The 144179-nt window shown below is 36.9% G+C and overlaps 3 protein-coding genes across 7 annotated transcripts in view; 2 read left to right on the forward strand and 1 right to left on the reverse strand.

The window, feature by feature from the left end:
• The first annotated feature begins 11775 nt into the window (after window positions 1-11775).
• On the forward strand, window positions 11776-92751 carry LOC149196974 (uncharacterized). Of its 2 annotated transcripts, XM_089403814.1 has the most exons (3): window positions 11776-12128; window positions 12288-12369; window positions 92082-92751. In XM_089403814.1, the coding sequence occupies exons 1-3, from the start codon at window positions 11796-11798 to the stop codon at window positions 92120-92122; spliced, it is 456 nt and encodes a 151-aa protein (XP_089259940.1). In that variant the 5' UTR covers window positions 11776-11795; the 3' UTR covers window positions 92123-92751. The 2 variants fall into 2 exon arrangements, with proteins under 2 accessions (XP_089259940.1, XP_089259939.1); XM_089403813.1 differs by lacking the exon at window positions 92082-92751 and having other exon boundaries at window positions 12288-12690.
• Window positions 92752-92833: 82 nt separating this feature from the next.
• LOC149196975 (putative UPF0481 protein At3g02645) lies at window positions 92834-94217 on the forward strand. The gene has a single exon (XM_089408517.1). It carries the CDS (start codon window positions 92834-92836, stop codon window positions 93980-93982), a length of 1149 nt encoding a protein of 382 aa, XP_089264643.1. The 3' UTR covers window positions 93983-94217.
• Window positions 94218-135901: 41684 nt separating this feature from the next.
• Window positions 135902-144179, reverse strand: part of LOC149196976 (jacalin-related lectin 3-like) — a 140507-nt gene continuing 132229 nt past the window's right edge. For all 4 annotated transcript variants that reach the window (XM_089405697.1, XM_089405699.1, XM_089405700.1 and 1 more), the window contains one exon: window positions 135902-136312. In XM_089405697.1, coding sequence (XP_089261823.1) covers window positions 136292-136312 — 21 coding nt within the window. In that variant the 3' untranslated portion in view covers window positions 135902-136291. The remainder of the gene's footprint in view (window positions 136313-144179) is intronic.

Below are 144179 nucleotides of genomic sequence, written 5' to 3' on the forward strand. Positions count from 1 at the left end.
CGGTTCGTCAATCCAAGTCCGGATGATGAAGTTATCATGAAATGAAGGTCAACTTGTTCCTATGGAAAATGAGGCATTTTCCTTTAAAAAATGGGTTTTTGGCCTTATAAGGAAAATCACAATTGGCATAGTCCAAAGGGCGGACTTAAGGCGGGCCTTTAGGACCCCCGATCAGTGATATCGAAGTCAGGGGCATGATAGATGTGATATTGGTGCTTTACAATTATACAATCGATGCTTTACAGTTATGCGATTGCTGATGAACGGGACTTTAGACCCTTTGATTATCGATCACTGATATCAGCGATCGGAGTGATTGGCGATCAACATCGACACATGCCCATGTATCGGTGAAGGACCCAGGCCTCAACGATAGTGATATAGCAATTACAACACAACCATCTGATCCGGAACCGATCAACGGTCTAGATCTATCGGCGAGATCGATGATCGATGATTGGCGACCTGCGATCCCAACTTGTGATATATCCCAGACCTGATAAGTTTGTAGGATCGATTTTATAAATTTTGAAATCCGAACTATCAGATTTTTCAATGATTTTCCGTGTTTTTCGGAGGTTTTATCATATCCTTGTAAAATGATAAAAGGCCTATTTTTAATAGTTGTTGCGCCCGCTAATTGTTCTATACAAACGGCTTCTATTACGAGCAACAGACCTCCGATTTTTACGCATTTCCCTGTCCCAAAAATGTGTTATAAAACATGATGGGTAACAGAGATTTGAGGGGGGAGTGCCAGAGGAAGAGAGCCTATACTAGAGAGCCCAAAAGACTGCTAATGGTGACCAGAGCATGAATGCAAAGAGCCGAGGAAGGCGAAAGACTGTGTAAACAATGGACGTGCCAGGACGACAAGCCCGAGTAGCTGCGTGGAAAGGCTACGAGGAAGAAGCTTGAGAGTCTGCGTGCCAGAGAGAGCTTGAAGCTAGCATAGTGCTTGAACCGCAGAAAGCCATAGAGTCATTTAATCTATAGTGCAGATAGCCATAAAGGCGCAACGCTTGAAATTCAGGCAGATCTAGAGCTGCAGTGACATAAGCCAGAGCGCTACAGAGCCGAATAGCCAGAGAGCTACAGAAGCTGACAGTCCAGAGCAATTCCTCTCTTCATGATCGATTATTCTTCTATGATCAATTCCTCTTTATGATCGATTCATCTGTTGATTAATGCTTCTTTGATTGATTCTTCTTCAATCACTTATTCTTCTTGCGTATTGATGTTGTGAGATCATTGTTTGAGCAAGCTTCAACACTTTGACAGTTGCTTCAGAGCAGCACTTCTTCATATGGCCATTCATAGTGAGGTCGTGACAGATTGGGAGCACATTGTGCCTGTGCAATGATGATGTGAACAGATGTTCACCGTGGATTGTTTTATCCACTTCTTCATTCATATTTTCAGATGGCCCATGGTTGCTGTGAGGTATATGATTATTTCATATATTTCTTCTTTTACATTATGCTACGGATCCTAGATTGATATTGATGCAGGATCTTCTTTATTTTCATGTTGTCATGATTCCTTGCTTCACGTTATGAGGAATCTTTATATGATGTACTTTATGCTTTGAGATCCCTTATTGTATGTTGATGGGATACTCTTGTCGTCGTTGTGCATGTGTTTTTCTTTGACATCCCTTTTGTGCCTTGTTGGTGAGATGCGCACCATACATGTTTTGTGTCATACTGATAGGAGTTTTGATTGAGAGTTCTAGTTGTGGAATATCTCTTAGAGCCACTCCTGTGTGAGGGAATTCTTCCTTGTATGATCGAGACAAAAAACTCTTGTGTACATCACTTTTATTGATAGCACCTAATGCAGCGGCCTACACCACCTTGACTGGGGCCCGGAGACGTAGTCCCTCCTGGACGAACTCCGTTAACAACGGCTTATGTTTCCATGTGCTGATGATTATATTGTTCCTCTTATTTTCCGCATGCACTTGTATTCCTTAATGTTCTTTTAAAAAGAAATTTTAACACATCATGAAAGTAAAAGGTCTTGGTAAGGTCCTTCTTCACACTTGGACCTGGATCAAGTGGTATCAGAGCAGGTCTTAACGTTGATGTGAATTGCAGCGTGAACAATGGAACGTGCCATGATAGAGGATGAAAGAGAGATGTGTGAGACCATGCTCGACATCTCCAAGAAAGTGGAAATTGTGTATGAAACTCTACAGAAAGAAATAGAGGAAAAGGAGTGGTTACAACTTCAGTTGAAAGCCATAGAAGAGGCCATGGATGAACTGAAGCAAGACAGACATAATCTTCAAACAGAGAATAATAAATTGAACATGCGCTTGCATGAAGAGAAAGAGGAGAAGCAGAATTTGCTACTATAGCTGCGAGCAAACGACAAGGCCTTGGAAAAGCTGCAGTCAGAGCAATTGAGGTAAAAAGTAGTTCTTCATCTTCATGTGTATCACCTGATGATGATTTCGTTGTGTTTGAAAATCATACCACAGGAATTGGCTCCAAATTGCTGAAGAGAATGGGGTATGAAGGAAAAGGCTTGGGCGTTAATGGCCAAGGCATTGTCAATCCCATCAAAGTAAAGGAATTACCCTGTCAGGTAGGACTCGGGTATGTTAGGAAAGAAATTGGGGAATGCGATCCACCAACTACTAATGATGAGCAGCCCTCATTAGTTCTTTCCAAATCGAAAGAGAAGGTAAAAGATGTTGATCTCCTTTCAATTTCATCTTCTGATAGTATGATGTCTGTTGGAGATTTGGAGATCCCGATTACAGGGACAAATTTGAGGCTCCTTGCAAAGACAAGGCACGAGGAGAAAGAGCTTGGTGCTAACAACCAAGGCATGACCCAACCTTTGGAGGTTATGCATGAACCTCAATTTTTAGGCTCGAGGTACACCAAAGGAGAGTGCTCAAATGTGTTAGAGTTGTCCGAGACATTGTCGAGGAAAAAGAATGATGGGAAAACATCCCCATCATCCCATGGCAATTTCCATCACAGGGAGAGAGCTGAGACAAGCTCTCATCGCCATACTGACATCAACAACAACAAAGGAAGGTATAATCACTTTCGATCTTCGAATTTTCATTATGATCATGTTGTTAATAATGAACGAAGACAAAGGCATAAAAAAAATTCACTTTTTGTGGTTTACCTAACCATACCTTTTCCAAGTGTTGGAATAGGATGGCAACACTCAAAAAGATGAGGTGTGAAAATCCCTCGCAACAGCAGGTTAAGCAGATATGGAGGAAGAAAACATACTGCAGTCATTACGATAGACATGGCCATCAGAGAGCCACTTGCTGGAAGCTCCATCCGGAGCACCGCCTTAAAGACAAAGCATCAGTGCGTGAAGCAGGAAGAGCAGTTGTTCGACAAGCAAAACCACCTCAAAGAGGTGACCCATTCACATTGATAAGTGAAAATTGGTTTTTTTGACTTGCTGTCATTTCATGGTCATTCTTTGTAAATCATTTTTGGCATTTTAAAGTGTAAATGTGATGATGTGTTTCCATCACGTAGTCAACAACAATGATGTTTGGTCATGTTTTGAGTTGCATGTTAAAATTCTAAAAGAAATGTTATGTTTCCCCCACTTGTCAGAACAATCATGTTTGGCCTTTATGTATGTAAATCATGTGTTGTAGTGATGATGAGTTTTCCATCACTTTTTGAAGCAACCATGATCGGTTGGCCTTATTGTCATATCTAGAGTATTTGTGTCCATCTTATTGTAAACTTGACCACTGAGTATGAGTTATAAACTCGTGGCAAGTATGGGACGTTTGGGGTCTTTAGTTTGGTCATGTCATTTAAAGCATGTAATTGCAAATCCATGTACTACAGGTTGCAGATGTAGCAGGTGTCGGTTTGTCACTTAAGGCTCCGAAGAACAAAGGTGAAGGAGATGGAAGCAAGACTTTTTTAGGACATTTGTGATGTAGAGAGGGTACAGAGAAGGATGCATATTACTTTTTATGCTTTTGGAGGACCAGAATTCCTAAGTGGGTAGGATTGATCTAGGTGGATCTTCAGACACCATGGCATGAATGCTTAAAAATCAAAGTGATCAGAATGATGTTGAACAAGGACCAAATCGAAGAGCTCATCTTCCTGATCATGGAGGTGTGAGCGGTTCGTCAATCTGAGTCCGGATGATGAAGTTATCGCAAAATGAAGGTCATCTTGTTCCTATGGAAAATGAGGCATTTTCCTTTAAAAAATGGGTTTTTGGCCTTATAAGGCAAATCTAAATCGGCATGGTCCAAAGGGCGGACTTAAGGTGGGCCTTTATGACCCCTGATTAGTGATATTGGAGTTGGGGGCATGATAGATGTGATATCGGTGCTTTACAGTTATGCGATCAATGATGAATGGGACTTTAGACCCTGCGATTAGCGATCACCAATATCGGCGATCGGCGTCGGCACATGCCCATGTATTGACGAAGGACTCGGGCCGCAGCGATAGCGATATAGCGATTAAATCGTAGTCGTCCGATCCGGAACCGATCAACAGTCCAGATCTATCGGCAAGATCGGCGATCGATGATCGGCAACCTGCGATCCCGACTTGCGATATATCCTGAACCCGATAAGTTTATAGGCTTGATTTTATAAATTTTGAAATCTGAACTGTCAGATTTTTCAATGATTTTCAGTGTTTTTCCAGGGTTTTGTCATATCATTGTAAAATGATAAAAGGCCTATTTTTAATGGTTGTTGTGCCCACCAATTGTTCTATACAAACACCTTCTATTACAAGCAACAAACCTCTGATTTTTATGCACTGCCCTATCCCAAAAACGTGTTATAAAACAAGATGGGTAACAGAGATGCGAGGGGGGCGTGCCAGAGGAAAAGAGCCTGTACTAGAGAGCCCAAAACGCTGCTAATGGTGACTAATTTATTATCTATTTTGAAGCCAATAATATATTTGTGAATGTTAATAAGGAAAAATTAATAATAAAAAAATTGATTTTATTTATTTATTTATTAGAAAGAAGTTTGTATCATTTTCATTGTTTAATTTTTTGCTAGATTAGACTCTGCATTTTTGCTTTGATGATGAACCATACTAGATAGTCCAAAATGCTTAAACTCCAAAATTATTATGTTATTTTTATTGAAAGAATTTCAATATACAATATATACATCACATAAGCCTTAATTCAGAAAATAAAATATCTATAACGGTTAGATCTTGATTTAGTCTAATAATATTTTATTATTTGACTATATCTAGATCTATCTTAGTATTTTGTTATAAGTAGATAAGTTTTTTCCTCGCTACTTACAGATGATCATTATTGTTGTCATCACTCTGATCTCACAACTCTTGAGCTCCTCATATTAATTTCAACCATTCTTCTTATTTTACCATTTGCAATCAGGGGAGAGAGAAGGCAACTATCTAAATATTAGGGACACAAAAGGACCCTCCCACGAAGGAGGACATTTAATACTTAGGTCTATGTTCTAGTGGCATCATTAATAAGATTCAATTTCTTTCCATTTGGTTCTCTTCTATGATTTTTGGCATATATTTTCAGATTTTATAAAAAAAATTACAGGATTTCTTTCACATTTTTTTGGGAGATATGAAGGTTATTGTTAAAAATTGTACGATTTTGCATCTTTTCTTGTTTTCTTTTTTTGTTGTTAGGTAGATCTATCAGCAACTTTAAAAATTAAATATAGGTTCATTTGCTTAGAAATTTACACCTAACACTGTGCAAATGTTCTCAGGTGTGCAGCTCCTTGCTCCTACACTTAACCTTGTCTTTTCTCCAAATTTTTCTAACTCTATCTATCCTAGATTTTTTTGTTTGAGTCCCCTATTTTTCTTTTCATTACTTTTTATTTTCTTCCAAGTTATTCATGCCCTCACACGGGAATGCCCATTTCCCCTTCCCTTCATGTCATGAAATCATGAATGAACATGGGCATCTCCTTTACCTTGTCATGTCTTTACCAACTATTTGGTGGTGGGTGCCTAGCCATGCTAGCGAACACCACTCACAATTTTGCATCAGATCATGGATTTGTCTCTCCACTTTTAAGGTCAACCAAATATATAATTATTTTACAATCATGGTCATCATTTATCATTACAAACTCATTGGCTAATACAAGGGGTGTTACATATACAACATTAACAAGAATTGAACGAAGGTTTTCTATATCTCAATTCCATTTTGTTGATCATCATATCCTAATGTCATCAATTGCGTTTTGGACAATATCTACATTGGAGAGTGTTTGGAGTTGTGTGTAATGCATTTTCTCATCAACATTTTGGGCTAAGTATTGTATCCCAGGATAAACAAATCCACGGAAGAATTTTGATCTTATTTAGTTGACCAAAGTATGTAGATAAATAATAATTAATCTACAAATGTTAAATTTATTATGTCGACCTTTCTAAATAGAAGTGGTTAATTAAAAATGTACCTGATTGAGAATGCAATAGTAACTAAATAATGTAATAATAATTAATATATTAATGTAATAATAATTAATATATTGTAATTAATGTAATGATAATTAAAATAATGAAATAAAAAGAAGTTAATTCAAAATGATTAATAATGTAGTTAAATAAAATTAAGTAATAATTAAACTAATGTAATAATGTAATTAAATTAGGTTAGTAATAATGTAGATAATTGTAGCTAATTTAAATTAATTATTGATAATGTGATTAATAATGGGGACCGAGATCTCCTAAGTTTCCTTCCACAATCGCCATGAAAGTTGTTAGGATTTTTCTCTATCTCTAAGGCCTCTATAATTTTTCTTTTAGAATAATGGTCAATAGAGGCATTAATTTTGGAATTCTCCAAGCACATGGGATGCTTGGTTCCTTTTGAGTGTTCAACTAATGTAGATTTCTTATATCTATCATGAGTGATATTAGCACAATATTCCTTAAGCCTAGAATGGATTGAGCGGCCAATTTCTCCAATGTAAACTTTTCCACATCCATAAGGGATCAAATAGACACCTTTTTTTCTTTTAGGATTAGCATGGTCTTTACAATTGTTCAACATTTTTTGTAAGGTGTTAGGAGGAGAGAAGGAAACACTAATTTGAGTTCTGTTGAGGATGTTTGCTGACTTATCGCTAGTGTACTTGATATATGGAAGTTTGATAGATTTTATGAAGTCCTTATCATTTCTTTTTTGTTCATTATTATCTAGAGAATTTTTTATAGTATTTTTAATCAATTTTCACTGTACGTGTGATATTAAAATACTTGTCTATTATGTTCAAGTTCATTATTTAAGTGATCATTGTCACATATTTTCTTAGCTCTAATATCAAGGGTGATTATTACACCTATTTTTTGTAAGGGATGATGGCGGGAGTCCTGTGCCTTCATTTATAGACTTTAGCATTGAAAATATATTTTTAAAGACACATTAATATTAATTAACTTTTCATAGTGAAATATTATGATGCAATTTGAAGTTTTTTCGTTATCAATAATATTTTTTAAATGCTACTTATGTATGTATGCATGTGCCATAAAGAGTGTGTATGCATTTATAGACTTTCGTAGTGAAAATATGTTTTCTATTGCACATTAATATTACTTAATTTTGCATAGTGAAATATTTGATTTATGGTGCACTTTGACCTTTGTTTTATTATTAATAATATTTTTTAAATGCTAGGCATCAATTTTAGACCAAGATATTGAAATATATTAGTTAATATGGCTCCTAAAATTGTAAATTATTAACAAACCTTGGGAATAAATAAACCATAGAGTTTAAAGGCAAGGGAATAATAAATCGAAGGGTTTAAGTCAAATGTTTTTAGGGTTTAAACTCTAAGTTTTATATTTTTGATATTGGAGTTTATTAATAATCGCATGGGTTTATAATATTAATAATAAAATGTGTTTATTAATACTATGGGTTTAATTAATTCTTGAGGTTTATTAATCCCTTTTGTTTTTAATATTGATCTCTTAGGTTTGTTGATCACATGGGTTTATAATATTAAACTCTTGGGTTTATAATATTAATAATGTGTTGGGTTTATAATTTAATTAGTTAGGTTTATTAGTAGTTTGGGTTTAAAACATTAATTCTTAGGGTTTATTAATTCCTTGGGTTTATAATATTTTTTTGTTGGGATTTTTTATCCATTAAGTTTAAAATATTAATAATATTTTGAGTTTATAATACTATTATTATTTGCGAGTAATAGTATAATAACATAGGAGACCATAGACTTCCTAAGCTAGCTTTATATTCCAACCAAAACCATTTAAGGCTAAAACGAGGTTGGTATAAAGACACCAGTCCTGGTTAAACCACATAAGAGACCATAGACTTCCTAAGCTAGCTTTATATTCAAACCAAAACCACCTAAGGCTAAAACGAGGTTGGTATAAAGACACCAGGTCCTGCTTAAACCATTGGGAGATCGACGAGAATGTTGCATTACAAAACATTAATAACATTAGAAATATTGTTACTTGTAAGTTCAAAGAAAAAATGTGGTGTGAGAAAGATTTAGCAACTAAAAGAAAATTAAGATATTTTAAGGAGGTTATCGACCCCACCCTAGAAGATCGAAAGTGTCTCTTTGTTTTAACTAGCTCAAAGAAGAAAACTAATATAGCCAAGATTAGAACAAACTCTCATGAGCTCCATAGTGAAATGGGTCGTTGGGTAGTTCCTAAAACACCATCTCTGTGAGAATATGAACATCGAGGATGAAAATCAGTTCCTCTTAGAGTGAGGATGAAAATCACTTCCTCTTAGAGTGCCCCGAGTACAACCACTTTAGATCTCAGTTTCATAATCTTTGTTGCAATACTGACCTTCCTGGCCTTTTACGATGCCAAAATTATAGCGAGCTCGTGAGGCTTCTCTCCAAGCTTTTTGAGCATAGGAATAAAATATTAAATCAAACTAAATAATTTGTTTCTTTAGGTCTGATAGACCAAAGTTTGGTCTCAGTGGATGTTAACCATCATCACCATCATCAACAAAACACTATTATTATACTATATGTAAATTATATTATAGTTTGAGTTATAACTATTAATATATTAACAAAATTTTGTAATATATTATTATTACTTATTTTATTATTAATATATATATATATATATATATATATATATATATATATATATATATAATTTCTAAATAATAATATAATATATTTTAGTTTAATATATATAAAATATATTTATAACTAGCATTTGCACCACATGTTGCAAAGGAAACGCCATAAGGCAATGGCATAAGAAACAATAGCATAGAAGGAAGAAGTCAAAATTTTATGCAATTTTGTTTCTTTACTGGTGTTTCCTTTTTATCATATGTTATGTTTCACGGAGATTCCAACCAGTATATGTTCAAAGTGAAGGTAATGCAAAACAATTCACTCCAAAGGATTTATGAAAATGCACTTTATTAAGATTATGGAACCTTTATAAGTAAATGACTTAAATCAAACATTTCATAAGGCCCAAGACGTCCTCTTCATCTCCCAAGCTCATGTGGATCACATTGTAAGTGTTTTCATTGTTAATTGGTGTTTTTTTAAGGGGTTGTTAAATTTCTGATTGCACAACCTGTGGTTCATATTGAAAAGCAACTATACCTCAATCTTTTCAAATGTGTAAAAAGCTCCATGGAAATTAAAATTATAGTTTGAATGCTATTCATTTGAAATATGCAACTATACCTCAATCTTTTCGAATGTGTAGAAAGCTCCATGGAAATTAAAATTATAATTTCAATGCTATTCACTTGAAATATGGGGTCTTAGATATTGACATGTTTATGTGTAGAGCTTGACATATGCCTTTCATATTTCTGTTTGTGCTTGCTTTTAAACAATTTGGCAATTTGTCATAGTGTATATTTCTCTTTGGCTTCAATGTTACTATGAGAATTTTTCGATGGATAATTAGTCAAATATCATAATTTGAATAATGGATCAATTGGTTTCAAGAGCATATAAAAAAGAAATAATGATGTGGGTTCCTTTCACAAGTCATACGATCGCTAAACTATGCTCTAATATGGGGAATTGAAGTGAAAATTAGATGGGTAGTCAACCATATATAGAATTTCATTGTAATGCACATAAAAATTAAATGTCATTATTTAATAAACTAAAATAATGAACATTTCACAAATCAATGTCATTATTTAATAAACTAAAATAATGAACATTTCACAAGTCAAGAAACTATGCTCTAATATGGGGAATTGTAGTGCAAATTAGATGAGTAGTCAACCATATATAGAATTTCATTGTAATGCACATAGAAATTAAATGTCATTATTTAATAAACTAAAATAATGAATACAATTATAACAAAATGAATGGAATTTTAACAGGTAAAAATTTTGGTATTTTAACTTCAAGTAATAATTCATTTTTCTCCAAATTGTTATTTAGTATTTATTGATATTTAAAAATTTCTAATGAACTCATATTTATATTTTAACTTCAAGTAATAATTCATTTTTCCCCGAAAATAAATTCTTTGGGCGATTGCGTATTTCTCACACCTATGATGCTTTTCTCCAAATTGTTATTTAGTATTTCGGTAAAAATTGATATTTTTTTGCAAAGTAATATTTAAAAATTTCTAATTTATATTTTAACTTCAAGTAATAATTCATTTTTCTCCAAATTGTTATTTAGTATTTATTGATATTTTTCTGCAAAGTAATATTTAAAAATTTCTAATTTATATTTTAACTTCAAGTAATAATTCCCTTTTCCCCAAATTTATTTATTTTTATTATTATTTATTTATTTATTTTTATTTTATTTTTATTATTATTATTATTATTATTAATTTTTTCTGCAAAGTAATATTTAAAAATTTCTAATTTATATTTTAACTTCAAGTAATAATCCATTTTTCTCCAAATTGTTATTTAGTATTTATTGATATTTTTCTGCAAAGTAATATTTAAAAATTTCTAATTTATATTTTAACTTCAAGTAATAATTCATTTTTCTCCAAATTGTTATTTGATGTTAAAGAATACTAATAAGGTTCATTTAAGCTACTTGACTAAAAGAATCAATTTGTTACCGGTTCACCATTCTGAATACTAAGTACTCTAATCTGCATGGTATTATGTTGTATGTTATCATGTATGATCATATATGTATTTCTTAAAATTACAAATTAACATAAACATTACAAATTACAAATGTTTATATATATCTAAACATTTAACCAACTTTCTTAATTGGCATATTATTATTATGTTATTTTATGATAATTTATATTATATTTATATTTTTAAATTATATATATATATATATAAAATAATAAAATTTTATAATTTTATAAAATAACTGAAATTTAAAATGATTAAATTGAACTTTTTCAAATATATTTTACAATTATGATAGACAACGCTTCCTGATTTATCGACCCTCATGCTCTGTGAACTACTCCATAACTGTGTAGTTATATATTTATGAACTCTGTTTACAAATGAGACTTTTTGCGGATATAAATGATGTGGGTAAAAGAAAGATTTTTTATTAATATAAAGTAAATAATAAAACTTGTCAAAGGTCCAAACAGTGAAATATGGTAAAACTGATATAAAAAATTTTTCATTTACATTACTGTATGTATTACAACGGACATAACATTTACAGGTTAACTATTCACTACATGCCTTGGAACCAGGAAATACAGGTTATTTGCTTGTGTCAACCTTTACGGATTGAGTACTGCCCATGTGACTAGCATATACATAGCGTTACCCAGCTGTCTACCTTATCTCTTATGAAGATTTTTACCGATTATGTATTTATTGTCCTGCTCTGCCATGGTACGTGGCACGAGCAACAGTTAAGCTCCTCGAACTCAGCGTTGCATCGACGGAGGAGAAAAGGTGTGAGGATCCTACGGTCAGAGTTTGTCTTAAGTCGGGTTCAAGCTATCTCTCGGCTGTTTGGTCTCATTTCCGATCTTCATTCCCAGGACTCCGTTCTGCCTTTCTCCATCCCTTCCGTGGCGCTGGTTCTGCCTTCGGCTCAGGGCCGGGGACTCGATGCGTGGACTCCACTGCAAGGTCACAGGTTTACCCCCGCGCTGCAACTTCCTGGTGAAGGCAAGGTAACCCAGTTAAGTTGATTGACCTTAGGTACAGTTTCTTTTTGTTGTTTTCATCGTTTCCCTTTCTCATCGCTAAGCAGCTGTGGTGATTTCTACAGGTTCTTCTTCAGAGGATCCAGGCTACTTTTCAAAGCTAAGCAGCTGTGGTGATTTCTACAGGTTCTTCTTCAGAGGATCCGGGCTACTTTTCAAAGCAGAGAACTGTGCTTCCAGCCAAATTCCTCCGCTCACCATTTCTCGGGTAAGCAACTACCACGGTTTCTTGGTTGTTTGGAACTGGATGGTTCGTCTCTTAAGGCATTCTGCCTCTTAGCTCTTAGATTTCCAAAGTTGAATGTATGGGAAGTGGTGAAGGTCGAACAGCTCTGCGCTGTTGCTGGGTACTCTTCGGTTGACATTTAAATCTAAGGAGTCTAATGCCCATTGAGGTATCTGTAAACTGATTCCTGAGCTCTTAGTTTAAGTCTGTTTTCGGGGAGACCTTGCAATCCCTTCAGGAAGGGTTAGGTCTGGTTTATCTGGTACACCGAGATGTTAAATTATCTAAGAAATGCACTCTGTTTTTTTGTATAGCACGGTTTCATATTATGTTGTAGGTGAATTATATTATATTTTTAAATATAAATATTGATATAGTAGTACAATTTTATATTATAATTAATATTATATTAAATTACAAAATAATATTAATGTAATAAATATAAATAATGTTAATATAATAATATAATTATATAAATATAAAATAATATGGTGATTATTATTTACATGGAAGGTGTTCTTCTAAATAATTCGTTAGTTAGGCAGACACTGTTTAGCCCAGCCCATCCCATCCCACTCTCGATTTTCGTCTTCCTTGATCCTGTTAAAATTTGACATGATACGTGGAAAGCCACTGCCGAGAAAGCCGCCGTCGGTAAAGTTGCTGCCTCTGCCAATACCTCACCTGTCTCTTGTTCTGTCATTTCAGCTGTCGCCACTTCATCTTCTGCCATTTCAACAATCGCAAATTCATCTTCTGCTTCAGTTGGCCACTTATTTAATGAGCTCGACTTCTTCGGACACTTAGTCACCTTCCTCTTCGGAGTCCAGCTGGGATGATTTTGATTCAAATGTAGCGCGTGTGCAAACATAACCAAGCTAAAGAACCCATGACGAAGCCACCACCATTGAAATAAAGGTAGTGTTCTTGTTTGTAGTATGTACATGCAAGTTTTCCAATTACTTGGAGCCTTTCATGAGAGTCACAACCCATGGAGTCCTCGCCGAAGTTTATGGAACTGTTGTTTATTACAATGTTGTGCCCTTTTAATGACACCCTCAACCACGTGGAGTGCATGCCCAAGTTTATAGTGTTGTCTTATTCCAATGTTTTGCTCGAGATTAATTCAGAATTAACTCTTATTTCATGATTTGATTAGCTTAAGCCTTAATACATGCATGCATTAAATGCTCAATAAATATTATTTGTATTTTCGATTTATTTGATAAAATGTTATGTATATATATAGATATATATTATATTTTACTAATTATGTTTTATTTAACAAATATTTACAAAGAAACAAAATCAACATAAAAATTCCATACATGGTGAGAAAATGTCACTGTATAAATAATTTAATTTGATTAGTGTTAATTTATAATTTAACTTAAGTTTACGTGAAGTTATATCCTTTAATAATTTATCTATTAAAAGTATTATTTTAGGGATTCCAAGAAAATATGAACACTTTGTTAAGCATATTGTTTGAGGGTATATTTGGACTTTTTAATAATAACTGTAGTAAGTATAAACTATAAAGAAAAAATTCTTTTTTTTTTCCTAACTTCTTATTTTTTTTTTAAATCGTTTAAGATTCATGTAAATATAGGTTTAATGCATGAATTAAAAGTAAATTTTTTGGAATTACTTTTTATATTAACTTATTGGTGGTCCAAAAACACTTTTTATATATAAAAGGTTAATAAATTATCTTTTTTTTTTTCTAATTTCTTATTTTTTTTTAAATAGTTTAAGATTCATGTAAATATAGGGTTAATAATTTTTTTTTTTTTTTTTCTAATTTCTTTTTTTTTTTTTAAATAGTTTAAGATTCATGTAAATATAGGTTTAATGCATGAATTAAAAGTAAACTTTTTGAAATGATTTTTTATATTAATTTAGGTTGGTGGTTCGAAAACACCTTTTATATATAAAAGGTTAATAAATTATTAATATTGGGAAAAAGGTCAAGCATTTTTGATTATTTTTTAAATATATTAATTATTTGGTGGATATTAATGATTATTTAAAATATTTTTATATTTTGAAATAAAATTTTAAATTATTTTTATTAACTAAAAGGTGTTTTTTAATTTGTTGTTTTTTTTTATAAATAATCATTAAATTTAACATGAATAAAATCTACTAATTTGATATAAGTAAATATTTATTAAAACAAACATATCAAATCACCTAATTTTCCTTTTACAAACCACCATAAAATTTACTTATTTCATAAAAAATATATATTTATACTAGAAAATCATATCATATCACTTAATTTTAGTAATGATTTGATTAATATTGATAAAATGTAAAGAATAACCATTACATTTTCCCTATTTAATTACAAAATTATAATAAACTTTGCCCGATTAAAAAGAGAGAAACACAAATATCCCAATCTCACAGCCTTACTTTCAACATAGATTTGATACCTTTTATCTATTGCTTCTAAAAAAACACACAAGTATGATACGGTTTAGGGACTTAGCTATTAATATATACATTCATTAGTTGTCTCGTGGGTTGTTTAGATGATCTTCCCAACTTTTCTATTTGTTGGGTGTACCCTTGCAGGTCACTTACTTGTCCAACAACTATTATGAAGCATAGCTACCAAGTTGGACCCTATGAAAAATTGGAAAATACGGGAGTTCGATTTCGTTCTGCCTCAAATTCAGAAGGTACTATATCTCTTTTTAATATAGAAAATAAAAATAAAAAATAAAAAATTATATTAATTTTTTTAATAATAAATAATAAATGGTATGTTAAAATATTATTATTATTATGCATTTTGGTAAAACAAAATTATAAATATAAAATTTAATATTCAAAAATAGAAATTTCTAGATTATTTAATTTTGTAAAGTTTGTTTTTAATACAAAATTTAATATTTAAAAATAGAAATTTCTATATTATTTAAAATATTAAAAAGATCGTGAGAGCGAAAAAGTTGAAGGAGGAAGTGCGGGCGACTAGGGTTGCAGTTTTCTGAAGGGGATTTTCTCCATGGATGGATGCAGAGGAGGGAGCTCCACTCCCTCTTACAAGGAGGCAATGGCCAACAAGGGCAAGAAACCTCTAGAAATAGGCAGAAGTAACACTAAGGAAGGAAGAGGAAACAGAAAGTAACAAACCAAAGGAGAAAGATGGCACAAAAGACAAGGAGGAAAATGAAAAAAAACAGGGAACAAAAGACAAGAATGAAAAGGGACCGTGCAAACCCAAAGCTGAAATCACTCCCAGAGTAGTTTTAAATGATCCAGCGTTGCAGGCGCACAAGGATCACATGCAGACTTATGCAATCATATGCAAATTCATGTGGCTATGGTCCACTGAAAAAGCTTTACAAACATGGATCAGGTACCACTGGAAGCCTAAAGGAAGCATTGATCTTCATTTAGGATCCAAGGGATTCTTCATTATGGTGTTCGCTAACATTGAAGATAAAGACAAAGTGTTTGAAGGCGGGCCCTACTTCTTTGCAGCAGCAGGGCTTTATATGTGGCCGTGGATGATGAACTTTGTACCGGAGCGGGAAACTTTTACTCTAGTCCCAGTCTGGATAAGACTCTATTCTCTACCTCTTGATTATTGGCAAATAGAATCACTAGCTGCCATAGGCAATAAATTAAGGTGGTTTGTCAAAACTTCTGAAGCCACAAGGAGGGGAAAATATACCTCCTTTGCTAGGATCTGTGTAGAGATGGATCTATCCGGAGCTCCTCTGGATGAGGTCATCTTGGAGGTTTTTGATGAGGAATGGGTGCAGACAGTCGCCTACGAGCATATTCCATTTAGATGTCGTAAATGTCATGAACATAGACACCTTCTAAGAGACTGCCCTCTCAGTAAAGTAGAGAACAAAAGCAAATCTAACACAATGAAAGACACAGACAGCTTTCACAAAGTAGTTCATAAAGGAAAAAGTGGCAAAAAGGGCCAAAACAACACCAAAGTGAAGGACAAAAGGCTAGGCCGAATCAGTTCCAAGTTCTGGTAGCAGTGGAAGATCAAGTAATGAATGATGGTTATGATAAGAAGGAGAAGGAAAGAGAACGTGATTAGGAACAGGTAAATGAAAAATAGAAAGGGATCATGATGAGTAAATCGGAGATGGAAATGGATCAGGAAATGACCTAGAGAGATGGAAATGGAGGACAATGAGCTACAGGAGATTCTTTACAGAGAAAACCTGGATCTAGAAGGGTTCTTGAGTAAGGGAACAACTGGTGGGGTAGAATATCTACCAGAAGAAGAGTGCAATCGAATAAAGCAGTTATTCTTATGGAAAACTCACGCAAAGGGTTTGGAGGAAGTAAACAACATTGAAAAACAAGGTAATGAAGGAGTGAAAGCAGTAAAAACGACTCCAGGGTTAGCATTGAGAAATCCAGGAAAAAAAAGAGGCAGGAAAAAGCCCAAGGAGCTACTGATGGAATGTTGTAAGCTCATGGTAGACTTAGGTAAGATGAAAGATATAACCAGTTACTCTTTTACAAATTTGTAATTATGAAATTCACCACTTGGAATATCAAAGGTCTAGGTAGTAAGAGAAAACAAAGAATGCTGAATAACAGAATGAAACAGGCAGCTCCGGATATAATTTTTGTCCAAGAAACGAAATGCTCTATTCAAAAGTTAACACAAATCCATAGTAAATGGCTCAACAAATTTGAGTTTCTAGAAGCTAAAGCAGAAAATACAGCAGGGGGTATCCTCACCCTCTGGAATCCCCAAAAAATAGGAATAGTTGATGTGGAGGCATCAAGGAATTATTTATCAGTGGTTATACAGCCTATAGGAGACAGGGACACATATCTAGTTACGAATGTTTATGGCCCTCAAAGGTTAGATGAAAAAATCAAGTTTATTGATTCCTTGGTGGATCTCTGGACCAGACATGCAGGGTTACCTTGGGTTATAGGAGGGGACTTCAATATGATTAGATCTCTCTTGGAGAAAAAAGGGGGTACAAGAGCACTGAATAAAGATTCCTCAGCGTTCTAAATCTTTTCAGAAAACATGAAGCTTGTTGATATTGAGACAAACAATGGCCTATGTACATGGAACAAAAAAAGAGGAGGGCATTCCCGGGTAGCTTCCAAGCTAGATAGATTCATGATCTCTGAGGATCTCATGCTTCTAGACAAAGAAATAATAGCAGGAATTCTTCCTCTTGGAGGTTCAGATCACTGGCCGGTTCAAATGGAGATCAAGGGCATTGGCACCCCAAGAAACATACCTTTCAGATTTGAAAATATTTGGCTTTCACACCCATAATTCATTAGCAACATTGAAAAATGGTGGGTGGAGGACTTGCAGATTCAGGGTTCAACTATGTTCCTGCTACACAAAAGATTAAAACACATCAAGCTGAAGCTAAAAGATTGGAACAAGAAGGAATTTGGCAATATTTTTGCAAGTAAGAAAATTGTGGAAAACAAAATTCTAGAGCTCAATCAAGCTTTGATCAAGGAAGGCTTTGATAAGGACAAAAATGATCAAGCAGAAAAACATCATCAAGAATGAGAAAAGTTGTGTAAACAAGAGGATTTTTTTTGGAAACAAAAATCTAGGGTTCAATGGCTAAAAGAAGGGGAACGTAACAATAAATTTTTCCATAGATCCACCATTGCAAATATAACTCACAACAGAATCTCTTCGATCAAGGACGAGGATGGCCAGATTCATCAATCCCATGAGGAGATAGAAGCAGTGTTAGTAAAGCACTTTCGTGATATTGCCAAGGAAAACTTTTTAGTAAGGGAACCTTTCATCAAGGACTTCACTAAACATATCCCTAAGCTGGTATCCAGAGAGGATAATTGTAATCTTAACAGACCTGTAACTGAAAAGGAGGTCAGTGAGGTCCTCAAGGAAATGCAAAATGGCAAGGCTCCAGGTCTGGATGGATTCAATGTGGATTTCTTCAAAGCCTGTTGGAATATTGTCAAAAAGGATATTTTAGAGGTAGTGGAAGATTCCAAGCTGAACAAAACCATTTTAAAAGCTCTCAATACCTCCTTCATCACCCTTATTCCAAAACAGGATAATGCTCAAACGCCAGAAAGATATAGGCCCATTGCTTTATGCAATGTAGTTTACAAGATAATTTCCAAGGTCATGGCTAACAGACTCAAACCCTTGCTACCTTCGCTTGTCTTGGGGGAACAAACTGGTTATGTGGAAGGCAGAAAAATTCTGGATAACATCATTCAAGCTCACAAGGTGGTTCACTCGTTAACGAGTAATAAGAAAGTCGGTATGATCATGCAATTGGACATAGCCAAAGCATATGACAAAGTGAACTAGATATATATCAAGAAAGTGCTTACAACATTTGGTTTTGATCATAATTGGGTCAGATGGGTCATGGCCCTGGTGACTTCATCCAACTTTTCAATTTTAGTTAATGGCTCTCCCTCTAAACTTTTTCTTCCTTCTAGGGGACTCAGACAGGGAGATCCACTCTCTCCTTTTCTCTTCATCCTCATGATGGAAGGGCTGGGGCAGTCCATTAAGCATGCTAGAGTAATGGGAAAAATTCAAGGACTCCAACTTTTGGAGAATGGCAAGTGCTGACTCATCAATAGTTTGTAGATGATACCATGTTACAAGGAATTCCCACAGTCAAGGAAGCGCTTGCATACAAACAAATTTTGAATGACTTTGCTATGGCAACAGGTATGGAAGTCAATCTTTCCAAATCAAAAATATTTTTCTTTAATACCCATATTGCCATTCATAGAAATGTCTCCAAAATTCTAGGCTTTCAAAGAGAATCCCTCCCCTCTAAGTATTTGGGAGTACCTCTAACAACTAAACCCTAGCACAAGAGCATATGGGATCCATTAATAATTAAAATGCAAGACAAGGTCAGGAAATGGACAATCATATCTTTTAATCTAGCTAGTAGACTGGTTCTTACAAAGGCAGTGCTCCAAGCTATCCCAATCTTTATGCTATCAGCCCTCCCAGCTCCAATAGGAGTCTTACAGCAATTTAGAAATATTCAAAGAGATTTTCTTTGGGGCAAAGAGGAAACAAGGAAAAAATGGGCTTTAGTCTCATGGGATAAGATCTGTAAACCCAAGAACCAAGGAGGCCTAGGTTTGGATAATCTAGAGATTCTCAGTAAGGCTCTAGGGGCCAAACTTTGGTGGAGGTGGGTTAAGGATCCTAAGGCTCAATGGGCAAGCATCTGGAAGGAAAAATATGCCAGCGCTTGGCCTTCTTCTGATATCATAAGAATGTCTGGAATTATGAAGGGCTCTCCTATATGGACGAAGGCTTGGGAGAACAGAGGAGTGGTTCAAAAAAATAGTTTCTGGGAAATCAGAGAGAGCAATCTAGCACTTTTATGGGAGGACAAATGGCAACAATAACCTACTCTATTGAAAGAGGAATTTTTGGGCCTTAAGCATGAGACAGAAAGCCAAGGATTAGAAAAAGGTAAAAGACTTTTGGGAGCATTCTCACAATGCAGGAAAATGTAGAACACAGAGAAAAATATATGGCAGAGAGGATAGAACCCTCAACAGTAGAGTAGAGTCCCTTAAGAGGATGTTGGATCAGAGGATGATTTTAGTAACTGAAGGGCAGGATCAACTAAGATGGGGTAACAACAAAGAGGGCAACTTTAATATCAAGGAAGCAAAAGGTATTCTCCTTGATCTGGAATCCCAAGCTCCAAATAGAACTTGGCAGAGGTTATGGAGGCACAAAGGCTGGATGAAAATCAAACTCTTTATGTGTCTCGTTCACCACACGAAAATCTTAATCTGGGACAACATTAGAAAAAGTGGTATGATGGGACCCTCCAAATGCCAGCTCTGTGAAGCCCAAGAGGAGACTATGGAACATCTTCTCAACCGCTGCATTTTCACCGCCAGGTTATGGGATTTTTTTGCCAACATCTTCAATCAGTCTGATAGAGACAAAGAAAGTATCACTAACACTCTAAACAACTGGAGGAATAACTTTTCGGATTATGAGGTTCTCAACTCTGCCTGGGCTCTTTTGCCAAGTTTCATTATATGGAATGTGTGGAAAGAAAGAAACAAAAGAATCTTCAAAGAGGAAAAGAATTCCTCTCTTCGCCTGGTGGAGCTGATCTTAAAATAGCTTAAGGAGACAGTTGGTACCACAGTAAGGGATCTCCCCAAAAATCCTCCCTCAGAAGCAGAGTTAAGAATTCTCAAATAGTTAGGCATGCAGGGACTCATTCCACAAGGCCTAGACAGGAAAATAATCATGAGAGAAATGGTTAAAGAATTCTGGAATCCTCCCCTGGAAGGTTTTTTAAAGTATAACATCGATGGAGCTTCTAAAGGAAACCCGGGAATGGCTGGCTTTGGGGGAGTTCTTAGGGATGATACCGGAAGCATAATCTCCCTCTTCCATGGACACTTAGGAAAAGCCACCAACAACATGGCAGAACTAATGGCTTTGGAGCAATGCTTAGAACTTCTGAAACAGGACAATTGCCAAAATGTCATAATAGAAGCTGATTCAGAGTTAGTCATCAACGCAGCCAAGAGAATCAGTCATGGAACAGGGCCGGAAAAGGTTACAAAACACTGGAGGTTAACTTGGGTTCTCCATAAAATACAGGGACATCTTCAGGAACTACGCACACTTAGATTCATCCATGTGCGTAGAAAGGCCAACAAATTGGCAGACATTCTAGCCAACCAAGGTGTCAGCTGTAAGGACAACGCAATTTTGATGGAGTGGCATGCAATGTCGCAGAGCAACCTGAGAAATATTTGCCATAACCAGGCAGAAGAGGACAAAGAAGTGTATAAGAGCAAAACTAAAGAAGCCAATTCGTAATGAGCAGATTTCAGCAGGTATCACAATTTTGGTCAAAGAGGTCTACGATGGAAGGTTGGCCAGGGTCGGCCTCAGTAGCCATGGTTACCACTATCCGGAATATCCCCGACGTAGGGCAAAAGGTTTTCTCAGTCCAGAGAGATGTTGAAGGTAATAAGCGAAGGCATCAGTTCAGGCAACAACATCACCCAATTTTCCAGTGGCAGGAGTTAAAACCGCTACCTGAGTGGTTTTGGCGTGATCGCACCGCTTTCATGCCAAAGGTGGTTTCGAAAAATTTGCAGTGATGCCATACAACTCATGACACGTGGATGAGGGCCGGTCTAAAAACCACCCTCATCGCACACTAAAGTTCGATGGCTTCTGTCATGCGATAATCGGCTCAGTCGTCCAATGGTGCAAGGCAGATCAACGTTCGGGATCGAGCGAGCAGTTTGGTGGGGTTCGGGGGTTAACCTTCTTGCCTCTTCATGGAGCGATTTATACCTCCACCGTCAAATTAAAAAAGAAGAATGAACGACAGCGATTGAAAGGCAGGAATGGGTTTGTGAGCGCGGTTACATGTGGGGAGGGCTCATATGACCTGAGATTCCCGATGCTTTTTCGTGTTTGTATTCAAAAAGGGTTGGGCGGGTACTTTTTGGGAAACTGAGGGCTTGGCTTCAGAAGGGCATTTTCCTTTTTTACCTAAGACCACACAGTTTGATGGAAAAATGTATATATTGTAAATTTTGTTTGAATTAATGATAAGAAGGCATGACTCTTGCTTTAGCAAAAAAATTAAATATTAGGGTAAAAGCACGTTAATGTGTCTCATTATATGGCAAAAGCAAAAAAGTACCCAAATGAAAAAAGATAAAAAAAAATAATATAAAAATATCAATTAAATGAGTTGAGTTTCATACTTGTTAATTATAAAAAATAAATGCTAAATTTGTAACAAAGCTAACTCACAATAAATTTTGGTAAAAGCTATAGTGAATCTATTTAATGCGTTTAGAAAATATAAATAATGTTATAAAACGTAAATACTAAATTTGCAAATAAGTCAAATGATAGTAAATATTGGTAAAAACTATGGTTAATCACTCACAAAATATAAATAACTTTATGTAAAGTTAAATGAAATGCTAAAACTCTTTAAAAATATATATATAAATAGAAGTAGAATTTCTAAACAAATAATTTTCTATATTATATTTTGAATAATATAAAATACGTTATTATAATCATAATTAAAAATTTTATTATAAAAAATATAAAATATATTTTAAAATTTTTCAAAAAATAATTTTAACATTTTGTTATATGTTATTTTCAAATTTCTATTAAAAAAAATTGATTTTATAAACTTGAAAGGGTAGTTTCTTGGGTTGCGGTTTTATATATACGAAAATATGATCATTTTTACTAGTATTTTAATAATAATTAAAAAATATGCTTATTTTTTATTTTTAAATTTGTTTAGCAATCTTTAGAATGTTTACAACACATCTCTTAAAGAAATTTGAATTAAAAAACATAAATCAATAGAGAAATGGGGGGTCGCGGTTTTGTCACTACTTAAAAAATTATGTAAAATATCAATGATACCTTTTAAAGAAAATGAATAAATTAGATAAAAATTAGATATTAAATTTTAGAAAAAATATAACATGAAATTGAAATTAAATTGACATGTTTTGTCTTCTTTTACCACCACCTAGTTTTTCATGATTTTCTAATTTTAAGAGTAAACATTCCAACTCCATTTATTTTTATAAAACTTCTTTGCCACAAAAAGGGAAAAAGTGATACACATTAACATGCTTTTACCCATTAAAAACATAAATTTTTATATTAAAAATGTAATTACAATTTAATTTGGTAAAGATTTTTGTCAACAAAAATTTTAATATCTAAAAATAAAAGTTTTTATACTAAAAAAAATATAATAAATAGTGAATTAGATATTAAAAAAATTATAGTCTTAAACTTGTTAAAAATAATAAATTCCTATAACAAAAAATAATAAATGCTTATTTATAAATATTTAAAAAATATATAATCTCTAATTTTTTCTATTTGAATTTCATTCAGTGGTATTTTTTTTCAAATTTGGTAAGTATGTTGGGAACACTCCAACGCTCTTTTCCTCTTCCCCACTAGTAACGAAATCAACTCCTCTTCCCCACGAGTAACGAAATCCAACATGAACTAAAGTTTGGTTGTGCTTCTCCCCTCCTGTCTGTTTTGAATTAAGTAGAATGTGCTTTGAAAATGTGTTTTCATTGGGATTCTGTTTTAGGTTGTTTTAGTTATTAATTAATAATGTTGTTATTTTTCATTTTTAAGTGTGATATTAAAATTTAGGATTTGAGGATGTGATTTTTTTAAAATATATTGTTTTACGATGTTTTATGATTTTTCGAATAGGCAAATATAGATTTTTTTAAATAATTTAATTTTGGAAGATCTATACTTCCCAATTTTTTCTGTATTGAATTTTAGGTAGTTGAATTTTTTCCGAATCGAATTTGAATTCATATTCGAATTTGAATTCGGTAACTATGTTATGAAATAGACTGTTTTGTGAGTCATGTGATTTCTGATTTTTCAGTTTTATCCCCTTACGATGTTTGGTTTCTCCCATTTATTTCTGCCCTTTGCAGACTCATGTTATGGCTGTTGTGTGAAGTAACCTACATTATGTATGCTTATGTAATCTTCCAACAATTATTATGAAGTAGATTGTTTTCTGAGTCATGTGATTTCTGATTTTTCAGTTGTATCCCTTTCTGATATTTGATTTTGTTAAAAATATTTAGTAAATTTAATTTTCGCGGAGGGGCAGAGAGTTATGATTTTCGTGAAAATACTTTTTCTCAGCTAGCTTTGCACACCGTGGAGCTGATTTCACGTAGCTACCTTCGCCCACGGCAAAGCTACCTCACAGACTTGGATTTCACGGAGCTGATTTAATAGACTTGTATTTCACCATTAGATAGTCCTGTAGTCAGTCACTCTAAGCATGTTGTCTTATTGATTCGAGGTGTCTTGTCGTCAAGTTGTGTTGAGTGCCTGTTATCAAGGTTGTGCATGCAAAAGTTCACTCATTCACACATCATTTTGCTAAAACTCTTTCGACTGGATCACCCTCCAACAACCGGACCTTTTCTGAGCTGCACTATGCAGCGTCAACCCTCAGTGGTAATGTACTGTTGCCCATATTTGCGCAGACCTTGAGGCTGCCTCCCAGACAGTTTGCACTATGCAATCCTAGAATCAACCGGACTCACTGTCACCCAAAACAATTCAAAGTTTCTCAGCAAACCATCTCAATATGCATTATGTTTTAGAGAATTTAGCATCTATAGACAAACACTAATTCACTAGATAAGTAGTTGTGCCTAGAACAACAGTTTAAAGTGTTTTAGAATTTTCCTATAAACAATAGATAAGATGAGAAGATAGAAGGCCTACTTGTAGTTCTGCTTTCCTCTCGTCTCCCTTGTATCCATTCTGTCGCTCCTTCCCATACTTAATCCGCTTGAGAAGTACCATGTAAACGCAATAGAAGACAAAAACCAATCAAAGCATACGATTGATTGAATATAAATTAAAGGAATCAAAATAAATTCATACATATAAGCATTATGAAAGAACACAACATATGGAAAAAGGTTCAAACACTTTATTAGATAGAAGAAGGAATTACAACCATCAGTGTCTGATTCAAAGTCATTCCTCCAGCTTGGATTCCATCGACATCACATCAAAAGAAAGATAAGCTTGTGGCATCACATCATTTGCTCCAAAGTCAAGTGTCATAGCAACATTATCTCCTTACAATTCAACATAATCTAGCCCCTGATCACTTAGATGAGTGATCAATTTATAGGAAGATGAAGGAGGTTTTGTCATTAATGGTGACATTGAATAGCCTTCCATACTTAGAATTAGTTCCATGGAGGAAGGGATGAGAGGATAGAATGCTCCTTAACTCATTCCTCATCCATTTTCGAGCTCATAGGAGTTGATAAGACAGGGAAACTTCTAGATGACTCCAAAAGATAAGAATATTCCCCAAACCGTATGTGAATTTCGCTCATTCTCGCCCAGCACAGGTGAAAGGAAGCCTAAGTGCTCTGCAGAGCACCCTAGCAGTGGACTTAACTGCTTTGCAACACACCTTCATAAGATCTTAACTGCGTTGGTCCCTCTAGATGCAATTTCTGGATGTCTTCAAGTCATGAAACTGTCTGGGAAGGAGGAATTCAAAAGGTTGACTTGTTTAGGGCATGAAACAATTGAATTTAGGGTTTGATGAGCCCTAAAACACTAATCTGAATTGTGGGATTTGATGTGCCGAAATGGATCTGTAACAGTTTCCCCCTAAAGCATGAAGTCGGAAAAATGCCAATGTCGAATGAAATGCTTTATGATGTGATGAGGAGGTATCGAGGTGGAAGGTGACCTCCATCAATTACAATACATATATCATGATATTTGATTTTACATGAGTTGCTGAGGGAAGGCATACCCATGCTCAAATTATAAACTTTCATGAAATGTACATAAACAGTTGTCTACAGATATAGACCCATGATTGGAATGACTATCAATGTAAAGCTATTGTACATATGATTTAGTACTCGTGATATCGCAACCCGGATGGATAAAACTAGATCTAGGGTCTTCAATATCATTCAACCGTTCGCTCAAGTATGAGTCTAACCATGTGAATTTGCGATCTGAAGTCGATCATGGGAAGACACCACCTGATTACCAGCTAATGACGTAAGCTATTAACATATGCAAGAGAAATCATCGATAATGATAATGATCCTCAAAGTAATGCAGTACATTCTGCATGGTGTGAATGGATGATTTGATTTCGAACACCAAACAAAGTCTTTTGGTCGAGGCCATTGTTGTATGCCTACCGCCAAAAGCGAGAAACCTGCCATTGATGCATGCAAGCCTCAAGGTTCTAAATGGGTGTTTCTAAGTCAACTTCTTGGATAATGAGTTGATGTCAACAAGAAGCGACTAGTCGTAGGAGGGCCTTGATATATCCCACATCAACGACACAAAATGGGTGTAGTGATTTTAGAGATGGAATTTGACTGACGACACAAGGTTCAGGAATGGCGGTCATGAAAATGAAGGTTTATGAGTACTGCAACTGAATGACTTCTCTTGAACATATCGGCGACACTGAATGAATTGGCAGCATTGACCCAAAACCAAAGTAATGGATGGTATGATAGACCAAAGGTATGATAACCATCAAGCTAATAACCCAACCCAAATAGTCACGGTGATGGAGTGAAAGTGTCATGTTCAAGAGCGACCTCTTACCATAAAGTGGTTTTCCCCTTTTTCCATTTTCCCCAATCATTGTTGACCAGTACCTCTTTATTTTTATCAAGCTTGAGGAGGATAACATATGTTTGTTATATAATTTCACCCTTCGGGCGAAACCATCGCTATTTGATGTTTTAACGAGTCTAACGAAGGTGAAACTCGGTCTTGTCTAGATGGACAAGTTTGTCACTATTTGATGTTTTTAACTATTTTAACGACAAAGATAACTCAGTGCTTTTCATTTTTAGAGAGTTTGAAAAGGGACAAAAAGAAAACTCCACAAGTTCTTTTTCCTAAATTAATCTCTCAAGTCCAAAAAAGCGTAAAATAATACAAGAGAGATATCTTTTCCAATTCGTTAATGAGCTCAAAAGGACAAGCGCTTAACAATCTTTTCATATTTAGAGAGTCTGAAAAGAGCTTAAAGAGGACTCCAAGGGGGTTCCTTTTTGTTTTTAACAAAGCTCGAAAAAGAGATAAAAGTTTGCTCTGTGGTCAAAAGTACAACTTACAATCGAGCACGTTGAATTCTGCAAATCAGTTGTAAAACCTGCTCAAAACATCACCAAATGGATTAAAAATATCTGTTTCATAGGCAAATACTAATGTTTAGTCGATTAATTAACATGAAATAAACATAAAACAAGTTTTTACCATATCATTTTTACCATTTGGAACTTACCATCCAGTTTTGTGCTCTGAGCTCAGTTTTTACCTCAAACTTCACTAGTTGATTGCAAAAGATTCTGTGGACCATTTCTCAAGCCGTCCAGACTAGATAGGAACTAAACCTCTCTACTCTATTTTCAATTCATTCTTTTGTCATTTCATGCGAATTTTAGGGTTTTTTGGGGCCCCTGGGGTTTCATTTTTTCCCCTGGGATCAACACAGGCTTTCGCATCAAAAACTGTGCTAAATAGCACCCAGATAGAAGGCTAGATGCTCTGTAGTGCACTGTCTTTGTGCCTGCGCTGCGTTGGGCGAGTTTCCCAAGTTTGTTTTAACTGTTAGCTCCAAAATTTGTCCTTTTTTTGCATGGAAAGGATCCTAATTTAGCTTATGATTGTGTTTCATGATTTCATTGGATCAGAATGTCAATTACATGGCAAGAAAGAGAGAACGAAGAACAAGACATGGTTGCCCTAAACAACCCGGGTACAGTTGAGGCCCTCGTGAATTGCGGGTTACTCAAATACTTTAAGTTGTCTGGAATGAGGCAACAAATAGAACTATTGCAGTTGCTTGTTCGTGCATGGGATCCGACAGATCAGACATTTCACATTAGGAACAAGATGGTCCCTATTACTATTGAGGATATTTACTTTCTTACCGGACTTTCGAGGTGAGGTGCCCCCATCTCACTTTCTGGATTTGCTCGTCGAGGTGAATCAGTGAGAGATTACATCAGACAGTTTTGTCGGCCAGGTACACAACTTAGCAAGGATGGGAAAATAAATATTAGTGATGTAAGTGATTTTCCTTTAAGAACGATCGTCTTCACGATTGCAAAATTAATTGGCAGTGTGACACTACATCTGGTGAACATATCTTATATGCAGTGTGCACTAGAATGTCTAGAGCCAAAATTTTTCAATTGGTGCGAGGCTTTACTTTCACTGCTGAAAGAACAACTGAGTAAGGTAAAAAGCTGTAAGATGAAGAATTTATGCTATGGTTCAATCTTAATTGCTTTTTCCTTAGAGAAAATCCCATTGATGCAGCCACAACATGTATCACTGGGTGTGGTTGGTCCTAGAGATCCACGTATGCAGAGGTGGGTTGAATTGATGGCTCAACATGCTGGTCAGTCAACAATCATTTTCTCCCCTGCATTTTTCAGCTGGCTTGAGCGACAACATGTTGTTATCGAGAAGCATCCATATTCAGGAATCATCGTTTATCATGGAGATCCAGATTTGATTCTACTAGTTGGAGCACAATGGGGTGCTATGGGTAAGTTGTTTGACCAAAGTGTTTTTTGATTTTTCAAGTTTCTACATGTTTTTTATGTTTTTTAATGTTTCCAAGACTAAACTAAAATTACTCTTATACATACAAAAGTTGGTACTGTTCGACTTGCGGTACGCTAACAGGTTGCAGGTGGGCTAGCACAGAGAAACATCGGGAGAGAAGTTCTCCGGGACTTGGATTTGGCCAAGACCTTAGCAGAGTTGTAGGATAAAATAGAGGGATTAACCCTTGGAATTCTGGATATCCGGATCGAGGAGTTACCTATGAGCCTACAACGCCACTGTATTGGTGTTCCTAACCATTGGGCTAGGCTTTTACGCATGATAGCATAGGTTGTGACCTGTTACAATGAGCACCACTAGATCTACATAGGATGTTTTGTATGCATTTTTGAGTTTTTGGGTCAGATGACCAAATGTGTCTTGGGCACAACTTTTGTAATTTTTTTTAAAACAGCTATCTATTTTACTTTTAGAGTTTTCTATGGTTATATGCAATCCTATTCAATTGATGATGTGAATTGAAAATATTACTTTTACATGTGTTGAAAATGTCTATTTAACACATAATTCGCTAGAGAATCAATTAATGTGTTAAGATTTTTGGAAATATGTTGATATTGAATGTGTTCAAAATGTCTTTCCAAAATACGAACTCTAAGGAACATACGAAAAATTGTTGGATTTTAGACAGAATAAATGTTTGTTAGTTGTAGTACAACGAGTTGCGAGTCCAGCCTAATGATGATTCGGTGAATGCTAAGTGAAATGGCATCAGAGAGTAGTTCAATCAACGCGGTATACTCAGCGATATTGTTTGTCGATCGACCGATACAAATCCCTTGAAAAATCACTAACTTGCCACTTGGAGTGAAAATAGCCCATGCTGCAGAAGACAAATTCTGCGTACTACGACTAGCACCATCAACGTAACCAACAAAAGGTTCCAAAGACTCCGACATCTACAACAAATGCAAAGCAGATTACTAACCAGATAAAAATCTCTAAAAGACACACACACACATGCAATGAAAGCATATATATATAGTGAGTTTTACTACACTTAATCAAGCATAGTAACGTTTGAGGTACAACCCGTTTCGCGGCTATAACAATGGAATCCCATCATAATCTACTAACGCGTAGGCTCCTTTTTCCAGAACATGCTTGACAACATAAGGACCCATCCACATTGGTTCAAATTTCCCTGCTCCAAGTTTACCAGCTTCCTTATCGTAAAGCAAGACCAGGTCTCCTTCTGAGAAGATATGAGGCTTGACATTCCTATCATATTGCGCCTTAATACGTTTCTTATGCGCTTTGTTAGCCAATGCGGCATCACAATTGGTTTCGTCTAGATGGGTTAATTCCAAGAAACACACTTCTTCTTCAGAAGTGTCGGGTAATAGGCCAATCACAAGTTTGAGCGATAAAATTTCACACTGTATTGGTAAGATTTCTTCCAAACCATACACCAACTGAAATGGTGTAAATCCACTTGCATTTCTCACCGAGGTTTGATATGCCCACAAGGCAGAGTACATGATTAGGTGCTAGTTTCTTTTATGAACCCCTATCATTCTTTGCAACATTTGCTTCAGGACCTTGTTGATGGCCTCAACTTGTCCATTCACTTGTGGGTAATACGAGGTAGAACTATCATGTGACAATCCTAAATTAGCAGTCAACTCAGTCGTCATGTGATTGCGAAAATGCGACCCATGATCTGTAACTATGGCTTTTGGTACACCAAATCGGGCAACCACATGGTTAAAATAGAAAAGAGTAGTCATTTCACCACTGTTGTTCAATGTTGGCATCACCTCAGCCCATTTGGTAAAATAGTCAACGACGACTATAATGCACCCATGCCCCCCGGTCAAGGTGGGGTTATATGTCATACAGTCAATACCCCATTTGGCGAATGGGCCAACAACAACGACTCGATGCAATGTTGCAGGTGGTAGTCTAGTTTTTTGGTCATATATCTGGCATGCATGACAACTTTTGATAGCAATAATAGAATCTTTAAATATAGTTGGCCAAAAGTAACCAGCACGAAGAATCCTTTGTGCGGTTGCATATCTAGATAAGTGTCCACCACAGGCACCTGAATGGTAATCATTTAATACTTTCTTAGCCTCCTCATGCATGAGGCACCTCCAAAAAACCATATCGATACCACGACGGTAAAGTGTGTCACCAATGATCAGATAATCTTTGGCATGGTAATGAATACGTCATTGTTGCGAGCGAGAGGTATCTTGCTAGAAAGTTTGGGTTTGGAGATAAATCAATATATATCCATACCAGGCATCAGATGATGAAATTAGAAATAGAGACTCATCCAAAATTGATGGTTCAGATGTTGAATTGATGAAGGTCAAGGGAAGGTCACATAGTAACTCAACGAAAACCAGATATTTCTTTGATTTAGACTTGATGAATTCCAAATCAAATTCCTGTAGAATAACTATTCCTTTGAATATTTTTCCCCCAGCAATTGACGTGACAAAATGTATGTCATAGGGTTGCAATCTGAAATGACATTTGTTTTCTGTAACAGGATATAATGGTGAAATTATTGAACAGCTTGCGTAGCTGCCAAAGCTAGTTTTTCGACATAAGAGTACTTACTTTCTGTATCATTGAGATTATGGCCCAATTAATAAATAGGATGTTCAACCCCGTTTTCTTCCTGGACTAAAACCATGCCAATGGTTGTATCTGTAGCGGCGAGATACAGGTAGTAGTCATTTTGGTAATTTGGAAAATACATTAATGAAGCTCTAATCAAGGTATCTTTAAGAACATCAAAGGAAGCTTGTGCAATCTGATCCTAATGAAAGGGTATCTCCTTTTTCAAAAGACGTGTAAAACCTTTAGCCATTTCAGTGTAATTAGGAATGAACCTCCTTAGAAAGTTGGCTTTCCCTTGGAGTCTATGTAATTGTAAAAGATTTGAAGGTGGAGGCAAATCCAAAATTACCTGAACCTTTAATGGATCCAGTCGAATCCCTGCTTGAGACACTACAAATCCAAAAAAGTGGACAGAACCAACGCAAAGCACACATTTGTGTGGATTGAGTCATATCTTGTAGTGTCGACACCGTAAAAATATTGCTCTCAAATGTTGTAGGTGATCGGTCTGCTTTCGTGAATGAGTAGGTAAATCGTCAAGGTAAGGTTGAACGATGCGCTTGATGTCATGGAAGGCATTTTTCATTGCCCTCTGAACTGTGGCCCCAACATTCTTCAAACCGAATGGGAGTTTCCTATAGGCGAATGTGCCCCATGAACAAATAAAAGTTGTTTTCTATCTGTCTTGTGGGCGTATATTGATTTGATTATAGCCGAAAAATCCATCCATAAATGAGAATATTTCACATCTGGCACATTCATCAATAATCTGGTTGATAAGAGGAGTAGGGTAATTGTCCTTTGGATATACCTGATTTACATCCCTATAATCGATGCACAATCGAATTGTTCCTTGTTTCTTCATGACATGAACAATGTTGGAAACCCAGTCAATAAGATGAACAGGGTACATAAAACCAGCACGTAAAAGTTTTTCAATTTCTGCTTTAATTGCAGCAGCTTTCTTTGGATTTATAGGTCAAAACCGCTATCGAACTGGCTTGACACCAGGGTACATTTTAACTTTGTGTTCAACAATACTAGAGTCAATGCCTAGCATCTCCTCGTAAGACCATGAAAAAATATCTCTAAATTCATGAAAGAGAGTATAGTAATTATCAAGTTCCAATGGAGAACAAGATTTGCTGACATGAATGTTCTTTACAATATTAGGCTTGGTCGAAATATTAATAGAAATCGTTTCTTCAATATTTGACAAGTTTTTCTCAGATTCGATTGTGTCTATGAAAACTGAATTCGATAGGAAATCAATGACTGATGGGTGGTTTAGTTCATTTGAATAATCTTTGATGTCATCTAGAAGATGGGAACGATGATGATAATCATCCCATAGTTCCTCTCCTATCATCATGGTTGCAACAGAAGATTCTGCTGCAGCTGCATCAGATGATATAGTCTGAGATGTTGATGGTTGTTCAGCCATAGTTAACTGACCCAAAAGTTGTCCTAAAGAATCGATTGGTACTTGAAAAGAAGCAGGATCAAATGGAGTGGAAAAATTAGGAGTATGAGGGTAAAGATAAGGCCCAGTTCCAAAACGGGGTTCCAAGTGTGGAATCTTCTTCCAATTCCTCCTCAATAGCAATTAAACCTGGTGGGAGAACTTCACCATCAGGTTCGTAAAATATTTTTGGTGTTGATAAAGTTGAAGTTTCAATAGTTACTGATGTCTGAGGGGTAACCGATTGATCATCTTCTATGAAAGTAACAACTTCTGAATGTTCAAATTCGACGTCCAGATGTTTGGGTAAATGAATAGCAGTTTCTGGAAGAGGTTCTTGAACAACTTCAGGTTCATATGTAACTTCTGTTTGAACTGAATAGATTCTGGATTAACTTCCGGTTGAACTGATTCAAGTTTAGAAGTATTTTCTTGTTGAGCAACTTCAAGTTGAGGATCAACTTGTTGTTGAACAACGTTGGTTACTGTTTCACTAGGATCATTGCTAATGTCCTCAGGTAATTGTGAAATTTCTTCTTCAAAAATAGATGGGCCAGAAATAGTTGGAGTAACTGGAGTCTCAGTACTTGCTGAAATAGATGATTCAGGTAATTCAGATGAAGAACTAGGAGTTCTTGATGTACTATAATTAGTTAAGCGAGGCCGCTTTGTCCAAATTGGTGTCGCTTCGGGAGGCAAAGACGGTTTTCTCGCTGTTTGCCGCGAATGACAGGATAGGGGTTGATGTTCCTGCATGATTGCTGATTAATTTTATTATCATAAAAGAAATAAAAAAAAGGGGTATACTAGGAAAATGGTTTACCATGCAACTGTGAACTGCAGAATACCTTCTCGCGAACTAAGTACAGGCAAGAGATCTCCCCGAATGCTGTGTTTGGTGTATCACAGTTTACAAGGCAGCCAACTCGGTTACTTAAGGATGGATAGAAACCTAGAGTTGTGCTCCCTTATATACCCGAAGGTATGTGGAGGCCCAGTCTGTATAAGCATTGTCTAATGCAAAACCACACAATGAGAGCATTCCCATATACTTTACGTACTGTAACACTGCCTTATATACCCAAAGGTACATGGACGAGCTACGATATACTCACGTACGTGGAATGAGTTATCACGCTCAGGATGTATTGCAGACAAGTTAGCGACAACTGCTTTATTTTATGATGCCAGAACACGTCTCTAGCCTAGAACCACTAAATGTTCTCGTTAATGACAATGCTCCATTAGGTATTAATTGATGTTAATTTTAAGTTGATCTTGCTTAGAATTTTGCCTTTCAAGTTCACCACGTGATATATTCTGAAATTCCTAGGAATGCACTATCATGATAAGTGTTCTTTCCATTCAATTTAACGATGAAAATCCTAGCTACTTAGGGATAGAGAAATCAGATTTCTTTTGATCAAAGAGCAAAGAGCACAATCTAAATACAATTTCCCTACACTATTCCTATTAGCACACTCAAAAATTTTCAATGCAACATGCATGTATTTCTTTTCGATTCCCTTAATGTGAATATGAACAAAAAGGAAATATGCACACACAATCAATCAATCTTTCATATGAATGAAGACTTTTACGATAGTTCAAATTTGAAGGAAGAGAACACTTTATGACACTTTCTTTCAAATGAAGATTAATCAATTATATCCTAACTTTGACTATTGATCGATAATGACAAAGAAAACATGAAGAAACATTAATAAATCCTATCAAAGTTAGGCTAGACCAGGAGATAAAAACTCACTTTCTGAGACATAACATTCATTGATCAATCAACAAACAGTCAAATAGAGAAAATTTGGCAAAAAACTCTTTCCAAAGGTGGGAAACTGATCCTAGGAGGATCAACACAGCTCAGAGTAGGAAACAGTGCGCTTCAGAGCTTTGTCCCTAAGCCAGGGATGTTCTGCAGCACTGTGTCCCACACAAGCCTGCGCTGGTGATAGTAAGCCATTTTAAGAGGCATTTTGACATAGTTTTGACCAATTTTTTAATCTAAACAACAAAATTACAATCGATGAACACAAATAAAGTTTACAAGGATGTCTTAGGAGGTGGATAAGCTACTGGGAAAGAGGATTCTTCCCTAGTGGAGTCACTAATTTGTTTTGGAGAATTTAGCATCTACAGATAAACACTAATTCACTAAACAAGTAGTTGTGCCTAGAAAAATAGTTTAAAGTGTTTTAGACTTTTCGTATAAACAATAGAAAAGATGAGAAGATAGAAGGCCTACCTATAGTTATGCTTTCCTCTTGTCTCCTCGGTATCGATTTCGTCGCTCCTTCCCATACTTAATCCGCTTGAGAAGTACCCTGTAAACACAACAGAAGACAAAAACTAATCAAATCATATGATCCATTCAATATAAATGAAAGGAATCAGAAGCAATTCATGCATATAAGCATTATGAAATAACAAAACATATGGAAAAAGGTTTAAACACTTTATTAGATAGAAGAAGGAATTACAACCATCAGTGTCTGATTCAAAGTCATTCCTCCAGCTTGCATCGCATCCACATCACATCAAAAGCAAGAGAAGCTTGTGGCATCACATCATTTGCTCCAAGGTCAAGTCTCATAGCAACATTATCTCCTTGCAATTCAACATAATCCAGCCCCTGATGACTTAGTTGAGTGGTCATTTTATAGGAAGATGAAGGAGGTTTTGTCATTAATGGTGACATTGAATGGCCTTCCATACTTAGAATTAGGTCCATGGAGGAAGGGATGAGAGGATAGGATGCTCCTTAACTCATTCCTCATCCATTTTCGAGCTCATAAGAGTTGATAAGACAGGGAAACTTCTAGATGACTCCAAAAGATAAGAATATTCCCCAAACCATATGTGAATTTCGCTCATTCTCCCTCAGTGCAGGTGAAAGGAAGCCTAAGTTCTTTGGAGAGCACCCTGGTAGTGGATTTAACTTCTCTGCAGTGCACCTTCATAAGGGCTTACCTGCGCTGGTCCCTCTAGAGGTAGTTTCTAGATGTATTCAAGTCATGAAACTGTCTGGGAAGGATGCATTCAAAGGGTTGACTTGTTTAGGGCATGAAACAACTGAATTTAGGGTTTTATGAGCCCTAAAATATTGATCTGAATGTTGGGATTTAATGTGCCCAAATGGATTTGTAACATGTTGTCGCCAAGAAAATCTATCAAGCCTCCCGCTGGTCAACCAGAGAGTTTGGTTGGGCAGAGACCCCAGACTTCACTCCTCCAAAAAATTGCACAAAAGCTGCCAGCATGCACGCTTCCACTAATTAAAGAAATTGCATATACATGCCAGACAAACACCCTCTTCCTGTCACTGCGCTGTCCTAAAAAAATGCGTAGTTTTCTCAGCCAGCCACACTATCATCCGACCTGCTGCTCCTCCTGAAAACTGCGAAGTTTTCATGGTTTTCCTCCAAGCTGCGCAACATCTAGCTCAACCCAGAAACTGCGCAAGGATGTCTTATAGGCCAACCTCCTAGCTTTGCGCAATTTTTCCCAGCAGCCTCTCGCAACCCGTTGTGATCCTCTCTGAAGAATCTGCGTAGTTTTCACTCCCAGTGTCCCCCTGTTGCCCGCATTGTCTCCCTAGAAAAATTGCGCAGATCTGCCCTCCAGGCGAGCCAGATCCCGCAGACAATCACTGCTGATCCAGACTGCCCATCTCATCCTCCAAGTGACCTGCGCGTAATTTTCATTGACAATGCCCCAGAACCCGCATCCCGACTTGAAATGTGCTCTGTGCAGTCTCAAAACCTTGTCCTCTCTCCCAGTCACCTGCAACCAAAAGTGAAAGATGATGCATAATGGTAGACTAGGAGATTTATGGATTTGATGTCCTCTCGTCATGAGTGATTGTAGATATAGGTACATGGATGAGACACGGGGTGACGACGAACAAGATGAATAAGTAGCACATGCTAGGAGACTTGTTTGCGAACGGACGAACACATGAACCGTACCAAGTAGCAAGCAAAGGAGACACATGCGCATGTATGAACTATCAAGCGAACACCAAGATCGTCGAAGAATTTGCACACCTTGCCATACAGAGGTGAAGCTATGATACACCAAGAGCACACTCATCACTCAACAACATTGCAAGTCGACATGGACACCACCATCAGCATGAACATGCCAACACTGTCGTGTCGAGTCATGTCATGAGTCATCTTGGCCACATCGCCACTGTGGGTCGTACTATTGTAATTAATGTAATGTAATGTGGAAGTCCAAGAGACCCACATGTAAAGTTTAAGAGTCATGTAAAGTTTAAGAGTCATGTAAACCAAACAGTCATGAGGGAAGTTAAACAGTTGTTACAGGGAAAAGTGTCTATGCAGAACTGCTAATCCCACTAAGGCGTGGTGGCTACCTTAGAAATAAACAAAGTAAAACTACTTTCATTTTCCTTTATGAAAGATAGATGAGAGAAGAATAAAGGAGACCAACCTCTGTCTTTCACTTGGTTCCTTGCTCGATTCCTCTCTCTTTTGATAGTCCTTTGCTACTTGCTTCCTTGTATACTCAGCTTTACAGAGTACCTGTAGAATCAAAGCAGCATAACACTATATGAGAACATGGATCTATTATCATAAACAATCTAGGATCAGATGTAAATTGACCATACAAATGCACAAAACATAGATTACACAAGAGTATGGAGGAAAATTTGAATAGATTTATTGATAATCAAGAAAGAGCCAAGAGAGTTACAACCAGTTGTTCTGACCCAGCATCATCCTCTCAGCAAGTAAGCCCTTCTTCACCTCATGCAAAGCTTATATCACCCAACACTATGATGTTGCCTCAAGAAACCAACAACAATTCCTTACAAGATGAAAAATTCCAGCCTCTGGATCTCTGGGATGAGGGATCCATATATAGATTACTGTAAGGGAGATGAGTCAGCGTGTGATTTGATTAGTGTCTTCCCTCTGATATTTCTTGCTTCCACTTGGAGATTGATGATCTCTTACTCATCCTTGGTCGAATTCAGAGAGGCAAGTGTCACAGAAGAAGTTTCTGGAAGATTCCATGCTTCTCCACCTCGCGGATTGACACTACCATTTGTCTCTTCTCGCCCATCGCACCCCATAGAAGGGATTTTTGAAATGCAATGCACCCACTAAGTGTACTTAGGTGAGATGCAACGCACTTTGCCTATGGAGCAGGTGAAATGATCTTGTTTTGACCAGTTCTGAGTAGTTTTTCATGGAGAACTTATGGGAGAAGTTGTAATTAGTTGACCTTGTTCTTTTAGGGGTTGGAACAACACTTTTAGGGACCTAGGAGCCATTGGTTTATGGACATTTTATGCTTGGGGTTGCAGTGCCCAAAAATGTCTATAACAGTTGCCCCCTAAAGCATGAGGTCGTTAATCTTTTTTGATGTCGGGTGAAATGCTTTATCATGAGGATCCGAAGTTCTTTCAAGCTGGTAGGAGACCTGTAATAAGATACAATACAATACATTATCTTCATAATATTTTCATGATCTAGCTGAGGCGGACATTCCCATGATCAGCTTTATAAATTCATTTTCATGTACATAGGACAAACAATCGTCTGAGTGTAGACTGATGATTCTGGTAGAGCCATCATCCCTTTGATTGGATGATTATCTGTGCAGCAACGATGTACATTTGATGTCTTTATTTTCCTGAATATGTATCGCAGCCCAGATGGATGAAACTAGATCTGGGGTCTTCAATCTCGTTCGATCTTCACTCAAAGTACAGGTCGATCAATGTGAGAGATGTTCTGGAGTCGAACATGGAAAGACATCGCTTCATTACCAGCCAATGATGTAAGTTATTAACAAGCGCGAGAGGAATCACCGATAATGATAATGACCCTCAAGGTACTGCAGTACAATTCACGTGGTGTGAATAAAGGACTTGGCATCGAACACCATGCAAAATCTTTCGGTCGAAGGTCATTGATGTAAACCTGCGCCGGAAGTGAGAAACTTGCCATTGAGGCATGCAAGCTTCAAAGTACTGAAAGGGGTGTTCCTAGATCGACTTCTTGGATAATGAGCTAATGTCGACAAGAAGCAATCCGTCATAGGAGGGCCTTAATGAATCCCACATCAATGACACAGAACGGAGAAAATGATTTTAATGGAGGTGAAAATGATATGGTGATATAAGGTTCAGGATGGCGGTCATGAAAGAATGGAGCGTAAATGTATTGCAGTGGGTGAGACACAGGTGAATTCTCCGAGTGACTTCTCTTGAACATATCGGCGACACTGACATGATGGATTGGTAGCATTAACCCCAAATGTGGATGGTGTGATTTGACCATGGTGATGTGACCGGTGAATGAAACAACCCAACCCGACTTGGATGCGGAGTGAAAGTGTCATGTTCAAGAGCGACTTGCTACCAACAAAGTTTCTTCAAGTTTTCTTCCCAATTTTTCCCCAGTCATTGCTGACCAGTACCTCTTTATTTTTGTCAAGCTTGAGGAGGATAACATATGCTTGTTCTATAATTTTCCCTTCAGGCAAACCTATCGCTATGTTTTAATGAGCCTAGCGATAGTGAAACTCGTTCTTGTCTGCTATGGACAAGTTTGTCACTATTAAGTTTTAACGAGTTTAAAGACAAAGATAACTCGGTCCTTTTCAATTTTAGAGAGTCTGAAAAGGGACGTAAAGGAAACTCCAAAAATCCTTTTTCGTCATCTAATCCGTTAAGTCCGAAAAAGTATAAAACAATACAGAAAGGATGAATTTTCGATACTTTTAACGAGCCGAACAAAACAAGCGCTCGATCTTTTTGTGTAATAATCCCTTCGGTCCAAAAAAATTAAAATCTAAAGGAGGGATAGCACTTCCGGTCTCTTTAACGAGATGGAGAGGCCAATGGCTCGGCAATCTTTTCATATTTTACGAGTCAGTTGAAAAGAGCTTAAAGGAGACTCGTTTTTGAGGAACGAGTGATAAAATTGGGTAGCAGCTGATTCCAGGTAAGGTTTGGAATTTTCCAATCACGACAGTGTTACAAGGATGGCTAATAGGATCACTTTTCGCAGCTGTTCCTCAAAAGGGGTAAACAATCAAATGGAGGTGAATGATCGGCCAATACAGAGTGGAGGTGATGATGAGAACACGACCAAGGCTTTAAAGGCTGAAGTACTACATTCACGATGGTTATTTACCAGGAATTGGTTCATTTTTTATTGAGCTTAAACGTTGGGGGAAACATTTGCTCATTGCTTATGTTTATTTTTTAACGAGCATGAAGTCCGCGTTAAAACTGCTCGAGGCAGGTTTATTTTTTAACGAGCTCGAATCCTATGGTAACATTGCTCGTGGCTAGGTTTTTTTTTAATGAGCTTGAACTTTGCGGAAACACTGCTCGTGATAAGTTTGCATGCCCCCAGCATAATAACGCAAATCGAGGTGCATGCCCCCCAAGCTTCATTGCATTCATCTCGGTGGTTGGAATGAAGGTTTACCTTCGAGATCTTCGAAAGACTCGACTTTGATTTTACGAGATCGTAATCAAAAACTCGATTTGGAAAGGGATTCGTTTCATTTTTTAATGAGGTTGACAGTAAAAGAACTATCCTCATAATCCACCGTATTTACAGTATTTGATAGAAAATAAAAAACTGAAGGATGATTAAGGTCATTGGAATAATCTTCGTTGTAATCCAAGAGATGGGAACGATGGTGGTGATATTCCCATGGTGCCTCTCCTAACATCATTGACTGAATGATTCCTTTGTCTGTAGAATGTACATGCGACCAAGGATCTGAAGAGGTACCATATTCCTTAGACCTATCTATCCAAACACTCGATGAGCATTGGTTCGGGTTTGCCCCCCAGGCCAAGAAAATTGATTGCTACAATATTTCTAAAATGGCGATGATCCATGCTGACAAAATGTTTAGGAATCTTCTGAATCCATTAGATATAGAAGATTTCATATTGCAGGTTTCCACTGTGGCCACTTCCGCCAGATTACTCGGAGGCGGTAGGGAAAAAGTACCCATTAAGGCAGGGTCTTTTAGGAGGCCTACTCCAATATTTTGAAGCGAATGATTGCTTCCATGGATCATTGGAGTGCTTCCCGTAACTTGTGAACTGTTGGGGAGAAATGTTTATTGGTCGACGATTGTAATTCCACCTTGGAAGGGAAATGCAATCTTCCTGATGTAGGTCGACACAACTGCGGCCATGGCATATATCCAGGGCCTTCCCAGTAGGATGTTGTAATCGAGGTTTCTGTCGATTACTTCAACATCTATTTATACTGTTTTTTCCCCCTAGTTCAACTTGCAAGTTACTTAAAATCCCATATGGGGTGTATGATCGTCCATCAAATGCTTTTAACGTCGCTGACGATCTCGACAAGGGTGGTGAGCCTAAATTTTTCCAGCAACTCATTGACATAATACATGTAGATGCCCCCTCATCAATAATTGTTCGATGAACAGTTTTGTTGAGGGCTTTCACTTGAATAACGAAAGCTAGTTGAGCTGGTAACTGAGGATCATATCCTTTGTGATTAAAGGATACAAGATTGGAATCTGTTGGGTCAATCCCACCTATTACTGATAATAGATCCTGCTTTTGGGAGGGGAAATTTTGCGGTACCTCAAGTGTCGACACAGTGGACGGCGATTGGGCCAGGTCCTCTACTATATTATAATTCTATGCTACTTTGGCACGAGGATTAAATGTCGATTTGTGTACTACTCCCTTTGGCGGCTTTATCGTTAGCTCAGGAATGATGGGTGGCACAACTTCGGTCGAAGTTGTTGTCGAACTACTAGGTTGATCTTTATCCTTGTTGTTCGACAGCTGTGGATTCCCGTAATCTTTATTCCTTGTCATTATCAAAGCATCATTTTGTTGTTTCGAAACCGACAACATAAGCACTTGGGATCGGGAAGCATTTTGATTAGCAACCAGTTTGGTTCCCGGGTTTGGAAACGGATCAGTCAATACCGCCGAGGTTTTTGAACTCTTAAAGAGTTTCTTAACTTCAACTTTATGTGGACAATCTCTCGTCTGATGATTCTCATCGCATATCTGACACCCCGCAGGGGCTTTCCTTTGCCCATAAGGGTTTGCAGAAGGTTTTTCAGGAGATGACTCATCCTGCTTCTTTTCTCTCCCTTTCTTTTTCTTCTTGCCCCCTGGTTGCTTCAGTTGTTTGCTCTTGTCGGTTGACATGGCATTCACCTCGAAGCAAGAAGTTCTTCATTTGCATTTTGATCATAAATCTTACGGGCTTTCTTAGATGTAGCCTTTGTCGATTTCATGCTTGTCGTACCTATCACGCCATCGCCAACATGAGAGTCTTCGTTTGATTTAGGAGGGGGAGGAATGAAAAATTCCGGTCTAGGAGCATCATGTATTTTATCGTAGAGCGTGCCAAACTGAGTATAGATCAAGTCTAGATATTGTGCACGAGCAATAACTTTCTCTTCAGTGACGACTCCTCCCTTTGCCACATCTTCTGTAATGGAAGGTAATAATGACTTAATAAACCATTCAGCTAAAAGTTGATCAGGAACATACGTTTTTACCATTCTACGACGACGTCGCCACTCATGTATATGATCGGATATGTCAATGGCCGTTGTTTGTTTGAAATTGGTAAGAAGTTCTGTTCCCGTTTCGTATCTTATTGGTAACCGAAAATGGGTTAAAAAGGTTGTGGCTAGGGTACTGAAGTTGTCAAACGAATCTCTGGGCAATTCGATATACCATTTTGTTGCCGGACCAGTTAATGTTCTCTGAAAAAGGCGAAGCCTAATCGAATCATCGTTTAGGGTGTTTGATGAACACCACAGATGAAAGGTCATCACATGATTCGACGGGTCTTCACCCGGATTTCCATTAAATTTAGGAATATCTGACGGAAGTTTATGCGGAATCGCTGGCCACCAAGGGGCATAAGCAATTGGATCATTCGTCAGCCGGTTTAGATCTGGTAATTCTAGAGTTGCTACAAAGGGCAACTGTTGATTCAGGTTAGGTGAAGCATATCCACGATAACAAGGAATCGCTTGAGCAGTGGGTCTTTGCATACCAGCGTAATGTATTTGATGCTGGTAACTTTGATAAGGTTGATGGGCATAACCATTATAATATGGTTGTTGATAACCGCTTTGGAAATGTGGTTGCCCATTACTTACAAAGACTTGTTGCTCAGGTCCTTGATATGATTGCTGGAATGGTGGTTGTTGAGATTGAACCAGCCATGGTTGTTGGACCATTTGCTGTTGCCAAATACTGGATGATTGACCAAGATGAGGAGTCATAGTACTTGTTTGAGCCTGAGTCGCTCCAGATAAGGAGGCACTAACCTGAGGTTGTGATTGAGTCGTTGAGACAAGAGGCTGTTGTATTGCAACCTAAGAAACCTGGGGTTGACATACAACAGGTAGCGCTTGTACTTGCGATGTAGTCACTACAACAGGTATAGTGGGAATATTCGACACAGGGTAGACTGGTTGCATTGAATATACAACCCTTGGTTGCTGAGGCAGTATTGGTACCCAACCGCTGGATGTAATTCCAGTTTGACCTGAACTTTGTTGTAAACTCTCATATGGTTGTTCTCCGGGAGGGAACAATGAAAAGGCATACTACCCTCCATATGGTGGCAATCCAGTACTTAAAGGGTAGATTGGCCTTTGAAGACACATTGGATCAATTTGTTGAGTTTCAACATAAGAAATACCAGATGATAATCCGGATGAAGAAAAAGGAACTGACCATGTCGTCGAAACAGTCCCTGATTGGACTCCAGCTTGTTGTTGATAACTTGTCGGGACAGATGGTACACTAGCGAACATCGTTGGAGTAGTAGCAAGAGGCTCTGCTGCTGCTTTGTCAGATGGCACAGTCCTGGATGTCGACGGTTGTTCAGACATATCTAGTCTATCCAAAAGATTTCCTAGCGATTCTACAAGAACTTGCGATGAAGGGAGACTAACTTCTAAGACCAACGAGGGAACAATGATGTTATTCCGATTAAAATAAATTTTAGACGCTTTGACACAACTTGTTTTTTCAATTTTTAAGAGTCGAGAAAAAACAAAAGATGACTCTAGTCGCCTTCGATTTTTAATGAGCCTGAAGTGACAAGTGCTCAGATGGACCTTTTCCTTTAAGGAGTCTGAAAAGGAACGAAAGGGACCGCTCTGGAAATCTAGACAGAGGGATTACCAAACCAATCGCAAAACTGCAGAATGCTTTTTACGGTACTACAGTCAATCTTCCTGAATGCTGTGTTCAGTGCATTGCGATCGATAGGGCGGCAGACACGACTTCCTATGGATAAAGGATTAAGCCTATTGTGGTGTCCCAAAATATACTCGACGGTACATGGGAGCACAAGTCCGTACTGTCACTTTTCATCTCAAAGTGGAGGAATCACCCAACCAACAGTGAAAACAACAGTTACCAGGCTTTACGACGCCGGAATACATCTCTAGCCTAGACTTCTAGATGTTGTGCGTTAGGTTCCAAAGCATTGTTAGATTCATTGAATTTATTTTATAGTTGATCTTGCTTAAGAAATTTGCCTTTCAGGTTCACCGCGTGATGTAGATGTACAATTCCTAAAATGCAATCTAAGATGATAAACAGTCGTTTTATCTTCTTTGTGCAATGAAAATCCTAGCTACTAACGAAAGAGAGACAATATTCTTTCAACAAAGAGCAAAGAGCACACACTATATGCACTGTCCTAAATCAAACCAATCAAACAGTCGAAATGCAAATGCACATGCATGTATTTGTTTTCAGCCTTCTTAATATGTGAATGATAAAAAGAAAGCTAATGGGCAAATCTGAATTATTTTTCAAAGCGACAATTACTAACAAGTTTCTTTTCAAAATCAAAATGGAGACAATGACAACACTTTGCGATTTGGAAATGAAAACTTGCTTTCGACACTAGAAAAACTGCTAATTCAGATCAAATACGATAGTAATAGGGTAATCGACTATCAAGAGAAATCAAACTCTCTTCTATGACTGAAAACGACACTTGCGACACTTCCAAATCAAGAAACGACAGTACAATTACGTTACTTTTTTGCAAAGGAGAACTGAAAATGACTCAACAAATACACAAAAACCTTTACAGCTCTTTGCATAATGGATGCGGAATAATAGCAAGGAAAGGGGTTTCGAACAGAGGTGTACTGACTACAGGGAGCAAAACTCTTGAATAGATTTGAAAAGAGTGAACACAAAAACCAAAATTTAGGAACAATGCTTAGTCTGATCAGCGCACCTGTAACACAGTGAATTTGAAATGCAGCACACCTACTACACTCGGGAAGTGCACTGAATTTGAGATTCACAGAACAGACAGTGCGCTGGACCAAGGACGAGACTTTGATTGGGTTCCGGGTCACAATTTGCAGTTCAGTTCAGGGATTTTGACCGAGCAAGTGGTAATCAGTAAATCAATCACAGGGGTAGATCTAAGGAGGTTACTAGAGCCACCACAAGGGCAATTAGAGAGTTTGTAAATCAGTTGTTTAATTCATAAAAAAAACCCGAAGATTGACTGAAGCGACATTTATCTACTTTGCATTTGCATAGCAAATGCAGTTCGAAGGCTACCTGGCTCAACTTTAGGCTCCGTCTGTAAGTTTATAAAGTAAACAAATGTAGATAAACAAACAACCTAGTCGCTCCCCAGCGGAGTCGCCATTTTGTTACAGGGAAAAGTGTCTATGCAGAACTGCTAATCCCACTAAGGCGTGGTAGCTACCTTAGAAACAAACAAAGTAAAACTACTTTCATTTTCCTTTATGAAAGATAGATGAGAGAAGAATAAAGGAGACCAACCTTTGTCTTGCGCTTGGTTCCTTGCTCGATTCCTCTCTCTTCTGATAGTCCTTTGCTACTTGCTTCCTTGTATACCCAGCTTTACAGAGTACCTGTAGAATCAAAGCAGCATAACACTATACGAGAACATGGATCTATTATCATAAACAATCTAGGATCAGATGTAAATTGACCATACAAATGCACAAAACATAGATTACACAAGAGTATGGAGGAAAACTTGAATAGCTTTATTGATAATCAAGAAAGAGCCAAGAGAGTTACAACCAGTTGTTCTGACCCAGCATCATCCTCTCAGCAAGTAAGCCCTTCTTCACCTCATGCAAAGCTTAGATCACCCAACACTATGATATTTCCTCAAAAAACCAACAACAATTCCTTACAAGATGCAAAATTCCAGCCTCTGGATCTCTTGGATGAGGGATCCATATTATAGATATCTGTAAGGGAGATGAGTCAGCTTGTGATTTGATTAGCGTCTTCCCTCTAATAGTTCTTGCTTCCACTTGGAGATTGATGATCTCTTACTCATCCTTGGTCAAATTCAGAGAGGCAAGTGTCACAAGAGAAGTTTCTGGAAGATTCCATGCTTCTCCACCTCGCGGATTGACACTGCCATTTGTCTCTTCTCGCCCATCGCACCACATAGAAGGGATTTTTGAAATGCAACGCACCCACTGAGTGTACTTAGGTGAGATGCAACGCACTTTGCCTATGGAGCAGGTGAAATGATCTTGTTTTGACCAGTTCTGAGTAGTTTTTCATGGAGAACTTCTGGGAGAAGCTGTAATTAGTTGACCTTGTTCCTTTAGGGGTTGGAACAACACTTTTAGGGACTTAGGAGCCCTTGGTTTATGGACATTTTATGCTTGGGGTTGCAGTGCCCAAAAATGTCTATAACAACAGTCACAAGGGTTAGTTTCACCATTGGCTATATATACCCCTCATTTGTACATGCAAGGGAATTTTCACCTTGGCTCCTCCCACATAGCCTTGAGAGTTTGCAATATTTTCTTGAAGGAGCAAGCAGTGGATCCAACACCCCACTATCGGGGTTATTGATGTAATGGTGTGACAGATGTGTCTTGGAACTTTCACACATGTATTTTATTCATTGGTAAGACTATTCTTTGGATGCTTGTAATGCATGCTGCTTTAACTTGTATTAAGACAATTGAACCATTTCGGTTGTTTTAGTACATATGTTGTTGGAAATGTGTTGTATCCATTGCTAACGTTGTTTCGCCCATGTGGTTTATCTCGTCGGACACTCAACAGATTCATTCTTGTAAACTTGTTATAACGCCCATCGCACTCGTGTAGACTATTTCGCTCGGTGTTGTACGTGTTATTTGTTCACCTTGTGTTTGTGACTGTCGCATCCCTGTGGACTACTCCACTGGAAACTGCACATGTCCTGTTTTGTTGTGTGTCTTTAGCAGAGTTGGGACTATTCCCTTTCACCTTGAGACTCACTGCCACCGTCTCCCTCTACAGTGAAATAAATTTGACACAAATGGCACTAAGCAGTCACTAGGCACACGAACCTTGTTGTTCAAAGACAAAGTAAACCATTCTCATGTGTTGACAAAAGAGAGCTAAGGAAATAGTTAAGATAATGGCAATCGGGCCATCATACCAGAGGGGAGTCCTACACCAAACAATGTGAGGTCTATTTGGAAATTCATACTGGGGAGGTCCCCTGAATGTTCGTGGGTCCAGCACCGTCAGCGTAATGGTATTCATGTTTTGTATGCCATTACATTTTACCATGATAAAATTTATTGTTTGTAAGGGTGGAAGGTAGCTCCATGTAAAGAAGTTAATCGCCTTAACTACTACCATTCAAATGAAAAAATTGTATAATATGGATAAATAAAGCTTTGTCTCTGAGGTTTGGTGTACCAATGTGATGGAGGGAAAGGATGGGGATCTCAATCCAATAAGTGGATATCCTAGCCAAGTTAGTTGGTCCTTTATAATATTCAATGACTAGGATAATGCATCAGTTAAATTAGTGGGTAGATTACATTGAAGGAATTCCTTATGGCATAATATAACTACGATCCAATGGTTAACGACATTTTGATACAATGACTTTTGGGTCATATGGAATGGCAGAGTGCTCAGTGGGCCCTTGTCAATGACCCTTGAACCATCTGATGAGATCATATAAATGACATTGGTTCCATCAAATGATCGTGAATCACATCATATCGCAACCTGCATGATAGTTAGAGTTAAATATTTGGTTACACATAGTACATTTCGAAGACAAGGATAAAAGATAAACTAAGTTATGAAATCGGTAAATCTCCAAGCCTTATTATTACACTCAAATAATAGTCTTTAATAGTATTTAAGAACTTTTAGAATAGAAATGATCTCTATAACATGGATATGAATATGTAAAGGTAAAGCTGTGGATAAGACAAATTTGTAATGCATTTACCTGTTGGTTGGTAGATATTCTTGAGGAATTCTCGATTTTAAAAAACATACAGACTTCGTGCCCAAAGTTTAAAGGCGTATGCTCTACAATTCTAGCTACCTCACAAGGAGGCTCCATCCCTAGTAGGAGTTGAATGTTGTAGCCCATTCTGACCCTCCTTAAAATTGAGCTACCTCTTTAAATTCTGCCTCACATAGATCTTTATCTTGATTAATACTTTCCTTATTCTATCTCTCGTAAGAAAAAATCATTATCCTAACCTACCTTTTACATTTAATCTCTACCTTAACCTTTTTAAAGATAAATCAAAATCACTCTCCTCTTGAATCATTGTAGCATAAGCATGATGATCACATATAAACATACACACATGTATCATTAACATTAGTCTAGGAAATGATTAAATGATTAGCATTACTAACTAAATATCATCTTAATACTTATTAATAACTAATGATGTCCACAACAAGTGGGGTAAGTGTCCAAAAAAAGGGGGAATGATGTACACAAAAGGTGGAATATATAAAAAATGCATTATGAAGATGTTAACACATATTCTTTAATTAACACTTGTATTAACTATGTTAAATTATAACAATTTAATCCTATTCAAGTAAACATCACTAGAAAATATGTCATCATATGCTCATGCTTAGCTTAATGGAGTCCAAAGGGGTCACAATATAATGAGGGCCTACATAACAATAATAATGTAAGGGCTCAACAATAACAATAGTGGGTTTCTATGGGAAAACAATAACAATATTGGGGTTACACTAGTATTATAGAGGGTCGCCTAGGCAAAAGTAGTGATTTATAACATGTTCTACAAAGTAAGTGACCTATGTTACAATATGTGTTGCTGAGAAGAAAGGGCACATTATAAAGGCTAGAGAAAATCACCACTTTGTTAGGAACACATCATCGTGACCCATGTTACAATATGTGTTGTTGAGAAAAAAGGCCATGTTATAGAGACTAGAGAAAATCATCACTTTGTTAGGCACACATCACCTTAAGAGACACCTCTGCATCTAACTATGATTCTGCTACCAATCCATGTTGACATCAAGGAGAACAAACTAGCCATAATGCTGACAATTTGATGTTTAATTTGGAGTTGATGCCAAACATTTAAAACAATATTAATAACAAAAATATATTTATATATGGGTCATAAATAAAATATTTAAAGCAAGTAAAAATATTTCTCATTACACTCATAAGTGCTCTCTAGATCCCAATATGAACGAAATGTATAACTGAATTCATTGTACTTAAAAGCAAATTATCAACAACAAAAACATATTTCAAATACAATATTTCCCTACACACATTAGAGTTAAAACATTTCAATTGTGTGTTATTTAATATGATGGAGAGATATATGCAGGTCCTTCCATGCTTAACATGGCATCGATATGATAAATATTTTTTTATTTTTTCCTTTTATTTCTTATTTTTAAATACTTATTTATGAAATAAATAATTTTATGTTTTTAATTACTTTACATATTTTGAGCTAAAATAAAAGTTAAAATATTTGATTCATAATTAAGGATGAATTTTTTAATTGATATACATTTTAAACATTATATATAAATTATATGTACATATTAAACACCATCGAATTATACATATTTCTCACATTAACAATTTCCAAGTCAATTAAATTAGAAAAATATATTCCCACACTTTAGAAAAATCATGACTATACTTTCCGTGTCAGCCAAATGAGAAGAACAAAATAAACAATTTATCAAATATTTTTATTTCTTACTTTTAAACATTTATTTACAGAATAAACATTTTTATATTTTTAATTACCTTATTATATATATATTTTAAGATGGATATTAAATATTCTTTTTATAATTAACTTTGAAATTTTTAATTAATATATTTTTTAAACATTATACCTCAATTGAATTTAGACATTGAATTAGGATCTTGTGAGTGCCGCCTGAGCGGAGTCTTTAGTGATTCAAGTCGAAGTGGTCTTAAAATGATCATAGTCGATGAGGTCTTGAACTTTATCAACTTCGCTAGTATTCGTCGTCAGCATTCAGTGTCTGGTATCTTCATCTTCGACAGTAATGTTATGGTTGTCCGGTAATGTCAATGGTTGAGATGGTTTTCATGGTATTCGAAGGATATGGTTTTGTACCTCGTTGTCGACATGTATTTGTCGTCAGTTCTGTCGGGGTTTGGTTGTTGACATGTGTTTGTCGTCAGTTTTGTCGGGGTTTGGTCGTTGACATGTGTTTATCGTCACTTCTGTCAGGGTTTGGTTGTTGACATGTGTTTGTTGTCAGTTCCGCCAGGGTTTGGTTGTCAACATGTGTACCTCGTTGCCGACATGTGTTTGTCGTCAGTTCTGTCGGGGTTTGGTTGTTGACATGTATTTGTTGTCAGTTTCGCCGGGGTTTGGTTGTCAACATGTGTTTGTTGTCATGAGATAGTGGCAAATGTCGCTTTGTGACGAAGAGGTGTGCATGGGTTTTATTATCAAAATCCAAGTGATCCAAGGGAGTGATTTTAGAGTTTTGTATGGAGATTCTGGAGGACATAGGCTGATTTTGTTTCAGTGTAACGGGAGCATCCAGAGTCAATTGGGAACCATGATAGGTGTTGGAAAGCTAATTCAGAGAGCTTTGTTGTGACAGTGACCAGAAGTGCCTGCATGCACAATCAGTCTAGTTAATTTGTTGTGTAATTGACCTCCTTGGATTCAATCCTAATAACGCAGACACCCATCTTGAAAGTGGACTTGGAGACGTAGTCCATGAGGGACGAACTCCATAATCAATATTGATGTCTGGCATCACTGTTTTTTTGCTACTTATTACTTTTGTTTGTATGTTTCTCATGTTTCAATTATGTCGTAAAGTCGCTCCTTTTCAATCAGTTCTCACGGTTAAAGCACCTTAAGTTAACATTCATTTCACTAATGGCGTTAATCAATTCTACTTCAGTTTAATGTATGATCATCTCAAATCAATTATACATATTTTTCATACTAACAATTTCCAAGTCACTCCAATGGAAAAAAGTATATTCCTACCCTTCGAAAGTCACTCCAATGGAAAAAAATAGATTCCTACACTTCAAAAGTCACTCCAATGGGAAAAAAACAGATTCCTATCTTTCAAAAAAAAAAAACCAATCCAATGGAAAAAAACAGATTCTTACCTTTCAAAAAACAATAACTCTAAAAAAAAAAAACAAATTATAAAGATAATTTAAAAATCTTACATCCATAAAAAGGAAACCACTAAATATGTTTTTCAAATCAACCAAATGAATATATATATATATATATATATATATATATATATATATATATATATATATTATAAAAAAAAATATCACTCTACAAATGAAAACTAATCCTGCATATACAACTGGATTTCTACATCTACCATGGTAAATAATGAATACAAGTTTTCAAACTAACCAAATGGAAAGAAAAACTCTAACTCTTACAAATGAAAACAATAAATCTTACAAAACTAGTGTTAGATCATGCATACCTTGAATGTTAAATGAAATGAACACATCTTTATCATTTGGGGTTGCATAAAAGACCTCTCAACCAACCAAAGAAGAAACAAATTCCTGCCCCTAAAAGTGAAAACCATGTAATCCTCCAAGTTGATATGAAAAGAAAAAATCCCTATCCCTACAAATGAAAACAATGAAATCCTATGAATACAACTGGTGTTATATGGTGCATACCTTGAATGTTAAATGAACACATCTTTATCATTTAAGGTTGCATAAAAGACCTCTCAACCAACCAAAGAAAAAACAAATTCCTACCCCTAAAAGTGAAAACCATGAAATGCTACGGATTGATATGAAAAGAAAGAATTCATACCCCTACAATTATACGTGAAGACAAGAAGCAAGAACCCATCGTTGTTTAAATCATCCATTAGTGCACCTTTTTCATCGTTTGCTGTGTGTTGCCCATGACATTCATTATTCTTTACACGGAGTACTGATGCGACATTATAGGATAAATTCACCAAAGCGTGTTCGAATCATAAATTTGTGTATAATTTTTATGCACACAATTTCGAACCAGTTTCATTTGTCAATCTTGTATAATTATTTTTATGTTTTGAAATGAAAAGTTAATTTATATAATTTTTATTTAAATTATATTTTTCAATATATAAATAAAATTAATCTAATTAAAAAAAATGGTTATTTAAAATATATTTTTCAATAATAAATGAATTTAACTTAATTAGAAATTTTAAAAACACGTACAAAATATACTTTTCTAATTTTAATAAACAGATTATATTTAGTACTTCTCTAATTCTAATAGGAAAATGCTATTTCCAACCCCATAGCCTCATTAATGCGGGGCTACATGTGCAGGAGATAGCCACCTCGCGTTTAGATAATAAAAAAAAAACGGCGTAGTACCCACCTAGCGTGTTATAAACTCCTATCTCCTGTGCATGTAGCCCCGCATTAATGAGGCTATGGGGTTGGAAATAGGAGTTGCCATTCTAATAAACGAAGATTATATTTAATACTTCTCTCATTTTAATAAATGAAGATTATATATAATGAGTGGGTCTCAGCTTTAAATAATTAGATAAGGATTGTTTTTTAATATCTCCATATTAAAGTATAAGATGTTTATGGATACAAAAACTTATTTGGTTGTTTACTTTATATTAGAATTGGTTTTAAGATTTTTTGAATTTTTTTTATGGGTATTAAGAGAAAAAATTGCGGTGAAATTTTTATGTGTGTTACTTAAATTAGTTTTTTAATTTTGTATATAGATTCAGCACTTTCAAACTTTCTAGAGCTCTTGAATTGTGTAGGAATTAGCCACCAAGTTTGTGATTTCAATAAATTTTAGCTGAATTTTAGAGAAATTAAACCATAAAAACTTCCAAAAAAAAATCTCACTAAAAACAGCTAACTTTATATTGACAATGAACAGCCGTTCAAATAAAAAATAATAATTATGAGAAACAATAATTGATCATGACTGCCGCTCAATCCGCTTTATTTATATTTATATTGTATTTTTTATTTATTTAAATAGTATCGAAGGGTTAAAATTTCGAAGCTTTCTATTTCGATAAAAAAATGTAGCGAGGCATAATCTGCCTTGTTATGCTTTGGATTCTCTCCTCCACTGAACGACAGCAATCCAAAAGAAGGAACGTACACAGACATGACATGGCAGTACACGTTCAATCGCAGTCCCGTCGGATTGATGTTACTGTCAGTGTACTCACATGGCATGTCAACCAAAGAAAAAGGAAAAAACGATACAACACAAAACAGTTACAACTCGTAATAAAGTGAAACAAAACGTCGTGTTCTATTTTTCATTTTTATTTTAGAGGTATTTGTTAATCATTTTTATTGAAGATTAAAAAATTTAGTATTTCTTTTTATAATATTTTATTTAATGAAATTTAAATTTAAATTTATATTAACATGATATTCTATTAATTTTCTTAATTAATTTTAATGTGTCGATTTTATGTAAGATTAGTTTTAAAATAAGTGAAATTAGATATAAATTTGTTGTATAAATAAATTTTGTTTCGCAATAAATTTTTTTAATACTTTATTAAAGTAATTTTATTTAATTCATAAGTTAAAAATAAAGTAATTTTATTTAACTTATAAATTAAAATTTAATGAAATTCCTATTTTTATATCAAAATAAATTTTCAATAGAAACTCGTACTAACTTCAATATTAGAAAAATTGAGACATTTAAAAAATATTAATATAAATAAAAAATAATCAATTTATTTTATTATAAAAGTAATATATAAATACATATTATTTTAATTCTAAAAATTACTAAAATCTCTTAAGTGTTTTATGTGGTTCGCAGTGTGTTTAGAAATAAAAATAAAAATAAAAATAATATTTAATGGGAATTTATATTAATTTGAATGTTAAAAATATATATAAAATTTTAATCTAATAATAAATGATTAATTAAGATAATACTTTTGGTAGTAGGCTTTCGGAACTATCTAGTGTGATTCATTGTGAGGACAAGATGAAAAGGTAGATTAGTGTGATTCATTGTGAGGACAAGATGAAGAGGTAGATAGTAGCACACATTAAATAGAGAGCAATGTAGAGACTTTTAATAAAGTTCATGACTATAATAAAAAATTAGTTTTGAAAAATAATATTTTAATATATAACATCAATTACTAAGATCAAATTCTATTAAATAAAATCTAATATTAAGATATGGTTCAATATATAGTTAAATAAATATATTAAAAATTTAAAGCCACACTTAAAATAAGGAGCTAAGGCCCTAAATATAATTAATGGAGTCAAGACCCTAGTAATAAATAATAATATTATTTCAAAAAATCAATAACATAATCAAAATAATAAAAATTCAAAAAATGTAAATACCATTAAAAATAAAAATAATCAAAATTAGTAAAAACATTTGAATTAAAAATTCAAAGTCAAACATAAAAGGAGCTAAGGCCATAAAAATAATTAAAGCATCCAAGAAAAATCAATGAAATAATCAACATAATAAAAAAAAATCATGAAAAAAAGAAAATAGTAAAAAACTTTAAATAAGCAATCTATATATATATATATATATATATATATATATATATATATATATATAAAGATACGCAATCAAAATAAGAGAAAATAAAATAAAATAAAAAGAAATATAAATTGAATTAAGTTAAAATTAAATTAAAAAGACAAGACAAGACAATGAGCCTCCTCAATGTAGATGTGATGCTTAGTTTTTTCCACATGTTCTGCCAAAGTTGAGGAGCAGGTCCTACCATGCTTGATGTCAGCAAATTTCCCATGAATCCTTTGATTAATTAAGCGACCCATCTCAACTATGTAGGGAGTCCCGCAAGAGCGATGGATAACGTAAACACTTGTCATATTTTTGGGGTCCACTGAGTCTTTTACATATCTTAGGGAGCTCTGGATGTTATCTGGAGGCCTAAAGGTTAAAGGAACCTTATGCTTTCTTAAGATCTGCATAATCTTGTCTATGGTCCCTTGGATAAATGGGAGATGCAGCCCTGAAAATTGATCCTTGGGTTCTTTTTTAATCTTAGGATCCTTTTAGGCTTTGAGGGAAGCCTTAGTACATTGGTGCCTACTATATCCATTATTATAGAAAACATTCAGGGGATGAGATTTATCATCATTAATATGGTTTTCATCAGAAACTCTTAAAGATTTAGTTGTTAAAGTATTGAGAAAACCAAGATTTTGAGTAGGAAGTGATGAAATTTAGCATGAAGATATTGCTTCATGTGAGTTTTCTTCCGAAAAAAATGATGAGAAAAAGATTCATCATCCCTCCTTGAAAGGAGGATGTCACGGAATGAAACACTACCATTTCTTTCATATTCCATGATGAACTTTATGGAACTAGACTGATTGTTAAGATGATGGAAAAAAATTCCAACTTTTCCTTACCATGGGACGAGATGACACAAGTGTCATCCACAAACCTCTTCCACTTCTTATGAAGAAGTCGAGGAGAGGCCAAGGCCTTTGATTCAAAGTCCTCCATAAATATATTAGCCACCACAGGGGAGATGGTTGAACCCATGGAAACCCCAAAAGTATTTTCATAGAATTCCCCATCAAAAGAGAAGAAAGTAGAGGTGAGACAAACACCAACTAATCTAGTCGTAATATGCTTGATGAATTCAATGGCCTCATTAATAGGGATATTATTATAGAGGGAGACCACATCAAAACTCACAAGTTTGTCACAAGGATCTAAGTTTATACCCTTTAACTCATTGATAAATGACGAGGAGTCCTAGACAAAGGATTATGTAAGGCCAATAAGGGGTTTAAGCTTTTGGGCTAAATATTTAGCAAGGATATAGGTCGTCCCTCCAATAGTGTTGATAATGTGTCTCAGGGGAGCCCATTTCTTATGAATCTTTGGATGGTCATAGATTCAGGGGATAAGAGGGCTACTATCATTAAGCTTATGACTAAAAGAGCTAATTGAGTTACTAGATTTTATAACAAGAGCCACACTTTTGGAGAACTTCTTCAAAGGGTCCTTATTAAGTCTCCTGTAGCTCTCACTATTACAAAGGTAACACAACATTTTCTTTCGGTAATCCCCTTTATCTAGAATACCCACATCACCAACATTGTAGGCTTTCATAACAACAATGTCCTTATTATTATTTAAGGATTTGAGAGTGTCGAACTCAAGTTTTCTAATGTTGATCTTGGGGGTTTTTTCTTTCTAAGGATAACATCACAGTCATGTTTGATGATATATTTAGTGATGTTCAGTAAGTCTCTAATACCATATTCAATGTCACAAACAATATCATTAATCAGGATCATTCTAGTAGCAAGGGAAAACTTTAAGCCTTTCTCAAGAAGACTATAGACTAGGTCATTATATATCAACCTTCCAATCATGCTAAGGTGGTTGTAGATGAGGGTGAGTATATCATCTCCATTAAAAGATGTATTGGTGAGTTCCTTCTAATGCTCCAAGATAAAAACAAAGCACTGAATCATGACTTCAAAACCATCCCACCTGTAGTAGACCTAAAAAAATGGTGGGATCAAATTTCGACCATGCAATGGAGGCATAAGTGGGATTATGTTTGACCGGAAGATGGCCATAATCTATCTTCCTCTCATCTCTACCACATATATTACAAGTTACTATTTTGTAACTTAATCACTTTCGAGATGTGCATGCCATCAGAAATCAATTACGTGAGCAGTTGCATGAATCTCTTGGAAAAGTTAATCGACTCACAAAAAGACGTGGCTTTGCTAAGATCAATGGGAATCCTTACAAAACTACTTGGGAGTGATAAATAGGTTTCTGACCTTTGCAATGGTTTATGCAAGGATGTTGGGGCCGTGAGTGTTGGGTACCAAATCGGGCCATTTTTCCACATATTTCCATTAACCTTTTTGCTATATTTGGACTTATTTACCTATGCTATTATGTTAAAATCACAAGGTAATTTCCCCCTTTACTGTCATATTGGTATATTCTAATTAATGAAGTAAAACACATGAGTCTATCTATTTGCGGTACTAAACTTGTGTTTGACCACAGCATGAGAACAAGAACCCTCAACTTGGCGCATTGCAATAGAACTAGCAACGAATGATTAGTAGGAGGTCACACAGCTCAGAGAACAGATGCCATGAACTATTCTTGGGCATTTCTGCTATTCCAGGCATCTGACGCAGATACTGTTCCAACCAACATATAACTTTGTAACTACAGTTGTTATGTTTGCAGGAGAACTATTAATCTCCCTCGATGTGTCTAAAACGCAGGTTGATCCTGTGAATTGGGCTTCACCCATCAGCGTTGTAAACTTCTGTTATCGATTTATAAAAGATCATCCATTTTGTTGTTCTAATTCTTTTCGTGGTTAACATAGCCCTGATCAGAGAGTCGGGCCAGCTCTTCTGATTAGGTGCTGCATCTTTATATGTGCGTGATTTATCAGTTTATGTTTGATGTTATAATCCTTTATTGTTCATGTTTATTTCTGCAGTTTTGTGAGTTGTTGATCTTTCGTTTATGCTTTGAATCTTAACACGAACCCTTGGTTGGGAAAGATCATGCTGTTGCCCCTGCATATACCTTGCGCGATGCCTTAAAAGGATATGCACCTGAATTGATAAGATTAATGTCGGAATGAGGTAGATAAATCACCCCTACCTAGACACTGGACACCAACATTTTGGCGCCGTTGCCGAGGAGGCTAACAAGGTGCAAACAACGATCTGGACCGACCAGAGGGTCAATCTCTCGTCTTGGGGAGAGAATGAGTTTTCTCACTTTGCTTCAAGTCCTGAGCGCGAGTATTTTTCTGTTTGTTCATTTTTGTTTTCTTGATTATTGTGGGTCATTCTCTTGTCCTGGGGAGGGAGGAGTCCTTTGATGCCCTGCTCCAAGCCTAAAGCTAGAATTATTTTTCCTTTAACCTGCATGTATTTCCTTTCTAGAAATCCCTAGCTTTTACCCAGGGGAGGGACTGTTTTTTCCGCCCTGCTTCAGATCTGGGAAAATTAGGGTTTTTCGTGGTTTTGATTGTTTTTGGTTCTTGTTCCTGGGGAGGGAGGAGTCTTTTGACGCCCTACTCCAAGCTTGAAACCCTAGGTTTTGCTGTAGCTACCTTTTCTTTTGTGAGTTCTTTCATCCTAGGGAAGGAACGGTCCTTTGACGCCTTACTCCAGGATTGAAGTATCGTAGGTTCATACAGAAACCCCCCATCAATCCAACTTTTGTATGAACAAAGAACCCAATAAAAGGGGCAGAGGGAGAGCCCCAAGGGGCAGAAGACTAGACTTGGGAAGAAAAACCTATATACAAGAGATCATAGCAAAGGCTGAATCCGAAGCATCCTCTCGCGTAGCTGTGAGACCAGGAGCAAGAAGGGTGAAGTAAGAAGGAGAATCAGTGGAATAGCCAGCTGCGGCATTTTGTGGTGACTCAACATAGCAGGTCCCTCTGACCATGAGAGAAGCATCTAGCAACGGACCTGATCTAGAGAATCTTGAGCTGGTGTTAGTAGAGGAGGAAGTTGCAAGCAGAGCATCAGTAGGATCAGACTGTTCTAGTAAAGGAAAGGGAGTTGCAGCCGAAGGATCGAGCCATCAGGCCATAGGAGAACAAGTTGAGGAGATATTTACATCACCAAGGGATCGGGGAAGTGCTACTAAAGCAGCTCGAATCTCGGTAACAAAGAATCCTCAGCCATCCTCTGTAGAACTTGTTGAGATCCCCAGTGATTATTGGAAAATATTCATGGCTCCTACAAACTCCACCATCGATTTCCCTATTGGGGATCTGGGAACTGTTGTGCCTACAAAGCCTATTCCATTTGTAGCTTTGCCAACTTTCCATGGGCTTATCTCTGAAGACCCCGACACATTTCTATTTGAGTTTGATATAGTATGTCAGGGGTATGATTACACAACAGGTGCCCCAAAAGCTGAAAATTTTTCCTTCCACTTTAAAGGGGATGGCTCTGTGATGGTTCATGGGCCTTGGAGGAAAATCCATTTCTACATGGGAAGATATGCAGATGGCTTTCTTGGAGAAATACCATGATTATTGTAAATCCCGGAACATTAAGGAGGAACTCTTCAAATTCACAAAGAAAGAAGATGAAAAGCTTGGAAGATTGTGTGGAGAGGTTCAACTACACCCTACAGAGGTCAGGAGATTCTGACGTGGATAAGGAAATATTAAAGATTATCCTCCTTCGATCCCTTTGAGAAGACTCAATGGAGCTATTGAATATTGTTGGAAAGGGAGATACCTCCAAGGAGAATTTTGAAGATATCTACAAATTGTGTATTTAGTGCTCAAGGAGGCTTACGAGAAACAAGCAGGGGGTCCGTTCAGGAAAAGGATCTGGCGGGGGTGTGACAAAACTAGAAATTGGAAACGTTTTGGATAACCTAAGAACAGACATTCTCAGTACCCTGTCAGCACATATGGACACCTTGCAAGTAAAACAAAAGCAGTTAGAGCTGGACAGGACTATGGCAGTTTTCTACCGAAAGTGCAGAAAGAATCATTCAGAGCGGGAATGTCCACTAAATTCCATAGAGGAATGTGCGATCTGTGAGCTCAATCATGCGACAAGATCGTGCCCTTCCTTACCAGGCTTGAAAGCAGTATTTCAAGGAATGGGGGAGGACACAGAGCAGCTGTACCTCATGGGATCTCAGAAGCCATGGCCACCTCGACCACTGATGGGGAATCAAGGTATGTATCTGGATCCATCTCAGTATTTCAATAATTGTAATATGAATCCCCAGACCATGCCTTACCCTCCCATGTGGCCGCAATATCAGTACCCACCTTGGCAACAGTGGAACCCCCAAACTAGTACGGGCTCTTCATGGGCACCAAACTAGCGAGGATCCACTTTGGGACAATTTCCTCCATAGATGCCATATCAAATGCCCTAGCAGTAGCTCCAATTGCCTTCTAATGTGCCTCCTGGTAACCAGCCTGCCCGTCCTCAGCTCCCCATGCAGCCTAATCCTAATCCTAAAAATAAGGGAGCTCATCAAGTTGATGTTCTTAACTTGCCTTTGTATAATATCTCCACTGCGGAGTTGTACAAAATGAATCTACGATCAGGTCGGACAGTTAATGCCCAACCTCCTCTAGTTATCATTGAACAGCTTGATAGTGGAGATAAGGAGACAGAGCCGATCAGTAAAGAGCCAGAGCGAACCAATAAAACCCAGACGCCTCCTGTCAAATAGCCTCAATCTGAACCACCTTACCCAGAGAGATTAATCATGAGTAAACCAAGTCCTCAATCTAAATTTGATTTATTAGGAGAATTGCAGAACTTATTTGTTAAAATTCCCTTATTGCAAGCTATGAAGGATGTGCCAATCTATGCAAAGACCCTTAGGGAATATTGTTCCAAGAAACCTGCCAAGAAAATTAAAGATCCCCTTACTATACATGTTATGGGAAAGTTTTTGGACTTTATGATGGGAAAATCAATGCTAGTGAAATATGGAGATCCGGGAAACCCAATCTTGACAGTACAGATTAATGGGGTAGAAATTCCAAATGTGTTGGTAGACCTGGGAGCTGCCATCAATGTCATAACTACTGAAACTATGCATGTGCTAAGACTTCGTAATTTAAAGCATACACCTACAGTACTGGAATTAGCTAACAGATCTCCAGTCAAACCTGTAGAGAAGTTGGAAGATGTGACAATTTCAGTAGATTCATGGCATTACCCCATAGACTTCTTGGTATTACATACACAATGTTCAGTGGGCGGCCATCCCCTAATTTTGGGTCGGCCATGGTTGGCTACTGCAGACGCTTACATCGGGTGCCGCTCAGGGAATATGGTCATTTCTAATGGGCATAACACTAAGAATTTGGTGTTATATCCACCTGCAAAACCAAATTCACCCGTAAAGCCAGCAAGTGGAAAGAAAGTTGTGTCTGCGGTGGAGGATGTAACGGAAGAGGAAGAAGTGAGACTCGTCCTTACTATCGGACAGGCCTTGCAATTGAAAATGGAGTCAGAAGATGATGTGATCACTTCTTTCATGGATGAGCCTTGTTCCGTTCCGGAATCGAACCAGTAGATCCTAGGATCTGTCCTGAGTTGTGAAACTCAAGAAACTATGGAAACAACAGAAGGATTAGAGGAACCACCTATTGATGCACCTCATGAAAGTGTACAAGTGGAATTGGAACTAGGGAAAAATTTGAACATTAATCCGAACCTATCAGAATCTCAGAAGGAGAAGCCTATAGATGTTATGTGGAAACATAAGGAGGCCTTCGCCTGGGATTATGTGGATATGAATGGAATCTCAGCTAACTTATGCACCCATCATATATACATCAAGGAGGATTAATGTCCTATAAGGCAACCACAGAGGAGAATGAAGCCGACATTGAAGAATGTGGTAAAAGAAGAACTTCAGAAGTTACTGGATGTGGGTTTTATTTACCCAATCTCAGATAGCCAATGGGTATCACCACTGGTAATGGTCCCCAAAAAGAATGGCAAATGGCGGATCTACGTAGATTATCGAGAGTTAAACAAGGCAATGCAGAAAGATCACTTCCCCTTGCCATTTATTGATCAAGTGTTAGACACATTGGCTGGTAAGAAGTATTTTTCTTTTCTAGATGGGTTTAGTGGCTATAACCAGATCCAGATTGCTCTTGAGGACTAGGACAAGACCACGTTCACATGCCCCTGGGGGACATTTGCATACAGGGTCCTTCCTTTTGGCCTGTGCACTGCTTCAGCAACATTCCAGAGGGCAATTCTGGGAATCTTCTTCAATTTGATAAACGATAGTGTTGAGATCTATATGGATGACTTCACTCCATATGGGGACTCGTTTATGGTAGGACTGGAAAATCTGGAAAAAGTCCTTGCAAGGTGTATACAAGCACGTGTCTCTCTGAGTACAGTGAAATGTCACATGATGATGGAAGATAGAATCGTTTTGGGACATTTACTTTTAGCTGAAGGAATCCGAATGGATCCAGCAAAGATACAGGTAATTATGCACTTTGCAACACCTATAACGGTCACAGAGGTACGCAGTTTCATTGGGTGTGCTGGTTATTATAGACTTTTCATAGAAAATTTTGCAAAAGTAGCACACCCACTATTTCAATTACTAACGAGAGATTCAGGATTTGTGTGGACTAAAGACTGTGATGCAGCGTTTACAAGAATTAAGGAGTTAGTTTGTAGTTAGGGGACCTAACTGGGCTTTACCATTCCACATTCATATGGATGCTTCTCAGACAGCAATTGGTGCAGTGTTGGGACAGCAAGAGGACAAAGTACCTTATGTAGTCTACTATGTTAGTAAAAATTTGGCCCCTGCTGAATTAAACTACAAAGTGACTGAGAAGGAATTCCTTGCTATCGTTTATGCCATCAACAAGTTTCGGCACTATATCACCGAGTATCCTACTTTTGTGCACACTGATCATGTGGCCATCAGGTATTTAATGAATAAACCTGTTACCCCTGGTCGAATTACAATGTGGTTGTTACTGCTAGAGGAATTTGATATAGTAGATAAACCAGGTAAAGACAATGTGGTCGCAGACATTTTATCTAGGATAGAATGTGATGGTAAGGAAACACCAATTAAAGATGATTTTCCTGATGAGCATCTTTTTGTAGTTTCTGCTAACACTCCGTGGTATGCAGATATTGCTAACTATTTGGCTACAGGTAAAGTGCCTTGTCACTTATCCTATAAGGAACAAAGCAAGATCATCCACCACAGTACCAGATATTCGTGGATGGTAGGATACTCTTCCACATGGGGGTGAACCAGCAGATTCGACGTTGTGTAGCAGGGGATGATATTTCCAAGATATTAAAATCTACACACGGTGGACCCTATGGGGGACACTTTGCAGACAAAAGAACAGGTCATAAAGTACTGCAAATGGGATATTACTGGCCCTCCATCTTCCGTGATGCTCGGGATTATGTGCGAAGGTGTGACAGCTGTCAACGGATGGGACAACCTGGGAAAGTAGATGAAATTCCCTTACAGCCCCCGATAGTCCTTGAACCATTCGAGAAATGGGCTATCGATTTCGTTGGTCCCTTCAATCCACCTTCACATCAGAAGGCTTACATCTTGGTCTGCATCGATTATGTAACGAAATGGGTGGAAGCCAGGGCAGTCACAAGAGCAACAGAGCAAGTGGTGGTAGACTTCCTCTTTGAAGAAATTTTTGCTAGGTACGTGACTCTAAGAGAGATTGTATCAGATGGTGGGTCATAGTTTACTTCCCATATGATAGAAAAGTTAATGCAGAAATATGGGGTTAAACAGAGAGTGACAACCCACTATCATCCCCAAGCGAATGGACAGGTAGAAAGCACAAATAAGGTATTGGAAAATATCTTAACAAAGACAGTAGCAAGCCATCGCTGGGATTGGGCACAAAAACTCCCAGAAGCTCTATGGGCATACAGGATGACATGGCGGAATACAACAGGGTTTTCTCCATATGAATTATTCTATGGAAAATCCCCCTTGTTTCCGGTGGAATTTGAAATTAGTACACTCAGAACAGCTCTGGAAGTAGGCCTAGATTTATCAGAAGCCCAGAAACACTCACTGGAACAGTTGAATGAATTGGACGAGATTCAAGCAATGGCTATCCAGAGAACTACTGCTGTTCAACAACAAAGAATGAAATGGCACGATAAGTTCATCAAAACCAAGGTGTTTTAGGAGGGGGACTAGGCGTTATTGTATGACTCCAAATTTAAAGATTTTAAGGGAAAGCTCTGCACTCACTGGATGGGCCCATATCAGGTGGACACGGTGTTCGACAATGGAATGGTTAGATTAAGTATAATAGATGAAAACCATGTTTCGTTCCTGGTAAACGGATACCGTCATAAATTATATCACCGTCCAGCCTCTAAAGATGCTTTTGTTAAAAATCTTTCTGCTTCATCTGATTTAATGGTCATTGGAAAACAAGACAACCTCACTCTGTTCAAAAAAAAAAAAATTATATATGTATTGCTTGTTTGTCTTTTGCAGGAAGAACGAAGAAATATGGCGAGGAGAAAGGTAACACTGATGCTATCATTCTAATTGTTGTTACGCTATAGCTACTGTTACTCCATAACTATTGTTACACCGTAGTTGCTTTTACTTCATAATCGTTGTTAAACTGTAGTTGTTGTTACCCCATAACTGCTGTTACACCGTAGCTGCTATTACTTCATAACTGCTATTACACCGTAGCTGCTGTTACTCCGTCGTGCTCTTACTCCGCAGCTGCCGTTACACCGTAGATATCATTATTCCGCAACTGCCATTACATCGTAGTTGTTGTTACTCCGCAACTGGCATTACACCATAGTTGATGTTAATCTGCAACTGCCGTTACACCGTAGCTGCTGTTACTCCGCAATTGCCATTACACTGTAGCTGCTGTTACTCCGCAACTGCCATTACACCATAGCTGCCGTTACTCTGCAACTGCCATTACACCGTAGCTGCCGTTACTCCACAACTGCCATTACACTGTAGCTGTTGTTACTCCATAACTGCCGTAACCGTTGTTACTCCATAACTATCGTAACTATTGTTACTCCAAAAAATTGCTGCTACTTACTGTTCTGCTACTTCAAAGCAGTTAATACTCACTCTTACCATTACTCACTGTGCTGCTACTCAAGTTGCTGCTATACGTCGTATTGTCACTTCGTTAGGTAAGTCCGCAGGTACATCTCTGTCGTTTTATGGATTTAATTAAATATTCCAAAAAGGACAAATAATCATGCCGAGGAAGGCCGCCATTAAAGTTGGGGGGAAATTGTCATAAGAAATGAGGGCGTACCATGAAAATCATTTACTACACATAATTCCTCTCAACCGAATATGATGATGGTGGTACGCTGTAATCGTTTTTAAAAAAAACCTTGGGATGCAGATTCGTACCACCAGGTCATATCGGCCATCCTCCCCACGCGCCGCATTTAATTTTTCAAATACACCTCTGTACCACCCTAACGTGCCATGATATCTGAACGTACCAGTACTGGATTCGCCATTACTCCCATACGTACCAGTATTGGATCTGCCATTACTCCCGCTCGTACCAGTACTGTTTGTCCCATCTTTCCCAAATCAGCCATGACTTTATTTCAACCTCTAACGGTTTGGAAACCTATCACTTTCCCCTGCTAGCCGACTGCAATCGACGTGCTGTTTCCGCCTTCGCAATGATGGGTGGCTGATCAATCTGTCATGAACTAGAGAGCACAAGGGCAGTCTGGAGTAATCGAGAGGTTTTCCAGGTCTTTCGGAATGTAGGTTGGGATGTATATTTTGACAGGTTAAGGGGTTTTGATGAAGAATTAAGAGTGGAATTTACACGGAATTTGGAGGAAGAAAGCTCGTGGGTTCGTGGAGTGGTGATTCCCGTAACAGAAGAAATTGTTGCGGAGGTCACTGGGCTTCCGCAGGCTGGGGAACGATGGTTTGTAAGGAGAACTCACCTTCTGGAATTTCCCAAGGCCTTCCTTTAAGCCGGAGAGACGATAGTGCAGAAGGGTAGGGGGTACGACAGGAATTCGTTACCATATCCATGGGGAGAAGTAACAGAATTTGTCATCAAATATATGACATGCGAGGGCCGATACTCCACAATTTTTAGATATCACCTCCACATATTAGCCCATCTATGATTCTACAGGTAGAGGCTTTCTCCATGAATTTCCCCTACTTCCTGCTAAGGAGCCTTCATCTAATGGCACATTCGGCTCAGGGGGCTCGACAGGTACTGGCGATCATTACGCATCATGGGTTGGTGTTGCTGCTGATAATGCACGCCATTGGACATATTTCGATTCTGTGGGAGTTGTTTCAGGACTCCATGGAGGAATAGATAGCAGTTGCTATAGCCACTAGGGCAGAAGAACCTGAAGCCATGGAGGAAGACCCTGTTGAATATGACTATGTCAATCAGGAGGAACTGGAAAAGATGGAAATGGAGACAGAGGAATTAGGGGATGAGGTAGCTCCCCAGGACCAAGAAAAAAGTATGGAGACAGTGGCAGACATAGGGGCTGACACAAAAAGGCTTGCCAGAACCACATATGGGGCTATACCACAAGAACCAGCTTCAACCATGAAACCAGCAAAGCAAGAGGACGTTACGGTGGACCCACAGCAGGCCAGCATGGGTGGACTTGTTGAGATGGTGACCAAAGGAACCTCATAGGGATCCCATACTGCCATGGAATTTAGAGAGGAGGAAGGACAAGGATCGGAAGGGCTTGGGGTTGAGGAAACTGTGGAACACGTTGAGGAGGAAACAAAAGAGCCAGGGTACGAGGTCAACATTGTACCACAAGAACCAGTGTCAACTTCGGGGCCAATTGTAGAAGAAGCACCCCAGTCCCCGTTCTCCGCCTCGATTCCAAGAGGAGCGAGGGTAACTCATTCCTCTCAACGGGGAGAAAAAGAAGATGTTGTACCCCTGGTGGCTCTGAATTTTTTACAGAGGCCATAAACTGACAGATTGGAAGCCACTCAGGTGGCGGGTGCCATGGAGCAGAGGAATGAAAATCTGGAAGCTAGAGAACTGGAAGGTATCCTAACAGACACAACAGTGGGAGAATGTCTCGCCAGCACATCGTCGGCTGCAGTGCATTTGCATGAAGAGGAGATTGCTGTTGGCGAAGAGGAAGGACCAAGTGAAATGGTCCTAATGACTGAGCCAACGATACAACCGGGCAAGGGGGTTGCTGAGCATGAAGAGAAACTAGAGCAGGAGAATCCCCCAGTCGACACAACAGAAGATGCTTCGGGGGATTTGCCTCTGATCGAGGAAATATTGGTCAAACAAGAATGGATAGAGCTGTGCGAGCAGCGAAGGCTTCCAATGAAACAAAAGTACCAGCTGTAGTTCAAGGAGACAATGCGACTTAAAATGGAAGTGAGGACGCTGAGGAAGAAGGTGAATAAAATGCAGAAATAGTTGAGGAAGCACAAATGGCAAGCCAGAAAGGCCAAGACTATCCGGGTTGACATAGAAATCCAAACGGACCAGATAGTCATGTCCTCTGCCAACACTCAGATAGACCCGATCGACCAATTATTTGAAGATCGGGAGTATGCCCTGACGGCTGAAATTCAGTCCTGGAAGTCTACTGTGGCTCAATATAAAAATGAAATCAAAAGGACTGAGGAAAGGGCTTCCACGACAATTTTTGGATATGTGGAGCATATGGATGTGCTGAGATTGCGGCAGGCAAAACAACAACTCAAGATAGAACAGCTGGAGAAGAGAGAGGCAGAGCTGAAGGCCGAAAAAGAGCAGATGTTCGAGCTGGTGCAAGAGGTTATGGCATGTCATCCCCCTGCTTCTTGTTATGCTTTATTTCTGCATGAACGTTTTCTATTATTCTTCATGGAAAGTGTTAAAAATGAGGCCAGCTATGAGATGGAGGATGGTGTACAATACCTCCAGATTTTGAGGAGTCGCGATGTGCCCACACAACATCTGATGTGTGAATTGTACTTGCACGGGTACTTACTGCGGCTAGACAGATACTTCAACCCGGTCCTGTATGTGGGGGACATTCATTTGAGGGCCCTCACTTCTTATGCTTTTAACCAAATTCATTGGCAGAAGGCTAGTAACACCTTTGAATCCAATCAGGCCACCAAGCCATTTATAGTGAGAGCAGAGCATGAGAGGTCAGACACTGTGTTTAATAAGCACAGGACCTTTTTAGGGATTGGGGAAAACAAAGATAGAATGGTGAGGCCATGAAAATGGTATCTTGATATTTGTGTCAATCAACTCACCACGTTTCAGAAAGAGGCCCTCAATTGCTGTCAGAGGAGATGGATGATATCACCAACAGCCGTCCGGGAAAGAGAATCTTTTGGGGCACCAAATTTTTTATGTGTACTTGATAGGGTGCTCAGGTATGTGGCATGTGTCCAGACATGTGGGTCCCAGTGGATGGGGCTCCGGTTCCAGTTCCCCGTTCTCTGGTTGCCTACAGATGAATATACTCCAACCCATGATGTCCCAGCAGATTGATGGAAGAAAGACGTCCTCTCGGATGGGTTTAATGTTCCAGGGACAGAAATGGCCGCAAAATATGATCTTGCCTAGCTCCATCTATCATACAGTCTACGGAATCCAGATTTGCGAAAGCAGGGGACTGCATTAGGACATACAGTAGGCTGGTTGGGGGGAGATGTTGGGTACCAAATCGGGCCATTTTTCCACCTATTTCCATTACCCTTTTTGCTATATTTTCACTTATTTACCCATGCTATTATGTTAAAATCACAAGGTAATTTCCCCCTTTACTGTCCTATTGGTATATTCTAATTAATGAAGTAAAATGCATGAGTCTATCTATTTGCGGTACTAAACTTGTGCTTGACCGCAGCATGAGAACAAGAACCCTCAACTTGGCTCATTGCAACAGAACTGGCAACGATTGATTAGCAGGAGGTCGCATAGCTCATAAAACAGATGTCCTGAACTATTCTTGGGCCTTTCTGCTATTCCAGGCATCTGACGCAGATATTGTTCCAACCAATGTATAACTTTGTAACTGTAGTTGCTATGTTTGCGGGAGAACCGTTAATCTCCCTCACTGTGTATAACACGCAGGTTGATCCTATGAATGGGGGTTCACCCATCAACATTGTAAACTTTGTTATCGATTAATAAAAGATCATCCATTTTTTTGTTCTAATTATTTTTTTGGTTAATGCAGCCCTGATCAGAGAGCTGGGCCCATATTTTGATCAGGTGCTGCGTCTTTATGTGTGTGTGATTTATCAATTTATGTGTGTTGTTATAATCTTTTATTGTTCATGTTTATTTCTGTAGTTTTTTGAGTTGTTGATCTTGCGTTTATGCTTTGAATCTTAACACAAACCCTTGGTTGGGAAAGATCACGCTGTTGCCCCTGCATATACCTTGTGCATTGCCTTGAAAGGATGCGCACTTGGATTGATAAGATTAATGTCGGAATAAGGTAGATAAATCACCCCTACCTGGACACCAACAGTGAGTATGGAAAATGTCTTCGATGGACTGAGAAAAAGCTTCCACGCCATCCATCTTAGCTTCCATTCCATTCATCTTGGCTCCCATTACAACTTTTGTTAACATATCTGTAGGATTCTCGCTTTAACTGTCTATCTTCCAACACTAACTATATGAAATGGTACTTGAGCTGTATATGTTTTGTCTTGGACTGAAATATTGGGTTATTTGGAATATGAATGACACTCTGGCTATCACTGTATAACCTGCCCAACTCCTGTTTCTTCTCCAATTCATCCATAAACCTTTGGAACCAAATCATTTATTTATTAGCATTTGTAGCAACAACACACTCTTCTTCCATCATTGAGAGTGCAAAAACACTGCAATTTTGAAACCCAACTGATAGTTGGTCCACCTACAGTAAATACATACCTTGTGGTGCTCCTCCTGTTATTTCGATCACCTGCCATGTTTGCATCAACATGTCCATGTAGAGAAATGTTTGAACCACCAAAGCATAATGCTTGATTTGTGGTACCTCTCAAATACCTGAGAATTCACTTCACTACGATACAATTTTATTTTCCTGGATTTTTCATGTACCTCCTTACAACTCCCACTGCATGTGCAATATGAGGCCTTGTGCATACCATTGCATACATTAAGCTCCCACTTGCTGACGCATATGGAACTTTAAACATATAAGTCATCTCTTCCTGAGTCTTGGAACACATCTCCTTACATAGTTTTAAATGGCTAGCCAAAGTTGTAGTAACTCGTTTTTCATTTTGCATATTAAATATTTTGAACACCTTTTCAATGTACTCACTTTGAGACAATGTTAATTTGCGATTTTTCCTGTCTCTAGTTATTCTCATACCAAGGATTTTTTTTGCAGCACCCAAATCCTTCATTTCATATGAATCTGCCAATTTTCTTTTGAGCACATTTAATTCCTACATGTTAGACCCTGCAACAAGCACTTCATCTACATACAATAAAAATATAATTAGATACCATCATTTTGTCTTTTGAGATAAACACAATGATCAGAGTGACATCTAGTATAACCTTATTCAGACATAAACTTTTCAAATGTTAGATACCACTACCTTGGAGCCTATTTTAAGCCATACAAGCTCTTCTTCAGCCTACACACTAGTTTCTCCTTCCCTTTGACCTCATATCCTTTTGGCTGTAACATAGACATCTCTTCCTCCAAATCCTCATGGAGAAAGTTCATGTTTGCATCTAACTTCTGAAGATGCAAATATTCTACTACTACTAGACTTAAAATAGTTCTGATTGAAGTGATTTTAACAACAGGAGAAAATATCTCATCAAAGTCTATACCTTTTTTCTTTGCAAACCCCTTCACCACAAGTCTATCTTTATACCTTTTTCTACCTCCATCTTCTTACTTCAACCTGTAAACCAATATATTCTGAAATGTTATTTTACTTGTAGGAAACCTGACTAAGTCCCAAGCCTGGTTGTGTACCAAGGATTCCATCTCTTATTTCATGGCTAGCTCCCACTTCTTCCTGGTTTCTACCTGCACTTCTTCTTCATAACATTCTGGTTCACCAAAATAAGTTAGAAATACATAATATAATTAAGGAGAGTATCGTTCAGGGGGTCTACTTATCCTAGTAGATCTTCTAACACCACTTTCAGGTGTTTGAGGTGCTTGTTGTTGTTGTTCTGGTTGTTGATCATTATGATTTTCAAGCACCTTTACATTTCCTGTGATGTCATCAAACACTGTGTATTCTATGTTTTCTTTTTCTTTTTTATTTTCCTGCATCTGATCCTTATATAAAACTTTTTCATTGAATACGACATATCTGCTCCTAATGATTTTTTTATTTTCATAATCATATAAGCGATAACCAAAATCATTAACACAATATCCAATCAAGGTAAATTTCTTTGATTTTGCCTCAAGCTTTGTTCTACTTTCTTTATTAATGTGGACAAAGGCTTTACAACCAAAAGTCTTTAAAAATGAGTAGTTTACCTTTTTACTTGTCCATGCTTCCTCTGGAATACCTCCATTCAGAAACTTGAAGGCCCTCTGTTTATTAGATAAACAATAGTATCTACAACATCTAACCCAAATTGTAAAGGCAATCATGTATGCAATCTCATGCACTTTGCATGCTCCATGAGTGTCATGTTCATCATTTCTGACACACCATTTTCTTGTGGTGTTCCTGGAGCTGTCTTCTCTCTGTGAATTCCATACTCTCAACAATAATTATCAAACTCTTTGCTGCAATATTCACCTCCATTTTCTGGTCTGACACACTTCAACCTTTCTCTTGTCTCATTCTCAACCAAATATTTCCATTTCTTGAAAGTATGAAATACATTAGATTTATTTTGAATACAATAAATGCAGGTTTTCCTGGTTGCATCATCAATAAAAGTAACATAACATTGAGAGCCGCTGAGAGATGATACCTAAGAAAGTCCCCATACATTTGTATGCACAAGCTCTAATTTTTTGTTCTTTTTTTCTTTCCCAACTATGAGAAATATGAATCTCTTCTGTTTTCCATAAACAAAATTCTCATAGAATTCCAAATCAATGTGCTTCAAACTTGGCAACAAATTTCTTGAGTGAAGAATCTACATCCCCTTCTCACTCATGTGCCTGAGCCTATGATGGCACAATGTTGTATCTTCTCCTAGAGAGGTTAAAGCATTAACAAAATTAGAAATACCATTGCGTAAATAAAACGTACCAACCTTTTCTCCTTTTTCTATTACCAAGGCTCCTTTAGTGATCTTCCAGGTTTTCTCTATAAAAGTAGTTACACAACCTTCACCTCCCAATTTCCTTGTTGAAATTATATTTGTCTTCATATCTGGAACATGTCTTATCTCCTTCAATAGCCATTGGTTTCAATTTTGTTGTCTTATGAAAACTTTACCCATTCAAATTATTTTATAGGGTTTATCATCACCCAAACGAACCTATCCAAAATATCCTTGAACATAATCATGAAAACGTTTCTTATCAGGTGTGACATGGAATGAGGCCCCTAAATCTACCACCCAGGCTTCAATAATATTTTTTAATGAAAGAATCAAAGCATCTTGCAACACATCACTTGTCACATTCACTTCATGATTGTTTTCTTGCTACGCGTCTCCTTCTTTTCCCTTCTGAGACTTACAATATTTCTTCAGGTGTCTTTTCTTTCCATATTTCCAGCACATTATCCCCGATCCGGACTTGGATCTTCCTTTCCCTGAATTAGTGTGATATCCTGGGATCTTTCCTCTTTCCATTTTTCTTCCCCTAGAATTTGTAGCCAAAGCATTACTTGATGTCTCACTATTTTTCGTCACATTTCCTCGCTAAGAATTGCACCAACATCATCATCAAACTTTAAAGTACTATATCTAGGTTTAGAATTAATAATGACCATAACTAAACCATTCCAAATTTCTGGAAATTAGTAGAAAAATAACAGAGCCTAACTTCATCATCAAAATTTACCCCCACAGAACATAACTGACGGGTAACCGTATTAAATTCATCTAAATGATCAGCAACAAATTCACCTTCTGAAATATTCATATTAAATAAACACTTCATAAGAAATACCTTATTTGAGGCCGAGGGTTTTTCATATAGTTTGTCCAATGCCGACATTAAACCCTTTGTTTTCATTTCCTTTGAAATATTAAAGGCTACCGACACTGCTAGGAACAACCGTATTGTCCCAAGTGCCTTTCTATTGAGAATATGCCATTATGTGTCGGTCATACTTGCCAATTTCTTTGTCTTTCTGCTCAATGGTAGGTACAGATTTTTTTGATACAGATAATCTTCCATCTGCATCTTCCACAGCTGGTATTTTTTTCCATTAAATTTTTGGACCCTACACCTACCATCTTCTGCCATTTCTCCCACTTGAACCAAGAACCCTTCTTTCCTGCAAGTTTATCAACGAAATAGACCTTTGACTCTGATACCAGTTGTTAAAAAATTATATATTTTAGAGAAATAGAACACATAAAATATTGCAGAAACATACACATAGAAAACACATAAAACAAGAGAGACAAATATACGTGGTCACCCAATTTGGGCTACATCCATGGAGAAACAACTAGTACTTCCATTATATTATCTAGAAAAATGAAGAGATACAGTGTACAACAAATCTATTATAATTTACTATTCGCTCTAACACAATTTCCTCTCTCTCTCGCCCAGAATACACATATACATAGCCGCTATACAATTCTCTCATATATAGCGACGGGTTGCCTTCTCGGGAAAAAAACCATAAATTAAACTCAACTTCTACCGTCAGATCATATGCCTAATGAACGACTCATGTTGACTACAAAATTACAATATCAAGGAAATTTTACATCCTCCATGGGGTCCAATGCAGCAATACCTCTAAATAAAGAAAACAATCAGGCTCCACACCCAACATTAGTAATGCTTATTTACGCACATAGTAAAAGAAATATTTATATCTATCATTTTATATATGTGTGTTAGTCGACTAAGAGAGGACAAGTCCTAAATTACATTAATAAATCTCGTATGGAATGAATAATTGATACAGTTCAAAATGGTGAAGGCACGGGGAATTCGAGGTGGCAGAGGATCATCACAAGGACCTCCTACAAATAACCCACTGCCAACACCAAAGTTAGCTCTCATCTTGCGTGCCCTAGAAGTAATTAATGAGACTTTACGAGGGTGACAAACAATTGAGGTGGAAGTGGATCACCCTCCATTAGGGTAGGGAAATATTGAGGGATTAAGAGATTCTAATAGAGGACATCCAATCAAGGACATTACTAGGGAGATCCAAAAAATTAAGCTCCCAGAGTTTGCTGGAGGTCATGCTAGTGAATGAACAGAAGCTTGGTTAGAAGGAATGAGAAGCTGCTTCACACTAAGATATTATACTTCCAATTCAAAAGATAAAATAATAATATTCCAACGCAAAGACATTGCTCTGAATTGGTGGGGCAACATTGAATGTCAAATACACCTCACTCTAGACACAGTTACCTGGAAGTTATTTGAGGAGAGATTTAGGAAAAATTACCTACCATCATATTATGAAGAACAACAGGTAGTAGCCTTCCATGCTTTGGTACAGGGAAACCACATAGTGGAAGAATATGAGATTAGATTCATGGAATTGGTCAAGTATGTCTCCTACATGGATACTGATCAATGCCAAGCAGATCATTTCATTTATGGGTTGAACCCTAATATTACGACAATGGTGTAAATGTGGAAACCATCCTCAGTTGTAGAAGTTGTTGAAGAGGCTCGTTATGTTGAAGAGCACTTAGATTTAAAAGGTGGAAACAAAACCATTTTTCCACAACAACTAAGGCTTATGGGGAAGGATCCTCGCACCTTCTCTAGGGGAGGAAGCTTGAGGCCACCACCATATGGAAACAAGGTTGTACCCAGAGCACCAACAATGGGGATTTTAATGGCTAGTAGTGGAGCTTCACCAACAACTTCGAGGACTCATGCAAATCATGGTCAGACACAAGGAGCCATAAGTAGGGGTAGGGATCTCAGGGGAAGGAGCTCTTTCCAAAGAACTCCAAAACATTATATTCAGAGTCTACCTTGGATCACTTGTTTGGGATGTGGGGGACCTCATTACCAGCATGAATTTTCTAAGTTACAAACTGGTAACAACCGTGGAGAAGGAAAATCACCAATGGTGGGAGCAAGCAGGCGCCATCGAATTTATGCAGCAGTTGATAACCAACAATTTGAACACCGATCTATCATGGTAGAAACCTTGGGTATGATAAACAATGTAAAAGTGGAAATTTTGTTTGATTCTAGTGTTATAGATAGTTTCATTTCACGAGTTGCATTAGAAAAATGTGGGTTGGCAGTCTATGAGCACGATGACTTTAAACAAGTCGAAATGGCTTATGGGATAAGACAAGTTGTAGGACCTAGTCTTGACCAATGTCAGCTGAACCTCAAGGTGTGTATAACTAAGTTGAAGGGATACGTCACAACATTGGGGATGTACGATGTCATCATCAGAATGGACTCGCTAAAATCTCATCGAGTTTTGGTAGATTGTTTAAAAAAGAAGGTGATTTGTTTAGACGATAAAGGTAGGTCAATTGAGATTTGTGGTATAAAGAGAGGAGTGCCCCTACGATTCATCTCCATGATGAAGGTGAAATGTTGTCTCTGGCAAGGTTGTAAACTATACATGGTCGAGGGTGTAAGTGACCAAAAAGGACCCTCCCTACATAAACATCCAATTTTTTTAGAGTTCAAGTATGTTTTTTTTAAGGAATTGCTTGGATTACCTCCTGTAAGGGAGATCAATTTCACAATCGATCTAAAACCTAGTGCAAAACCAATATCTAACACACCCTATAGGATGATAGCTGCAAAGCTTTGTGAGTTGCAGATGCAGTTAAAAGAGATTTTAGACTTGGGATTTATCAAACCTAGTATTTCACCTTGGGGTGCACTAATGATTCTCGTCAAGGAGCAGGATGGTTCCTTAAGGTTAAGAATATATTATAGGGACCTGAATAGAGTCACAATAAATAATAGGTACTCGAAACCTAGAATAGATGACCTATTTGATCAAATGAAGGGAGCATTAGTTTTCTCAAAGATCGATCTATGATCTGGATACAACCAATTGAGGATTAAGGAATGTGACATCTCAAAATCTGCATTTCGAACTTGGTTTGGGCACTATCAATTCATAGTTGTTCCATTTGGTTTGAACAATGCACCAACAGTATTCATGAGCCTCATGAATGTTGTGTTCAGGAAGTATTTGGACCAATTTGTGAAAATCTTTCTAGACGATATTCTTGTGTATTACAAGAATGAAAAGGAGCATGAAGAGCACCTAAGTGTTGTATTGAATTGCTTAAGGGAAAATCAATTGTATGGAAAATTGTCAAAATGTTCCTTCTTTCAGAAGAAAATTCATTATCTTGGGCACATCTTTTCAAGAGAATGGATTTCAGTTGACCCAGAAAAGGTAAAGGCCATAATAGATTGGCTAGTATCGAAAAATTCTCATGAGGTGCATAGTTTTATGAGGATATCAGGTTATTATCATAGTTTTGTGTAAGGGTGTTCGAGGTTTTCAAAACCCATCACCACATTACAATGAAAATGGGTTAGGTATGAATGGAAATATGAATGTGACACTGCACGCACTGAACTAAAGAGGTTACTAAATAGTGCACCGATCCTTCAAGTACCAGACATGGAAAAAGACTTCACTATCTGCACCGGTACTTCGAAGCAAGGATTGGGAGCGGTATTGATGCAAGAAGGTGGAATAATAGCTTAAACATATAGAAAATTGAAGAAAGATGAATAGTTGTATCCTACCCATGACATAGAATTAGCAGCAACAACGCTAGCTTTGAAACTTTGGAGACACTACCTCGTTGGGAGAAGATTTGAGTTAAGAACATATCAGTAAACCATAAATAACCTCTTCACTCAAAGGGATTTGAATGCTAGACAGAGGCAGTCGAGTGAATTCATGAGTGAGTATCATTTTGGGATCTCATAAATTAAGGGAAAGGAGAATGTGGTGGTCGATGCACTAAGCAGGAGGCCATGAACCTTCTCCCTAGTACCCTTGAGGGTTAATTTGAGGGATCATATGTTGCAAAAACTCTTTGAACATAGTTGGTATATAAAGGTTATATCAACACTCCAAAATCAAAAGTAGATAGAACAAAAGTTTGAGGGTTATGTCCTTGAACGAGATGGAATATTGAGATTTGAAGGGAGAATGTACATCCCTAAGGAAGGGGGTATAAGAAGAACCATCCTTGAAGAGTCACATAGAGTACCCTATTGTGCAAATCCTGGAGTGAAGAAGATGTATGCATACATGAAGAAACTGTTCTTTTGGCAAGAATGAAGCACAACATAGTCCAGTTTGTTGCCAAATGTCTTGAATGTGAATGAGTGAAGGTTGATCATCGCCATCCAGCAAGAGTCCTACCACCACATGACATCCCTATGTCTAAATGGAAGGTCATTTCTATGGATTTTGTTGTGGGCTTCCCACACACTTAACAGAGGCACAATGCTATATTGGTTGTAGTTGATAAGTTGACAAAAAGTGCCAATTTCATCACAGCGAGAGACACTTATGATCTGAATTTAAATAAGAATCCAATAAATTACATATATAAACATAAATACAAGGATGCAATAGAAATAACACTTTATTTAATTAATATCAAATACTGAAATATTCTTACAAATATAATGGAAATACGACTAGCTCGGATGATGGTAGCTTATCTCTAAGAAGAGATGTGGTGGCTACATGCCCCTAAATTGTGTTACAATGAGGCTCAAGGGCCTATCCATTATTGAAAACATGAGAAAACCTTAAACAACGAAAACCCTAACCCCAAGAGATGTAACGCCAAGAGTTTGTGGGCCCCGTTGGGGTTAGTTGGGTATCCAACTTCTCGGGGTCGTAACTTGGTCATATTATCTCTGTTTGGCGCATATGATACCTTGTTGGAAAGGTCCGTTTGAGTACTACAAGTTTTTCTATAAGAAATTTCCTATGGCTATGGGCCTGCGACGTACCTCAAATAAAGTTGTTTAGGGGGTTAAAACTGCTCTGGAAGTTCAGGACCTGAAACATGCTAAAAATAGTAAATGTTGAAATAAACAAGGAAACAATTGAAACCGATTGGAGGTCTAGGTGGAATAGGTGGGTGGCCACCAATATTCACCTGGATCATTCCTCCCCCGTTAGAAAGCAATGGTTCCCGTTGCGCGTAGAGCCTCCATGAGGAGAGGAATTTTTTGTTGAACTTGGTTCCTAGTGAGCCACTTGCCTTTGTGCAGGAGTTGGCCAGCTTTGGTAACCCAATATAGTTGTACCTTCTGCTTGCGAGTGTTCTTGACTTGTGTATCCATAATCTGGTCAGTTGTAGCTTGTTCCATGCAATTTGGGTTTAACTCTGTTGGTGTGAGTTGTTATGCAATGTATGATGTGTCCAGTAATGGTGGGAAGTATGGTCAAAGGCGGTCCACATTGAACACTAGGTGTAGACGAAGGAATGGGCAAATGTTGAGCTCACAAGCATTGTCTCTCACAACCTTGGTAATGGTGTAAGGACCATATCAGAGTGGTCTAAGGTTTCGACGAGCTCCAGTAAGGCATTCTTTATGAAAATGCAACCAAACTCTGTCGCCCACCTGAACCTTGTGTGGCACCTAGTGTTGATCGTGTCACTGCTTGTACTTGGAATTTGACTTCTCCTAAATGTCGTGAACCTACTAGGAGATGTGTTGGATGTTTTCAATAATTTGTTTGCTTTATCAACCTCAGAGAATATATGTGTGGATTCTGTTTGTGTAGTTGCATAAGGCATGACAACATCAATCAGACACAATGGTTCATATCCTAGACCTACTTGAAAGGGACTACGACAAGTCGAGTAATGGAGAGATTTATTATAACTATGTTGCACATATTGAAGAATCTAATCCTAGGTTCAAGGATGATTGGAGTTGTACATGTGGAGTATGCTGACTATCATCCTTTTGAGGACCTCCATTTGGCCATCTATCTGGGGATGGAAGGCAGTCGACTTAGTGAGCTTGGTGTCAAATAATGTCCAGAGGCTTGACTAGAATGTGTAGAGGAATCTGCTATCCCAATCTAATATAATGGTCTACAGGATCTGAAAATATACCCATACCTATTCAAAGAATAGTTTTGTAGTGTCCTCTATTGTTATACTCTTCTTGTAGGTCGCCAATATAGCCATCTTAGAAAATATGTCCACGACCACATACACAATCATTACCATGCTTGGTAGAAGGGAGGCTAGACATATGGTCCATAGATATGGATTCCCATGGCTGGCTGGGAGTAGGAAGATGAGTGTACAGGCCTTGCTTCTTGATGGTTGGCTTGGTGATGGTGTAGGCAGTTCAGGATCCGATATATTTTCCAACATCTAGTCAGAGTTTGGGCTAATAAAAGTGCTTTTATAGTACAACCACAGTTTTATCCACACCAAAGTGTCTTGTGACCCAACTGTAGTACACATCCCAAGTCATCTTGGCACGTTCACTTGAAGGAACACAAATGTGGCCTAGGTAGCATAATAATGCACCATGGAGGTGAAAATCAGGAGCTTGCTTTCCATCTACTACCATCTGGTATGTGAAGGTGAACTCTGAATCAGTTTTGTATTGTGTGACCATCTAGAGGTCTTGTGACCACAAGATTTGATAACATTAATCACTGTTGCAACTCAGGGCCGACTAAGGAAGTCTGCAACGTGATTGGTGCTGCCCTTTTTTTATTTAATGTTCAAGTTAAATTTTTGCAGATATGTATACAACTTCTGATGGTGATCATTCTACAAGTTCCCCTGTGTCAGTATAAACTGAAGAGGTTGGTGATCGGTGTCGATGACCATCTCCTTCCCCAGAATGTAGTGCTTCCACTCTTGGCAAGCCTACATGATGGAGTACATCTCTTTATCATAAGTGGGGTACTTCGGAATTGTATTAGAATGTGTCTCACTATGATAGGCCACTAGATGCCTGTGCTGGGTGAGAAATGCACCAATAACATGGGTTGAGGTGTCTGTCTCGATTTTTAATTGCTACTGTATGTCTAGTAGTGTGAATACTGGTGTAGAGTAGAGGCGGTGCTTCAACTCAATGAACGACTTCTATTGGGACTCAGACCAAATTTTTTTTATTTTGCCCCGCCCTTAGTAATTTGACTCAAATGTGAGGTGATATGGGAGAATCCCAACACGAACCTTCGATAAAAATTTGCAAGGCCCAAAAAGTCACAAAGCTCCATTAGAGTGGTCGAGGTTGCCCAAACCTGAATGACTTGGATCTTAGTCTATGATGTAACCCAAGTATTGGACCTAGCTCATGCCAAAGGTGCATTTCCCTAAGAATTTCTCTAAGTTGGCATACAGTTTGTGCTGCTGAAGGGTTTGAAGGAGCTGCCAAATGTGTTGCAATTGTTTTTCCCAACTCTTGTTGAAGAAGACGATGTCGTCCAGATTAACCACCATGAATGAGTCGGTGAAGGGCCACAAGATGTCATCCATTAGTCTCATAAAAGTAGTAGGGGAATTTGTCAATCCGAAGGGCATAACCAACCATTCGAAAAGGCATTCCTTGGATTTAAATGTGGTCTTCCATACATTTGTGGGCTTTATTGGAACCTGGTGATAACCAAATCTTAGACCGATCTTGCTGAAATACTTGGCCCCCTTGAGTTGGTCCATCAAGTCATAAATCCGTGGGATTGGATACCTGTTTGTGACAATGATTTTGTTTAATGTTTGATAATCAATGTAGAGCCTTCAGGTCCCATCCTTCTTTTGTAAAAGTATAATCAAGCTCCCACAAGGTGAGGAACTTGGTCGGATGTGCCCGTTTTGCAACAACTCCTATATTTTCCGCTTGATCTCTTCATTTTCTAGAATAGAGTGCTGATATATCAATGCATTGGGTAGAGGTGCTCTAGGAGTTAGATTGATCAAATGCTTGACCTAACAATGCAAGGGTACACCTGTGGGTGAGGAGAAAATGTCCCTGTATTCTTTCACAACAAAATCCACCTACTTGTGCTACTTGGAGGAACCCTTTGTAGGGGCCATGTATGTGGATATGATCTTCCCCTTACCTTGAGAACAATTCATAAAGAAAACAAATTTCCCAGTCTAGGAGATGCCCTTAGTGCATTTCTTAGCAGAGATCAAAGAGATGGAGGTAGGTGGGGCTACCTTCGATATCTTGTATAGCTTACTACCCAAAGAAATAATAAGAGAGCGAGGTCTAGAGTCATATACAACATGCAACTTCCATAAGTATGGTTGTCCTAATAATACATCACAAACTTCAAGAGGAGCAACATCACATAATACCTCATCTGTGAAGGGCTCGATGTTGTAGGGAAGGTGACACTGTTGGCTAACGTGAAGATCTCATCCTTGGTGAAGCCATCCTATGGTGTACGACTGCAGATGTGCTATAGTTGGTAGGCACAACCTCTTCATGAACTCTACTAAAATGAGGTTCTTTTGGCTCCTGCTGTCGACAATGAACTGCAACTGAGAACCCTTCACCCATAGTTATGAGTGGAATAGGTGTTCCCCCTCTTTTGGATCTTTAGGCTCGATCTTCTATATCTTGGTGGTGGCCATAATAGCACTGGGTTCCACATAAATGATCTACTTCCCCTTGTCATTCCCCTTGTTGGGTTCTAACTCAGAGTCCGAACATGCGTCTGACTCGGAAGCCTTCAGCTCGGCCACTAGTGACTGCTTAGCTCGACACTCACTGGTGTTGTGAGTGGAGCTCTTATGGAACTCACACCACTTTCCCGTGTCCTTCTTTCTCTTCATGGTATTTTTCTTTGCTTGGAGCTTCGATGGGTTATCCTAGATAACCTTACCTTGACTTTGTCGTTTGCTTTGCGGGTTGGGATGGCCTTTCCCTTACTTGAGATTCATAGATCCAAAATATCGATTTTTATGTTTAAACTTTTTCTTAATCTTGATAGCGTATTGGTACGTTGTGCCGAGTGAGGATATGTCCAGGAACTCCATCTCATACTAGATATACATATATAGGTAGCCACGGTACTTGATTACCCAATGTTTATCAGAATCCTTGATTCCCAACTTTGTGCGAAGGGTATGAAAAACATTGGTAAACTCTGACATGTCTTGGTCCCTTCCATGCCGCAGCATGGTCCACTTTATGTTTTTATCCTCATAGCTCCTGATAGGGTAGTAGTACTCCTTAATGGCGTCCCGGAATGAATTCGAAGTGTGTGCGACCGAAAATATTGATGTTTTACTTTCATCCTATTTCTCATAGTATGTTTCCCACTAGTACTTGATGTGGGGGGCGGCTTTGAGAAGTGAAAAAGTAATCTTTTCCTGGATGGAAAAATCATGAAAATAAAAATATCCTTCTAGAAAATTTAAGCATTTATCCACGGCAACTGCATCTATTTGACCCTCAAATATGGGAATGTCAAAGTTAACTTGTACCTTAAAGGGTGTGGCGCTTCCAGAGTAGATGCTGGAAGGAGATGCATCACCCTTGGGTAGGCACTGAGGAATCTAGGAAAAGTTGTCTATCATCGCGTTCTTTTGTCACTCAAGGGCTTCTTCAAGCAAGATTTTGAAAGTATATCCTTCCCCCTCGTCAATTTTTTCTTCTGCCATGGGAGGCCATTTGGATTTGTGACGCTGGTCTTACAAAGGTTCAACCAGTTTGAGCCCTAACACCTTATATCGCAACCTTGTTCGGGACATGCAAAGAAAAACAGAGAAAGAGCAGACCACTTTGATAACACTAATCCAAATTTAAATAGGAACACAATAAATTACAAATATAACCATAGATACAGAGATGCAGTAGAAATAACACCTCATTTCATTAATATCAAACACTGAAATATGCTTATAAACAGAACGGAAATAAGACTAGCTTGGGCAATGATAGCTTATCTCTAAGAAGAGATGTGGCAGCTACATGCCTCTGAACTATGTTAGAATGAGGCTCAAGGGCCTATTTATTACTGAAAAACATCAAAAACCCATAAAAAACCAAAACCCTAACATCAGGAGATGTAACACCAAGATTTTGTGGGTCTTGTTGGGTTTATTGTGAAGTCAACTTCGTGGCGCCATAACTTGGTCATATTATATCTGTTTGGCATGTACGATACTTTGTTGGAAAGGTCTCTCCGAGTACTACATATTTTTCCATAGGACATTGCCCATAACTATAGGCCTACAACAGACCTAAAAAAGTGTGGTTTAGGGGGTAAAAACTGCTCCAGAAGTTCAAGACCCAGAAAACTACTAAAAATAGTAAACGCTGAAATAAATAAGGAAACAATTGAAACCGACTGGAGGTCTAGGTGGAATAGGTGGGTGGCTACCAATATCCACCTAAATCAACTTACAATGTTACTGATGTGGCACAAGTTTTTATAAGTGAAGTTATTTGACTCCATGGGTTACCCACAAAGATCACTTATGATAGAGACTCTCGCTTTACATCTAGGTTTTGGAGAAGTTTGCAGTCAGAATTGGGGACTCAGTTGAGCATGAGCACTGCATATCATCCGGAAACAGACTGGAAGACTGAAAGAGTAAATCAGGTTATGAAAGACATGCTTAAAATGTACGTCATTGATAATCAGACTCAGTGGGAAAGGTGCTTACCATTGGTAGAGTTTTCCTATAATAACAATTACCACAACTCAATCGAGATGCCTCCTTATCAAGCTCTATATGGGAGGTCATGCACGGCACCGTTGATTTGGGAAAAGTTGGAAGTTGGAATAATAGCTGGGTTGGAATTAGTTTAAGAAATGGAGGAACATGTAAGACAAATTCAACAAAGGTTAAAGGAAGCACAAGATAGACATAAGAGTTATGTTGATTCACATAAGATTGATTGAAGTTATGAAGTAGGAGAAAAAGTTTTATTCATAGCTAAGCCAACAAAAGCACCATTCTGATTTGGAAAGGGACGAAGTTTTCACCTCAGTTTATAGGACCTTTTAGGATCAAGGAGAAAAGTGGACCAATTACCTATCATCTTGTACTGTTATCCCGATTGTATAAAACTCATGATGTTTTTCATGTATCTATTTTATGACATTATGTTTCTGATGAATCTCACAAACTCGATTGGAGGGAATTGCAGATTTCGGACACGAGAACTGTAATGGTCAAACCATTACGCATATTGGACTGTAGGGTTCAACAACTCAGACGTCACATGGTGGACCAAGTTAAGGTCTAGTGGGATAAGTATAGCCCATGATCTGTTACTTTAGAGGATGAAAAGACTATATGTCATGACAACTCCTCACTTTTTGAGCATCTCTGATGCCCATTTTGACTTAGATAGCTACATATGATAAGTGATCTGAATTGGATACATAAAGAACTGTAAAAGGAACCATGACTATATCAGGTTGGGACAAACATCAACAAATTCAAAACAGCGAAAAAAAACACCCTGAACTAGTGGTAATGGCAGTCAGCATGGAACGACGAGGACCTCGGTCAAAGCGTGCTGACCGAGGCCCATGGAGACTGTGCGGGAGGTCGAATTAGCCCCTGGGAGGCCTGGATGCGCGATGAGCACTAGGAAAAAAGGCTTGAAATGGGGAAGCCTCAAGCACTCGGTCACGTCGGGAGCTAGAGAACCATAGGGCAAAAGGCGGAAGGGCTAAAAGCTAAAGTCGGGACCCGCGCTTTGGAAACCGGTGGTATTGATCTGGGTGCCCTCAAACGGTAAGCGGTTTTGGATGAAGGCGGAGCGATCCCACTCAACAATCAATGCGTGGCAAGCGGAGGAGAGAGAAAACCGCCACTCATCGTGTGCTAATAGTCGAGCAAGTCAACTGCACGAAATGAGCGAACGACGTTAGATCTGAGGGATCCAGATTGGATGACTAAGATCGTGTCCAATGGGGAAGCGGAATTGATGAGGGATTAAGCCGTAGTTTGTAAAGATTTGAGGTTTGTTTGACCACCACGGTGGAAGAATACTCATTCCATGACGTAACCAAAGAATTGAACTGACGAAGTAGGCTGGCGCGTTACAGGACATGTGGCCATTCCCTGTGAGCTAATGATGACGCTGAATAGGGAACTCCAAGCGCAACTGCAGAAGGTGATTCGACAGAGGAACTGAACAAACATGGGAATGGATGGCCTAAAAGCCATGAAGAAACACACGAGAGACAAAGGGACAGAGAACCTCGAGAGGAAGACATAAAACAGAGAAGCAAAGAAGATAGTGAAGCAAAAGCAGAAGAAGACAGAGGGTCGAGCTGACCAAAGGCATCATCGAGCACCAGACAGCTTGAGAGATTCAAGCCATCCTAGAGAGGATCTGTCTGGACTGAGCACCACATTGGGCTCTTTCCATTGTAGACCAGAAGGTCACAGAGCTGGTAGGCAACAGAGTCTATGTACTCCAGTGGCTTGGGGAATCTAAGAACCACCCTGCCAAGCAAATATGTTTCAGGTGACTCACATTGAGCTTCTGCATTGTAATTCTCTACCTAAGACACAATAAAATAAGGCCACCACTGAAGCTGGATCGGAAATGTAGCCCTGGAGGATTGGGTGAACTCTTTATTAATTTCTTGTGTCCTTGTATTTTCTTATTATATTTCTCTACTGTCTTTCCATTTGAAGTGTCTGTGTATTTGCAATCTGACCAATCCATTGCTCAAGTAACATAGACACACACACCAACACATGAGTCTGTAATACCTTTATTCAATAAATCTTTAACTGAGGTCACTCATAGGGTGATTATCAGATCAAGTGGTATCAGAGCTTTAGGCTATAAGGTTAGACAAGCTTGTGTTGGTTTAGCTGTTGAATGCTCACTAGATCAAAGCTCAAATTAGGAGAATGAGAGTTGGTGGAAACTAATCTTGAAATTGGGAGAGTCTATCCTCAGAAGACAATGTGAGAGGAAGGTTTTGTGGGGCCAGACCCTCAATCCATAGAAAGTTTCCTAGCTATAAAGTCTATGGTAGAAGAAATGTATAGGGACTTTAGAAAGCATTAGGTTGAAGATTCATCAGGTTTTAAACAAGATAAAGAAGAATATGAATCTCCCTTCCATGAACACTCCAAAGGAAAGGGGAAAGAGGAAAGCTTTCTCACACCTCCTAATAGCCTTGTGCATAATAAGAAAGCATCTTTGATCAAGCTAGATGTTAAATTTGATTTCCAATATATGATGGAGAGCTAAATGCTGAAAAGTTGGACAATTGGATTAGACAAATTAATGTGTATTGCAGGGTACATAACATAGACTCAGACAAGAGTAAGATTCAGCTGGCAAGCCTACGCCTAGGAGGCACTGCCTTGGTTTGGTGGGAAGGCAGGACTGAAGCTGATATGAAAAGACATGGTTAGACTATCTCTGTCTGGAGTGAATTTGTTTCTGTAATCAAAAAGCACTTCTATCCATTGGCCTACATGCAACAAGCCATGATGAGTTGGAAAACTCTTCGACAGTTGAAAGGGCAAAGTGTGCAAGGGTATACTCAAGAATTTAGAAAGAGCGCATTGATGTTGGGTATCTCATTAGACTCACCAGAGACTCTTTTGAAGTATATTGGTGGTCTACAAAGCTACATGAGGCATACCATCCTCATGTTTAATCCCACTAGTATAGATGAGGTATCTGTAAAAGCTACTCATCTAGAAGCTAGAGGAAAGAATGGAAATCCAGGAGTTGGGGGACCATCCCAACCCACTGCAAGCAAGAGCAAGGAGAAAAGAAAGCAGAAGTGGAAAGCAAGGAAGGCTAACACTGCACAAAAAAGCAAAGCTCCATGCACTCACTATGAAAAGGATGGGCATGATGATGAGCATTGTTGGAATCTGTATCCAGAGCTGAGACCTAAGAAGTCCGAGGGCAAGAAGAAGAGGACTGCGGTAGCTATTCAGAAAGATTTGGGGTCAGACTCAGGAGATGAAACAACTATTGTAGCCATAGGTATAAAAGGTAAGAATTTTTAAGAATCTACTAGTAATTATGCTCAATGTGTTAATGATGAAGAAAATGAGAGAAAAAGACGTGAGCTTTTCCATATTCGAGTTGTTTTCAAAAATCAAAAGATTGATACTTTATTTGATAGTGGCTAACGAGTAAATCTAATTTCTGAAGCAACTACACTTCATAAGAACCATACCCATTAGGATGGTTGAATGATAAAGCACAACTACAAGTGACTAGATAGTGCAAAATCAAGTTTTCTTTTGGGTCTGCATTTGTAGATGAGGTTGAGTTAGACATAATTCCTTTGGATATATGTGGAATTGTTTTAGGAAGCCCTTCCTTGTATGATAGAAAGGCTATTTTCTATAGAGCTGAGAACAAGTATCTACTTGTTAAAGATGGAATCGAATACTTCGTGAGAGCTCATAAGCTCAAGAATAATTATACTCTCATAAACTCAGGGCAGATGAAAAGAATGATAAATTCATGCAAACAATTCTTACTGATGGTTGTAAAGGAAAAGAAACCTAATAAAGCCAATGTATTTGAGGATTGTAATGTTGAACAACAAGCTGATATAGAAAAGGTTGTTTCAGAGTATGATGTCTTATTTCAAGAACCTAAAGGTCTGCCACCCAAAAAGGGAATAGTACATGATATTATTTTGCAGCAAGATGTTTCATTGGCTAACATTGGAATGTACAAGTTGTCTGCTTTAGAGAATGCTGAAATCAAGAAGTAGGTGCAGGAGTTGCTCAAGAAAGTGTTCATCAGGCCTAGCACATCGCCATGTGGGTCACCAATCGTTTTGGTGAGAAAGAAAGATGGCTCATGGAGAATGTGCATTGATTACCAAGCACTGAATAAGATAACAATAAAAAATTGTTATCCCCTTCCTCGCATAGATGATCTTCTAGATCAATTGAAGGAAGCTGTTTATTTCACCACGCTGGATTTGCACAGTGGATATCATCAGGTCAGGGTTGCAGAGCAAGATGCATGGAAGACTGCTTTCAAAACAAAGCAGGGATTGTATGAATTGCTAGTTATGCCTTTTGGCTTGACCAATGCTCCTACTACTTTCATGAGATTAATAAATGATGTACTCAGACCTTTTCTTGATGATTTTGTTATTGTGTACTTGGATGACATTCTGATTTTTAGTAAAACGTGGGAAGAACATTTAAAGCATGTTAAGCAGACACTAGATGTTTTGAAAAGAGAAAAACTTTATGTCAAACTCTCAAAATGTGAATTTGGCAAAACATCTCTAAAGTACTTGAGTCATATAGTAGAGGGAGGTGAATTGAAAATAGATCCCTCTAAAGTGGTAGTCATTGTGAACTGGCCTAAACCCAGGTCTACTATAGAAGTGAGAAGCTTCTTAGGAGCAGCACAATATTGGAGGAAGTTCATTTCTAACTTTTCCTTAATTGTAACTCCCTTACATGCTTTAACAGGATTGAATAAGGTGTTTCAGTGGGGAGGCAAACATCAGAAAGCCTTCAACACCTTGAAAGAAAAGATTAGTACAACACCCGTACTAGCACTGCCAGATCTACAAAGACCATTTGAGATCCAAACTGATGCCAGTGACTATGCCATGGGAGAAGTGTTGACACAGCATGGTAAACCCATATGCTATTATTCTGAGACTTTTAATCCTGCAGTGGTTAACTACCCTACATATGATAAAGAATTGTATGCATTAGTTCACAGTGTGAAAAAGTGGAAACATTACTTAATAGGCAAAGAGACAGTAATACATACTTATCATCAACCACTTCAATATTTGCACTCCCAAACTAACTTGTAGCAATCAATACATTACAGATGGATGGGTTTTCTACAACAGTTTCACTTAGTCATCAGATATAAAAAGGGCATACATAACAAGGTTGCGGATATGTTATCTAGACCCATTATAAATGTGTCTACCATACTTAAGCATAATTTTGTACTACATGAAAGCTACATTGAACAATATGCTCAGGATATGGACTTTAAGGATGTATATGCAACTTTGAGTAAAGGCAAAAGAGTAGAAGAATTAGACTATCATGTGAGGGACCGACTATTATATCATTGTGGGAAACTCTACATTCCACAAATTGAGAGGATAAAGATAATTAGGGAAGCACACACTTCTCTGATATCAGGTCACTTTGGGGTAAGTAAAACAGTTTCACAGCTGCAAAGATTTTTTTATTAGCCGAAAATGAATGAGACAGTTTCTAGATATGTAAGAGGGTGTGCTGTGTGCTAAAAGCAAGCCCAACAATAGAAAACTAGGCTTGTACACTCCCTTACTAGTACCTTCTCACCCTTGGGAAAGTGTTTCCATGGATTTTGCTGGAGGAAGGCCTAAATCTAGGAAAGATCATGATTATATATATGTTGTTGTGGATAGGTTCAGCAAAATGTGTATTTTGATACTTCGTAATAAACAGATTACAGCTGAATAGAATGCAAAACTATTCTTTGAACATGTATGGTTTCATTTCGGATTACCCACTTCTATTATATCTGATCAAGACACCCGATTTGTGGGGAAATTTTGGTCAAGTTTGTGGGAACTGATGGACACCGAACTGAAGAAAAGTATAGCTTTTCATCCACAAATAGATGGCCAGATAGAAGTAGTTAACAGGACAGTGATCCAGTTACTGAGAGGATATTGCAGCAAACATCCTGAGCTTTGGGATGAACACTTGTGTTATGTGCAGCATGTTTACAACAGAGCAAAGCATTCTTCTACACGGAGATCTCTTTTTGAGACTTGTTTTGGTTTCACACCAAGGTCTCCTTTGGATTTTGTCTTTGGTAAAGATACCATGGTTGATGGACACAGTGATGTGGACAAGGCAACTAGGTTTATTGAACAAATCCAGGAGATCCACCAGGAAGTACAGGAATAGTTGGAAAAGAGCCAAGCCAAGTACAAATCTAGGCATGATAAGCATCGGATGGAGCATAGTTTTCAAGTTGGTGACCAAGTCTGGCTGTATATCAGCAATGACAGAATGCAAGGTGAAGGTAAAAAGCTAAAGCCTATCAGGTATGGACCCTTCAGGATACTTGAGAAGATTGGTGAAAATTCTTTTCGCCTTGATTTACCAGCTTACATGCACATCTACTTAGTCGTAAATGCAGATTGCTTGAGATCGTTTGAACCTTCAACGATTGAGGACCCCGAAGAGCAGAGTCAATTGCCTTCTATTAATGACCTGCTACCTGAATATCTTAATGAGTTGCAGGAAGACACAGTTTTGGACATGAAGGTGAGGTGTGGAGTACCTTAGGATTAGGCTGAAAGGTTCAAAGCCAAGCAGTGCAAAGTGGATTGAGATTGGGCAAGTGAGAAAACAATACCCTCACTTGGTCGATGATTAAAAACCAACTTTTGGTGGTCCAAAAGCTTTTTCAGTGGGAAGGCCGTGATCCGAATTGGATCCATAAAGAACTGTCCAAGGAAACCTTGACTGTATCAAGTTGGGACAAACATCAACAAATTCAAAACAGTGATAAAAACACCCTGAACCAGTGGCAATGGCAGCCAACATGGAATGACGAGGACCTCGGTCAAAGTGCGCTGACCGAGGCCCATGGAGATTGCGCGGGAGGCGGAATTAGCCCTCGGGAGCCCCGAATCGGGAAATGGAGGTGAATTTTGATGCACGATTAGTGCCTAATTGCACATCGCTGGGCGAAAAGGCTCGAAATGGGGAAGTCCCGAGCACTCGGTCGCATGGGGAGCTGGAGAACCATAGGGAAAAAGGTAAAAGGGCTAAAAGCTAAAGGCAGGACCTGCGCTCTGGAAACTGGCAGTATTGATCGAGGCTCCCTCAAATGGTAAGTGGTTTTGGATGAATGCGATGCGATCCCACTCAACGATTGATGCGTGGCAAGTGGAGGAGAGAGAAAACCGCCGCTCATTGCGCGCTAAGGGTCGAGGCTCGTAATTACATTACACACTTGAATAAAAACTACTATAGTCGCATACTTCAGGTTTCCTTTGAGACCTTGGAAACATGACAATACGCTGGAGAGGGGTTTAGAAAAAGCTCATCCTGTCTTAAAATGTCTAATTCAGAAACAAGAGAGAGACTTTTCGGAAGCAACTAAAGACCTCCAAAAGGGATACCAAATCTCTGTCATCCAAATCATATGACTAAATCATTAGAAAGGGGAGGAGAGTACCTGGAATTTGAAAGTTGCTTGCCAAGAAACAAGGTAGCTACACTAAAGGGTGGTATTGAACACCAAATGAGCGCCCGGGTCCCAAACAAATTCCTGAGAGCAACGCAGTTTAGAGAAGCCAACACCCAATCTTATTCCCTTGTATGAGTGGTTGTACGACTCTTGCGGTGGGTCTGCATAATAACCGTAATTGTGACCAAATTCCTTGGCACCCGTTGTCATCACCCAAGACACCAAAACATTCGCAGTCCATAGCACTCACATGATAATAATACCCACAACCTCTAAATAAATCCTCCGCATACCCAACAAGCTTATACCTACCTTCATTAAATTTCGCATGGATAAAAGTTAGGTGGAGATGGGGATCCCAATACTCTTACATCCAAAGTTTGATCACCCCATCAAAAGTATATTGTTCCATTTCAAACTAATCATAAAATTTAATATTATAAAATTGATTAATAATAAATTAATATAATTTATATTATTAAATAATATATTTATTGAATTGTTATAAAAATAATAAATTTTGTGGGATCAAAGTCTAAATTAATCATACTATTTAATGCTCACGAAATTGATCTTACTTTTTGTAAGCTTAAGCCTAGATAAAAATTAGATCAATAAAGTTAGTATATTTAATGTAGTTTATCTTATTGTAAAAATTAATTAATTACTTTATTATTATAATATTAAAATTATATCAATAAAGTTAGTATATTTAATGTAGTTTATCTTATTGTAAAAATTAATTAATTACTTTATTATTATAATATTAAAAAAAATATATTATCAAATTTTAAATTAATAACTTAAATCATTTACACATTTCAAAATTTTGGAAATTTATATTTATATTTATAACACTTTATACTTGATTTCACTTAATTATTACGAATTCCAACAACCTTTAATTTTAAAACAGTGACTAATCACTTCCATGTCTCTTTTACCTTCAAAGTTATATTATTGGACCTTTCAATTCTTCCATAATCACTGGAAATTTTAACTTTAACCTATATCCATTTATCATATTAAAACATTGAAGAGAGATTAAGAAATAAAATGTGAGTGCTAGTTTCACTTATTTAAAGATGTTAGAGATGTTCAGAAGAGAGGAAAAGAGTTCTGTGGGTAGTCTTCCTACCATTATTATGAAGTAGAGTGTTTTCTGATCGATGTGATTTCTGATCTTTCAGATTTATCCCCTTCTGCTGTTTGGCTTCACCGATGCGTTTGAGTATGTAATGGAGATATAGGGTTGAAAATATTTTTACAAGTCCGCTGGAGGGGAGACATAGCTGTTAATAAGAGCCAAAGTAATCTCTGCGCCGGAATTGTCATAATAAGATGTCTGGAGACTCGACAGCCCCGAGTAAAGGAAAGCCAGTTGCCGAGATTCACTCCCAGAGTAAAAGAAAGCCAGATGCCGAGAATCACTCCGAAGGTTATGAAAAGCCAGTGCCCGAGATTTCCTCCCAGAGTGAAATAGAGCCAGTTCCGGAGATCCCCTCCAAGAGTGAAATAGAGCCAGTTCCCGAGATTCCCTCCCAGAGTGAAAGAGAGCCAGTTTCGGAGATTCACTTCACGAGTAAAAGAGAGCCGATTGCTCAGATTCCCTCCAAGAGTAAACAAGTAAAAGAGCTAGCTCCCGAGATTCCCTCCACGAGTAAACGAGAGCCGAGATTGAAAAAGATTCTCACAGAAAGTGAAAGAGAGTCAGATGCCGACAGTGATGATGGGCAGCAGAGCCTACGAGGACCATCAACGCAATGGCTTAATTATATCAAAGAGGATCTCCATGTTCGTCCCAGTCGGCGGTCAGATGCGACCATATTTAAAATTCCTAACTTACTGAAAGACGCAAAAAGGGAGGCATATGTCCCTCAGATACGGAAGTGCAGAGCTTTCTGCAAATGACCATTACAAACGAATAGCCCTGCGTAAAATGATGACCAATTTCAATCAGATGTTGAACCTCCATGTAAATGATGAGACTTTCGCCAAAAATGCATGGAACCGGATCGTGGAGATAGAGTCCAAAATCAAGTGCAGGTATGGAAACAGCTTCTCTTGCGATCCAAATGACCTCCCTGGGATGCTATGTTTGGACGGTTGCTTCATCCTAGAAGTATTGAAAAGTCTGGATCCGGGTATGATAAATGACTCTATTTTTGGGGAAAACAGGGTCGCTGCATCCAATACCCTGAAGGACATTTTGATGCTTGAGAATCAGATACCCTGGATCGTTCTCCTAGAGTTACTACAATTGGAGGACAAGGACAACGATGCCCGGATGACTCTTTTGAATGTGATGGTGAAGGGTACTTGTGGTTTGTTCAAAATGTCCAGCGAAGATAGAACTGCTCTATTGGAACCTAGCTGGCTAAATTCAGCTAACAAAGAATTTCATCATCTTTTAGGCTTCGTACACAACGTAATTGTATACCGGCCTGCCGGTCAGGCTAAAGGTGAGCGTAGAATCTCCATTCACAGTTGTATTGGCGGGTTGTTTTCAATGGCCCCAGACAAAAACGAAGCACTGAATTATGACTTCGAAAGCATTCCTCCTGCAGTAGAATTAAAAAATGCTGGGATCAAATTTCGACCATGCAATGGAGGCATCAAAGAGATTAGGTTTGACCGGGATAGCTCCACAATTTATCTTCCTATGCTCTCTATCGCATACAACACAGAGGTACTATTCCGTAACTTAATGGCTTTCGAGATGTGCAGAGAATCAGAACTCCCTTGCGTTACTAGTTACGTAAATCTCATGGACGACTTGATCGACTCGCAAAATGACGTGGCTTTCCTAAGAAAAAGGGGCATCCTTAAAAACCGGCTTAGGACTGACAAAGAGGTTGCCGACCTTTTCAACGGTCTATTCAAGGGAGTCACCATGGGGATGCCAAATATCTTTGATGACGTGAGAAGACATGTGAATGCAAACTACAAAAATAAAATTAGGACTAGGGTCCAGCTTCCAGAGCTTTTGCAAGATCATTTCTCATCGCCGTGGAAAACTTTAGCTGTGGCGGTGGCCTTTGCTATACTGTGTCTCACCCTACTTCAAACGATCTACACAGTTAAGAACTAGCCACTTTGCTGTTTTTCGTTCGAACTAGATAAGTGATTGGTAGTCCGTTGATGATTTACAATTTGGATAAGATGTATCACCATTCTAGTTTTACTTGGAGGTTTGAGTGATGTGTACTTAGTGAGTATAAGATAGGCAGCTTTGTAGATAGAGTAAGCAATTTCTACTTGGTTCAGGTTGGCCATAGTAAGTATCCAACTTGTAAGATGATGTATTTTCCTGAATATCATTCCCATAATTTAGTAGTGTTTGTTCAGTATGGTCTACTTTTAGATATTTTAAGATACTGAAAATTGTTTCCTTCCGGAAACATTAATACAATTATACATCATTGGGGAATACAATTATATATTATTGGGTATAAATTTGTTGAGAATTATTAAAAAAAAATATTTTTTAAAATTTAAATTTATCAATTTTTTATCAACATTAAAAAAATACAAATAAATTCTAAAATAAAACAAAAAATTATTATCTCATTTATATGAAAATTTTATTATAATTACAGACAAATTCTGAAAATAAAATAATTTTTTATCAAGTTTAAATAAATAAAAAAAAATTGTTATCTCATTCACACAAACCAAAAAAAATGTTTACCTTTATTGTATTTATGGGAGAACTAAAAACTTTTTATTTTGATTATCATATTATGATAAATTAATGTTTTCTAAAGAAATTAGTGAATCTTAATTTTTCAGTTTTATGAATGTGTTATTATAATTACATATAAATTCTGAAAATAAAATAACTTTTTTATCAGATTTAAATAAATTAAAAAAAAACATTATCTCATTCACAGAAACCAAAAAAATATTTGTATTTATGGGAGAACAAAAAACTTTTTATTTTGATTATCCTATTATCATAAATTAATGTTTTAAGAAATGAGTGAATCTCAATTTTTAAGTATTATGAATGTGTAAATTTCAAGATTGTACTCTTAAGAGAAGATGGACATGTGTTATTTACATACATATATATATATAAAAAAAAAAATTATTATCTCATTCACACAAACCAATAAAAATGTTTCCCTTTATTGTATTTATGGGAGAACTAAAAACTTTTTATTTTGATTATCCTATTATTATATATTAATGTTTTATAAAGAAATTAGTGAATCTCAATTTTTAAGTTTTATGAATGTGTAGATTGCAAGATTGTGCTCTTAAGAGAAGATGTAACATGTGTTTCTTTCTAATTGTTTACTTATTTTGGAGTTTCAACAACATGGACCATTTTGTTTTTATATATTAGGGTGCTATCATTGTGGGTGTTGGATAAGATCCTTTTTTTATGTGTGGGGTTAAATTTTTAAGTCATCCATTAAATTAATGGTTTTAAAAATTAATTAAATCTGTTTATTAACAAGCAGATTGTAAAATAAATAATATTTGACATTTATATGTGGAAAAAATAAGAATATACGAGTTGAATTAAACCTTAATGTACACTATATAAATAAAGTTGTAATATTTTTAATGCCTATAGTTATGATATTTTTAATACAAATACATTTCAGTAATTTTGATACTTAAATGAAAGGAATATGTTGACACTTAAGTAAAAAGTACAATATTAATATTAATATATATATACATATATAAAATTATAATATCGAACATAATAAAAATTTAAAAAAACAACAGTCATATAATTTTTCAAAAATCACTTATATAAATATAATTATAGTTTTTAAAAACTAATCATCCCATATATAATAATTTTATTTTTTATTTATAAATTAAAAAATAAAAAATATGTAAATATTATAATTTAATTATTATATTATATTTAATATACTATAATGTTTAAAAGAAGTTAATCATTAAAAATCTAATTTTCTTATACTAAATAATTATTTTTTCATAATAAAAATATACATAAATAATCTATTTTTAAATATCTCAATTATTTTTTTTAAACCAATAACTAATATATAATTATAAAAATATCTCAATAAATTATTTTTTCAAAATCCATTACCCAGAATATATAATTATATTTGTATATGATACAATGTAAACAAGAAAAATATATAATTATACTTTATGTAATTGAGCACAGGTGATAAAAATATATGATTATATATATGTAATACAACAAAAAGTTTGATAAAAAGTTCTTTCAAAGGTTTAGAATATAATACACTCTCAGGAAAATGTTCTAATTATATATAAATTAACTTTTAATACTTTTTAGATCACTACACAAACCTAACCAGTCATTTTCTAATTACACAACTAAAGATTAGTAAGAATATAGAACACCCCAAAATGGAAAAAAAAGACTTTTGTTATCTAATAGCATTTTCTCTCCCATTCCTTTAAATTTGAATATCTAATAGCATTTTCTCTCCCATTCCTTTAAATTTGAAATAAGTTTGTATATCAGTTATAATGTTTATGTTTATTCCATTTTACATTTTACAAATTTGGAAGGGAATAACACAGTTTTATAACTCTTCCATTGGATCATTAAATCCAGCAACATGAACCATTACAGTAATTTTAAGGAAATCAGTTCGATAAAAAATTAAAAATTAAAATTATTCATCAAAATTTTATACATCAATTGAGATTAAAGATCGCAGCTACAGTTGCAGGAGTTGCAAGCTCAGCTCAGCTCCTAAGCTATATTTTGTCAACGTTATGTTTAATCTCTCTCGTCCTTTGTTTCAGGAGCTATGTTATCTCGTCTACTTCAATATCATTGAAAACCTTCATCCTGAAATATAAGAGAGAAAATCTCTCTCCTGTTTAGATATGACATGACCGATTACCATTCGGCATTCAAAATTTATTTTTGCCATTTTTCATTTCTTTTCACCGGAAGGTGGCATGGTTCGAAAGTGGGGGAAGAAAAACAAACCCTTCACGCCAACTCTTTTCAAGTAAATGTCCAATGTATATAACCTTTTAACAATTTACTCGCTAGTCATTTTTCTAGTAAGGTAAAAGGTTTGGAGGAGTTTTTATGTGCAAGTAAATTTTATATAATGCATGGTATATAATAATTAATCAATGGAAATTTAGGAGGAATATCATTATAAAGTGAAAATTAGTTGGAAGAAACATTTATGTTAAAATGGTTTAAAAAAAATTTGAAATGGAATTTTGTGGTTAAATTTCTTATCAGTCAAATGAAATTATAGTGTCTAGTAAAATCTTGATTATATTTCAAGAAGTTTTTTCTTCTAAAAACAAGTAAATTTCTTCACTTATTAACTTATTCCTCACTCTAATATTAATCTTGATTGTTGTTGAGACATGATTTCAAATTTTTATCACAATTCCTAAACTAAAAGTGACAATATTGTATTTAAGAGTTTCATTTCAAGTTAAGATTTTTCTTTCCTCTGGAAAATGTGTATTTGGAAATAACTTATAATACACTCCATAGATAAAGCTAAGTTGTCAAAGTAGAGCTACAAGGTATGGCTTTAGTACTATGTGCTACACTAATTACTTAAGCAATAGAGGCTGGTTTCATATCAAGGTTCTCTCATGTTAATGTTGAAAAGAGAGGATATGTTTTTTAGTTATATTTTTTAACTATAAAATATTTTAATGATAACATGTCAAATCAATAAAAGAATTAATTCATTTTAAATATAAAATATTTTAATGATAAGATGTCAAATCAATAAAAGTTGTGAATGAAATATCTATGTTCATACTTATTGAATAAATAAATCATTATTCCTTATATTGATACATCATTAGTTGTTAAATAAACAATTATTTATTTTTTTATTATTCGCTAATGGATACACTTTTCTTCTTCAAATAATTAATAAATTATTTTTATTTATTTGATTAACTCAATTAATCATTATTCTTTGAGTTATTTCACTAAATAAATATTTTTTTCCATTTCATTAGTCTTTTTACCATTTCATTAGTCTTTTCCACTTCTAAATATAATGAAATATCTTCTTCTTTTTTTCCAAGTGGCCTCACTTCATTAGATATTACATCATGCTTAATCTGTGGACTAAGAAACTACGACCAAAGGACATCTAAGCTGTCAAAATCACTTAGGGATGCCACCTAGGGGCTTCTAAGCTATAAAAATCACAGGGATCCCACCTGGCTTGGGCCACACCAAGCCTTATCATGTATGGATTTTTTCCCACTAAATTTTGAACATGTGAGCTTCACATCACAAAGTGAAGTAATAGTACACCCCATCACCATCTATTCTACATCCCATGGACATAGTAAAATATCTTATAGTGAAATTATTTGGATAAAAATCACATAAGAATTTTGGAGTCTACTAGTTTTGAAGCATCTAATATGGTTATTCATCATGATAAAGATGAAGATTCTTATCGTGGCAATATATTAAATAATGAAAATGGTGCAAAGAGAATTCCAATTGATGGAATAAAACAATCATTTTTTTTTTAATTTAATAAGGGTCAAAAATATATTATTTGATTCAAAATAAATAGTAATTTATATAAAGATTGAAATTAGAAATAAAATGAACAAAGAAAAAAAATTGATTTTTCCATTAAAAGCCAAACATAACACTCCTAATTATAGGGTTAAAATTATGGAATAAAAATAAAGAGTAAAAATAATTTAAAAAGTCAAAAACATTAAATTAATTAATTTGTTAAAAGCTTAATCCAAAATTGTGAAATCTTTAAAACTTGAAAGATCCAGCATCAACCTCTTTTGTGACATGGGCTACAAGAAGGAGGACATATAGTAGCCCCTCAAATTTTGCTAGTAATTACATGTCAGAATGTTGGGTTTCTTGAGGTTACAAAAAAAATAAAATATTAAAAACAATAAAATATAAAATATCTAATATTCAATCAAAAAATTAATAAAAGAAAGAATTGGGGAAATGAAATGAAGGAGAAAACCTGGAAAAATTATAAATGAAGGGAAAATAAATGGGAAATTAGAATAAGTTAAATTCATAATATTCTTGACTGAAAATAAATAAGGAAAAAGCACAACAAAAATAATTACAGTTTGAAAATAAAAATTATATATAATAAAGTAAAATAATATTAAATAAAATAAAACAATAAAAATAATTTTTAATAAGTAAATATAAATTTTAATGATTTACTAATGCATAGGACTAATAAGAATGTTGAGAATAATTAGACCAAATATATTAATTACACTTAGGGGTAAAAAAATACATTAATTAATAAACGCTCAATAAAAAAAGACTAATCATAGTATGAAATTCAAAATAAAACATCAAAATTAATAACAAATTTTGTAGTTGAATTGAGGCTTCTGTGATCCATAATAGTTGAAGGAATAACTTCGGCGTAAATCACATGTAGAGAGACATTTGTCGACCCATTTCGAACCAACTTGTCCTGATGATGAACCACACTTGTTGGTTCGAAACGCGTCGACAAATGTCTCTCTACATGTGATTTACGCCGAAGTTATTCTTTCAACAAATTTTATTATTATTATTATTTATTTATTTATTATATTTTTTTCAACTCCTCATTTTCGCTCCATAATGCTGAACCATAACCAAAAAGCTAGTTGCATCATTCTTCATTCATTATGTCTTCCGAGTTTATTGAATCTCCATCCAAGTCCATTGACCTCCACGGAAATGTCCTCTTGACTCCTCACATCGATGTGAAGTTTCGAGCCCTCCCATTTGTCACACCTTGAATCCTTCCTCACGATAGTCGAAAAACTCAGTCATGTCTTTGTCATCCCGTTCCTCCTTAAGAGACCCTTCGATATGTATCAACCATTCCAACCAACATGAAGCCAAGTCTACACCATCTGATTTGATATGTATCAACCATTCTAACCAACACAAGGTCATCGCCATATCAGTGGATTATTCCCCCACAGGGGCTCTTCACTCCCTTATTGTTTCCCTAATGCTTCCCTCTCCTTAGGTCCCAGTGATGTAATAATAAATTTTTAATCAAGCTTTCAAACAACTTGGTTAACTCTTGTAATTATATCCCTTGTCCTCTTCACGTAAATTATAATAAAAATATTAATACTTTTTCATTCCACCCTCTCCTAATAGTAAGAGGTAGCTAGTTTGTCTAGTTTTCTTCCATTAATAATAATAATACGAGATATAATTTAATTTCACCCTCTCCTAGTAGTAAGAGAGTGGTTAATATGCCTAGTTTTTCTTTTGAGACTCCAACATATAGTCTTTTCGTGAAAGGATTAAATTTTTCCTTGGCTCTAAGAAAAGTCCCTATGGAAGAGGTTATTTGTGGCATTGAATTTAAGACAAAAGACTTATCTGATAACACTAAGGATGACATTAGACAAGAATGTGTTGTTATGCTTAGGAAGGAAAACCTCCCTAAGGGAAACGTTAGCAAACAAGAGTTTGATTCTCTCAAGACTTTGAACAATAACCATGATATCGTTATTCTCAAAGCCGACTCGGGCGAGGCTATTGTTATCATAGATAAGGAGGAATACCGAAAAAAATATTTAGATCACTTATGCAACAGTGGGAGCTACAGAAATATTAATAAAAATTCCTTCAAGAAAATTTCTAAAGTTGTGGCTCTTGCTATAAAATCTAGTAGTTTACTTAGCTCCATTAGTCATAAGCTAATTGAAAGTAACCCTCTCACTCCTAGGATCTATGGACTCCCCAAGATCCATAAAGTAGGGATTCACATGAGACCCATTGTCAACACGATAGGTGGGCCAACATATCTTCTAGCGAGGTATTTAGCTTAGAAACTAAAGCCCCCTATTGAGCTGATGAAGTCCTTTTTGAAAGACTCGAAATCTTTTATTAATGAGTTAATGGGAATAAAATTTAACCCTTGGGGTATTTTGTTTAGTTTCAATGTAGTTTCCATTTACAATAATATCCCTATTAATGAGGCTATTAAGGTTATCAACTCCATTACAAATCTAGATACTACTAGATTAGTTGAAATTTGTCATACGTCAACTTTCTTCAGCTTTGAAGGGGATATCTATAAACAAACATGTGGTGTTGCCATGGGTTCTCCTCTTTCCCTTATCATGGCTAACCTGTTCATGGAGAAATTTGAATCCAAAGCTTTCGCCTCCTCTTAATTCAAGTTGAAGCTTTGGAAAAGGGTTTTGGATGACTCCTATGTCATGTGGCCTCATGGGCGGGAAACATTAGATCTATTTCTTCAACATATTAATAATTAGTCTAGCTTCATTAATTTTACCATGGAATGTGAATCCAATAGTATCTTGTCTTTCCTTGATGTTCTTATATCTATACTAGATGATGTTTCTTTCTCTCACCATGTCTTTTGTAAGAAGACTCATATAGAGAAATACCTTCATGCTAAGTCCCATCATTATCCTACTAAAAATCTCGGAGTTCTTAACATGTTAGCTACTCGTGCTTTAAGATTTTCTAATGATATTCAACTTGATGATGAGGAGACCCATCTCCTTAATGTATTCGAGAATAATGCTACAGTAGGTACTAGGGCCTCAAAACTTTCCTTAAAACTTCCAAAGGACCTAGGAGAATAAAAGAACCCAGAGATCAGATTTCAGGGGATCATCTTCCCTTTATCTAAGGGACCACTAACAAAATCGCTAGGCTCTTGAGGAAGCATAAGGTTCCTTGAACCGTTAGGTCCCTTAAAAACATCCAAATCTCCCTAAGGTCGATCAAAGACTTGCTGGACCCTAAGAATATGAAGGGTCCTTATGTAATCCCATGTTCCTGTGGGACACCCTACATTGGCGAAACTGGAAACTGAATATATCAAACGATACAGGAGCATGTAGCCAACATCAAGTAATGGTAGGACCCAATCCTCATCATCAGTGGAACATATGGAGAAGAAAAAACAATACATATATATTGAAGAGGCTCAGGTCATTGCAATGATTGATCATTTCCATTATCAAAAGTTTAGGGAGGCGATAGAGATTGAAAGGAGGCCAAGTAATATTAATAGAGATAATGGCTGAAAAAATAGTAGTTGCTAGATCCATGACATTACTTCATAAACATTTTTTCTTGATTTAGTTTTATTTGTATCCTCCCATTTTTCGTCCTTATTATTCTAATTCTTTAATTAAATAATTTGCGATTAGATATTATGGTTTCCTTGGAAATTATTATAATTTTCTTATTCTTATGATCCTATTTCCTTTCCTTCATTTTCTATTCATTTATTAATTTATGTTATTGAATTTCGAGATTTTTATTTATATACCATCATAATTTAATAATATTCTTTTAGTATTTAGATTCTTAGTATTTGGATTCTTATTTTTGTTTATTAGTATTATGCATTATTACTTTTAAATAATAATAATAAAATAAATTTTATTATTAATTTTAACATTTTATTTTAAATTTGACTTTATAAAAAGAAAAATTATTCATTATTTATTAATTAATATATATACAATTATTAAATACCATTAATATATTTGGTCTGATTATTCTCGTCACTCTTATTAATCTTATTCAATAATAATTTGTTAAAATTTATATTTACTCATTAGAAATCATTTTTATTGTTTTATTTTATTTAAAATTATTTTCATTATCATATATATTTTTTATTCTTAAATTTGGCCTATAATTATTGGTTGAGCCCTTTCCTTTATTTATCGTCAATCAAGGATTTTATTTTCATCATTTTGAACTTAAATCATTCTAATTTCCCATTTATTTTCTCCTTCATTTATAATTTATCCAAGTTTTCTCCTTCATTTATGTTTCTTAGTTACTTCTTTTATTAATTCTTTGATTGAATTTTAGATATTTTACATATATATTTTTAATATATTTGTTAATTTAATGCTTTGGACTTTGTTTATTCTTTTTACTTCTTATTTTTATTCTTTAATCTTAGCCATATGATTAGGAGTGTTAGGTTTGATTTTTAATGGAAAACATAATTTCTTTCTTTTAATTTTAATTTTGAATTTTATATCAATTTATTATTTATTTTGAAGCCAATAATATATTTGTGAATTTTATTTAGGAAAAATTAATAAAAAAATTATAGATTGTTTTTATTTATTTATTAGAAAAAAGTTTGTATAGTTTTCATTATTTATTTTTTTTGTCGGATTAGACTTTGCATTTTTGCTTTGATGATAAACCATACTAGATAGTCCAAAATGTTTAAACTCCCAAATTATTATCTTATTTTTTATTGAAAGAATTTCAATATAAAATATATAGATCACATAAGCCTTAATTCAGAAAATAAAATATCTATAACTGTTAGATCTTGATTTACTCTAATAATATTTTATTATTTGACTAGATCTAGATCTATCTTAGTATTTTGTTATAAGTAGATAAGTTTTTCCCTCATTACTTACACATGATCATTATCACGATCTCACAACTCTTGAGCTCCTCATATTAATTTCAACCATTCTTGTTATTTTACCATTTGCAACCATGGGAGAGAGAATGCAACTATCTAAAGATTAGGGACACAAAAGGGCCCTCCCATGAAGGAGGACATTTAATACCTAGGTCTATGTTCAGGTGGCATCATTAATAAGATTCAATTCCTTTCCATTTGGTTCTCTTCTATGATTTTTAGCATATATTTTCAGATTTTATAAAAAAAAATTACAAAATTTCATTAATATTTTTTTATGGGGATATGAAGGTTATTGTTAAAGATTGTACGATTTTGCATCTTTTCTTGTTTTCTTTTTTTGTTGTTAGGTAGATCTATCACCAACTTTAAAAATTAAATATAGGTTCATTTGCTCAGAAAATAACACCTAACACTATGCAAACATTCTCAGGAGTGCAACTCCTTGCTCCTACACTCAACCTTGTCTTTTCTCCAAATTTTTCTAACTCTATCTATCCTAGATTTTTTTGTTTGAGTCCCCATTTTTCTTTTCATTAATTTTTATTTTCTTCCAAGTTATTCATGCCCTTACACGCGAACGCCCATTTCCCCTTCCCTTCATGTCATGAAATCAGGGATGAACATGGGCATCTCATTTACCTCATCATGTCTTTACCAATTTTTTGGTGGTGGGTGCCTAACCATGCGAGCGAACACCACTCACAATTATGCCTTAGATCATGGATTTGTCTCTCTGCTTTTAAGGTCAACCAAATATATAATTATTTTACAATCATGGTCATCACTTATCATTACAAACTCATTGGCTAATACAAGGGGTGTTACATATACAACATTAACAAGAATTGAATGAAGGTTTTCTATATCTTAATTCCATTTTGTTGATCATCATATCCAAATGTCATCAATTGTGTTTTGGACAATATCTACACTCAAGAGTGTTTGGAGCTGTGTGTAGTGAATTTTCTCATCAATATTTTGGGCTAAGTATTGTATCCTAGGATAAAGAGATCCACGGAAGAATTTTGATCTTATTTAGTTGACCAAAATGTGTAGATAAATAATAATTAATCTATAAATGTTAAATTTATTATGTCGACCTTTCTGAATAGAAGTGGTTAATTAAAATTGTACCTCATTGAGAATGTAGTAGTAACTAAATAATGTAATAATAATTAATATATTGTAATTAATGTAATGATAATTAAAATAATGAAATAAAAATAATGTAATTAAAATAGAGAAATAATAATTAATCAAGAAACATTAAAGATGTTATGTCTACTCGTTTGAATAAAAAAGAAGTTAATTCAAAATGATTAATAATGTAGTTAAATAAGAAGTGAAATATTTTTACCACATTGAGAAGAGAGCACACGGTGTCAGGACGAAGAGCTAGGGTTTCAAGCTTCTGCAAGTGTTGAACTCCATGGAGGGGCGCAAAGGGGGGAGCTCCACTCCCTCCTACAGTCAGGCCGTGGCCAGATGAGGTAAGAAACCAATAGAAACTGCCAGAGGTCCTTCAAGAGAAGGGAAAAGGAACATGGAGAGGAACAAGATTTAACCAAAACAAGGGAGGACAATAGAACAAAAGAAAATGAGGAAGAAGACAAGAAACAGGGAGAAAAAAACAAAGCACAAAAGGGGCCATGTAAACCCAAGGCTGAGGTTACACCCAGAGTAGTTTTAAATGATCTTACTCTGCAGGTGAATAGGGACCACATCTAGACCTATGCTATCATTTGTAAATTCATGGGATTATGGCCCACAGAAAAGGCACTACAAGCGTGGATTAAATACCATTGGAAACCAAAAGGAGGCATAGACTTACATCTTGGGTCAAAGGGTTTCTTTGTTGTGGTCTTTAGAAATATTGAGGACAAAGACAGGGTGTTTGAAGGAGGGACCTACTTCTATGCAGCTACAGGCCTCTACATGCGGCCATGGATGATGAATTTTATCCCAGAGTGAGAGACTTTCAGTTCGGTCTCAGTCTGGGTAAGACTCTTCTCCCTACCTCTTGATTACTGGCAAACTAAATTGTTATCTGCCATAGGAAACAAATTAGGGCGTTTTTTCAAAGCATCTGAGGCCACCAAAAGGAGAAAATATACTTTCTTCACGCGAATATGTGTGGAGATGGATCTCTCTAGAGCTCTACTGGATGAGGTCATCTTGGAAGTTTTTGATGAAGAATGGGTGCAAACAGTAGATTATGAACATATTCCTTTCAGATGTCGTAGGTGCCATGAGCATGGGCACCTATTTAGAGACTGCCCTCTCAGTAAAATAGAGAACAAAAGTAAAGCTACCACAGTGAAAGACACTTAAAACTTTCACAAAGTGGGATATAGAGGAAAAGGGGGCAAAAGGGGGCCAAAGCAACATCAAACAGAAGGGCAACAGGCTAGTCTGAACAGGTTCCAAGTACTCGAAGAAGAGGAAGAGATAACAAAGGTAGATCAGGTAATGTAAGGCAGCCTAAGGGAGAAGGAGAAAGAAGAAAATAGTGGACAAACAAAAGATATTAATAAAAAGAAAGAGACTACATTGAGCAATGGAGAACTGGAAATGGACCAAGAAATGACCCAGAGTGAGTTGGAAATGGAGGATCATGAACTGCAGGATATTATTGATAGAGAACACCTAGATATGGAAGGGTACTTGAAACAGGGGACCATGGGAGGGGTAGACTCACTACCTCAAGAAGAGTTCAACAGAGTACAATAGTTGTTCCTATGGAAAAGTCAGGCTAAAGGGTTGGAAAGGCAAAGAAACAATGAACGACAGGGCAACGAAAGTGTGAAAACTATGAAAACCACACCAGGATTAGCTCCTAGAAATCCAGGAAAGAAAAGAGGCAGAAAAAAGCAGAATGAGTTATTGATGGAATGTGGAAAGCTAATGATAGATTCAGGTAAGATGAAAGACCTAACCAACTACTCCTTTACAAATATTTCATAATGAAGTTCACATCTTGGAATATCAGAGGTCTAGGTAGTAAAAGAAAACAAAGAATACTTAGCAATAGAATGAAACAAGAAGCTCCGGATATGATCTTTATCCAGGAAACTAAATGTTCCATTCAAAAAATAAAAGAAATTCACAGCAAATGGCTCAATAAATTTTAGTTTCTAGAAGTCAAAGCAGATAATACAACAGGAGGCATACTCACTCTTTGGAACCCCCAAAAGATTGGCATAATAGATGCTGAGGCATCTAGGAATTATTTATCAGTGGTTATTCAGCCTGTGGGAGATAGGGAGACTTATCTGGTCACGAATGTTTATGGCCCCCAAAGACTAGATGATAAACTCAGGTTTCTAGATTCTCTTGTGGAACTAAGAGATAGACATGCAGGAGTACCATGGATCATGGGTGGGGACTTCAACATGATCAAATCACTTTCGGAGAAAAAAGGGGGAACCAGAACTTTAAGTAAATACTTTATAGCATTTCAAACTTTTATAGACAATATGAAGCTAGTTGACACTGATATGAGTAATGGCCTCTTTAAATGGAACAATAAGAGAGGAGGAGAGTCTAAAGTAGCCTCAAAGTTAGACAGATTCATAATCTCAGAGGACCTTATGCTCACCGACAAGGAAATGATAGTGAGAATTCTCCCCTTTGGAGGCTCAGACCATTGGTCTATACAACTTGAGGTTCAGGGAATTGGTACCCCCAAGAACAGACCTTTTAGATTTAAGAATATCTGGCTCACCCACCCAGATTTTATCAGCGACATTACAAACTAGTGGATAGAAGATCTGCATATTCAGGGTACTAGAATGTTTTTGCTACACAAAGACTAAGACACATCAAGTTCAGACTCAAAGACTGGAACAAGAATGAATTTGGCAATATTTTTGAAGCAAAAAAAGTTGTTGAAGACAAAATGCAGGAACTCAATCAAGCCCTTATCATAGATGGCTTTGATAGAGACAGAAATGATCAAGTCACCAAACATCATCAAGACTAGGAGAACTTATGTAAACAAGAGGAAATATTTTGGAGACAAAAATCTAGAGTTCAATGGCTAAAAGAAGGGGAGCGAAACACTAGATTTTTCCACACATCCACCATGGCGAACATATATCATAATAGGATCTCTTCGATCAAGGATGAGGGAGGTCATCTACTCAATTCCCATGAAGATATAGAAACTGTGTTAGTTCAGCACTTTTGAGGTATAGCAAAGGAGACCATTTCAGATAGAGCTCATTTTATCAAGGACTTAACAAGGCATATACCTAGGCTAGTAACAAGAGAGGATAATTTCAATCTCAATAGGCCAGTGACTGAAGAGGAGGTTAGTGAGGTCATCAAAGAAATGTAGAAAGGTAAAGTGCCAGGCCCTGATGGTTTCAATGTGGATTTCTTTAAAGCTTGCTAGAACATTGTTAAACAAGATATTCTGAATGTAGTGGAGGATTCCAGGATGAATAGAACCATTTTGAAGGTGCTCAATACTTCCTTCATCTCCTTGATCCCCAAACAGGACAATGCTTAGACTCCAGATAGGTTTAGACCCATAGCTTTGTGCAATGTGGTGTACAAGATAATATCCAAAGTTATTGCCAATAGACTCAAACCCCTTCTTCCTACTCTAGTTTATGTGGAGGGTAGAGAAATTCTCAATAACATCATTCATGCACATGAGGTGGTGCATTCATTGTTAAGTAATAGGAAGGCAAGAATGATTATGCAATTGGACCTAGCCAAAGCTTATGATAAGTTGAATTGGACCTATATCAGGAAGGTCTTTCTAGCCTCTGGATTTGATCATAACTGGGTAACATGGGTTATGGCGTTGGTAACACTACTACATGTAGGGGGGTTTTAAGACAATATTTAAGACAATATTTGAGTCAATTGTCTTAACTTAAGACAAAAAGAATCTTGTGTATTGTCTTAAATATTGTCTTTAAGCGGGTGTCTCAAAATATAATGTCTCAAAAATTTGTCTCTATAAAGACAATATAGAACACATATTATTATTGTCTCTATAAAGACAAGAATTATTGTCTATTAAGAGACAATTTCATTTGTCTCTCTAGAGACAATTTCATTTTTGTCTCTTTAGAGACAATTACATTTTTGTCTTTTTAGAGACAATAGCTGAGATTAAAAACATATTCTCTATAGAGACTATATGTCCATAATTCAAACTATTGTCCCTCTAGAGACAATATAAAACTAGCAATTGTCCCAAAAGGTACAAAGAGAGGCCGATAGGATTATTAAATTGGAATTGTTGAATTTTTCTAGAAGAGATGTTGAGCTGGCTAAAGGCTTTCTAATTGTTTTTTATTATGGTAAAATTATATTGATAATTCATTGGTTTTACTTTCAAAAGCTTGAAGGAATTTGAAGAGCAGGTATAGAATTGCTTTGTGGGATTTGATCCCAAAATCATTGATTTGTAAATACATACTCAATGAAATGTTAATTGGTTGAAACCCTGCACAAATGTTTGATATAAGCAAATAAGCCAAAAAGGTTGAAAGGCTTAATTGGTTTGTGGAAAACCTTGTTTTCTTGGACTGGATCATTGTGCAATTACTTTTCTTTAGATGTTTTGTTTATATCTATATTACAAGGAACACATTGAATGTCTTATTTCATTTTAGAGTAAGTTAATAAAAAATATATATTATTATTACTAACTCTCATATGAACGCGGCATAAAAAAAATAATAATAATTCATAAATTCAAGAATATTTTAATATGTCAAAACATACAATTAAATTCAAATTAAACGTAGGAAAATATTATTCTAAATTATCTATTTTTCACTATCGATTAATCAACTCTATTAAGTTGTCACATTATATGGTATTCTGTATCCATCCCATTGCTCAACTGTATTACGATTAGCTACTTTGATATTATGCTGCACCAAACAATATTGTACTCTCATGAGATCAATCCTTTCAGTACGAAGACGTCCTTTCATTGCTACGGTGATCCTAAAACACTTTATAATTCCATGGAAAGAAATGCAGTAGAAAATGAAACCAGAGAATTTATTAACCATGAGAAAATCCTTATGCATCAATTTGAATACAATTTTAAAATTGTATTATTATCATAATATTATTCTATCGATTAAACTTACTAATTTATAAGTTGCGCACAAATTTATCATAAAAGACTTCATCAGAGAACATATGTTTGAATCCTTCAATGCAGTAAAGCTTACGGTGCAGAAATTATATGCCAATTAGAATTTTACCACGATCTAGGCATCATGTATATTGAAATTTCATAGAAATAAATCAATGGCATCGATATAAAAGTATTCAAATACTAGAGATTAGATCATACTAAAATGAAAATTACTACAAAACGATTCAATTCATAAACTCTCTTCATATGAATAAACAATTTTGCCCATTTACTTATTATTAATTAAAAAACCCTTATATCAACCTTCATCCCTTGGAAATCTGCCATCCATTTGTAAAAACTGTTACTAACTTATTGTATTACTAACTTACTCCAAAACAATTGATATATCGAAGGAATATGTAATAACATTGGTGTTTACTTTTCCCTTCACTCATTGATTTCATCGGAGACTTTTGGTATTGGAGGGTGACCATTATGGCCTGGAGAGGGCGCAAAAGGAGCTACATCAGCCTTTAGTAGGGTGTATTGAATATCCTACTTCATCAACTACCGCTACTTCATCAGCTACCTCTGTTACAGTAGATGTGGTCCCTGCAACTTCAACTATCACCATTAACATTAAAATCCAAGCAGCTACCATTACTGTTTTATTACCCCAGGGACAGAAGACCATCACTTGTCATTATTGTGGCAACACTGGCCATGTGAAGAAATAATGCAGGAAAAGGTTAGCTGACCAAAAAGCCAACCAGGGAGGGTCTCATCCAAAGGCTCATGTTGTACAGCACATCGAGGAGAAGGAATCAACCTTCTATGCCTTCATAGCCACAACCCAAGCAGACCAGTCCAAATCATCTGCTTGGTATATTGATTTTGGAGCATCCCGACATTTCACCAACAGGCAGGAGGAGTTCGGGGCATGTTCATCCAAGGATTCATTAATCTTTGGTGGTGGGGCCGAGTATAAGGTCGTTGGTAAAGGAAATATTCAACTTTCCTTTGGAGAAAAAACATTACTCTTTCTCAATGTCTACCATGTGCAAGGCATGAAACTCAATCTGCTAGCAGTTAGTCAAATTATGTGACATTGTCCAAATCTAGATATCAACTTTAGTAATCATAAATGCTATATAGTTGAAAGGAACACCAAGAAGACTGTTGCTCTTGGTGTAGAAGATCATGATTTGTTTAGGTTGGTAGACATTGGTCAGGTAAAAGAACATGCATTAGCAGCCAAATCTGCATCAGATATGCGTACACTATGGCATCTGAGGTATGGGGACCTCAATATGACTTACCTCTCTCAGTTGGCTCGAGAGAAACTAGTTAATGGACTTTTGGATATATCACTGAAGATCCAGGGAGTTTGCGAAGCTTGCCAAGTTGGCAAGCAACATCGATCACCATTTGATGAAGGACGGCCTTGGAGAGCACAAAGGGTCCTTCAGCTGGGTCATGCAGATGTTTGTGGACCAATGAGTACGACATCAATCACCGGTGCCAAGTATTTTCTGTTGTTTGTTGATGATTTTAGTAGAAAAATGTGGGTGTATTTTCTCAAATTAAAATCTGAAGTGTTTAATGAATTTCAAAAGTTCAAAGCATTAGTAGAAAAATAGTCAGGTTGTCACATAACCACTCTTAGGTCTGATAATGGTGGAGAATTATGTTCCAAAGAATTCCAAAAATTTTGTACTAAGCATGGCATAAAGAGACAATGCACCACACCCTACACTCCACAACACAATGCAGTTGTTGAAAGAAGACACTGCACCATCACGAAGATGGCCAAATGTATGCTGCAGAACAGCTCTATTCCACAGAGGTTTGTGCTGAAGTAGTATACACAACAATTTACCTGCAGAATAGATCTTCAACGATGCCGATAAAGAAGAAGACAGCAGAGGAAACATGGTTTGGTGGAAAGCCTAAAGTGAGTCATTTGAAAGTCTTTTGATCTACTGCATATACTTGGATTCCAACTCACAAAAGAACCAAGTTAGATCCAAAAAGCAAGAAATTGATGCTTACAAGGTACAGTGACACTCACAAGGCTTATAGGTTGGTTGATCTAGCCACTCATAAGGTGATCTTCAGTAGATATGTTGTTGTTGATGAAGATATAAAACCTTTCGAATCTTCTTCTGAGTCCCGAATTACCAAACACCTAGAGGTACCAAAAGATTCAGGAAACTCCCCCTGAAGGGGGGGTGATTTCTACTCTTGACAGTCTGATTCAACAATTAGATGATATTCCTAAAGGAAGCCCAAGTCGTGGTGGCAATACTGATTTGGGTGGGGTAGATCCCAAAACAAGGCCAAAATGGTGGCACAACACCATTGGTGATGTTCAGATAGGACAAATGATCGGGGGACGATCATCCAGAGGAAAGAGCATTCAACAACCATATATGGTTAACTTTGTTCTTATGGCTAACCTACAGGAAATCTATGAGCCACAACACTTTGAGGAGGCAAAAGGAAGACTTGAATGGGAGAAACCCATGGCATATGAACATGAAAGTTTGATAAAAAATAATTTATCCCCTCATAGGTTAATTAATTAAATTTTTTGGCAAAAAATTAATTAAAATCATAAGCCTGAAATTTAATTAATTCTAGGTCCTAGCTTGCTAAATTTTAAGCCTTTGGTCCCTAGGGGTTAAGTCAAAGTCAAATTTTTGAAGAAATTAACTCAATATTTTAATTTTATTTTTGAGTTAATTAAAATGCATTTAATTGAAAATTTTGAATTTCCTCAAGAATTTAATATTTCGACGAATGAGATTAAAAGAGATTTTAATCCTCATTAACGATCAAGATTGCTTTGACGAGGATTACTCGAACTAGCTGTTGGAGGATTTATCTTCAAATAGGAAGTCATTCGTTAGTCAATTCGTTCGACCTTAGAGTCTTGTGCTAAGCGAAAAGCTCTCGTGTAATTTTTTTTTGAATAATAAAGAAAGACTTTGGGATTAATCTTCGTCGGTGTTACTCTTCATGGAAACACTATAAGATGTGTCATTTTTCATGTGTAATTTTTTTTAGCAATTGATAATAGCTTCTGAAGAGTGATTTGAGTATAGGTATCTTGCTCAGTCACTAGGGTTTAAGTCATAATTTAAATTTTGAATGTAATAGCAAGTATCTCTATTTATTTGAATTTTATTATCATTTTGTCACTCTATTTTGATGGCTAAATTGAGTTTTGCAAGAAACTTTTGATTTTTTAGGACGAGCCAACTCCTGATCCGTGTTTTTTGAAGAGCCTAGCTTAATTTAATCCCGGGCTTATCATAAGATTTTTATTGGTGATGCATGAAGCGTTTTGAGCTAAGCACCCCCTTTAAAATTTATAAATTTAATTTTTTATGTGCGAAATTGATAGATCTGGCTGTTGAGAGCCTTAGACTATCAAATCTGGAAGCGGAAATGGACTTACACTCCTCAAATCTGATAAATCTGCCATTCCTGTGCATAAATCTGTAAAATTATTTTTGGTTTTCTGACTTGGGTTTTTCTGAGTTTTAGTTTTTATCATTGTATATATTGTTTGGGTGTTTTATTATTGTCGTGCAGCTACAGAGCTAAGGAAGAAACCCGTGTGGAGTCCAAATCTAGGCCCTGGAGGATAAGATCTGGATCTGTGGGGTTTTATTTGCATAATTTTGCAAGGATATTATTCAAAAGATTTTGCAGTCCAAAGTTTTCAAAAGGTTTTAAATTTGGAAAATTTTATAAGGTTTTCAAATAAATCTGAAGCAGAAGGATTTAACATTTTAATAAGAATTTCTGGGGTTTTCTAGCTACCATTTTTCTGAGTTTTTCGATCTGCTGGTTAGGTTTGCGTTTTGCTGCAAAATTTTGATTTTTTTTACAAAGCCCACAACCTTTTGCTGTTACTTTCATTCTCTACGAATCTGCAAACCCCAACCTTGCTGCCATCTCTCCCATCTACGTTTTCTTCAATCATCCCATCACTGCCTTCAAACTCTGCAAACGCATCCCTCTGCCCAACTCCTTTTACCCTTGAAATTCGTCCATCGCCTCATTTCTCTGCCTGCGAATTCCTCTCCTGCTGCGTGTGGTATCTCCTTGCCCTCACAACAGTTTCATCCCACAGCTCTCAACTCTTCACAGCCCGTATCCATTCTTCTCACTCTGTAATCCTCCATCCAACCCGCAGCCATCCTTTCCCACAGTTCTGCCTGCAAACGCCTCTCCTTACCCCGTGGATCTTCTTTGCACGTTGCTCCATTCACTCTTGCACAGCTCTCTTCTGCTCCCTCTGCAGCTCCATTATAACCATCCCTCCCCCTCTGCTCCATTGCCCCTGCGTCCTTCTCGCTAGTTGCAATTCACAGCCTCCTCGCTGCACTTCCATTCCGTCGCCAAAACCTGCATAAGCAACAAGCAAACATTTCGATTTGTTTCTTTTTATTTACTTCTTATGTTTTAGTGGGTTAGGGTTAGTATCGTTCCTTTTTTTTTTCATTTATGAGTTAAGAAAGTTTAAAGTTTGATTTTATTCTTTGCTTTGAGTTAGACCTATCCCATTTCAAAATTTTGATTTTTGTTTATTATTTTCGATTTCCCTTCAGTTTATTTTCTTATTTGATTTATGTTAAACATTTTATCATTTTTTAATGTTTTTTTATTTTTATTTGTTTTCATTTTCATCTAAAACATTTAAAAGCATAAAAAAATTAAAAATTGAAAATTTCTATACAAAAAAAAAGGCTCTTTTTCTTTTTTAAATCTTTGTGACATTTGATTTTGATTTTTTATTTTTTACAAAATTAAAATTCATAAAAATTTCTAATTTTTTTTTTTTTTACTTTGCGATTGAAAATAAAATAAACTAAAAAAAGATTGGCGCTTTCACATTGAATATTTTAATGTGGCTTATGGTCCATTAAAATTTTAATTTTTAACCCTTTAATTCATTTAAATTACGTCACATTAAAAGATCTTGATTTCTTCATTCGACTAATTGCCTAAGGAATAATTAAAATACTAATTTAAAGTTCCTTGGTGTTATTTGATGATTAAATGTATTTTTGTGATTTCTCTATTGTCAAGGTGCGACTAATGTTTTAAAAATTATATTAAATATAGGAGAAAGTTAATTAATTCTAAATCTAGGTCATTAATGAAAATCATTTTAAATCTGGAATCTCTTGCATGATAAATTTTTGGGCATTTGCGTTTAATCGTTCATGATCGTCGCTTTGCCACATTATAATTTGCTCTGGATGACTTGTCATTTATTTAGTCTTTGATTAATTCAAATTAAAGGCACTAGTCTGTAGTCATTTTTATCTTTTGATTGTGTCTATCTATCTCAATTGACCTAGACTTGTTCCAAATTCATCAAGTTGTTCATCCTTAAAATCTCCTAGAGCTCATGTTCCATAGGCTACCCTTGTCCATTCACCTTAGGGACTACCCCCCTTGACTTATCTAGGAGGGAGTCTAAACGGAGTGAGTAAATATTAGAGTGACAAACCTTACTCTGAGCGTTGTCGTGGTGCCTAGACACTTTGTGCAACAACAAGGCCCATTGCTAACCTTAGTTTATCTCAAGGCGCAACTGGGTTCTCAATTCGACAGTATGTACCTATGTTCACTTCTATCGCTTTTTCTCCATGGAGATCTTTGCTTTTATAGATGAGTTAATGAAGTGATTAAACTGATTAACGAAGGACCTCGAACGACTACTCAAAGAGTTGTGTGAAATCTGCTACTGCACTTTCAACTGCCGTTATACTCTCTGTGACACCGGTTGCATGCTGCTCCTTTAATTTTGGTAGAGTAGAACGCTGGGCCTTCCACTGTAATTTTGTGATCTGCAGATTCAACTCCAACTGAACCCTCTCCATTTATGTACCAGCATCGCGCACCCCTGTAGCCAGCTTGTAGACGCACACATCGACTAGTTCTTTCTTAAGAATAGCCAACTTTGGGACCATTCGGCATGCCTCCTCCACGACCTGAAGTATACGCTTGTTTTGGTCGATAGCCTTAGTCATGGTGGCGATGGCAGAGTCTCGTTGTAGTACCATCTACTCATTGTTAATCCTTTGCTCGTTGATCACCTGTAGAGTGTGGTGCTCACGGGCCCTCAACTCCGTAATCACACTCCATCCTGTAATAAGTGGAGCACCTCACCAAGGAGCGCTGCCAAATTCAACCCTACTCCCTTGAGGGTGCTAACAGTGGGCCTATAAGCTTCATTCTCTGTGGTCAGTGCTCCAGCGGGTAGCACTATCGCGCTGGATACCCTCGCGCGAAGCATCTCAGCAGCTTCTAAAGTGCCGACAGCAAGGCTGGTAGACATCGTGCTAGCCTGTGATGCGCGGGTCTGCACCTCCTATATACTTGTCTAAATAGCCCCCAATACTAGTTGTTGCTACTGTTCAAACTATTATAGGGCCTCCACAGTGACATCTCGCACCATGTCTCCAATTTCGTGCAACTCGCCCTCTGTGAGGGTGATTGGGTCCAATGACGTCTTAGTGGCCTTGGACTTCTTCCCCGACCCTCCTTTCTCTTGTTCCCTTGGATGCTTGATGTGGGCAAACGTCGCCTGTGGGTCTGCGTCGTGCTACTTTGTCTGCTCGTCCATCTCTTCTTCTGTCTTAGGTGAAGGCGATCTCGCGCCTTTGTCAGAGACCCACTTTGTTCCACCTGTTTGCTTCTCCATCTGCTGAGCGGCATCGTGCTCTGCCTGGGCCTTGTCAACGGCCTCCTTCTTTCTCTTTTCGACCAACTGGGTCATCTTGAGCTTAGCCTCCTCCTTGCGCTGCGTGGAGGACTTGCTCCCTCCCACCGCCAAGTCTGCTGTAGTGTGCCATTCTATCGGCCAGCGATCAAGTACTGCATTAATGGCATCATCCATTGCAAGGTAAGGCAAGTCATACCATATCTGCGCAGGGTCCTTCCCCGCCCTGATGGACACATGGTGAAAATCTACCTTAAACTCTGTGTAGCCCGACAGGTTGGAAAACACCGTATGTGACAACCACGGTTTGCGATTGATGGCCATGCAGATGTTCATCTCCATCAATATCCATAAGATCTTGTTGTCCTTGATGCGTTGCGTATCCTTGGTCACCCACAGCAAAGTGTACTTCGCTACTTCTGGTAGGTCTGGTGCAACCAAAGGGAATGGACTGTCCTCTGGTAGCTCCCATGCTACTAGCACAATAGACAGCAAGAGCCACGCGTAATGGAACGTCTTGTTGAGCTCCTAGGCCTCTCGGTAGTTCACAAGGAACTCACCATGGAGATAGTCCACCCAATTAAATTGAACTCCTTCCGCGCACTCGGCTGCTAGTGTGACAACAGGCGTCGGCACCTCATCAGCGCGACACTTCCTCATCACCTTCCCTGCCAAAATCTATGTAGCCACCTTTACAGCAGGGTCAATGATGCTTGATATGGCATATCCGCGCGGCTTATTCACTTGCTTAAATTTCTCTTTCATGGCCTCCGCAAGGACCTACTCACCACCTTTTCCGCTAAACATCATGGACGAATTTTCTCCTGTGTAAGGAAACCACATGATCTTGTGGATCAATCTGTCAGTGATGGGTATCGGCTCCTCCAGCCACAGACACCTATCATGCACAAAGCATAGTAGTTGCTTGATGACCAATACTGTAACCGGGGTGTGGTACCCATAGCAAGTTGAGTAGACCTACCTTGTCTACTCCTCTAAACCACCTCCACAGCTCTAATGCGGTCATCTCGATGGTTGTATCGATAATGCGGCGCATTAGTTGCTCGGTTGCCAAGTGTGGGAACTTCTCATGGTCAGCCAAGTCCCAGTCTTTGATTTTTAACAAAGGAACCCGCACCAAGCGCGGTCCTTCAAAAACAATCTCATCTGGCAGCAGAGGGGTTTGCAAAGGGACCTTACTCTTGTTGATATCTTTTGGTACCTTGGTCTTGCCTTTGCACGGAGGGACATACTCAGGAAACTGAGTGATAAGGTCATCACCCTGGATTTCAACTTCCTCCATGTCTATCCCCACATCCTTATCATCCATCGGGATGTCTTTGATATCTTCCTCCTTCGGCTCCATATTGATGGCTTTTCCCTTTTCCTGTGCAGTGCGATTATCCTTCGATGGATTTCTTCTCGGCGATGCGCGCACCGGTGTTGTAGGTTGTTTTCCCTTTTTATCCTTCGCGCTATCCTTGGTTGAGGTGGGCTTTGGTTTCAACGTCCTTGGTGATTTGGGGACTTCTTCTAATACTTCGGCAACCTCTGGAGAATCTTTGGTATCCATAGCTTCTGCGGGTGCCGACATGATTTTCTTCAATAACTCGTGTCACCTTTGGCAATGTCTCAAATATTGCACTGGCTATCAGAGCTTCGAAGTTCTCGCGGTTCATGTGCGCCTGAGACCTCAACAACTCAATTCTCAAAATGGCAAGTGTTTTTTGCTAGACAACCACCTGTAATTTATAGGGCATTTTGAATTCGAATCTGACCGTTCCCCCCACATTTGGTTCATTAATGCCGGATTAGCAGTAGATTTTCAAGGATTTCATCCATAAATTCCATCTTAAATGTTGGCTGCTCGCTCCATTTAACTGCATTTCTACCGTCAAATCATGAACAATGACTTTAACGATCACTTTCCGGCTGACCTGCATGATTTCTCCCTGGGTAGCGCAGTGCCCTTTGTGTTGCCGTGAACCATGTGACACTTCCTTGCTTCGCATAATCCTTCAATCGCGCCGCTCCCCAACCCAAGCAGTGTAGTTTATACTCTCGCACCTCCTTTAAGCTGCTTGGAGCGCTAAGACTATGCTACCTTCATATAGTCACATAGCCGGACCACCGGTGTATGGCTTCAATCGACTTCCATTCACCTTTTCTAGGAAAGGATCTCCGTTCAATCTGACCAATTGAACCGCTCCTCCTTCGGTAATCTCCTTAATTACATAGGGCCCTAACCAGTGCATTCTGAATTTCCCTGGAAATTTATCAAACTTGCTGTCATATAACAAAACCAAGTCATTTACCTTAAAGATGCGCAGCTTAATGTGTAGATCATGCCATGCTTTTCCGCGTTGCTTTTGAACCTGTTGATGAAATCCAGCTAGAAATCTTTCTTCTTCAAGCTTAGCCAGTTGCGCAAGCCTTTCTTCCAAGGCTCCGCGATCCGTCATACCCATGAGTGCCGCTATGCGCAGACTAGGCAGAACGTATTCCATGGGAATCACTGCTTCAACACCATATACAAGTCTAGAGGGTGTTTGTCCAATCAACTTCTTGCATGTCGTCTGATAGGCTCATAGTACCGTGGGTATGCGCAGGTCCTAATCACTTCGCTTAGCATTGCAAACCTTGGTCAGTGCGTTCTCCAGCACTTTATTGAATGCTTCCATCAACCCTTTAGCCTGTGGGTGATAAGGCATGCTCTTCTGGTGATATACCTCAAATTCCTCCGTCAACGCACTAATCATCTCATTTAGAAAGTGCGTACCGCGATCACTCATCAAAATCTTTGGACACCTAAATTGCATCAGTACATACTCAAAGAGGAACTTTACAGCGGTCGTGCCTGTACAATCCTTTACAAGTTGTGCCTCTGCCCATCGAGTTAAATACTCCGTCACAGTGATAATGTACCTCGCTACCGTCTTCTTCCCTTCGGACTGAATGGGCCCCACAAGATCTATCACCCATTTCTCAAAGGGTTGCAACGTCATATGTGGATTCAAAGGCAACTCATCCCTCTGCGATGGCCTACTAGTCCTTCGACACACATCACACGCTTTGCAGTAAGCTTTCGAACCCTGATGGAGGGTTGGCCACCACAACCCTACGCGTAGAATCTTCTATGCAGTCACTCTCCCTGCATAATGTCCTCTCGCAGCACCCCCATGAGCGTCCGCAAGGATACTGCTCCTTTCAAACTCCGATACATATCCTCACAATATCTCATCGGACCCCATTTTGTACAGATACCTGGGAATGACAAAAAAGTGTGATGCGTGGACCACTAACTCCTTCTACTGGACGGTGTAACCTTCCAGGCAATTCCTATCGTTAGAAAGTGTATGATATCTTCAAAATGACCATCTGTGATGCGCACTGCAAATAGTTGCGCATCAGGCAATCCCTCCTCCAAATTAGTGGGCTCTTCCCTTGTTTCGATGCGCGACAGATGGTCTGGTCCCGCGTTTAGTGGTCCAGGTTTCACAATAACTTCAAAATCATACTCCTGAAACAATAACAACCATTTGCAGATTCCCCCCCCCCCTCCCCCCTTATTGATCAAGTATTTCAATGCAGAATGATCTGTATACATCTTAAAATGGCCACCCAACAAATAGTGTCTAAAGTTCTAGAGTGCATATAACATGGCTAACCCTACGCGCTCAGTGGTGGAATAGTTCTTCTCCACCTTGGTTAACCTTCTGCTTACGAACGCTATAGAATGGTCCAAGTCTCCTCCACCAGCCTGTGTCAGTACTGCTCCCAGCACTATACATGACGCATCGACATGTACACAAAACTCCTCCTTCCAATCCAGGAAGACTAAAATCGGTGCGGTGACCATCTTTTCTTTCAATACATCTAATCTTTTCTTACAGTCCTCGTTCCAGCAAAATGTGACATCCTTTTTCAACAACTTCTCCACAGGCATGGTGATCTGGGCATAGCCCTTGATAAACTTTCTGTAATATCCAGTATGTCCTAGTGTAGCACGTAGTTGTTTCACACTCCTCAGCACTTCTAAATTAAGTATCACCGTGATCTTTGCGGGATCTACCATCAGTCCCTGTCTAAAAACCACATGACTCAGTAGGGTCCAAAAAGGAACACAAAACAGGCATTTCTTCAGATTGAGCGCGATCTGGTATCTTCAACAAGTATCTAGCATCGGGTGAAAACTTTCCACATGGCGTTTCACCAGCCCAAACATAGTCTAGTCATCAAATTACACTTCCATAAACTTGTGAATAAATTCCTTGAACACTGCAATGACTACGTGCAAAAATATCACATCCGCATTATTTAATCCGAAAGGAATTATAGTGTACTAAAAATATCCCCACTCAGTCGTGAAGGTCGTCTTGCTCATATCCTCTTGCTTCAATCTGAAATGACTATGCTTCCTAGCCACCTACATTGTCCAACACTTCATCAATGAACGGAGTTGGGAAAGGATCATTTACACAAGAGTCCTTAAACTTCCCGAGATCTAAGCATATCCTTATTTCATCCTTCCGCTTCTTTTCCTGTACCACCATTGGGCTTACCCAATCAGATTCTTTTACGAGCTCAATGATCCCTGCCACGAGAATCTTGTCTAGCTCTAAGTGGACCTTCTCCTTATACTTTGGATTGAGACGGTAAGGTCTTTGCTTAACCGGCTTCGCGTCGGGCTTCAACGTGATCTTCATAACACCCAGGTCTCTGATTAACCCTTTTAAATCCGTAAACTTGGTAGGGAACATATCCTGGTATTTGCGGAGCAATTCAGCGACCTTATCCACCATTGCGTCATCCCAGTATTCTCCAATCTTCGTGAATTTGGGTTTTGCCTCTGTACCAATATTTACCTACTTCGTTTTCAGTGGTGCGTTCATATTAGGTTCTCAATCTGCGATCCTTCAGCCTCGCGGTGACCCTCTGTTTCAGGGATGTTAATCTTTTGCAAATCCTCATCTTCTTCTTCAACAGTTACATTATAGCATTCCAGCGCATGACTCAGCTGAGTAGTCCAATCGGGTTGAGCCAGGTCCAAAGGATCCTGTAGTATCCTAAAGATTGTTGCTTTCACTTCTTGTAGTGCCTCATCAATACAGTAAAACTTGTCTTCAAAGATGAATGTCATTATGAGTCCTTCGCGCAGAATATCCCATTCACCTATACCATGGCGAAGCTCTGTTTCCAAGTACCAGTTCATTGGGATGACATCCAAGGTGTGACAGAACAAGTGCACCCATTCAGATTGGGCCTTCACTCCATAAGCCTCGACCCATTTGGCCAAATGTGCGCGCAGATCATCCTTCCCGTCATACTTGTCCGTTATTCATACCTTTGGCTTCCCAAAGCGTGTTCTCATCATCCTCCTACACTCGTGCCAATCATCAAAGCTACCCTTGTGCGTAACCCACCACCTTGCGGGTGTAGCTGGAAGCGCTGCTCTTCTAGTACCTCCCTCTCAAATGCGTCCAAAAATACATCTACATCATTCAGGCCATTATAAGAGGGCAGATTTCTTACCTCCGACGACACACAACACAATGACCGGATCATCATGTTACAGCTTAGCGTGGTTACTTCATGTAACCGACTCTGTCAATGCTCTAATTCTTCATCAAAGTTCGAGGTGCAGAAACTCTCACAATCCCATGTAATTCGTACATCCATTATCGGATTCACCCAATCTTGGTCTCGCACTGTTATCTTATATATATCATCCAAATCATCATCGCTTTCATAATCACGGATTGGTTCAGTATAGTGCAATCCTTCAGCACGATCTAGGGGCACTATTACGCGGAGTGATTTCTTCTCAAATATCATCTTTCGCTTCTTTAGTTTGATTACCCCATTAATATCAGTATCCCAATCGATCCCAAGGAGTGCAGGGTAGGGGTTGCTATCATCCACAATTTCTATTACTTCGAAGTCAGCCAATGTGCTCGTGCCTTCAATATCTACAGTCACCCCTTGCAGCGGCTTCATGGGGATGATCTTTTGCTGATTTTCCACCCTTAACTGAATCGGAGACCACTGCAGCGCGGGTCTTCCCGTCCGTTCCCAAGTCTACTTTGGTAGGATGTTCGCGTCTAACCCCAGATCCAAAATAACCTGATCCATTTCATACTCTCATATCTGCGCGGTTAGTGTCATCTCTCATCATGTCCTTGTTTTATGTTTACCAATCTTTCGTACCACGCACGGTTCACCTAGGGTGTTTCCGACGCATCTATTTATAAGCTCCTGTAATCCCTTCACGGCCTTGCTATCGCGCAGCAACCTCATGTAGGTCTCTAGAAAGGTCGTAAGCATAGAAGGGTCCATTTCTTGAACCGGCTTATCCTTGCTCCTTGAGGTGGAAGCCTCAGCGAAGCTCTTCTTTGCTTCCATGAATGTTTCGCGTGCGCGCTCCAAATCGAATTCAGCCTCCTTCGCGTGAGCTTTGCGAACCCATGCACTGTCTTCGAGTTGTTTCCCCTTATCATCCCCTATTGCAGTTCCACTTCGGAGAACTATATTCACATTCGGGTCCTCTTTGCGACGCTCATACCTCATCATCTGCAGGTTCTGAGTCGGCTGAGGTGGTAGCGCCCCTTTGTCGCGTATCCTTGCTATCAGCGTAGAATAGCGCTCCGTTTTATGATCAAAGAGAGTGCAATATTTGCACGACGGACACGTTGGGTTAGTGCAATTTCGGGCGTAGTGTCCCGGTCCTCCGCAATTGTAGCATATTCGCTATCCCCGACCTTTGCCATGTCCTCCTCCGCCTCGGCCACGTCCGCGCCACTAAAATCTTGTTCGCACCATCCTCGCGCTCTGGTCAAGAGGTCGCGTTTCTGCCTGAATCTTATAGGAGGGTGTTCTATCCATCATTAATTCATAGCTTTTGCAATTGCGCTAATCATGACCTACCGACCTACAGAAGTTGCAAAGCAGTTGTTGTGGTGTTTTTACAAACTTCTAGATGATGATGGACTTCGTAACTTACTTGAATTGTTGAAGTGGACGCAGGACACAGATCTTCCTCACATCAACCAGAGATATGCGTGGACTATCGCGACTCCCTTACCGCTTCTCCAACACGCCTTATTAGATCTCACCAACTAAGATGATCTTGGAAACAAACAGTCCTCAGACTGACGGCCCAGCAGGCTTCAATATTAATTCAAATAAAATTACACACCATATATAGCCTCAAGTAGAGCGCTTGTCTAGCCTCTGATCTTTGAGAGCTCAGATTACAACTCAATACTCACACTCGCACTCTAAAATACTCTGCCTAAAACTAACTATAACACACCTATTTATAACACATATGAGAATAAGTGAGGGTCCTTGTCTGACATTACTTAGTCATGACGGTGTCTGCTCAAATATTCTCGAGTACAATAATGCAATTCAATTATAAAATAAAACAAGCGCACTATCTAGATGCAATCAATCTTTAGTCAGAATCATAATCTGGTTCAAAATCAGAATCAGGTGGAGTCCTTTGTCTTTCCCATGAATATGTCAAATTTGACAGCATGTCTTCTGGCTTTTCCCAGGAAGAGGTAAGCCATGATAGATATTCTTTTTTCCCAAGTGGGGTCATTTTGTACTTGAGCATCTTGATAAACGTTGACAAATACGGTTTCTTTCTCTTCCCCAACTTTTGCTTTTCCTTTGGAGTCATGGATTGCTATTGAAGATTCTTCTTTTTGTGGTGCATGTGAACTCTGTCCTGTGTCATAGGAAAATTTTATCGAATCTACAGTTTTTCGTAGACTCTTTGATGGAAAGAGATAATCATCTTTATTCCATCTGTTCACATATGCAAATGGATCAATTTCAATTCCAAGAAAAGAATCTTTCTTACTTTTTCTAAAGTCTGGCAAGGACTGCACTGCCAACTCAACTCCATCTAACAAGTCCCATCTGAAAATTTGAAACATGCTGACTGATTGTTCGATGGCTGCTTGAACCCATAATTTGCACTGATGACTGACATGTCCTTGTTCTTGCCATCCAACTTCGAACATCATTGCTGAACATACCCTATTTGATAATAGCAGATTTATAAGACATACAGAATCTTCTGTCCAACTTCCTGAGGATACACTTATGGTTATTAATGCTTTTTGATTAATTATTAATCTTAATACTCCTTGTTTTCCTTGCATCGGCTCCAGTGTTTTTATCATTGAGATTTTTTCTGGTAATTTTAATGAATGGAATTCTTGAAGCCACATAGAAATCTTTTTTATCTGTTCTGGATTTTCTGCCAATGTGGATTCTAGAACACTATCCGTACCATACATTTGTGCAAACGGATTAGGCTCTATTGGATTGCGGAATTCCATACTCTGATAATCCCAAGGTTCTGTAAAAGTTCTGAGATACTGGAGGGTTCTCATAACACACTGAGATGCTCTGAGTTGAACCTTCTTTTGACATCTGCCATTTTTTATCTCCCAATCAGCAAAAGGCTGAAACAATTCATACTGTGGGAAAGAATCTGTAGATACAAAATTTTCATCCGGTTGCTGTAAGAAAGCGGCATCCAGTTCTTCAAATAAATCAGGAATCCTTAAATCCTGTAAAAACTTTTGAACTCCTTGATTCATATTAATTTCTTCAAGATCCAACATTTTTGCCGAGACATATACAGCAACTGAAAGATCAATTCCACTGATAATTTGATGATAATTCAAAGTTTTGAGAACTTTGATCATTTCTTCTGTAAACCGATTATTCCAAGTATTGTCAAGCCATTTGAAATAAACCTTCACCTTTAGATTTGGCAGAGGATAAACCTTTACCAATTCTTCATCAAGATTAAGAAAAATACCAACATTTTTGTGCTGCCAAGCCTGGCATCGTTGGATCCATTTATTTCTTCTCAGTCGTAAACCAACTACCTTCTTTATTTCTTCAGTAGTATCTGATGAAAGAAACTCTAAAATTTTGAAACGTTGAACAAAAGTTTCAAAATTATCATCAGCAGGAGATTTACCCGAAAGGTCAAACATACCATGTTTGTGTACATGAACCTTATTCATTTCTCGGGTTAAAGCATCTACTAAGAAGTTAGAATTTCCTAGGATCCATTCTACATCAAAATCATACATCTAAAACCACATCTGCCATGCTAACAGTCTTCCACGAGCTAGCTGCTTTGAGATTTTTGCATTCAAGAAATATTTAAAATTCATGGAATCTGTTCTAATTAAAAATTTTGCAGGGGCCAGATAGATTTCAAATTTCTGAATTCCATTGAAAATAGAACGGGTTTCTTTTTCTGCAGGGAAATAACCCTTTTGATGTTTCAAGAATTCTCCCGAGGCATATGCACAAAGAATTTCTTCCGTCTTCTCTCCTTCTCCTTTTCTTTCAAGAAGTGTAGCTGCCCAAAAATTATCTGAAGCGTCTGTTTGTAAAATCAAAAATCCATTACCTGGCGGTTTTAAAGCTAGGAGATTCTGACATTCTTTCTTTAGCAACTGAACCGCTCTGGTAGCTTCATCTGACCATCCACCATGAATATGCTGATGAATAGGTGAAGTTTTTTCAGAGAGATTTGGGATATATTTATGTACATAATTTAAAATCCCTATAAATCTCTGAATCATATGCTTATCTGTCAACTGGTCAGGAAATTCAGAAAGTTTTGTTAAAACATGCGGCTGCATCTGAATTCTTCCTTCACTTATATGAATTCCAAGAAAATCAATATTTTCTTGAAAGAGTAGCATTTTCTTTTCAGATAAAACAAGACCATGTGCCTTGGCCTCTTCAAGAAATATCTGCAAGTGCTTTAAATGAGATTCTAAATCTAAGCTATGTACAAGAATATCGTCAATATATACAACAATAAAATCATATTTACTGAAGATATGATCCATTCTTCTTTGAAAGAAGGCAGGAGCATTCTTCAATCCGAAAGGAACAACTTTCCACTGGAAGAAACCTGCAGGACATGTGAAAGCAGTTTTGTGGCGATCTTCTTCTGCAATCTGAATCTGATAATAGCCCGATTTCATATCAAACTTGCTAAAAATCTTACTTCCTTGAATTTTCTGCATAATAGTTTCTTGTCTGGGCATAGGATAATTAAAACTTTTTGTTATTGCATTTAATGGCTTGTAGTTAATAACCATCCTATCTTTTCCACGAACTATTTCTGAATGATTTCGGACAAGGAATGCAGAACAGGAGTAATGAGATTCACTTCTTTCAATCAACTGAAGATCTAATAGTTCTTGGATCTGCTTTCTCATTTCTTTTTCTTCAGCAGGGGTGCGTGGTATTAATTTACCGGATACCCCATTATCATGCAATGTAATAATTTCCTGCGTAGGGCTTTCTGTGGTCTAGAAAGCTTGAGGATTGTTTGAACAACATTTTAACAATTCCTCATACAAACTGATTTGTTCTGATGACCAATTGGGATCTCTATTGGCTTTCTGGGTAGGTTGTGATTTAGCCTCATACATCATTAATACTTCTTTCCAGTCATGAGACTCGTTCTTTGCTTTCTTGGAACCTACCTTCTTCTGGCTCTGCTCTCTTGTGGCTTCTGAGTTTGCCATTGTTAACCTTGGAACTGCTACTGCTTTCTTTTTAATGTTACATATTATTTTGTCCTCACTTTTTGTCACTGGCAGTACTGAATTAATAAATGGAATTCCTAAAAATAAACTTGCAGAAGCATCATAATGCTGAATAGCAGAGATTTTGATAGTAACCCCCCCAAATCTCATAGAAATGTTATCAACATAATGGGTAAGGTTAACAGATCCACCAATTGTTTCAGACCTAAGAATATGTTGCAATGGCTTCCATAATCCCTTAAAAAGAGATGGACGTGCAAGATTATTGGAGCCACCAGTATCAATAAAAGCATCAACATTAATCCATTCACCGCGGACTTGAACCTCAACTGGAATATACAGAAGATCATTGGTTTTGACTATCTTTTTGAGAAATGCATTTTCTTCTTCTAAAACAGAATTATTTACAGGGAGTGATGATGATGAAGACGCAACTATTTTTGGGTATGGACAGAAAGAACTCACAGGTGGGTATGGAGACAAGGAATTTAAACTGGGAAATGAGTTCTTTAAGTCTGCAATGGTAACAGTTTCAATAGAAGAATGATCTGAGTATTCTTCTGTAAAGTCTTCTGTGTCTGTTTCATCACTGTAATGACATTCATCAATATCTTCAAATTCACTTGGTTCACTTTCAAAACCAGACAAACAAATATTCATCTTTTGGCTGACATCATCTATAGATTCAGTGTCAGATAATGAAGCATCAGTCAAAATATATACATCAGAGACTTCATCCTGGGAATCTACCACCAACCAATTATCTGCAAATTCATCAATCTCAAAACAGGCTTTCAATTTATTAGAGGAACTCTTGGCACATTTTCGGGCGAAATGTCCTTCTTGCTTACAGATGAAGCAAGCATTATCTCTTTTTGGTTGTTTCCTCTTTTTAATATATCTAAATTTTCTGAATGGCCTTTTTGGATTTGCAATCCTCTTTGGTCTGTATTTACCATATTTCTTTGTTCTTCTTTTCCTGAAAGGAGTCCATGGTAATACAGAACGACGTACATTCAGATTTGGCGAAACATTATGAACCTGTTTTTGCCAGCACAAATACTTTACTTTTTCCTGACACCTAAATAGGAGATCTATCCAATAGATTTGTTCAATCTTTTTGTTTTGAAGTTCAATATCTTTCATAATCATGTCTCCTAAATTTCCAGGTAATTTAGACAAGAATGCAACTTTATGGGTAGGGTCGTTGGCTAGATTAGCTTTATAAACTTTGGACATATAATCTGAGCCAAACTGATCTAGATCTTTCAGATTTTTTAACTCCATTCGAGTTAGATCAGTAATTAGTTGCTTTCTCTCATCAGTGGGTTCAGGAACAAATTGAGTAAGTAACAGAACTTCTAAAGTAGCTAGGCCTAGAGCTGCAACATTCCTTCTTTCTTCATCTGAACCGGTCATCCACCAGTCCCAAACAATGTGTGCCATGCGTTTTTCTGCTAGCAAGAAGATTGAGAAATTGTCTAACTTAGACACTACTTGCATCTGGTACAAAGCACCAATGCATATTCTGATTGATTCAGATGGATTTTTAGATTTATCCAGGTCTAGAACATATCTAGATGAATTAGTAGCAAACAAATCTTCTTCTACTCTTGGATATTTTGGTTCTTTGAACACATTGGCTTTCTGTAGGGATGCCATTATAAATGATGGAAATAAAGTAGAAGCGTTTTCAAAAGTTTCCAATTCACTTCAATATTAATTCAAATAAAATTACACACCATATATAGCCTCAAGCAGAGCGCTTGTCTACAGCAAATGACGGTTATCCGTCGTATGTTTCCCTGCTACTTGACATATAGCGCACCACAATATAGGCCTCGTGCTCGGTCTTGCTTGAGCTTCCATCCTCAAAGGCATCAGTCCTCCTCCTGCAATATAGTTCGCAAAGACCAGGCAATCGTCCTTGGGGGCGTCTTTCCATACTACCTCCATCGATTCATTTTCTAGAATTTTTGTTGCTGATGCATCGAGTTTTCTTTTATTCCTTTTCCTCTTCACTATAGCCTTATGTGTTGGGATGTAGAATATATCCAATGGGGGTAACTCAATCTTTAAAACAATTTCTGAAGTTAAGTAGGCATGGATGATTTCAATATCTTGAATAGTTGTAACTCCTTGTATTGTTGTTTCTAGATTTATAACTTGTTGAGCCTGTTTAGGAGTCTGAAATCCATTTGTTCCTTCAAGACCTGTCTCTATCTGCGACACTTGGAGATTTTTATTAAATTGCTCCCATTCTTTATCCAGATCAATGACTTTGATCTTTTCTATTTGAACCTGTATGGAGCCAGTCTCCATGTGTTCCTTGGCAAAGGCCTTTTTGATTGTTTCTTCAGCATTTTCCTCTATGTCCTTCTCGAAATCTTTCTCAGGGCTTTCTTCCTTATTATGAGATTGATGTTCAGAATTTTCTGAACCTTGACCTTACTTCTTTTGAGATTCCTCATCAGAATTGTGCTTGGAACTTTCCTCCAAGCTTACATTGGGAATAGGTTCTCTTATTTCTTCAATTAGTAATAGGTCCAAAGGGGCCTTTTTCAGTCTTTTATTCTTGTATATGTGGAAGCGGTTGAGATCCGATGAGTTCATTTTTATTGATGCTAAATGTAAAACCTGTGAAAATCTCTCAGCTTCCTCAAAGAGATCATCAAACTCATCGTCCTGGTGAATAAATTCCCTGATTTTGACCATATTAGTGGAAGTTTCGGGCAACCTTGTTAGGGTCACTATCTGCCTGACACAGTTCCCAGATTCAGAGATGTGATGTTTTGTATCTCTTTTGTCGCGTGCCCAAAATCATGTAATATGAAAGAACCACATTGCACCGAAAAGGTCGGCCAGATGGATTTCTTCATTTCTTTGAGGGTTTTCGTAATACCATCCCACAGTGTTTGATAGGCAATCTCCCTTGCCAATAATTATTTGGAACATAAAATGGAAGAACATGTGGAGCTATAATACTACCAAAAACTATGATATAAGTAAATAATTCCTCTCCAAACCATCTTGCCACTGGCAAGATGTCTATCTTTGCTTCCTCTGATAGCCTCAGGGCTTTCTTATCAAAAATGGTTTGATAAATTGGCAACATAACTCCATGACAAATTTTATAAAAATGGGAGCTAAATTGTGATTCCCATAAAACTTTATGATAAGCATGGATAGGAGTAGGGTCATATAGAGTCCATTTCCAACCAATGTTTGGAAAATGTCAACAAAAACATATAGAATCCATGACTTAAGCACTCATGTAAAAGGGAGGGATAACCCGAGTGGAGATAATTATATTGCGCCTATATTCTCTAATGGCCATAGCCAAATTTCCCGACAAAATATTGCTCCAGTTCATAATTATCGCATTAACAGCCATATCAATCAATGGAACCCATTCAATAGAAAATTTAGTGTTGTTAGCCTTTCCAAATACCCTACACATCATTGCGGCTGCAAAATTATGTGGCATTGACAGAGGTGCAATTGGGTACATACCATATTTCTCTCACTTGAACTTGCTAGAACCAAACGTCCAATTCTACATGACGTCCATCAAGTCTTCATTTTATTTCGTAAAATGCTCAATAAAGGCTTTATCATAGAGCTTCTATGGCTCTGACAGATGGTACATTCAGTGCAAATTGCCTGGAGTAAATGACCCCACGACTTCATGCCTGGAATTTCTGGAATTTCCATCCATATTACCATATCCGTTTATGGTAATATTTTAGGCCTTGCAGCGATCTTGTACAGGAAAACATGCTACTTCAAAATAGGAAGCATCGGATGAGTCCTCGTCATCTGTTGTTATTTAATTTCTAGTACTCTTGGGTTTTCTTCCTCCAGTAAATTATACATTGCCTCCCATGATGTAGTCCCACCATCCTTGTTGCAGGTGGTATCAGAGAAGAGTGGAATCATGTCTGAATCCTTAGATGTAGTAGCCTCTACAGCCCCCTTTCCTTTCTTAACCATTTTTTCAAGCGTTGTTTCCTTAAGAAATTTCCTCAAATTTGGGTAATGGAGAAAACAGAATGAGAACACAGCGAGACAATAAAAGCGGAAAGACAATAACACAATAAATTTTGAAAGAACGTAAGGACGAAGCTTTTATTTCAAATACGGGTAAAAAATATATCAATTTTCTCAATCCATTAAAAGAGTAAATGCAATTAAACATTATTAACTATGCATTAAGGCCTATGTGTGATTTCCTTTATAACTCATCAAAACATCACATCGCAAGTTTCTAAATGATATTTCAAATTGGTGCATTAAGTGTGATACCAATCCTGTGATTACATCGCAACATCACAATATTGCAAATCACAATATTGGTGATATCGAGAATACACCAATTCAAAGTCACTTGCATTTTTCGATTTGTGATGAGCGACTTACTTTTCTATTTTACGAGTGACTTTCCTTAAACGGATAATTATTCCATAAAAACAGTTATTCACGATATGTCAATTTTGCGATTTGTGATGAGCGACTTACTTTTTTATTTTACGAGTGCTTTTCCTTAAACGGATAATTATTCCATAAAAACAGTGATTCACGATATGTCAGACCTGATTCAAGTTATAACAGTTTGCATTATTCTGTTGGGTCCTGGCCACATTGCAATTCATAGTTTTCATGGTTTGCATGTTTGCGCCTTTATGGAAGCCGCAATGCAATTGCGATAAATACTTTATTTTATAAGGAATGCTTTAAGCCTTCAGTGTTATAAAAAGTTCAATGCTACCTTTGGTCGTTTACAGGGGTTTCTTTTATCACATTTCGTAGATTTTGACTCACAAGTAAACTTTGGTCTTTTACGGGGGTTTCTTTTATCACATTTCGTAGATTTTGACTTATGAATAACCTTTGTTACTTTGGATCCTACGATTTGCGATAAAGCGAAAATTCCTAGTCACAAAGTGACTTGGTTTGATATCTTAAGTTTATCCAAGGTTTTATTCCAAATGGCTTCAAAAGGCAAGCTCTTATTTGCTAGTTTTTTGAAAAGAATTTGAAAAGTCCCCATTTATTAATACAATACTAACTATTTATATAATAAATGGGGGGGTTGTTGAACAGTACAATAAAGTGGTACGCCAAATTACATGCACGATAAATTGAACTCTAGTCATCACATATTAATTATGTATTTGACGTTTGAACCAATCCACACGAATTGAGTTCATGGCATAAACATATTGTTTCTTTAGTTGCTTCCTTAGCTACCATGGATGTACTATGCTTAATAAGAAGATAGAGAAAGAGTTCTCAACTTCTTACTAGACCATGAAAAAATACATGAACCAAGTTGAAAAATGTACCCTATGGTAGCTCATATATCTAAATTGTTTCCTTCCTAATCATAATCTATATAACCAAGAAGAGAAAGTGTATCCTTGCTCGAAAAGAAATCAACCCCCATATGCACACTAGATCTTGGAAGAGGCCCAAAAACTTTGTATGTACAAAGGAGGGAAGAGGCCCAACATATAGACCACCGAAAATGAACTTAAAGAAACCTATTACGAAAGAAACATGCAAACCCATCCATATGTTACTACAAAAACTTCTCAACCCTCTGAGGTCATATAGATATGTACATACTTGTACAATGTACGAAGATTCGAGAGAGAAGGTTGAATAGCTAAATCACTGTGAAAATAAACCCAACAAAAAAATTCACTAAAAATAAGCTCCTATTGAAAAACAAAATAGCTTCAAGAGAACAATAAGGCTTGGCAGAAAAAAAATAGGAATGGTAAACACCAAACCTAAAATATGCACCAAAAACTTTAGGTTATATTTCTTTTTACCAAGGATAGGTCAAACAAACTAATTGAAAATTAGGAAAGACAACCAAATTAAATGAACCAATAAGTTGATCCTTGCTTATTCATTATTCCAGAGCCAATGGTGAAGCCAGAAGAAGAAAATGTATATATGCACCAAAAACTTCAGATTATAAAATAAATAAATATATCAAAAATAGGTTGAACAAACTAATTAACAAAATTAAATTTAATGAATCAATAAGTTGATCTAGCTTATTCATTATTATGGAGCTAATGGTGAAGTCGGAATATATATATATATATATATATATATATATATATATATATATATATATATATATCTATATATATATATATATATATCTATATATATATATATATATCTATATATATATATATATATATATATATATATATATATATATATATATATATATATATATATATATATATATATATAGATATATCTATATATAGATATATATATAGATATATATATAATCAATCTTGTAGTGAAAATTCCGAGAGAGAAGCCTTAATGGTTAATATACTTATATGGCTCAACTATAAATAATAGTGTTTATCCAATTGAAGAAAATATTGTTACAATTTTTTTTTACTGAAAAAGATAGAAAATAATAACCAACTCTAACGCCATGTTAGAATATTTGGAACGTGAACAATAATAAAACACGCCAAATTTACAAGGTAAAACTCTAATTGGGCAAACATCCATGGGAAGGAAATAACTTCCATACTATCTTCAAAAATATCCAATCTTACATAGAGCATCTCCACAAATATTTCACAACTTTACACAGATGAAACTTTGATATTCTTTTGTTATGCTTTTCATAGGACTCCATAACCTCTGCTATATCTAAGTAATCGAGGAATTACATCCAAATAATACATATGGGATAATGTAATTTCTCTTTTTTATATAATAAATGATTACAAGGGTAATTTACTCCATGATGAATGTGGGGTGTACCTCTTTTACATAAGGATAAAGTTTCTTTTGACACAACCCAGACATATTATCTTCCAAAGGGGCACATTCCAACAATAATTTTACTTCAACATATTTTTTTTTATAAAATTATATTAAGTGATTGTAGTTTCCAATGACTAGGGAGCCATGAGAGAAATATTAGGTAAATGAGGGAGTTCATGAATGCATTTCTAGGTATTACAAAAATGTATAGTTGAGGATGAGCTCAATGTTACACAGATGGATTATTTTTAGATAACTTACATTATTCTTCTTTTATTTAATGTATTTCTTTCACTGTAACAAAATATTCCATTAACACCAAGTTTATCTCTAAATTCAATGTATTTCTGTCACTGTAACAAAATATTCCATTAACACCAAGTTTATCTCTAAATTCAATGTATTTTTCCTGTCAATGTAGAACATTTTTTTCATTTTACATTGATTTTGGTACTAATTTTAATGACAAATTTTTCTCACATTACATTTTTCATTAATTGTTTTTCTAAGTTTTATCTATGATCACACTTTTGTGCTAGGTTTAGCATCATGCAATTTAACTAGAGTAACACTGTGTATTGTGTTGATTTTTTCTCATAATGTAGCTTCTTCTATACCACCAACTTTACCATATTTTTGTTTTTTTACACCAAATGAGCTTTGCTTCCAATATAATTTCTAGAATTTCTTCTACTTTAGCATCTAGTTTTAGTTCGTCTATATCTTCTAATATTTGTTTTTATTCATAATAAGTTTTAATTCCATAATGGCTTCCACGTTAGCATTGAGATTCTTCCATTACAACTTTGCTTGTAGAAACTTTTTTCTTCCACTATAACATCCACATTAACATTCCATGTTTCTTCTATTGCTTCCATTTAGAAATTGGCTTTATTTCCACTATAACTTCAACTCTAGCACCATGTTTTTTTTTTTTTTTTTAACTATAACTTACACTTCAACACCATATTTTCTTCCATAAGGTTTCCACTTTAACATTGGGATTTTTCTTCAGCCATAGCTTCTAGTATTTCATCCATTTTAGCATCAAGTTTTTCTTCCAATTTTTCTTTCCCATATTCATTTAGTTCATATATGGTTTTTCACCTAATAAATTTTTATGTTTAATGCTAATGTTATTATACTCATTTTTTAATTCGAATTATTTTAAGAAATACGAAATAAATACAATATTTAACATATATCTCAACTTGAATTAACATTATAAGACGCATTAAGGTAGTTAAAGTAAAATTAAAGGCATTCATCCTAACTAAAAAAAATGTGCATCCATAAAATATTCCTTTATACAAACAATATCTCAAGATAATGATTTTTCCATACAAAATTGCAATTAATTAAAATCAACAATGCTCAATAGATATAAGAAAAGTATGTCAATTGGGTTTAACTTGGACGGTTGGGTGGAATGATTGTTATCCTATCCACCTAGTTTTAAATATTGTAAATGAAATGTTACATTCTTGAAAAGAGTAATATATGTGCTCTTAAGCGAGTATATTATGTGGCTTTGACATGGTATCAACAACCTTAATCTTAACTTTGGGCAAAGAGGTAGGGTTATTTCTTTCCCTAGGTAGTCCCTAATGTCCAAACAATTTGTCAATTTGGTTTAGCTCAAATGGTTGGGAAAAATAGTTTTTTAGCCTCCCCCACGAAGGTTCAAATATTATATGTGAAATATTAAGCTTTTGAAAATAATAATCTATGTGGTGCTCTTAAATGTGTATAATGTGGCATTGGCATGGTATCGACATCCTCCCTCTTGCCTTCAAGATAAGGGGGAGGTTGATTTTTTCCCCACCCCATCCCTAGTGCCTAAAATTTTACTCTAGAAAAAAACATAAGGTAGGTAATTTTGTAGCAACATCATCATCTCCATCAAATCAAACATCTCCATCAAATCAAACAAGTCATTATATATGATTTCAATATAATCACCTCATGATGTCATGGACATCATCATAGAAAACTAAATAATCAATTCAAATAGACATATATATAATATCCTATAAAACAATTTTTTATAAGTCATATTTAAAAAAAATCAAAATGATGATTGTATAGCCATTTCCTAATGCCACTCAATGAAACAAGTCAATATGATTTCCAAGCCATAAAGTGAACATATTTACATAAGAGAAGTAAAATATCGACATCCTCCCTCTTGCCTTCAAGATAAGGGGGAGGTTGATTTTTTCCCCACCCCATCCCTAGTGCCTAAGATTTTACTCTGGAAAAAAAATACAAGGTAGGTAATTTTGTAGCAACATCATCATCTCCATCAAATCAAACAAGTCAGTGTATATGATTTCAATATAATCACATCATGATGTCATGGACATCATCATAGAAAACTAAATAGTCAATTCAAATAGACATATCTAATATCCTATAAAACAATTTTTTATATTCGTCATATTTAAAAAAAATCAAAATGATGATTGTATAACCATTTCCTAATGCCACTCACTGAAACAAGTCAATATGATGTCCAAACCATAAAGTGAACATATTTTTATATAAGAGAAGTAAAATATACATGTCAATGATATCATGCAAATAACCTATGCATCTACACTAGTAATTGGACTCTCTTATTTAGTGAAACCACCACCATCATCATCTCAAATTGATCCAACCGTATCATTGTTTTCATTTCCATCTTCTATTCCTCGGATTGGCGAACCTAAAAATAAAACAAAGGGATGATATAAAATGTTAGTATGAAGTGCATTTCAAATAATTAGACTTATCATTGATACATGTAATTCCATAGAAATAAATAGCTTTCAACATTGATTTTATGCCTAGCTAACCCTAGCTAACCAACACATTTTCTATGATAGATTTTATAGATTTTGTGCTTATCTAGCAAAGCTCAAATCAATGCTCATTTAATACACGTAAATTTCTGGACAAGGATGAGAAGAAATATCATTCACAAAACAAAAATAACCAACATGATACTAGAAGCATGCAAGGAGAATGTAATGATAACAACAATGATCATTGAATTAAATATCAACTAGTCAACATTCAACAACATTAACGCTTTTGTGGTATAGAAGGATTCATCATATGAATTAACAAGGAGGGTTGCGTAGCGGCAAGTCCCTGCCAATGCAAGAAGTTTCAAACACGCTGAGAGACTTGTACAGATATAGACAACCAAAACAGTCAATTTTTCAAACACGCTGAGAGGCTTGTACATGATATAGACAACCAATTCCAAGACCAGTAAAACAGACATCCAGATATAATAACTTCAAGCTCGCCGGGAGATAGCGTCGATAAACAACCCACATTCCTGCCTTTAGTACAGATGAGAAGAGGAAGATACTATTCATTCAAGTTGATCCCACAGTTCGTTTTCAGTAGGTATTTTCGAGATTGTCATGGCTATAAAAATCTTCCCCGCCCCCAGCGCACAAACAATCGTTGAAGATTTCATTTGCAAAGTGCTTCATGGGTACTTTTCAATGCATGTCTGACTTCTAGAACAGACAAGTCAACAACTAATTTCACTTACCATGTATAATCACTAGAAATCATATACATGTGAAAGATCTGCCAAGCAACCTATACAAATTGATAACTCCAACTCTGCTGAATATTCTATCCAGTGCCATCATTGTTCAGACTATCTAAAAGGGTTTTGCTCAAAGAAGTTAAACTAAAAATAAAAATATCAGGTCCATTTGTACAAATTGTCCGTCTTAATTTGTTTTTTGAAGATGAAACTAGAAAATTCCGAAAATATATGGCTGAAAAGAGATTCTTCTATTTACATTTTGGGGGAATTAGAATTGGACTAACTCCGTTATTCCGTCATGGTCTCAACACACTCCCTGTATAGCAGAAGTTTTCGACACCAGACATAACATATATGATCATGCCCGAATTGGAACAATACTTGGAAATCTATCCCCGGGATGTCAATATGGCACTATCTATCCAGATTATGCCATTAGTTTCTCTGATAGTCACTTGAAAGATTGTTGGAAAGCTTTAATTGGAGTACAAGGTCTAGAAATGGTTCAAGACAGTGAATATTTATCTGTTATAGTCCAAACCTCTTTCCAGCTGACTAGTACAGTACATCCTAAATTAAGACAGCCAGTATTAAAAGATTGTGTCGCTGTAGGAATAAGCAATGCCCAAGTAGAAGGTCTTCATTATGACAAAAAAGCTTTGCCTAATGACTTGAATAGCCAATATAAATCTCTGGCATCCGCAGATAGTTCTAATAGTTCTATTAAAAGAATGTCTGTATCAGATGGTTGTGTTAGAATTCTTCCAAACATACCAAAAGTACCAAGGCCCATAGTCATGCCAGAAAAACATGTGTTACCAGCAATCCAAGAAAATGAACAACCTCTTGTTAGTGGAAGAAAATCTTTTTATCGTCATATTCCTTCACCAGATGAAACTAGTTCTTCCACCAGCGTACCGCTGTGTACAAATCAATTGTACATACCAAAAGAAAAACCTTTCTTTGTTGTAAATAAAATGTTTAGAACATAAGTCAATTCTACTCCACCTGTCGAGGAATTCCAGTTTGAAAATTGCAGATTTGTAAAAAGAGGAAAATGGCCGCGCTCCTTTACTAGAACAAAATTCACAAAATCCAAATGACATGGACCAGGTATACCAGATAGGAAACTATTTAACCACCTGGTGTGCTCACGCTAAAGATGTTCTAGATGACTTAGGCAAACAAGCTGATTTGATAAATGCTAATCTGAAATTGCTCTATGATGAGCAACAATCAGAAAAGCTAGAAAAGGAAGAAAGAAGAAGGAGACAGAAGAAAAAGGCCAAAGAAGTTCCTAAGTTTCACATAGATATGAGTGCACCCAATTATTGGGATCAAGAAGAAGAAGAATCAAAAGAAGCAGTAACTGCGACCAGTGCAGAAGAGTCCACTTCTAAGAACACTGGAAAACTAACCAGTGAAAGAGAAACATATAAAACAGATAAACCTTTCGTTTCAAAGAAAGAAGTGATGACCCTTGAACAAGCTGCCTCCAAATTTCCTTCTTGTATCTTGCCATCAATAAATAACCAGAACAAGGCTCATATCCTGAAAGAAGTGAATAAGTATCCACGTGTTGAAGAAGACCTGTATGCTGCCAATACCAGTGGCTATATTCTAGATTTGGATAATTCTTCAAATCCTAGAGAATCAATCTGGATTTGGATAGGTGCTCTGTATCAGATGCAGGTTACTACAAAATTGGATAATGTATCCATTATGGTCCTAGCAGAAAAACGCATGACTGGTATAGTCTATGATTTGTGAATGGGACCATCCGAAGAAGAGAGAAGAGTCGTCATCGAAGCCGGACTGTCTACATTAGAATTATTGCTAAAGACACAATTCATCCCAGAACCAGTTGATGAGAAAAAGCAATTGATAACAGAACTTAGTCGAATGGAATTAAAAGATCTGAAATACTTTGATCAATTCAGTAAAAATTTCATGGCTAAGGTTTTCAAAGCTAATCTCTCAAATGATGTGGCTCAAAAAATTTCTTTTTTGTCAAAGTTAGTAGGCAATCTAGGACACCTCATTTTGAAAGATCTAAATGTACATAACAAAAGACTAGATCAAGTTTATTGGGTTGACCTTCTTTTCAGAATTACAGAAAAAGTTAAATACTTATGTTGGCAAAAGAAGGCGCATGACATCACACCCAGTTCAGATGTCTACAAAATCATGCTACCATGGACACCATTCAAAAAGAAGAAGAAAACAAAGAGGTATGGTAGATTTAAACCCAAAAGAGTCTCAAATCAAAGAAAGCCATTCCGCAAATATAAATTTTTGAAGAAAAGAACAAGACCAAGAAACAATAAATGTTGTTTCATTTGTAAAATAGAGGGACATTTCGCACGAAAGTGCCCGCAAAATTCATCAAGTAAACTTAAAGCTTGTATACATATAGAAGAGTTTCAAGATGATTGGTCCATTGTAGAATCAGAGGATGATATTTCAGATGTATATATTTTGACTGAAATATCAGATGTAGAAGAGGAAGAAGAATGTGTTCAGAAGATGAATTTTTCCATATCCTGTTCAGATGATGATTTTTCAGAAGAAATCCATTACAGTGAACAAGAAAATGACATTGAAGTCACCAGCGAAACATCATATGATTTAAAAGATGAATCCGCAAGTTCACAGTCACAACAGTCAGTACAAAAAGGTAAGCAACCTCTGTCACCTTTTCCAGAAGTAAATGCTTTTTGTCCGTTTCAAAAAAGAACTATGGCTCTCAACCAGTCTTCCAAAACCAGAGATTACTAAAACAGAAGGAAATTCTTTGTTAAAAAAGATAGTCAAGACTAATAGCCTTATTTATATCCCGGTTCAAGTTCAAGTAAAAAATGAATGGATATCTGTTGATGCGTTCATCGATACCGGTGGATCGAATAATTTGGCTAGACCATCTTTATTTAAATCTCTGGGGAAACCATTGCAAAATACACTGGTTTCTGAAACAATAGGGGGCACTGTGAGTCTAACTCATTATGTAGACAATATTCCATTAAAAGTTGGGGGGAGTATAGTTAAGATCTCTGCAATACAACACTTTGATCCCTCAGCGAGTTTAATGTTGGGAATGCCATTCTTAAATTCTATGCTTCCAGTAACAATCAGCCAGGATAAGCTGATTATAAATCTAAAAAAAAAAAAAAAGCTATTTGTGTACCTAGATTGTTTATTGCAAATTCAGAAGCAAGACATGAAAATAGCCAGAAAAGGGTAGGAGCCAGAAAGCCATTAAAAGATTCTGACAACTGGCAGGAAGTTCTGCAAATTTATGAGTCGAGCAGAATCTAAAGCAAAACAAATGGCATGCATAGATCCCAATTGGTCTACAGAAAAAAATGATATCCATAAAAGACTTCTAAAACGCTGCTCAAAAAATGCACAACAGTTTTGGGACGCAGAAAGTCCAATGCAGGAAATTGTAACCTTGCATGATAATGGAGTCAAAGAGAAAATGATCCCCTGCACTCCTTCAGACGAACAAGAAATAGAGACAAATTAAAGAATTGTTAAAAATGCAGCTCATCGAGCCAAGTGAGTCTCATTACTCTTGTTCAGCGTTTCTGGTAAGAAATCATTCTGAGATAGTTAGGGGAAAGCCTAGAATGGTGATAAATTACAAACCCCTAAATGCAATCACTCGGAGTTTTAATTATCCACTGCCAAGGCCAGAAACCATAATGCAGAAAATACAACATAGCAAGGTATTCAACAAATTTGATATGAAATCTAGATATTATCAGATTCAAATACAGAAAGATGACCGGCATAAAACTGCTTTTATTTGTCCAGCCGTATTTTACCAATGGAAAGTTGTTCCATTTGGTCTAAAAAACGCCCCTGCATTCTTCCAGAGAAGAATGGATTTCATTTTTGCCAAGTATGATTTTATTGTTACATATATTGATGACATTCTCACTCATAGTCCAGATGTAAAAACTCATTTAGAGCATTTAGAGATTTTTCTAAAAGAAGTTCAGCAGCATGGCATAGTTTTATCAAAAAGAAAAATGACTTTGTTTCAAGACAGTATAGAAAAGAATTCATGTAGTCAATGGTGCAATTCAAATGCAACCACATGTATTGACCAAATTAACACAATTTCCAGATGAACTGAAAGATACAAACACAATTCAAAGATTCTTAGGAGTCCTAAATTATATTCACAAGTACATCCCAAGATTGACAGAGAAAACAGCTCCTATCAGGAAACATCTCAAAGAGGGATGGTAACCAGAAGCAACAACAGCAGTTAAACAGTCGAAAGCAGAATGTCAGCAATTGCCAAAGCTCCAACCACCAGGTGACGGTTTGCTTATACTCCAAACTGATGTTTCTTTAAATTTTTGGGCAGCCGTTCTTTTTGAACGAAGGGAGAAAGGTGAAGAAAGACTTTGTGCCTATGCATCAGGTGAATTCACACCCAGCCAGAAGAATTATTTTAGAGCAGAAAAAGAAACACTGGCTATATTCAATGGGATACAAAGGTTTGAGTTATACCTTACTCCCGTGAAATTTTTAATACGGACAAACTCCAAGAATTTTAAATACTTCTTGTCTGCCAAAATATCAAGACAGATTGCAAAGGGAAGAATTCTTGCCTGGCAAATTTGGTTCCAACCGTTTGATTTTGAAGTCGAGTGGATCCCAAGTAATTCAAATTATTTGACAGATTCATTAACCAGGGATATGAATAAAGCATTCATGACTTGTCCAGGTTCTTGTTTTACCATCCCAGGTAAAGGACCACAGGACGACAGTTTTTATACATTTGTTGACAGATTCAAGCTACTTGAAGGACATGCAAGCCATCTTGCAGAAGAAATCAAAAAGGTTGTGGGAATGAGACAGAGAAGAAACACTTGGATCCAAAAATGCCAAGCATGGCAATCCAAGAATGTAGGTATGTCTTTAGGCCTAAATGCTGAATTGGTAAAAGTATATCTTTTGCCTAATATGAAGGTAAAATTGTTTTTCAGAAGTCTCTCAGATCTATGGTCTAGTGAATATACTAAACAAATGATATGGACCCTCAAGGTTTTGAATTTTTATCAACTCATTGGAGGAATTGATTTTGCCCTCAGCATTTTCACAGGAGCAAAAATTTTAGATCTTGAAAATATTCCTATTAAGCCTGAATTAGGAAAATATATTTTATCTTTAAAAATCCCAGACATTTTTGAGGAATTAGAAGCATCTTTTCTGCAAAGGATTGACGAGAATTATGCAGCAAACGACACTTTTCCTCAATATGAAATTTTTGAGGGATTTGCTAACTGGGAGATAAAAGATGGTTTCTGCAGGAAAAGGCCAACCACTAGGATATCTCAGTGCATTCAAAGTACGTTGCAATATCTCAAAACTTTCTCATCCCCTTGGGATTACCACAGTCTCAGGTTAAGAGAAAGTATTGACCCTAATCCTTTTGCACAAGTTTTTAGTCATGAGCGGATCGGAGAAATCGAGACCAGCAATAATGAAGAGATGATTAAGCAGCATGCTGGATGGTTCAATGAATTTGGAAATCTAAGGTTGACAGAAAAAATACAGATTCTAAAAAAGATGGATGATTTACAAGGGGAACCCAAGGCATTAACATTTATAATTAATCAAAAGGCTTTGGTAACAATCAGTGTTATTTCACCTAATTGGAATAACAATGTAATCCATATTATTAGTCTGATGATTTCAAACAGAATATGTACATCAATGATTTTCGAATTAGGCTGGCAAAACAAAGATTTTATGAGTAATAATTGTAGAGAATGGGTTCAACATGCAATCGATAGTTCCACTAATATGTTTCAAATTTTTAAATGGGAACTTTTAAACAGCATCGAATTGGCAATACAGAGGTCACCCACAGTCCGAAATGTCTTTAAAGATTCTTTCGTAGATATCGAGATCAGCGCTTTATCTTTCCTTACAAGTGGGAAAAACAAGCGGCTATGTACACACCTCAGCAACAGGGTCTCCACCGAATAAAGACAAATACGGAAAAGGGAGAATCATCATCATCAAGGAGGACAATAATTTTAGATGAAGATGCCAAAGGAAAAGGAAAAGCAACAGAATCTACTTTACAGGACGCACTAACGGATGCCCAGGACCCAGCAGATATCGATTGGGACGAAGAGTACTCCAAGCTGATGGAACGTCACTACCAAAAGATGCTCGACGCGTCCAGGCCAGCACATGATTCTTCTTCTGATGAATTTGATCTTGAAAACTATTATGATTCAGATAGGACCATGGTAGAATCTTTTGTACCAGAAAAGTTGAGTAGACACCATCAGCGAAAATATGCCAAAAGGACCCTCAATTATTTATGTTTTGTCATTATAGTTTAGAACAGTAGAGTTAGGGAGTCTATAAAAGAGAGAGATCGGCAAAATCTCAAGACATCGCTTGATAGAGAACTCTGAGATCTCATATTGTATGCTGCTGGCTTGGTTTGAACTTTGGACCACCACTGCACAACAAGTTTCGAGCAGTGTTGTGAGACTTGGTTAAGATCCAGGAGACTTTCTATGTGTCTCCAACTCAATCCTGAAATGGGTAATCAGTATAAGCTTGGCCTGAAACTTGATTGAAAGTGGAAATTGCCAAAACCCATTGAATGCCTAAGCAAATTGAAGTTTCGATATTGTCACTTGTACGAATACTCTGTTAACATGAATTGTAAGGTCTTAGTGACAACATAAATCCAACTTACATTCAACAAGAATGACAATTCTGCTTCCAAAGGGGAAAGGAGGGATAGCATGTTCTCCTTCCAAAGGAAGGCAGGAATAGGCTTAGATGCTCAAAGTTCAAAGCCTGAAGAAGATACCTAGGATGACAGGTATGCTTTAAATTACCAAGGGAGGGTTTTTAAGCATGTATGCTATCCCAAAGTCTTGCATCGTCATCCAAGGAAGGAAGCCCAAATCTGTTACATACTCATCCGAGGAAGGAAGCCCAGAATTTGTTAACAAGAAACAAAAGCAAAATGAAG

This window comes from Pinus tabuliformis, chromosome 2_2, assembly GCF_031772625.1.
Source record: "Pinus tabuliformis cultivar Carrire ecotype Pingquan chromosome 2_2, CPIR1, whole genome shotgun sequence".
Classification (NCBI taxonomy): Eukaryota; Viridiplantae; Streptophyta; class Pinopsida; order Pinales; family Pinaceae; genus Pinus; species Pinus tabuliformis.

Bases quoted from the DNA above. Each gene is read 5' to 3' on its own strand.
- LOC149196974 (XM_089403813.1), top strand. From the start codon at position 11,796: ATGAAGATTTTTACCGATTATGTATTTATTGTCCTGCTCTGCCATGGT. The intron at 12,129-12,287 runs GTAACCCAGTTA...TGATTTCTACAG, and splicing joins AACTTCCTGGTGAAGGCAAG to GTTCTTCTTCAGAGGATCCG.
- LOC149196975 (XM_089408517.1), top strand. From the start codon at position 92,834: ATGACCAATTTCAATCAGATGTTGAACCTCCATGTAAATGATGAGACT.